Raw genomic sequence first — 144,179 nt, 5'->3', positions numbered from 1 at the left:
AACCTGTGATGATAGCAAAGAGATGAAGGATCCGTTTGAAGTTCTGATGAAACTATGAGCCCTCTTTTCGGAGAAATACATATACATTCAACATTTTGTATATAATTTAAATGCATGCTTTGACTCCCTAAAGACTGTCCATAGACTTCCTATGAGATTAAGGGCTTAGGTCTTAGTTTCTTAACAAGTCAAAGGTTGATTTCTTTCTCCTGCTGTATCGCTTAGTGAATCTAGTCTGTCAGGGTCTCCAACACATGATGCCATCATCTCAACACAAGGCTTTGGCATTTACCATGGTGGAGAAAAGAACACAGGTTATTGTGCACCAGCTCTAAAGCTTCCTTTGCCAGTGAGACTGGCTCTTCCACTTGCCCAGAGTTTGCAAACCAGTATTTTAAACATTCTTATATTCTTTTTTGCCTACTCCTTTCATTCTACATTATGTCCTGTGTTTGAATGGCTTCAGCCAGGTGTCTGTGTAGTAGTGTATTTCCACTCCACCAATAAGCATCTATATTGATTACTATCCATATATTCAACTAATATTTATTGGGTGCAAAATATGTGACTAACAAGTTCCTGGTGCTTAGAATACACCAATGAACAATCCAAACAAAGGCACCTTTCTCAAAAGCCTTGCCAACTGATAGAGGCATAGGGATAATAAACAAGTAAAAATTAATTAAATACTAATTTAACATGATATCAGTATGTTCATAAAAATAAATTTAAAGATGATACTATAGAGTAGCTGTTTAGGAGAAAAGTCTAGTTAGCACCTTTTGGGGCAGGGAAATCTTTAAAGTCATAATATTTGACTTGATACCGTATCTTCAGGGATATAGAGTAGAAGTATACCAGACTGAGAGAACAGCAAGTGAAAAAGGCCCTGAGGTGAAGTGAGCCTCTTTGGGCTTAAGGAAAGCCTGCACACATTGGAAGAAATTAAAAATAATAGTGAAAGGGAATTTTAAACCTACAGCGAAATCCTGAGGGGTTCTAGAACAGGACTTGAAAAAAAGGACTGAATGACTAAACTTAGTAAGTAGTTTATGAGATGAAGTTAGAGAGTTCTACAGAACATTTGAAACAATTGAAAGAAAGTGACTGATCCAATAATATGTATAAAATACGTTTTATGAACATCACTTAGACTTCTGGAGTTTTTTAAACAGCCATTTGGAGAAGCAGTAGTGATACCACTAGATGGCTATTTTTGTAGTTCAGATAAGCAGTGCCTGGGGCTGTGTTAAGGTGAGGGCAATGATGATGGAGGGGTGTGGATGGCTCAGAGATTGATTTTGGAAAGGCCTATCTGATTTGCATTAGGAGAAAGAAAAAGCTTAGTTCAAGTTATTGACAAATTATATTGATTTAAAATGTTTGCAGACCACAATCACTGAAATAATATCCTTTAATTTTTTATAATTTATGTTTTCAGGTAAATTTTCTATATATGAAAATATAAAGAAATTTCCAGACGTTGGATTCCTACAAACTTTGCTGCAACATATCCTTTCTACGGTCTTAAAAACTATTTCACAGTATGCCTTCATTTTTATGTAATGATTTCTCTAAAATTTTAAATATTATAGTGTTCTGTTTGGAAATAATTTCTTCATCTGTGATTTTCAAGAACATTTCTTACTTTCAAAACAAAATACTTTTCTAAATATCAGGTAACTCATACAGTATTATTCTCTTACAGCTATTTTCATTTGTTTTGTATAATATCTCACTTTTTAGCTTTTATTTCTTCTTACCATAAGTCTTCCATATTTTATTTGTGCACAGTGATTTTAGAGACATTTTAAGTATCTCAAGATATTTCCTATTTTTCATTTTGGCAAATCATAAACATGGCATTGATAAATTTCCCCCAAAATATGTCAATGCAAAGATGCAAACGTATCTTCATCTTCTATAAACTATATCAATGGTTCAGGCCAGAAATATTTGCCTAGTAATTCAGTTTAGTAAATCTGACTGGAGAATCTGTCTGACAAGGCGCTGGGCCAGGTGCTGTGGAAGGCTCCCTGCACAGTCACTGCCAGTCTTTGAAATATAATTTACACTGTTAATATAGTAATGACTTTTATTTTATTTCTTAATAGCATGTTGATAGTCGACATGTAGATCGACTTCATAGGATTTTTTTCAAGTGTCATTTGTCATGCTCCCTCCAGTGCCTATGAGTTTCAGTGATTTTTCTTGACTCATGACAGTTGCTAAGTAACGTGGAAAAGTACAGCTGCAGCTTCACTTCCTTCAAACTGCTGCTCCTAAATATGAATAAAACCATAGACATTCTATTTTTGTGTTCAGAACTCACCGCTTTCAAAGCTTCTGTGTCAGATTCTCTGAAACATAATGGAGAAAGGAGTAAAATTAAAGGCCAAATAAGACTTCTGAAAAATATTTGCTTCTTTTTTTTCTCCAGATGCAATAGGATTATTTCTCTTCTCACTTTGAGCTTCCATTAGAGTCCTAGAGTGGACAAATTGAACTAAGAACCAAGAAAACTCATTGCTTGACCTTGGGCAAATTATTCATTTCTCAGGTCTCTGTTTCTTAATCTGTAACATATTAGCTGGTTAAACTCAATGATTTTTCTTCCTCTTTCAGCTGGATGATTCTATGAAACAGTTCTGCATAATATCACTAAACCACCAAATGGCATTATTGCTAAATAAATTTTATAAATTGTTTTATTATATTTGTATTTCATCTCTATTTGGCTTACACAGGATAAATACTAAAGATATTTAAAAGACAATTCTACTTCTAGATGCTTTGTAGTTCTTTGCACTCTCTGTGGATAAGTAAAAATCTTCACATAAAGATAATATGAAGTAATGACCCTTTAACAAAGTTCTGGGTCATTTCCCTTGTCAAAATTACATTAAGTCTGTGCCTGAGTTCAGAACACATATTGGGGAATGAAGCAAGCTTGTAAGCGTGTATGTTACCTTGCCTTCTATCTCTCTCAGTTCCAAGTTACTAATTGCTTTAGTAAGAGCTCTTTTGGTGGGAAGAGTTCCTATGGAATATGTTGAGTTTTCCAAATTTAATATGGTATCTTCATCTTTTATAACTATGACCGCTTGTCCTTCTCCCCCGCTAGGCTATGACCTCCTACAGAGAGAACGGTTAGTGTAGTTCGTCTTTGTATTTCCACAACCTGGCGCAGTTCTTGTTGTATTACAGTTATTAAATATTTTCTTTTAACCAGCAGAAGTAAAAGTGCTTTAGGATACCTTATGTATTCTTTGGCTAGTGGGGATATAGTTAGCAAATACTTTTCAGAACAAAATGTTGTGGAAGATATATCTCCAGATTCTGTGTCCTTAGAAACAATCTAAGAGATAGCATTTTCTGTTTTTCTATCGAGCGTCTCTTCACTCTAATTATAAGGGAAAGTGTAAATGGAAAACCAGTAATTGCAATCATTTGAGATTCATCATTTTCTGTTTCTACCATTCAGTGTAGCAGGTATATGGCCCTGGGGGTAATTGGGAGATGAATTGCCCTTTATCTAGAAAGAATTTTTTATATTAACAGTCATATTTATAAAATAAATGTTAGGATAAAAATTATTTATTACAAGAATACTTTAAGTTAATTCACAGTTAAAGTGAATGTCTAGTAGCACCCTCTTCTCAGGTAACAATATATCAGTATATAATGTATATGCTAGCATATGTATACATTACATGTGTATTATATCATTTTATGTGTGTGTGTGTAAAATAACCTTAAAAAGTCCTCTACAGAACCAAAGAAAATAACTAGCATCATATAGAATTTAAGTAATTTGGATTTTAAAAATGATAGGAGCAAAAAACTCACCCTTATTTCTGGGAGGGAGGAAGGAAGGAAGGACGGGAGAAAGGATGGAAGGAAAGAATGAAAGAAACACATACAGAAAGAAAAGGAAAAAGAGAAATGGAAGACTTATTTTTTGTTTTCTGTGTTTAGCACCCAAAATGTGTATGAAGCAAACCAAGTGCGTTATCTTGGACCCAACAATTAATCTACATGATATCACTTAAACTAAGGCTCTTGATTAGCTCAGGGAGAAGACATATTTATGAATATGCTACCAGGATTACATCTCAAATTTTACACATATTCCATCTGCCTTTTCAGTAGGACCACCAAGAAGAGTTTTGTACACTAGCCCTAGCCTAATTTATACTTGTTCTTGGGTCTTAGTCAGCTGGCACATAGGCTGAAAGATGACTGCTTAGGGTGGTAAATACGGTGTTCTACACCCAATTCCAACTGGGAGGGTTCCACCCACACCACTAAGCAATTCAATTCTGACACTACCTGGAGACAGCATCAGATTCCACAGGTAAAGGGCTCAGTCCCATAAGACTGCCCCATCCCCATTTTCAGACTCTGGTTGCCAAGTCCAGGTTATCACCAACTGACTTCTGACCAACTGGCTGTAGATCGGAGGTTCCAACAACCCCCACATTTAGTTCCATTAATTTGCTAGAACAGCTCACAGAACTCAGAGAAAACATTTTCCTTACTAGATTGCTGGTTTATTATAAAAGGATATAACTCAGGAACAGCCAGAAGAAAGAAATGCATAGGGCAAGGTATGGGGAAAGGGAGCTGCCCTTTCCAGGTGCTCCACTCTCCCCAAATCTCCATGTGTTCACCAACCCAGAAGCTCTCTGAACTCTGTGCTTTTGGGTTTTTATGGATCCTTCATTTCATGAGCTTGATTGATTAAATCATTGGCCATAGGCTATTGGTCCCACCTCCAGCCCTTCTCCCTTACCCAGAGGGCTGAGGGTGACACTGAAAGTTCCAACTTCCTAATCACATGGTTGGCTCTCCTGGCAACCAGCTGCCATTCTCAGATGTGGTCTATAAGTCACCTGATTAACATAACAAAAAACTTTTATGGCTCTCATCACTTAGGATTTTCCAAGGAGCTCTGCTAGAAGTGGGGTGGAAGACCAAATATATATTTCTTCTTATAAATCACAATGTCACAGATGGCCTTGACTAAGACAACTTAGTTCTGCTTCACATGGTCCCTCTTCTTTAAAAAAACTAACCTGGACTTGTTTTCATGATAAATGTAGAGGAGAAAGAGAACAGATAGAAATGGGCAAGGACTTTTTCATCCCTCTGATTGCATCACATTAGCTAATTTCCTGTTACCCAAACCAAGTCATATGGTCAGTACCCAGACTCAGAGTGGAAGTGGACTATAACTTTGTAAGAAAAAGTGTATGGCTGCAGAAATACCATTAACTGACGTCGTCAATGTGCTCTACCACACCTCCTCAGAATGTGAAGGGAGGGCTGCTTCCACTGAAAAAGAATCTTAATAAGATTTGGGGATTCAACATACTCATAATTATTAAAATACACCCAAATGTCTCCTTTTTAGTTCTTTAGCTTCTTTTCTTTCCTAAACAATGCTATGTATTTGACATGAGAGACTTGGAAATGTTGTGAATTCAATTTTCGTTTTATACCAGCCACCCATAAAATTAAAAATCAAGTTTGTTATTCAGAAAACTTGTCTTACACCTATAAGATGTGAGAGATTCATTAAAGGTAGAACTAGAGGCTTAGTTTTTGGTTCTCAACCCTTATCTTGACCTGGGACTTTGAAGCTCAGAAAATGGAAATTAACTGAGAACTCCAAATCTCTTAACACCATGGACTCCATCTAATCATCAGTACTAAGAGACTTCACCAAATTTCTAGCATGGCTTCTAGCAGCCTAAAGCCATGTCCCTGAGATGACCCAGTCTCCCTTAAATTTTGCCTGGGAAAGCTCAAGAAAAAATTATTTACCCTTTATTCTAATCAAAACCTGATGAAAGGCCCTTGATCTCCCTTTCCTTGGAGCATTTACTTTAGAAAACTTACAATTGTAAATCCTTTCTCTGTCCTTTTGAGATGTATATGTATCTTCTACAACCAGGAATGTCTTTCTCAAGAATTTGGGAGCCATTCCTTTAAAATGTAATCATCAAGAAGGATAGGGCTGGGACCACCCCATTGCACTGTGGTTAAGTCTGGTAGGCTCTGTTTGGGTGGCTCGGGTTCTCAGGTTCAGATCCCGGGTACAGACCAACAGCACTTGTCAAGTCATGCTGTGGCAGAAACCCACATAAAAAATGGAGGAAGATTGGCACAGATGTTAGCTGAGGGCTAATCTTCCTGAAGCCACAAAAAAAAAAAAGGAAGATTGGCAACAGATGTTAGCTCAGACTGAATCTTCAGCACCATAAAAGTAAATAAGTGCAAAAGAACAAAAAGGAGGAGAGGGTCCCTTTCTCTCAGTCTCTATGGGAGAGTATGAGCCTAATTTCTGTAAACACTGGTTAGCAGACACAGACGGCCTAATCATATCTCTCTTACTCACTTCTGGATGCTATAACAAAGGACCATTGACTTTGGCTTATATATAGCAGAAATTTACTTCTCATAATTCTGAAGGCTGGAAAGTCCATGATTAAGGTGCTGGCAGATTCAATTTCTGGTTTCTGGTGAGAGCCCTCTTCCTGGTTTCCAGATGGCAGCCATTCCATTTTCTGCAGTACAAATACTGTGTACTGAAACCTGAAATCCATGCTTCAGCTACCATTTGCCATGAATTCTTATGGATTATTTTTAACTTCCAGCCAGAAGCAAGGTTGAGACAGTGTTTTTTGTTGAATGTCACTGCTAAATGTGTTTTTTCTTTCACCCTTGCCATCTATCTTTTTGTAAAATCCTATATGTATGCAGGATGATCTATCTACAATAGGCTTCCAGTGTGGGTTCAAAGATTTTTTCCCATTATCTGTTCATGAACCAAAACTCTAAGTTAAGATAATGCATAGATAACCAAAGAATACCCAGTGCCTTCAATTCTCATTTACTTCCCAACATTCGTGATCATGCTTTTTGCTGAATTCAGAAATGGTTTCTCTTATTTTCTTTCAATCCATTTGAATCATTTTAATATTTTGCTTTTTCCAGCATCATTAGTACTCTGTAGCAAGAATCCTTCAATATTTCTAGTCCATAGAAAAGTCAGAAATGAAAATGTTTTTATTTTTATATAGTGTTTGCACCGGCTATTCTGTCGGCCCTTTCTATTTGGAAATTGAGATCGTTAAGATTCTTTGAAAATACCTTATTTCCTTGATAACTTACTTTTTTCCTTTTACTCTGCTTTCTTTCTCAGACTCCTATTGTTGAGATCCTGGATCTCTAGATTCATTCTTTAACTTATTTAAACTATATCTTCTAATTTTCATTTTCATTTCCTTCATCTACTGTATATTCTAGTAATTTTATTGCTTTTCACACTTTCTATCAGAATTTTTAAGATCTCCATCTTACTCTTTTCATGTTCCTTTTTATAATATTCTGTTCAATGATTCGTGGATTCTCCTTATTTCTTTTACATCTGAAGATATTAATTAAGTTTAAAAAATTTTTTTAAAGAATAGTCCAAATTTCTATCAAATTCTTTTCTATTGGGTTGTTTTGGATTCTGTGTTTCTGTTAAAAACTTTTCTGTAACCCTTTCTTATTCTTGCTTGCTTGTTCCTATTTAAGAGTAGGGCACCAAAGATCTAGTGTTTCTAGCTGAATCACACTTACTAGGGTTGTTTCCAGGTTATGTGCACATACTTGTGTAATCTTATATTTGTTGGAACTCTATATATGTAAATTATTTGAGATCTCAGTTGATGATTTTCCTCTGGGAAAGATTAATTTTCTTCCAGGAACTTCAGGCTCATCTACTAAGGTTTATCAACTGACTACAGATGTGCTAGAATACTCCTGACTGGCAGATTCTTCAGGTCTTTTTTCCTTAACTGATCAGATTTCCCAGTGTTTTATGATATAATTTTCTTCCTGGAAAGCATAAGCCATGCTGCCAGAATTCTGGGAGTCAAGTATGAGAAGGCTTCTCAATCAGAGAAATCTAGTTTGTGCTGCAGTAAAAGTAGTCCCAACATCTGACAGATGTATTCAGATTTTTATTTTGATCTCATGTTATTTGTTTTTTAAGGGTCAGCTGCATCTCCTCTCCGATGTCACCTTCACTCCAGAGCCCAAGCTATGGGTCAGCCTATATATGACAATGTTTTTAAACCTACTAATCAGAAGTTAAACATCTCATTTTCCTCCACATTCCGTAAGCCTAGTCAAGTAGCATGAATAAGACTTTGTCCATAGCCACAAAAGAATAATCATTCCCAGGGAGAGGCAGTGTATTTATGTGAGAAAGAACGTAATCTGTCAGGAAGAGGGCTGGTGATCTTCGTCTCTGTTTCTTTATTTTCGTTCTTCCACCTTTTCTCTTGCCCTTACTCTTCCCTTTTTCTGTGAGTGTGGAATCATTCTTATTTTCCTTCTGGAGAGAGCTAATCATTCTTCTTTCTGGATTGTGTTGGGACAGTTTCCCAGCAGCTTTGCTTACAGATAATGACTCATGCCTATATACCCTGTGACATTCCTAGGCTCAACTTGAGGACCACTTGAAGTACCAGGAAGTGTTATTTTCTGAGTTTAAATAAAAGAAAAAGTGACAATGAGGAATTAAAATATATACCAGTTAATTGGCTAGATCATGTTTCTTATTAAATATCATTTATATATACATGAATTATTAAATTTAATACCGTATTTATTAAAATTGAGAATGGCATAATAACAAAAATGAAACACAACTTAATATGGAAAACCTATCTAGCAAATTGAAAATTGAAAGCATAAAGAGATAACACAATCCATGAACATAATCGGGCAGCTTGTTCTCTTTCTCTCACATGCATTGAAAAGTGTTTTAAGTTGTAGAAATAAAAAGAAATGTCAAGGTGAGATGAAGATGGCTTATAGCAATAAAAACTAAATGAAAAAATGATGATTGTATTGAAAATCCTAAACTGTTTAGTTAACTTGAAGTAAAGATGAAGACATGGGTTTCCAATTTTTATGCAAGCGAGAAACAGGCAAAGAAGGCAGAGAATGTCCCTGAAAAGGTCCACATATAGCTTACAGCCAAGGGCAAGGAGCACTTTACACTGCCGAAGGAGCGTAGTATGGAGTATATGAGCTACTTCCCTAGCATTCCCCAGGAAGCATCCTTACATTCTTAATAAATTTAACAAAGCTTTAGAATCTACTAAAATAAAGACTGAATCTCAGCATTGCCACTAACTAGTCACATGGCATTGAAAAATTTGCTTAACTTTGCTAAGATTTCATTTAATCATCAGAAAAGAGGGCTGATTATGCCTATGTCTTAGGACATATGTGAAGATTAAATGTTGTTAGTTCTGTATCTATTGTATTTTCCATTATTTGTTCCTGGCGCATAATTAGAACCTAATAAATTGAAGTCTTTATGATATCTGGGCACACTAAATCAATTTTATTTCAAATATATTATTAAATCGAAAACAATATAATGAAAAATGTCAAATCATTCAATATAAAAAATAAAAGTATGTTTATCTAGAATATAGAAGAAAGAGAAAAGACTGAGATAGCAAAAATCCTTATATAACTGCACATCTTGTTCTTTTTTTCTTCCCACTTCCATTGGAAGGTTTTGAATAAGAAGACACAGGCTTTCTCTTTGCTAAAATTTCTCAGAGACAAAGGCAGAACTGGAGAAGCCACAACATGATAATGTCAGCATCTGTGGGAGTCAGCTGGAGTTGCCATACAAAATACAATAGATGCGGGCTTAAACAACACACATTTATGTTCTCACAGTTCTGGTGGTTGGAAGTCTGAGGTCAGAGTGACAACATGGTCATTTTCTGGCAAGAGCCCTCTTCCTGGATTGCACGTGGCTGCCTCCTCACTGTGTCCTCACCTGGCACAGAGAGAGAGAAAGAGAGAGATTCAGAGAGCTAGCTAGCTCGCTCATGTCTCTTCTTATAAGGGCATTAATTCCATCAAACCAGGACCCCACCTTCATGGCCTGATTACCTCCCAAAGGTTCCATCTCCAAATACCATCACGTTGGTTGTTGGGACTTCAATATAAGAATTTGGCAAGGGACACAAACTTTTAGCCCATAACAGCGTCCAAAATATCCTGTCTGTCAATGACGTCAATTTCTGTAACTAGTGAAAGTAAGTCTCAAGATGGAGAGAGTTTAGTTTCCATGGGCTCATACAAAGTATTTTTTAAAAAATCTAGGCTTTGACATAGTAATATATCATTCATTTAGGATGTATTAATAGCATTTTCATGACTACTATTTCCTCAAGAGCTTTGCAAAGAAACATTTTTACTTCAGCAAGTGAAATTTAAATTTCATGTTCCATTTTACGCTTAAAAATATAGGTCCTTGTCTATATAACTTTTGGAATATTTTCCAATAATACATTCATTATATCCCTGTAATTTGAAGGCCACATGAAAATGGAAATAAGGAAATACAGAAATAAGGAAATTCCAAAATATCCAAAAAATATCTTACATGTTCCCACTTAACAAAGGCACTTTTTTTCAAGATGGAAGGGGAAGATTTGTCTCATTTATTGAGGACTCAAAATTATTCTTTTTTATATCTGTATATGTACATAAGTGTGATATTGTGTGAAGCTACTTTGTATCATTAGTAGATAAGAAAACGTGTCTATGATTAATTAATCTGATAAGTAATTACCATGAATTCTAAGTTACTTTAAAATGAGAAATCTTTTTCTTCTCAATTTATTTCAATAGCTATATCTAAATGTGGTAGCAATTTCAATACGTTTTCCCCAATCTAGAGTTTTTTTGTAACCATATTTTAGCATTAGCTTTTTTTATTAAAAAGATATATTTAAAATTATTTTACTGTATTTTTTCAGATATATTTGACCCTTCTTAGCTTAATTATATTAAATTCCTTTTTAAAATCTTAATCTAATTATCTTTTACATAGGATTATATGTTCAATATATACTTTCGGGGTTAAAAGTCTTTTTTTCAGCCTAAACTAAATTGGCTGACTCCTTAGGCAGCAAGTTATATCCTTGATTAAACATTCTTTAAGGATGCTTATACTAATTTTCAAAGATAATAATGAATAAGTACACACAGGCAGTTCTTTTCAATGTCATTTATGTTGTAGTTCTATCTTCCTTTTCTGAAATTAATGTTTTTCTTTTTTTAAAGAGAAATTTAAAATGATACTTGCCCATTCCAAAAACACTATTTGGAAATTTAATTAGATTTTATTTATTTGTTTGTTTATTTATTTATTTATTTACTTATTTCTTGGTGAGGAAGATTGACCCTGAGCTCTCTTGCCAATCTTCCTGTTTTTGCTTGAGGAAAATTGTCAGTGAGCTAACATCTGTGCCAGTCTTCCTCTGTTTTGTATGTGGGACGCTGTCTCAGCATGGCTTGATGAGCAGTGTGTATGTCTGCCCCCAGGATCCGAACCTGCAAACCCTAGGCCACCAAAGCGGAGCACACAAACTTAAGCACTACGCCACCAGGCTGGCCCTAAATGTTTTATATTTACTTTTGATAGATTCTTTTATATATGTACAAATTAGAAGACAAATTTTTCAAATAAAAAACACCCTTTCAAATATATAATCTTTATAAAAATTTTAAAACTCATTCCTTGTCCTTGTCTCTCTCCTCCTTCCTTCTTCCTCTTCTCCTGCTCTTTACTTCTTCCTCTCTCTGTCTGTAACCACACTCACACACACAAATATCCCTAGATATTTTCTAGATACATTATATCATAACCTAACAAAGGAAAAGTTGTGTTTTGGCATCAGATATGTGGTAGAGTCTGGATAAACCAGTTAATTTTATGACCTGGGGAAATCAGTTTCTCACACGTAAACTATATTTTAAATAAATGTAAAGTACTAATCACTATTCTTACGATATTTAAATTATGTGAGATAGTGTTTACTGAGCCACCTGACAATCAGAAAGTTTTAGCAATAAAACTTGAAATAATTGTTGAAGCTAAAATGAATATAAAGGCGGTTGAATATATTATAGTCTTGCCTTGGATGTTTTAGAACTCATCCTAAATACAAACAAAAATAAAAATGAAAACTTCTGGTCCAACAATTTTGTATATCAGCAATGAATTTTGTCCTCAGTTCCTCTCTCACTTCTTATGTTTGATGTTTCTCCAAAAAGTGAATAGGCATTGTATATAGTGGGAAGTGTCCTAGTCTTAGGAGATATCGTCTATTCCTAAGTAGATATATGACCCTGAAGAGTTTCTTGCCATTTAGAAGTCTTTGTACTCATTTTGAAGATGAACAAATGCAATAAAATAACTTCTCATAGGTTTTCAGGTTAGGAAAATTGTGTCATACAAAATTATCCAGGTTAAAAATTATAATAATTCAAATTTACAACTGATAAATCTAACAGAAATTTAAAAATTAGTATGGCAAAAGTCCAACTGTAGATTTTCACCCCAAATCTGCTTTTGTGCTGCATTCATAACTCAATAAATGGCTCTAAAATGCATCTATTTCTTCAAACCAAAACCCACAAGGTATTCATTAAATTTTGCCTTTCTTTCGCTCCCCTCATTTCATTCTTAGGCAAATACATTTGGCCCAAATCACAAAATAATTCCCTAAACCCACCAATTCCCACCACAATTACTATTCCTACTTTTATCAATTTCTTGCGAGTATATGATAGAGTTTCCATTAGTTTCCCTGCCTATTTCAGTCTAATTTTCATAAGATAAGCAGTGTCACCCTTTTGACATAGTAGATATACATATCATGGAAACTCTAGTTTTGAAATCCTCCAATGACTTCTCACCACACTTGGAATAAAATAAAATTTTTTTATAAAATCGGATAAAAATCTATATAATCTGATCTGTGATTAATTCTCCAGTTTCATCTCTTATTCTTTACTAACTGCACCACAGTGACATGTCAGGTACACCCCTATCTTAAGGCCTTGTACTTCCTCTTTACTTCTCCAATCATGTATTCACATGGCTTCTTCTCTTGCTTCATATGCATCTCTTTTATATGCCATCTTCTCAGTAAGGATTTCCTGGCTCAGTTGCCTAAATTTGTATCCCCTCATACTGGATCTCATTTCTCTGTTATTTTCTTTATATCATTTTTCACTACATAAGATTATGATACATGTAATTGTTTAAAAGTATATTATCTGTCTAACAGTAATGTGAGCTTCATGAAGAGAGATTTTTTTGGTTGCCAACTCTCTCTTACTTAAGGCAGCATCTGTTACATAGTAAGCCATCGGTCAACATGTGCTGATCTTATGTAATTCTGATAATAACAAAGTAATAGGCTTTATTATTGCAATATTTGGTAAGAGGAAAGAAAACTCAGAGAGACTGCTCCTTCTAGGTTACAATTCTATGGGAAATCTAAGTTTCTGCTGTATCATACCAAAACTGTCATCAGTTTCTATTGATGTTATATAACGTGTCTGAATTTCTGGAAACTATACCATTTATTTTTTAATTATGTTGGACAGATGCACATCAATGGGCAGTTTTCTAATGGTATTTGGGAAGAAAGTTTTTGGTAAAAGAACTTTAACAATTTATTTACATTATCCTGTTATTATGTGATAGTGGACTCAAGTTAAAAAGTGCTTAAAATTTTGCTAGGTATTGATTAACATGATAGGTTTTAAACTCTAGATTACATTTTCTATAAAATTAACTAACTAAATCTGAGTTGTCTCTGGTATGTAAAGCAAAACTATAGCAGAGACACGAAATATCAAATTTCTTAGAAATGATGTCATTTGTAAGGGCAAGTCTAAATTAAAAATAAGAGGCTTAATTCTCCCTATTAAAAGCAAGAGAAAAGATTTCCCTCCCTCCTTTTTCTTAGAGAATGTACCTTAGAAAACTTGAAATGGTAAATACTTCTCTCTTTGAAATGTATCTACATGTATAAATCCTCTTGAAGACTAGCTAGGCCTTTGGCCAGCTTTAGGACTCAGAACTTTCCTCAAGGATGTGGGATCCATCTCTTTGAAATGTAAACATCAAGGGAGATAGCACTCCTATCTCTCAGTTTCTGTGGAAAGATAGAAGCCTAACTTCAGTGGGCTTCTCCTCTGGATAAAACTACTTAGCTAACACAGATGGTCACCCCAATTACCAGGTAAAGTTAGGATGAACTGTATTTGGCCAATGGTGATGTCAAGTCCGCTGACTTGAGGGTAGGTTATTATTTATATTGAGAACATGTATGAAATGGGTGTATCTGTTTGGCTGTATTAAAAGGTGAGATTTCTTTCTGTCTTTACAATCTCTTAGCACCTTGCCTGTGATGTACATCACAGTCTGGTCTAATGCTTAAAAGTGTTGTCTTTTTCTACTACCTTTGTGGAGAGGATGTCTGGGTTGGAAGAAGATTTTGTCTTTAATTATATTTCACCAATAACTTCTCCTAGTTTTAATTGCATCCTTCTATTTGTTAATGTGTGAGAGGCTGAGTAGTGATGCTGCTACTTTTTGGCTCCAATAATAGACCTTCATTTGGCCTGCCTTCTTGGGAAAGGGAACAAAATCTAGGTTAACTGAGGTAACTGAATTGATCCCTTATTATTTACCAAATTAATCTCATAGAGAACAGAGCTAATAATCAATCAACTGTTCTAAGGAAATTTGAGAGACAACTTGCTAGATAATTGTACTGGGCTGAGATTCAGGGGACTTGATCTTTTGCAAATTTAGGAACTGCTTTTTTTACTTCCTGTTGTAGTTTGGCAAGTCATAAATTATTTTCTTTGTATATGAATGATGAAAATACAGGGAGGTAAAAAGATATAGACATTTTTATTTAGAATGGGAATAATAAGAAATATCAAAGATTAGAAGATGTGGTAACACAAAACCAACTTGGATGTGATTAAGGAGAAGCAGACCAGATTTGAAACCTCCCCTTTGATGCAAAATCGCATTAGATTTCTTTAAGTGGCCAACATTTACATAATGGCATTCCTGTGGTCTCCTTTTTTTCTTTTGCTCCAAATAATTGTTTTAGAAATCTTCTGTTATTTACTATAATCCTTTGATGTGATCCTCCTTAAGGAAATGTAAACATTCGGTAATTTGTGGTCTTTGAATCACAAAGACAAGTGTATTGGTGAAGTGTTAATCTCTAAATATCAAAGGAAAGACAAGTACCTTGACTTGATTTCAATCTAAATCTTTATTGATGTCCCTGTGGTTGAATGAGTTTCCATGGTAATGGAAGTATTTGTAAGAGTAAAGATAGAAAATATGTTATTTTGGGTCATAGAATCTTTATGAAATCTTTTCCTTAGTTGCTTGTTTATTTTTCTTTCTGAATTAGGCATGGAGTTGGAAGAAAATTAGATGGCTCAATTCTAATTGTGTTGTAGACAACATGTAGCCAATAAAATCCACTTCAGCTTCATCAATTCAAAATGTGGTTCAGCGTATTTGATTAGCAAGCCCAACTTAATATAGTCATAGAGCGGAAGGACTGGGGCACGAAGTCAAGATTCTAAATGGCTGTGGTATGGCATAATGTCGTGGTAAAAAACTATATGAATTTGGAGAGACTCAGATCCTCCATTTACTCTTACCCACTTGCTGACCTTGAAATCATTAATTAAATGCTCTGAGGTTCAGTTTCTCATCCATACAATGGAGATAATATTTTACATTCTCCGTTTTTGTAAGAATCAAACACTACGTACCATTCTCACCACACAATAGGTGCCCAATAAATGCTATAAACCTTGCTGAGTCTATTCACATGTCCACTGTAAATATCTCAGCTGTCCAAAAATTTAACTTATATTATTTCAAGAATCACAGTGCAGAATACCGAGAGAGCCTATTTACTAATAGTAATCTAATGTTTCTAAGAGGATAAAGATATTCAGTAAATACAATCCACCAATTGTCTGGGGTTTTTTTGTTGTTGTTAAGCTACAAATCAAACCTATCTATTATACACTTAGCGTATAAGTATTCAGTAATCACTTATTTTTAGCTGTCTGCTTGTCTGAATTTTATCATGCAAGATGATTACTATCAGCAGTGTTTACATTTACGTACTTAGGGAAATATATAAAATTGTGCATAAAACACTTTTTGTATTAATATCTAATTTTTTATTTTTTAAAAAGCACATTATAAATTTCTGTTTAAATTTCTAACACATTAAATAACAATATATGTAACCCACATAAACCAAATCTCTTTGGAATCCTCAAATATTTTTAAAATACTTTAGGGGTAGATAAAAGTGTTTTTCTCCATTAAGGCAAAGAGACCCCTTCCCCCTTCCCTCTTTTCTAAGTGTATTTCACTGGGAACATGGTGAAGCTGAGTCCTGAGTCTTTGCTGTAACCCTTGAAATAGAGGAAAATCTTGTAAGGATTAAGCTCAGTGTATCAGTTTCTTGGGGCTTCTCTAACAAAGTAACACAAACTAGGTGCCTTAAAACAAAGAATTTTATTTTCTCACGTTTCTGGAAGCTGAAAGTCCAAAATTAAGGTGTCAGCAGGACCATGCTTTCTTTGAAGGCTCTGAGGAAGATTTCTTTCTTGCTTCTTCCTAGCGTCTGGTGATTGCCAGCAATTTTTTGCCTTCCTTGGCTTGTAACCACATTGTTTCAATTTATGCCGCTGTTTTCAAGGTCTTCTCTCCTCTCTGTGTGTGTCTATCTTCACATGACCTTCTTATAAGGACACTAGCCATTGGTTTTAGATTCTACCCAAATCCAGTATGACTTAATCTTAGCTAGTTACATCCACAAAGCCTCCTATTTCTAAATAATGCCACATTCTGAGGTTCTGTGTGGACATGAGTTTTGGGAGAGACTGTTTAACTCAGTACACTTTGCTCTTCTGCCCCCAAAATTCACATCTGTCCCGCATGCAAAATACATTTACCTCATCCCAACATCCCCATGAACTTTAACCTATTCCAACATTAGCTCTAAATACAAATCTTGTCTAAATATCAACTCAAAAGTTTTAAATCTTTTCCAAGGACATAAATATTTTTGTACTTGATAATAAATGTGAAACAGCAAATATGTATATTTATATTAATAAACTATATATTTATCTGTATAAATATATATTAATAAACTATATATAAATTAAAGTTATTTATACATATAAACAAACACATTATCGCCTTTTAAGTAAGGTTAAAAATAAAGTTTCAAATCTCATCATCTAAATCAGGGTTGGGTGAGACTCTGGATATGATCCATCCTGCAGCAAAATTCCTCCCCATCTCTGTGCTGGAAACTAGAAAACACGTCATCTGTTTCCAAAATGCAGTGGTAGGACAACGAAGGTCTGTCCTCTCCACTCACTTCCTGCTTGTAGAATCCTGGTATTCTCACAGCCTGGCTTTATTTTGTCCTATCTTTCTTCCATACAGTCCAAGCTGACAGCATGACTACTGATAGAAAGTTCGCAAACACTTTGTTGCTTTTCCATGGATGTCAAGGGGATCCACTTCATTAGACACAAGTGTTCTCTACAGATCATCCCTGGATAATGCCATCACTATTCCTGACTTCTGTTGAAATGGTTTATTGGCTCCATAAGTCACAGGTCTAAGCTCTTGGTGAAACTGTCCAGCTACACCCTTGGCCTTATTTCCAGAACATACTTTCAGGAGAGGCTGAGAATTTTTCAAATCAAATACCGGTTCCACCTTGCTTAACAGTTCCTTCTTCAATTTATCTCTTTCCTCTCATTTTAATATAAATAGCAAGAACAAACCAGGCTGCACCTTCTTTACTTTATTTAGAAAGCTCCTCATCTAAATGTCCAAATTTATCACTTACAAGTTCTACTTTCCACCCAGCAGCTGAACACAATTCGGCCAAATTTTCCACCACTTTATAACAAAGATTGCCTTTCCACCACTGTCCAATAACACGTTCTTCATTTCCATCTGAGATCTCTCCAGAAGCACCTTCAATATTCATATTTCTAGCAACACTATGTTCATGATAGTACATATATTCTCTAAGATGACAGAACTTTCTCTGTGGTTCTCACTTTTTCTGAGCTCTCCCCAGAATGATTATTACCACACATATTTCTATCAATAGTCTCTTCAAGGCAATCTAGACTTTTTCTACCATATTCCTCAAAATTCTTCCAGCCTCCACTCATTATTCAATTACAAAGCTGCATTCACATTTTCAGGTGTTTCTTGCAGCAGTGCCCCACTCTTCTGTACCAAATCCTTATTATCTCCCAAGGGTGCTATAACAAAGTACCAGAAAATAGGTGGCTTAAAAAGCCAGAAATTTATTCTCTCACATTACACAGCTAGAAGTGCAAAATTTTGGTGTTGGCGGGCCAAGACTTTCTCTGAAGGCTCAAGAGAAGAACTCCTCCTTGCTTCTTCATAGCTTCTGGTAGTTGCTAGCAATTTGTGGATTTCCTTGGCTTGTATCTGGGTTACTCCAATTTCTGCCCCCAACTTCACATGACCTTCTCTATATGTTTTCTTTTTTTTTTTTAATTGAGTTAATGATAGGTTACAATCTTGTGTGATTTCACTTGTACATTAATGTTTGTCATTTGTGTTGTAGGTGCACCATTTCACCCTTTGTGCCCACCCCCCACCCCACCTTTCCCCTGGTAGCCACTAATCTGTTCTCTTTGTGCACATTTTTAAATTCCTCATATGAGTGGAGTCATACATAGATTATCCTTCTTTAACTGCCTTATTTCACTTAACATAATTCCCTCAAGGTCCATCCATGTTGTTGCAAATGGGATGATTTTGTTCTGTTTTGCAGCTGAGTAGTATTCCATTGTATATATATACCACAACTTCTTTATCCATTCATCTGTTGATGGGCGCTTAGGTTGCTTCCATGTCTTGGCTATTGTAAATAATGCTGCAATGAACATTGGGGTGCATAGGACTTTTGGAATTGCTGACTTCAAGCTCTTTGGATAGATACCCAGTAGTGGAATGGCTGGCTCGTATGGTAGTTCTATTTTTAATTTTTTGAGGAATCTCCATACTGTTTTCCATAGTGGCTGCACTAGTTTGCATTCCCACCAGCAGTGTATGAGGGTTCCATTCTCTCCACAACCTCTCCAACATTTGTTACTATTAGATTTAGATATTTTTGTCATTCTAATGGGTGTAAGGTGATATCTCAGTGTAGTTTTGATTTGCATTTCCCTGATGATCAGCGATGATGAGCATCTTTTCATGTGCCTATTAGCCATCCGTATATGTTCTTTGGAGAAATGTCTGTTCATGCCTCCAGCCCATTTTTTGATTGGGTGGTTTGATTTTTTGTTGTTGACTTATGAGAGTTCCTTATATATTATGGATATTAAGCCTTTGTCAGATATATGACTTGCAAATATTTTTTCCCAGTTAGTGGGTTGTTTTTTTGTTTCAATCCTGTTTTCATTTGCCTTGAAGAAGCTCTTTAGTCTGATGAAGTCACATTTGTTTATTCTTTCTATTGTTTCCCTTCTCTGAGAAGACATGGTGTCCGAAGAGCTCCTTTTAATACTCATGTCAAAGAGTGTACTGCCTACGTTTTCTTCTAGAAGCCTTATGCTTTCAGGTCTCACCTTTAGGTCTTTGATCCATTTTGAGTTTATTTTGGTGAATGGTGAAAAAGAATGGTCAGTTTTCATTCTTTTACATATGGCTTTCCAGTTTTCCCAGCACCGTTTGTTGAAAAGACTTTCTTTTCTCCATTGTATGAACTCAGCTCCTTTGTCGAAGATAAGCTGTCCATGGATGTGTGTTTTTATTTCTGGGCTTTCAATTCTGTTCCATTGATCTGTGCACCCATTTTTGTACCAGTACCATGCTGTTTTGATTACTGTAGCTTTGTAGTAAGTTTTGAAGTCAGGGATTGTGATGCCTCCCGTTTTGTTCATTTTTCTCAGGATTGCTTTAGCAATTCAGGGTCTTTTGTTGCCCCATATAAATTTTTGGATTCTTTGTTCTAATTCTGTAAAGAATGTCATTGGGATTCTGATTGGGATGGTGTTGAATCTGTAGACTGCTTTAGGTAGAACGGACATTTTAACTATGTTTATTCTTCCAATCCATGTACATGGAACGTCTTTTCATCTCCTTATGTCATCATCCAATTCTCTCAGAAAGGCCTTGTAATTTTCATTATATAGGTCCTTCACTTCCTTAGTTAAATTTACCCTGAGTATTTTATTCTTTTTGTTGCGAGTGTGAATGGTATTGTGTTCTTGAGTTCTTTTTCTGTTAGTTCGTTATTAGAACATAGAAATGCTACTGATTTATGCAAATTGATTTTATACCCTGCAACTTTGCTGTAGTTGTTGATTACTTCTAAGAGTTTTCCAATGGATTCTTTGGAGTTTTCTATATATAAGATCATGTCATCTGCAAACAGCGAGAGTTTCACTTCTTCCCTCCCTATTTGGATTCCTTTTATTCTTTTTTCTTGCCTGATTGCTCTGGCCAGGACCTCCAGTACTATGTTAAATAAGAGTGGTGATAGAGGGCATCCTTGTCTCGTTCCTGTTTTCAGGGGGATGGCGCTCAGTTTTTGCCCATTGAGTGTGATGTTGGCTGTGGGTTTGTCATGTATGGCCTTTATTATGTTGAGGTAGTTCCCTTCTATGCCCATTTTGTTCAGAGTTTTTATCATAAATGGCTGTTGGATCTTGTCAAATGCTTTCTCTGCATCTATTGAGATGATCATGTGGTTTTCATTCCTCAGTTTGTTGATGTGGTGTATCACATTGATTGATTTGCGGATGTTGAACCATCCCTGTGTCCCTGGTATGAATCCCACTTGATCATGATGTATGATCCTTTTGATGAATTGCTGAATTCTGATGGCCAAAATTCTGTTTAGAATTTTTGCATCTATGTTCATCAGTGATATTGGCCTATAGTTCTCTTTTTTCATGGTGTCCTTGTCAGGTTTTGGTATCAGTGTGATGTTGGCCTCATAGAATGTGTTAGGAAGTGTTCCATCCCCCCTAATTTTTTGGAATAGCTTGAAAATGATAGGTATTAAATCCTCTCTGAAAGTTTGGTAGAATTCCCCAGGGAGACCATCTGGTCCTAGGGTTTTATTCTTTGGGATGTTTTTGATTGCTGTTTCAATCTCTTTCCTTGTGATTGGTCTGTTCAAATTGTCTGCTTCTTCTGGAGTGAGCTTTGAGAGATTGTAGGAGTCCAAGAATTTATCCATTTCCTCTAGGTTATCCATTCTGTTAGCATAGAGTTTTTCGTAGTATTCTCTTATAATTAATTGTATTTCTGCAGAGTCTGTTATTTCTCCTCTTTCATTTCTGATTTTGTTTATTTGAGCTTTCTCCCTTGTTTTCTTTGTAAGTCTACCTAGGGGTTTGTCAGGTTTTTTTTTATCTTCTCAAAGAACCAGCTCTTTGTTTCATTGATCCTTTCTACCGCCTTTTTCATTTCAATAGTATTTATTTCTGCTCTAATTTTTATTATTTCTCTCCTTTTGCTGACTTTGGGCTTTATTTGTTCTTCTTTCTCTACTTCAGTTAGGTGTAGTTTAAGGTTGCTTATTTGGGATTTTTCTTGTTTGTTAAGATGTGCCTGTATTGCGATGAATTTTCCTCTTAATACAGCTTTTGCTGCATCCCATATGAGTTGGTATGGCATGTTATCATTTTCATTAGTTTCCAGGTATTTTTTTATTTCTTCTTTAATTTCTTCAAGGATCCATTACTTGTTCAGTAGTGTATTGTTTAGTTTCCACATCCTTGTGCCTTTCTCAGCTTTTTTCTTGTAATTAATTTCTAGCCTTATAGCATCATGATCGGAGAAGATGCTTGTTATTATTTCAATTTTTCTAAATTTGTAGAGGCTTGCCTTGTTTCCCAACATATGGTCTATCCTTGAGAATGTTCCATGTGCACTTGAGAAGAATGTGTATTCTGCTTTTTTAGGATGAAGTGATCTATATATGTCTATTAAGTCCAATTATTTTAGTTTTTCGTTTAGCTCCACTATTTCTTTGTTGATTTTCTGTCTGGATGATCTGTCCATTGGTGTGAGTGGGGTGTTGAGGTCCCCTAATATTATTGTGTTGTTTTTAACATCTTCCTTTAGGTCTGTTAATAGTTGCTTTATGAACCTTGGTGCTCCTATGTTGGGTGCATAGATATTTATAAGAGTTATTTCTTCTTGATGAAGTGTCCCTTTGATCATTATATATTGTCCCTGTGTGTCTCTCTTTACCTGTCTTATTTTGAAATCCACTTTGTCTGATATAAGAATTGAAACACCTGCTTTTTTTTCCTTGCTATTAGCTTGAAGTATTGTCCTCCACCCCTTCACTCTGAGCCTGTGTTTGTCCTTGGGGCTGAGGTGTGTTTCCTGGAGGCAACAAATTGTTGGATCTTGTTCTCTAATCCATTTTGCCACTCTGTGTCTTCTTATTGGAGAGTTCAATCCGTTTACATTAAGAGTGATTATTGATGCATGAGGACTTAAAGCTGTCAATCTGTTGCTCATTATCTGGCTTTTCTGCTTTTCTCTTCCTGTGTGCTTTATCCTACCCATTTGACACTGCAATTTCTTATGCTGGGTTTCTTAGATTTTTGCTTATTTATGATTTGTGTCTCTGTTCTGTTATTTAGTTTAGTGGCTACCCTGAAGTTTTTATTTAGAATCTCGTGTATAATATAGTCTATTCTCTGGTGGTCTCTTACTTAGTTGGCCTAGACTAATTTAGTCCCTTTGCTCATGCCCTCCTAAATTATTATTTTCACTTCTTGTTCCAACTTGTGTTATGAGTTTGTAGTTAGAGTGATAAGATCGTCTTTGCTTTGGTAGTTTCCTTACCTTTATCCTAATGCTATAGTTGAATATTTGCTATCCTATTCTGGTTCTACTCTGTCTCCCTACTCTGTGGTTTGTGACCCCTTTCTCCCTTGTTTCTTTTTTCAGGTATGAGAGCCTTCTTGAGGATTTCTTGTAGTGGAGGACTTTTGGTTACAAATTCCCTTAACTTTTGTTTGTCTGGAAAAGATTTAATTTCTCCCTCATATCTGAAGGATATTCTTGCTGGATAGAGTATTCTTGGCTGAAGATTTTAATCTTTTAAAGCTTTGAGTATGTCACTCCATTCTCTCCTAGCTTGTAAGGTTTCTGCAGAGAAATCTGCTGAAAGTCTGATAGGAGCTCCTTTGTAGTAATTCTCTTTTATCTTGCAGCCCTGAGTATTCTTTCTTTGTCATTCATTTTTGCCATTTGTACTACTATATGCCTTGCAGTAGGTCTTTTTACATTGACAAATCTAGGAGATCTGAAAGCTTCCTCTACACACATTTCTCCCTCAATCCCTAGATTTGGGAAGTTCTCTTCTATAAGTTCATTAAGCCCACTTTCTGCTCCATTTTCCTTTTCCACGTTCTTGGGAATTCCTCTGGTCCTTAAATTCTTTCTCCTCATTGAATCTGCTATCTCTCTAATACTTTCCTCATTCATTTTAATCCTTAGTTCTCTTTCTTCCTCTGTCTGGAGCCATTCAGCCTGTCTGTCTTTGATTATGCTAATTTGCTCTTCTGTGGAGTCTACCCAGGCATTCAGGGAATCTGTATTGTGTTTTATCTGGTCCATTGTGTTTTTCATCTCTAGTAATTCTGTTTGATTCTTCTTTATGATTTCAATCTCTTTTGTGAAGTAACTCCAGAACTCGGCTTGTTTCTCTATCTTTCTCTCTACCTCATTGAGTTTTTTGATTATAGCTGCTCTGAACTCATTTTCATTTAGTTTACCTAATTCCAAGTCCTCATGACTTAATTCTCTGTTTTTATTGTTTTCCTTCTGGTCTGGGGCTTTTATAAATTGCTGGATGGTAGAGGAGCGGTTTTTTCGCATGATGGTAGAATTCGGTTGCAGTTACAGCCTGTCGCCACCAGATGGGGGTCGAGTGCCATGAGTTCTGAGCTCTCCACCTTCGGGCAAGATGGCATGCTCACTGTGCTTTGCCGGGGCAGGGGCGGGGGCGGTTTCTCTCGTGCACCAATCTGGATTCGATCACTTCTGTTCTCTGGTCTCCTGGGGCCCTGGGTTTATGCGGTCCCTGCACACAAAAGCTTTCCCCCATCAGTGGGTTTCCACTGTACTGGCGGCGGGAGTCCTAGATGATCCCCTGGTCGCCTGGCCCTTCTCCCGCTCCTTCCCGGACCCATGCAGCGCTCCCAGTTTCTAGGGGATGGAGCGATGTTCTCTCCTACCAGGTTCCAGCTCCTCCGAGGCAGGCAGTAGGGGCTCCGTCCTCTGTCTTTTGATATTGTAGGTCTCTGAGTCCTGGCATTAGGTTCATTAGCTGAAATTCAGGGGGGTTTTTCAGTCCTTTGTTGTACTTTGGAGGGCGGAGAGTCCCGGGTCAGCTCACCCTGCCATTTTGCTCTGCCTCCGCTCCTTTTCTATATGTTTTCGTATGTCTTCATATGGCTTTCTTATTGAAGAACCAGTCATTGGATTTATGACCCTCCCTAATCTAATATGACCTCATCTTAAATTAAATAATTACATTTGCAAAAACTGTATTTCCAAATAAGTTCGCATTCTGCGGTGCCAAGTAGACATGAAATGGGGGGCGGGGACACTATTCAGTGCAGTACACTCAGAGATATCTCAAGGGTGAGGATACAAAGTAGAGACATCTCAAGGTTAGGGACCAAATAATCCCCTGGTATATAAACACATGCTTCTGGAATTTATTGAACAGCCTCTCAGTAGATGTAAAGGAGACCTTCATGAGCTGCAACCCTTTATCTCTCATTGGAAGCAAAGAAGTTATTATTCTTTCTTAGGCTATGCAGTATAAATTATGTGATATTTTGTCCTAAATTTGTAGTCTCTTGAATGGACTACCTGCATACATATATTCCTGATTGCCTACTCCATAATAAATCGTATTCTTTTATCTCTCCTATATTGCTATGGAGGGGTCTTTTTGTTCACATGACTTTTTTATTTCCACAACTCCAGGAATTAAAGAGATTTGCAAAATATAAAACAATGCTACTCTTCTCTTTAAAGTGTATGGTTATTCTTTATTAAAAAACATACTACTACATAATGAATTATTGCTATTTTAAAATGACCTAATAATTAAATATTTAAAAAATTTCTCAGTCTTAGTTATAAAATGTTAACTATTGATAGATATGAGACACATAGTAAAAGTTCTTTGGAGTTCTTAACAATTTTTTATTGGTTAAAGTTTATGAGATGAAATTTTTGAGAATTAACTACTCTAATGTTCTCTCATGGTGTTAGAATGGCTTGAACTATTCCAAGATTCACCTTCTCAGACAATAAAGTTTGGTGTCTGAGATCAATGTTTCTTGTGTCACTTTTAGAATTCTGGAGTAGATTTTCCCTTGTGTCCAGGTTGATACATACTTTGTATTTAATACCCCTAAACTAGTCACTGTCAAAGTAGAATGCTTAGATTATTTAAGAACCATTCTTTATGACCTTGAAAGGGTTAATCTTCTATCACTTATATCACTGAGCTACATGACCATCAAATCATTGTGGAAAATAGGAATCTGTCATGTGCAGCACATGATAGACTCATAAGTGATCCAGATATTGTAATAAGCAGAAAAAAGCTTTAAATAGCTATGATTAAAATATTGAAGGATATAAGAAAATGATGGATTAAATAGATAAAATTATGGAGAATTTCATCAGATATTTGGGATGTATGGAAAAGAATGAAATAGACAATGTGGAAATGATAAAATAAGTATCATAAATTAGAATGAAATGTATAAGTGTAACAGTAGATTATACAAAGGGGGAGAAAAGTTTAGTGAATTGTAAAACAGTTCAAAAAAGAAAACAATAACCAAAATGAAGCACAGAGAGAAAGAAGAGTGAAAAAATAAGAGTGTAGCAGACACATGAAATACACCCAAAGATCTAACATATGTGCAATTGGACTATGAGAAGGAGTCAAGGGAAAGTCTGGGATAGAAGAAATACCCAAAGAGAAAATATTTTAGAAGATTTCAAAACTGATGAAATACTCAAGCCTCAGAACCAGAAAGTGGTGCAAACCTAAGCAAGAAACTTAAACCTAAACATATCTTAGAGATACAACTTTCAGAGAATAATGACAGATTACTCATTAGAAATGATAGAAGCCAGAAGACAATAGAGTAACATCTTAAAAGTACTGAAAGAAAGTATCTTCCAAAGTAGATTTATATACTGAGTGTAAAAATACTTGAAAATTAAAACAAAATTAAGGCACATTCAGAAAAAACAAAATTGAGGTGATTTTCATTAGATAGCATGCTTTTAAAAAGTAATATCTTAGTCAAAGGGGACTATTCAGGTTATTATTTTATTGTAATGTCTATATTTATAAAATAATTGTAATTGTACAAATGTGTAAAACAATTTCATAGTAATTTATTGTGGAGCTTAAAACTATGTAGAACTAATGTGCACTAAAAAGAAATATTTCGGAAGTCAGGTGGGAATATAGTCATTTAAAATCCTAGCAGAATTGCAGAAGTGGTAAAAGTAATAATTTGCATTAGAGTGTAACAAGGAACATGTTATAATGTCTAGTATAATCATGTTTAAAATAATACAAGAATATAAAGGAAGTAAAAAGAGACTAAAATATTGAAAAATACAAAATGTTAATAATACTCTTTGTTCTTCTTTTTAGTTCTTTATATATATCCTTATAGCAGTACTACACAGAATTAACTATAGGCTTATTTCCGGGTAATTAAATTTGGTAAAGTAATTATCCATCTCTGAGTTTTCCTTTTCATATTGACTTGACTATTTCCATTTTCTTGAAAATATAGGAGGACGTTGTCAGTTTCTATACATGTACCCCCACACACACTGTTAAGTGTTTTGGCTATGATTTCCTTGCATTTATAGATTAATTCCAATTCATACATTAATCCCTAATAAAAATCCCTATAAAAATAAGCAAAATATCCTGTAAAACACTAACATTTTAAAAGTAATAACCCTTTTTTTCTTTCGAGGAAGATTAGCCCTGAGATAACATCTGCCAATCTTCCTCTTTTTACTGAGAAAGACTGGCCCTGAGCTAACATCTGTGCCCATCTTCCTCTACTTTATATGTGGGACGCCTACCACAGCGTGGTGTGCCATGTGCTACTATGTCCACACCTGGGATCCAAACCAGCCAACCCCGGTCCGCCAAAGCGGAATGTGCACACTTAACTGCTGCACCACCAGGGCAATCCAAAAGTAATAATCCTTTTAATATGTATATCAATTTTATATGACTGACATTGATTCTCCATTATAATAGTCAATAAAGTTGGCATTCTTAGCCTTCCTGTAGACTGTCCTCCTCCAACTTCCACATTTTCAATAATTACATCATCATTTCTATATCATCAACTATTAAACATATTATATTTTGGAGATTGTCATTATGCTTGGTCTTAGTTAAATATTTAGATATTTTTACATCCTAAACCTGGACTTTTATCATGTATATTCTAGACCTTAGGTTTTATTCTAATTCTTATCTTCGTTGAACTGAAAGTTACTTTCGATTTTTTAGAAAGTGAACTCACAGTTACTATATACCTTGACATCTGCATGCAGAAGGATATTATATGCTTCATGCTCTGAAGAAAAATGGAAGGTTCAAATGTACTCCCTGTTGTATAGATTTTTACAATGTTTACAGAAGCGCAATTGCCCTTCTTTATTTGTCGATAGTTTTTTTATATTTTTCTAAAATTGGAATATAATTATCTTTTAGAAATTTGATAGTAGTCAGTTCTAATTTCTATCAGTTTATTTAAAATGTGGCTTTTTACAAATATTTTCTCAAGGTAATATAACTATTATATTGGCATTGTGTGAATCCACTCTCAAAAGTTTGATATGTATGCAGAAAATGTGAAGAATTAAAAGATTTTTATTTTCCCAAACATTTTAGGTAATATAAAGCTTTTCATTAATGACCTAAATTGCAAGGAATTGTTCATTCATAAATAATTTAATATCATCTCAGAAACAGTTGTAATTTAATGAGCTTGATGTTACTATCAGCTCACTGCTTATTAGTGCAATATAAACTGACCTTTTAAAGTAATATTTAGGGGGCCGGCCCTGCAACTTGTATTTTTCACTTGAAAGTATCAAGACATAACAATTTATTCATTTAAAAATTTTTTTTCTTTTGGTTGTTTCTCATACATGCATAATATTCCTATGTGTTGGCATATCATAGTATCACAAACCAGTCCTGTCTAGGCATGTAATTGTTTTCAGTTTTTGCTATTACAAACAATATTATGATTTATAACTTTGTATATGCATAATATCCTCTATCTGCATAAATCAATACAGGGAAACTCCCCAGAGTGTTTGTTGGAGAGCCAAGGTTAGATGTGTTAGCTGTGATGACAGATATAGCGAGAATATCCTTCATAAGAGTTTACCAGTTTGTAATCCCACCTGTAATGCACGAGAAAGCAGATTTTCCTGTAGCTACTCCAACTGAGTGTTTACAAACTGTCTGAGAGCTGAAAAATGGTGTATTGCACTTTAAAATTGCATTTTTCTTGTGAATGAAATTAGAAATCTCATAAGTTTAAGCAATAATTGGTTTTCTATGTACAGTTTAAGTCTTTCACCATTTTTTGTTGCTTGTAGGTTTTTTCTTCCCCAATTATAGTGACTCTGTACGTAGTAGGGAGATTAATCCATTGCTTATGCGATAAACTGTGAATACTTTCCCAGTCTGTCATTTATGGTTTGATTTTGTTTATATATTATTTAAACATACAGAGATTTTTTTAAAATGTGCATAGAGTTACAGTTTTAATATTGATTTGGAATTTTTCTTGACAAATAGAAAGTCTTTTGCCTCAAGATTTAAAGTCAAGTCTCAGTTCACTATCAAAAGATATAAAGTCCTTCACTTAAAGATTAAAAGTCAAGCTTACTTCAAGAGTAAGGATAATTTACAAATTTTTCTTATTTCTTTTAGAATTTAGTTTTGTTACATTTAAAACCCTGAGTTACTCATAATTCATCCTGATACACAATGTGAGGGATGGATCCACATCACTTTCCATTATTAATTAGAAATGCCACTTTTATTATATATTAAATTCTGTATGACTTAGATACATTTTTGGATGTTCTCTGTGAACCATTGGTCTCTCTATTCACAGAATAGTACTACATTATGTTATTGAGAAATTTCTAATATTTTGCTAGGTCTGATTCGTTGTTTTTCTTTTTCAGAGTTTTCTTGGCTATTTTTGATCATTTATTTTTCTACCTGTAAACTTTAGAATGACCACCTTTTGTATCAGAAAAAAAAAGCCTTTGATACTGTGGGGTGCACATTAAATTATCAAATAATCTAGGGAAAATTGAGAAAAATCTAGGAAAACTTTATGTAGATGGATAGCAGAATATGCATTTCTTTTTAAAAAACATTTACATGTTTTCCTTCATGCATGTTTTGCATATTTCCCAGTATAGGTTTTGCACTTTCTTTTTTTAACTTTATTTCTAAGTGTCTTATGTTGCTATATGTGTGTATTTGTGTATATGTTTGCACACACTGTAACAAATGGTCTCTTTTCTCCCATTAGAAATTTTGAGTGATTGCTATTTTTATATACAAAGGCTAGTGATTTCCAGACAATTTAGTATGCTGGTTGTAATTTTCGTTGTAGTAGTTTTCAGTTGACTGACCTGTTTTTTAATATACATAGTCATACCATCTAAAGAGGGTTAGTTTTCACTTTTCCTTTAAAATATTCATCATTTGTATTTTTGCTTTTATCTAATTACATTGACTGATATGTGCAGGTAATGCTAAATAGTGGTGCAGATAATTGGCATCATTTTTTGTTTCTGATTTTAATAGGAATACCTCTTTTTTTACTTATTACTACTGATTTGATTATCTAACTATTGCCTGTGGCCATTAGGAAAGTATCCTTTGTTTCTAATTCTACTGGATTTAAAAAAGTCAAGTATAGGTATCGACTTTTTAAAAATTATTATTTAGCATCTATGAAAATTATCATGCTATTTTTCTCCTTAATAACTATATAAAACATGTACACATTAAAGTGTTATAATTATATTAATATATTATGTAGTATAATAGAATATCTCACTCAACCTTGTAATTCTGGAATAAGCTCATCTTATTCATGATGCAGTGTTCCTTAATCATCTGCTAGATTCTGTTTACTAACATTGTTTTTAGAATTATTACATTGTCATAGTAAGGCAGCTTTCTTCTGCTCCATACTTATGAAATGTTGATGTTTGTCTCATATTGACCTAGTAAAATGTTTTTGGATCTTTTCTTTCTTTTTCTCTACTTTACAAACAATTTAAATAACATTGAAATTTTCTGAGTTTTGAAGTTTTGATAGATTTGCCCTGTAAATTTTTCTGTGTAATTTTGAGAGATACGGTATTTTGTAAGTAAAGTACTGTCTGTATTAATTCCACATTTATGTATTTACAATTACTAAGCTTTGTAACTTAAAATTTTTCTAATTTTTAAATATTTCATAAGTGTTTGAAAAGAAAATGTATTTTCTATTATGAGGGTTAAGTGTATTTTATTATGAGGGTTCAAAGTCCAATATGTATCCTTAAGATAAATGCCTCATTTACTATGTTGTTACGCCTTTTATTTTTTCTCTCTCGTATTGAGAGAGATGAATTTACATCTTCCACAATTACATAATTCCATCTATTTTCTCTACATTTCTGCTGAGTTTTACATGTATTTATACTTAATTTTGTCTTAACTGATTCTATTATCATATTAAATAAGTATATATTTGAAGTTTTATTGTGTAATCTAATAAATTTATTTCTCTTGTTTTGTACCATAGAAAACTTTGACAAATACGTGGCTTGTGTCAATATCTAAGTGTTTTGTTTTATTTTTTCCTGTAGTAGGAAAAATCTCATTTATAAATATGTGATCCTTAATATTTTTTTAAAAAATGTGCCCACATCCTGAGAAAATTGACAGTTTTTGCCCATTTTAGGAGGTTTACAGAAGCTATATAAACCAGTTATGAACTGTTTTCCATGCACTACAGATCCAAAACCTGCGTTATTGATGAAGAAATTGAGACCCATTTGTGAACAACTAATTTAAGTCTCCTTGTCCCATTGTCCTTTCTAGGAACAATGCTGTTTATATGCCAGGCCAACTGTGGCACCTATGATACTTTAGTACTAGATAGTTCCTTCTAGACTGGCATTTATTCATTATAAACTCTATTTAGGGAAAATGATCACTAATTTTTGTACTGTATAATTCATAGTATGCTTTCCCAGAGAAAATTTCATTTTATACAACTTTTTGAATTAGGAAGAATTGTATGTTTTGTCTGTTTAACAGAAAAGGAAGCGGCGTGTTTCAATGTAACAGCACTCCCAAGAAGATTAGTACATAGCAGACACTTAAAACCCACATTTGGTCTTCTGACTGTCCTAAGTGCTGTCCACTATACCAGTGGATCCCAAATGCTAATCTTGTGACCGGTATCTGATCATATAAAAGCAAGTATGATGAAACAGAGTTTTCATAAAGCTAAAGGCATATGTTTTCATAAATGTCCTAGATTTTAAAATGTTGCCTTTTTTACTTTCATGGAGCTACACATCCTTCCCATTATTAGATGATATTTATTGTAAATGATATGTATATATGAATTTATGTGTGTATGTATATAAAAGTACATTTAACTTGTTTTAATGGCCAAATAAAATATTGCCACCCTAGACCTGGGTCTCAGTTTATTTTCTAATTTACAAAACTCTGAGTCCTGAATATTATCTTCTACACTATAGTAGATGCCTAAAATTCATTTACTTAACATGAACCTAATTGGGTTATTACCAAGTCTGCCTTTCTCTCTCCTCTTCACAAAAAATATCATGTAAGCGTTTTACTTAGCCTGACTAAATTTAAAATCTGTAATTTCATGTGCAATATTTACCCAATAAGTCAAGAAATCCTATCAAAACCTGGAACAAATTTGAATTGATGACCTCATTAATCCTCTGTGGTCTTAAATTTGAGTAATAAGAAGCAATGATAATTAAAATAATTATTGCTAATGAATGCATTTCTGATATTAATTTAGCTCCCTATTGCTCATTTCAGGATGTTTTTAACCAAAGATGTCCTACCATTTATAGATGTTACTTCATTCATCCACTTTGCAGAGAGTCAGATATTCTTATAGTCTTAGCTATTGTCAGTAAAATCAAATCATTTTTTTAATCTTTTTTTTCATTTTTAATCATCTATTTAGAAAACATTCTCACCTAAGTATATAAAGACGTGTGCTTCTGCTTTGGATGGATTTTTTTAAACATGTTCCATAATTTTAGGATATTTTTCAAAACTTGATTTTTGAGGAGCATTTTCAGAAGTGCGCTTTATATTAGAAATGTATTTATATTAAATCAATCAAAGTTGAATTTCAGTCACATGATTAAGAAAACATATAGCCAAAATGTAACGTTTTCTTCCTGGTACAGTTGCATTGACCTGTTTTATTGTTTGTGTTTCAGCAGCTTAACACTTAAGAGCAATCAAGCTCACTGTATTGTAACATTCATGTACTCATGCAATAAAATCCTGAAAATTCAGCACTTTTTTTTTCTTTTTTAAAGATATCCTCAATCTAGTTAAATGATATACTCACAGTGGACTACTGTATTTCTTAAAAAGGACAATTCTGCTTTACGCTGAATTAAAGAAAACTTTTTACGCTTTTTTTCATGTAGCAGAACTTAAACATATATTTTTAATTTCAACTATATGAAACTAACTCCTGATATAAGAAGTGATGCGTAATGTGCAGGTTAGAATTTATGTAATTTTGAATGTAAAAGATAAAAACTCCATACCAAATAAGACAAAATGGGGAGAGGGCAAGTAACTAAATGGTTGTTTTCACTGAAGTCTTTTATTAAAGTTTCCAAACAAAATTTCAATATAAACTAATTCTCACTGCTCTGGTAAAGGCAACATAAATAACAGTTTCAATCCATAACTGTAGTTGCTACCTCTGCACTTTATAGGGTATAATGTGTGCATGAATAGGTGAATTGAATATGATTATGCCATAAGAATCTTCCATGTCTATATTCCTTTTAGGAGAAAGTAAATAAGCCCCTGATTTGTTAGGTTTGATCCATAGCAATAATGGTGACTATCCAACAATGTGTAATCTCTTAGGATGTTTGCATGTGTTGCATACAGAATGTGAGCAATTAGTAATGAGTCACACTCTCCCCCTTTACTGCCTGGTAAAACCACAAGAGGTTTCAATCCAGTCCTCTGTCTACGCTCACTAATGATGGCAGGTGAAAAACACAAATTCACTACCTCATTGCCATTGAAATCCATGACTTGCCTCAGATGGCCTTCAGTGCTGCTCGACATTTCTGCTCTCTCTCTATGTATGCTTAGTCTATTTATTCTCCCTTTCTCTAAAAATCTGTTTCACATCTCCGTTCTTTCCAGATTCCCATTTCTTCAAATGTCCTCCTAACTCTCAGCTGAAGAATTTGTTTCTTCTTTCACTGGTAAAACAAAAGCCGTCAGAAAAGAACCACATTACATCGGTTAGGAAACTAAATTGTCATCCAGCCCAGAGACTTCCCCAAACCATGACTGGAACAAATGGGTTTTTTTCCCTCCTCTAATTTATTTTTTTAAATCACGTAAAATCTGTGAGGACAAAGTCCAGGGACGCCATGGCAGCTCCTTAGTAATCATAGAATTCTACTTCTTTTACTCTTTTACTCTTCTGCTCTTTTATTCTTAACAAAAGCTTCTACCCTTAAATTGGACTCATAGGCACCAAATGAGTACAGGCTTCCAATCATGGCTTCTGAATTCCAGACAGAAAAAGCAGGGCAAAGGGCAAAGTACACATCTCCAGCTGAATCAACTTCCTTTAAAGGCATTTGCAAGAAGCCCTAACTCATCTCCTCTACTTATATTTTACTATCTCCCCATCCTCCTGGAAGTCTGGGCACAGGGCAGCACTAATAACAGTTATTCTATGTCAAGGAAAATGGGGAGAATGGATGTTAGATAGACAGCTAGTAATCTCATGGCAGCCCCCTGCTCCTCAAAATCTTGATTCAAAACATAAAGTTGCTGAGTGGTATGTAGTATTCTCTGTCTTATCTGGATGTTGTTTTTGCTGAGGAGAAAGAACATATAAACTGCAAAACAATATATCCAGCCCCATCACACCCAATATACAATAGTAGAGAATGTAGAGGAAAATCACACACACATGCACGTACACATGTGCACAAAACCTTCCCAACCAGAAAAGAAGAGAACAGAAAACACTCACCAGTCACTGGCTCAGAATAGTTATCAAAACCCACTTAGGAGGACTAGCTAACATGTCTTACCCAGGTAGTAGAATAGGCCTTTACTTTCTGGTTCTCCTCTGTGCCTGTGTCTCTTCATCATTCATCAAATGTTTCTCCATTATTCATTGCCTCAGTGACTCATTCTGAAATGAGCATCGAGGAGGAACAGGTTTCACAGAACACCTCACAGACTGGTACAGTTTCAGGGGCCTGGGGATTGTTCTGAGGGCTGTACAGTCACATACACAGGTATATGTACAATCAGCCAGGTTTGAGATATTTTCATAGTGAACACTTTCAAAATTCTATAAGATCACCTCTTTCTTTACTTCTGGGCGATTCCTTGTATGATTAATTACAACCAAGAACTTGTCTAAATATAATTTTCAAGCACAGAGATTCTTGTGTTTTACTTACTGACCACTATGTTCCATTTATCATCCCATGCCTTAAATTGGCAGTTCTCTTGCAGCTGTATAAAGTTATAATTAAGAAGATGACATTTTTAATACGATCATCATGGGTAGACAATCTCAATAAATGGCAGGGATTATCAGTGAAAGATGCTTTAAGAAGTCTAGTGAATACAGATTCTCTCCTGCTAAGAGTACCTCTCTGCAAGAACTGCTTTAAGAGCTCCAGTTTGGGCTGTTGAACAGTAGCAGTCAGGACTCTCGGTGAACTCAGATTGCAGGGCACAGGCAGAGAGTATCGCCATCATCGAAACAGTTATTTCCTTTCATTTTCGCCTGCAGCTTCGATGACATTATCCTGGGTTCATCTTTTTCTTGCAGAACTTTGCTGATAACAACAAGAAGGAGCTGTCACATGTAATATTCTAAACATTTCCTACCATTCTCTTTAGTTTTACAGTCTTAATAAGCATGTAATCTATTTTCAAATATATGTCAGGTAATGGTTTTACCAAATGTTTATTACTGTTATTATTTCTTTATACCAATTTTATCTTGAACGATGTAAAACTTATATAATGCCTCCTCACCACTTTTGTTCAGCTAATATTTTAGTTTGTGTTACTAACAACACCTTACTTCCAAATTATGCCTATTTCAAGAATTGTGTTTAATAAACACTAAAAATGTATGAGCAAGTTATGGGTTTCTTTTTCTGTCAGGTAAAACATATCTGGAAGTAGACAGTCATGTTGATTCTTGTGGCTTCACGCTTATTAGAAACTAATAGAGAGTGCCCCCTATTCTCAATACAAGAGGTGCAAGATTCCTGATGGAGCTTCAGCCTACTCTTCCTCCTTCTAAGGGAGCAGACAGAAGAATGAGTAAGGGAGAAAATGCTTATTTATTGATTACAGACAATGAATCATGCTTACTCTCACTGGCCAAGCTATTACAAGAGTGGCTATGACATTTAGTTTTAAACTGGAAATATCATCCAATTCCAGTAATACAAAGATTGTTCAATAATTAAGAAGGGGAAATTGGATATTGAAAAGACTACATGCTCTCATCATCACATCTGCAAGTGTGCTCACACACCTTGCTTCATCTGCTGCTAGGCATGAATATGTAGGCTTCTCATAAAAATTTTAAAATATGGTAGTAATATATCTGATGCTAAGGCTTCCTCTTGTAGACTCTATCCCATGCTCATTCATGTTGGTCTACTCAAGGACATAACTCATGTGATTACCCGCTTACAAATCAAGATTTGCCACTCTAGTAAATTACATGTATCAGCCTACAAATGTACACCCATTATGAAACAACTGCTTTATTTGTTGTTTTGTGTTATAATTTTTTATTAAAATTTCTCTAAATGCAACACATTCCCTGGGACAAGCCTGAGTGTTTTCCAGTCAGCAGTATAATGCTACCCTTTTACTTTTTTCTTTTTTTTAATTTTCGTTTTTATTTTATTGAGGTCATAATAGTTTATAACATTGTGAAATTTCAGTTGTACATTATTATTTGTCAGTCATCATATAAATGTGCCCTTTTACCTCTTATGCCCATTCCCCAACCATCGTCCCCTCTGGTAACCACTAATCTGTTCTCTTTGTCCCTGTGTTAATCTTCCACATATGAGTGAAATCATATGGTGTTTGTCTTCCTCTGACGGGCTTCTTTCGCTTGACTTAATACCCACAAGGTCCATCCATGTTGTTGCAAATGGGACGATTTTATGTTTTTATGGCTGACTGGTGTTCCATTGCATATGTACATCATGTCTTCTTTATCCATTCATCATTCAGTGGGCACTTGGGTTGCTTCCACATCTTGACTATTGTGAATAATGCTGCAATGAACATAGAGGTGCATAAGTCTCTTTGAATTGTTGACTTCAAGTTCTTTGGATAAATACCCACTAGTGGGATAGATGGGTCATATGGTATTTCTATTTTTAATTTTTTAAGAAATCTCCATACTGTTTTCCATAGTGGCTGCACCAGTTTGCATTCCCACTAGCAGTGTATGAGGGTTCCCTTTTCTCCACATTCTTCCATTTGTTATTTTTTGTCTTGGAGATTATAGCCATTTTAACGGATGTAAGGTGATGTCTTAATGTAGTTTTGATTTGCATTTCCCTGATGCTTAGTGATGTTAAACATGTTTTCATGTACCTATTGACCATCTGTATGTCTTCTTTGGAAAAATATGTGTTCATATCCTCTGCCCATTTTTTTATCGGGTTGTTTGTTTACTTGTTCAGTTGTGTGAATTCTTTATATATTTTGGGGATTAACCCCTTCTTGGATATATGATTTGCAAATATTTTCTCCCAGGTGGTGAGTTATCTTTTCATTTTGTTCCTGTTTTTCCTTTGCCTTGCAGAAGTTTAGCTTGATGAAGTCCCACTTGTTTATTTTTTCTTTTGTTTCTCTTGTCCGAGTAGACCTGGTATTCGAAAATATCTTTCTAACACCAGTGTCAAAGAGTGTGCTGCCTATATTTTCTTCTAGGAGTTTTGTGGGTTCATGTCTTACCTTCAAGTCTTTGATCCATATTGAGTTAATTTTTGTGGTTGGCAAAAGATAATGGTCAACTTTCATTCTTTTGCTTTTGACCATCCAGTTTTCCCAGCACCATTTATTGAAGAGAGTTTCCTTTCTCCATTGTGGGTTCTCAGCTCCTTTGTCAAAGATTAGTTGTCCACAGATGTGTGTTTTTATTTCTAGGCTTTCAATTCTGTTCGATTGATCTGTGTGTCTATTTTTGTAACAGTGCTATGCTAGTTTAATTACTATAGCTTTGTAATATATTTTGAAGTCAGGGATTGTGACACTTCCAGCTTTGTTCTTTTTTCCCAATATTGCTTTAGCTATTCAAGGTCTTTTGTTGCTCTATAAAAATTTTAGTATTCTTTGTTCTATTTCTGTGAAGAGTGTCGTTGGGATTCTAATTGGGATTGCACTGAATCTGTAAATTGCTTTAGGTAGTATGGCCATTTTAACTATATTTATTCTTCCAATCCATGTGCACAGAATATCTGTCCATTTCTTTGTGTCATTTTCAGTTTCTTTCAACCGTGTTTTATAGTTTTTAGTGTATGGATATTTCACCTCTTTGGTTAAGTTTATTCCTCAGTATTTTATTCTTTTTATTGAAATTGTAAATAGGATTGTATTCTTAATTTCTCTGCTACTTCGTTGTTAGTGGATAGAAATGCAACTGATTTTTGTATGTTGATTTTGCATCCTGCAACTTTACTGTATTCACTCATTATTTCTAAAAGTTTTTTGGTGGATTCTTTAAGGTTTATGTATATAAAATCGGTTTATATATATATAAAATCATGTCATCTGCAAATAGTGACAGTTTCACATCTTCCTTTCCAATTTGGATCTCTTTTATTTCTAATTCTTGCCTGATTGCTCTGGCTAACACTTCCTATACTATGTTAAATAAGAGTGGTTAAAGTGGGCAGCCTTGTCTGATTCCTATTCTTAGAGGGATAGCTTTCAGTTTTTCTCTATTGAGAATGATGTTAGCTGTGGCTTTGTCGTATATGGCCTTTATTATGTCAAGGTACTTTCCTTCTATACCCATTATATTGAGAGTTTTTATCATAACTGCATGTTGCATCCTGTCAAATGCACTCTCTGTGTCTATTGAGATTATCATGTGGTTTTTATTCTTCATTTTTAAATCTGGTGTATCACGTTGATTACTTTGCAGATGTTGAACCATCTCTGTGTCTCTGGTATAAATCTCACTGGATCATGGTTATTGATCCTTTTAATGTATTACTGTATTTGGTTTGCCAATATTATCTGGGATATTTGCATCAATGTTCATCAGTGATATTGGCCTGTAATTTTCGTTCTTTGGGTTGTCCTTGTCTGACTTTGGCATCAGGATGATGTTGGCCTTGTAGAAGGTGTGAGGAAGTGTTCCATCTTCCTCAATTTTTTGGAATAGTTTGAGAAAGATAGGTATAAAATCTTCTTTGAATGTTTGGTAGAATTCTCCCGAGAAGACATCTGGTCCTGGATTTTCATTTTTTTGGGAAGTTTTTGATTTCTGTTTCAATCTCTTTACTTGTGATTGGTCTATTCAGATTCTCTGTTTCTTCTTGATTCAGTTTTGGGAGGTTGTATGAGTCTAAGAATTTATCCGTTTGTTCTAGATTGTCCACTTTTTTGGCGTATAATTTTTCATAGTATTCTCTTACACTCCTTTGTATTTGTGTGGTATCCATTGTAATTTCTCCTCTTTCATTTCTAATTTTATTTATTTGAGACTTCTCTCTTTTTTTTTAGTGAGTTTAGCTAAGAGTTTGTCCATTTTGTTTATTTTCTCAAAGAACCAGCTTTTAGTTTCATTGTTCCTTTCTAATTTTTTTTTAGTTTCAATTTCATTTATTTCTGCTCTGATTTTTATTATTTCCCTCCTTCCGCTGACTTTGGGTTTTGTTTGTTCTTCTTTTTCAAGTTCTGTTAAGTGTAGTTTGAGGTTGCTTATTTGAGATTTTTCTTGTTTGTTAAGGTGGGCCTATATTGCTATAAATTTCCAAGGGATGCAATGTCCTTGAAAGGCAATCAAGTAAAGGAGACATGTTTTAAAAAGAAGAGATTTATGGTATTTTATTTATAATAGAAATTAAGTTTCCAGAGAGTGGAGGGGAGAGATTGCAAGAGTGAAAAAAGAATATGGAATTGAGGACATACCAAGTAACATGTTTATTAACCAGGGTTCTCCAGAGAAACAAAACAATAGGAGATAGATAGATAGATAGATAGATAGATATAGATATAGATATAGATATATGTAAGAGGAGCTTTATTATAGGAATTGGCTCATGCAGTTATGGAGACAGAGAAGTCCCATAATCTGCTGTCTGCAACCTGGAGACCCAAGAAAGCCAGTGATACAATTCAGTTTGAATCCAGAGGCCTGCAAACCAAAGGAACGGATGGTGTAACTCCCATCCAAAGTCAAATGCCTGAAAATCAGGGCGCTGCTGGTGTAAGTCCTGGAATCTGAAGGCCTGATAATCAGGAGCTCCGATATTCAGGGGCAGGAGAAGATGGACATCCCAGCTCAAGAAGAGAGAGGGAATTCACCCTTCCTCCACCTTTTTGTTCCATTCAGGCCCCCAACGGATTAGATGATGCCTGCACAAAGCACATTGGTCACTCAGTCTACTGAATCAAGTGCTAATCTCTTCCCGAAACACCCTCACAGACACACTCAAAAGTATTTTACCAGCGACCTGGGCATCCTTCAGCCTAGTCAGGCTGACACATAAAATGAACCATCACACATGGGAACAAGGTCTGTGGGAGGAAAAAGCAGACGAACACGTGCTGTGTGACACAGGATGACAGGGCAGTGGGGGTGGAGTTGTTATTGCCTCAAGGTTCCGATGAAAGCAGCCTCGAACCTGATGGATATCAAAACTGTGATTGGTTATGTTTTCTGGGCTGAATCAGTGTGATTCCGTCTGTTTAGGCCTCTCAACTGAATATTGGGAACTATTAGCAAACTGATCATTGGAGTCTTGTGTATGTATGCTTACAGATTTTATGATTTTTAGATCTCAAAGAATAGTCTAAGGTAAAGTCTTTGAGGGCTGTAATCATGTGTTCTTCTTGTCACAGAAAAATACAACTTTTAAAATTTAATTATATGTGGAAATTAACTTGTTTGTAAATCAATATCCATTAATTAACTTTTTAATCCATTCAACAAATACTTACTGAGCCCCTGTTATGTGCTAGGCACTCTTCTAGGTGCTGGTGATATGACAGTAAGTGAACATGTCTGGACATATTCCCTGTCCTGACAGAGCTGACTCCAGAGTTTGTGGTATGATATGAGAGAGAATTACAAATCCAGTGAAATGTCAGTATGCTTCTGAAAAAGTCTCTTAATATAAATATGAAAATGCTGGTACTACTAAATCCAGTGTAAAAAAAGAATAGGAGAGAATTCTTAGACATCATACATGAATACGTTCAAATTTTGTATTAGATTATCTTATTTAAATATAGTAGATAATGCATCACATTTATAATATCTTTATTATATTCAAGTTTTGGGAAAAAATGTATGTGTTTACAACCTTACAAACAAGTCAGTTTCTAGTCCACTGCTGCTGGAAATGATAAACATCTCTCTCCAAAAAGACCAAATTTCTTATAATGGCCTTGGTAAATTTATCAATTATAATTTATTCATTAATTGATTTCAATGCAGCAAAATAAGTATAAGAAAAATTATAATTATATAACTAGTACTGGATCCATCTCTCCAAAAATGGAGTAACTTTTTTATCTACATGGAAAAAAAATCTTTCAGTATTTTCTATCCCTTTAAAAATTCTAATACAGCTTCTTACTTTTGTACATACTGCAAAGTTTACCTTAAACATTTCAAGATTCATGAATTTTTACATCTGCTTAACCTTACAACCTGGCTTCAAAATGAAGTTGATTTTGCAAAGAGAAATTTATAATATTAAAGTATACCTCAGGCTCTCAATATTTTATGCATTAAATTTAGGAAATTTATGATGAGGTACATGATATTGACTCCAATATTAAAAAAATCTAGTTTTCGTTAATTTTCCATCATATACTAAAGAAAGGGAAATTATTCAAATGAATAAGATTTTTAACATTACCCAGTAGTGGATGGAGTATAGTAAGTAAAGCATTCTCCTATTAGAAGGAGCTCCTTCCCATTAGATATATTATTAAACCTCATTGGAAGGGAGCAAAGATAAATTAACAGCCTCTGTAACAAAACAGCAGCCAGCAAAATCTTGGGAAGAGAATTACTACTTTAAGACATCTTGTATGAGTGCTTCGCAGGTAGGGAAAATTCTATGATGAAAGTCAGAAAATGATTTTAAGTTTACTATTTTGTAAGGTGAAGGGACAGGAGAGTCATTAGAGCAATATCCTAAACAGGAAAAATGTGGAATAATATTAATTATACAGGACATTTTCGTGGTAGAATTAAATCACAATATAGCATAATTACAAATGGAGAAAAACACCTACAGATCTGTAGATGTTAACTGGTTAAAAGAGGAAGACATCAGCATTTAAGCACATCCTCAGAGAATGCATTTGGTGGCTTGATTCTTACATCAAGTCATCTGGATCACCAAGCATGAACCTTTATAAGTTTGAACCATCGCTTTCACTATATTTCTTATATTTCTATACTGACATCTTTCCTTTACCTGTATCTATGTAGGAAAGAGTATACGTGAGAGATCTTTCAGTTTTGCCTTCTTCCTATGACCGACTTTGCATTTCTGCATTTCAGGCAGATGAGTTTAATTTAAAATTTATTAAAATCCTTCAGAGATTCTATAACCACCTCTTGTACACAGTGATAGCATTTAGTATTATTTGATATTGTTTGAAACTGCCAGCCTTGACCTATTTCTGAATTACTTTTTACTATGCGTTCGGATGTAAAAATATGTTCTTATTATAGCAATATCACTTTTATTTCTATACCATCTACTTAATATTTATTAGCAGTATTAAACATTATAATGCCTCATTCATTTCTATTTTCTCAACTCTTCTTTCTTCTGATATTGTTGTTTATTTGTACTTGTTTCCTTTCAAATAATCCCTACTTTCTTATATAAAAAGTTATTTGCTCATTCTCCCTTCATTAATTTTGTTTGTAATGTACTAACTTTACTCAGCGCTATAAGTTAAATGCAATTTCTTTAACATGGCTATCAAACAGACTAACTCTTACAAAGGACTATAAGACTGCTTATATAAAGGTCTAAAATATAATTCCATTTGAAAAAGACTAGGTTTTAAAATGTATATATAAAAGGAAAAAGTACAATAATAATTTTGATTGACTAAAAATTAGATGCTGGTCAATAATGATTTTTTAAAATTTTAAACTAATAAAATCTAATGAAGGTGTTTTACTGTGACATATATTCTTCATAATGTGATAGTCCTTATTATAGTAAAATGCACTGTGGATTACTTCAGAAATGAGGCATGTTTCAGTTTCTGCCACTACACAGATATTTGACTTGGACAGTCCCCTAATTCCCGAGTCTTCTGCTTTTTCAGTGGCCTGAGCAGCAAGACAACCTGGATGATGTCTTGGCACCCTTTTGAGGCAATGAAGCAATGATGCCTGTTAATGCAAATGCAATTAATATTTGCTTATAGAATCCCTTTGTTACTTGGATTTAAATTCAGGTATCTCCCTTATGCTAGAAACCAATAAAATAATGAACGGGCACTTTGAAAATCCAGAAAGTTAATCAGTCTCCTTCCTGATAAGTATAAAATTTCTCTGTGAATCTGTTTCATGCTTCACATTCATTGTTTACTTTTCAGACACTTATAAAGCTTTCTACTAAGAAACATTCTCTTTCAAATCCCCTTGAAACAGAGATTCTATATAAGTCTTTGAGATACCAAGGACTTATCTGATGGAAGGGCACCTGTTTGATATATTGTAGAATTGATTAAATAATCCAGTAAATCACTCATTTTTTTAAAAAAAAATTACTTTTACTCGTACTGTTGCAGAAGTGAGGATTGGTTATACAAAGAAACATGATCCAGGCTCCTACATTACAATTTCTCACATTCTAATGAGACAACCTTCAAATATTTAAGCAAGCTTGAAAAATCATGGAAAACTCTATGTAAAAGACAATATGTGAGTTATCTTCAGGCCAATTAGTATATAGTCCTATGAAGACAGAATGACCACTTCAGGAAAAGGATATAGCACAAGCATTACACAAAAGACTGGGATGAGCATAACGCCAGAAGACATATAAATAGCTTTGCATGTCAGGGGCACAAGGATAAGTAAGAGATATGAGAGGAGATAGAAGAGACAAATCATTAATGACATTTGTATCTTGCTAAAGTTATTGCATTTTATCCTAGGGATTTGATGTGGGGAAGTGACCCTATCAGGAGTATGTTTGAAAAAGATTATTATATGAGCAGCATGAAGGATAGATCTGACAGGGATCTGAAGCAAGAGGAACATTTAATAGATAGGAGAGATGCAAAGAGCAGCATAGGTAGTGCACATTAGTGAGCCTTCAAAAATGTTTATTGAGTTGAAATGAATTGAAGAAGTTTGTTGAAACTTTCCTTTCTCACGTCTTATTTTTAGAAAATGTCAATAGCAGCTATTCATTGGGTGGCTTCAAAGTTCCTCCGCTGAACCCCAGTGAGGGTGAGATAGTTGAAGTCTGGGTGAGTGACCCATCTCATCACAGATGCTTCAAAAATGTCATCAAACACTCCTCTACAGTTGGTCCCATTGTTCGAAATGGTCTTTATAGGTCCTGAGTCTTATGCTGTAGTCTGATGCACAAAATAGTCTCCTACTTTTTGCAATGGAATTCATTAGGAACCTTAATTATTCCCTTTGCACCTGGGCAAACAGTGTGTCAGTGATTGCATCTTCTTTGATTGTTATAACCACACTCTTTGGCTATTAAGTACCCTTACAGCTGTTGTTTATTCTTTTCTTTGTGTGTGGAGGGGTCATTTTCACAAAGTTTTGCCAATAAAATAAATCATTTAGCAGTTTCTTGTCAATAATTTTGAAAGATAAGATATACCAAAGAGCACGCTGCCTACTGATGATTGAAAGCTGACTGCAGCATTTTTACTTTTGGAAAATTTCCACATTTTTATAAATGTGTCATCGTAACACTGTCACATAGATGAAAAGAAATACAACTTTTCTCATTTTACAAATGAGTAGGTTAAGACACAAAAGACTAACTTATATGAAGTTGGCAAAAGTCCTTAGTTCAAAAGGAAAAGAATATCCCACCACCACATAATATTTCAATACCTAGAGTATCTATATTGGTGATAACATGTAATTTGTTCAGCTTTAACAACAGAAAGATATTATTTTCCATCCGAACACACACACACACACATTTTTTCTCCTTTGTATACATATATATTTTCAAGCCTTGTAGCCTAGAAACAATGACCAACCACGTAGCAATGAACACCTTGGCAAACAGACAGTGATCTCCCATGTAGCATTTCCCATTAAAGTGAATCAAGCGTCCTGGAAGAAATGGTTAAATCCAGATACTGTGCAAAAAATGTACAAAATTCATCTGAAACATCCCCCAGAATCCAAGAATCTATCAAAAACTACCAGGAGCATATCAAAAGGACTCAAGGTCCAATTTGAAGAGGCTTCTATTGTTGGGATGAGGCAATTGGAGCAGCCAAACAAGTGAAACCAACTGAAAAAGTGATTTAAATTAATAATTAATAAAATATGATAAATTCATTAATTGGTACTGTTACTTAACAAAAAACTCATTAGTCACATATGGTGGATACTAGGTAGCCGAAGCACACTGAAAACTGAAAAATAAAGGACAAGACTGAAGCATTCATCCTAAAATTCTTGTACAAACTACGCCTAAATAATTGATGAAGTTATTTTTTAAAATAAGCATTCCAGCTAATAAAGGAAAAAGTGTATGATATAGTTGGCATATCATCATATTGATGATATCATCACTCACTACTAGTGGAATTGTTGACATAGAAAATGATTATCCATGATTGCCTAAATTATTAGGAGTGAAGCTAAAGAGGATTAAGCTAACAACACTTGAACCTACTAATCAACATTAACATTAGAAAAAAAGAAGGAAGACTGCACACAGGTAATATTCAATACTACCTGTGACCCTTATAGCCCAAAATATAAAATCTGAGTTGGATCAAACCAATAAGTCTATCAGTTTATTTGCAATACAGGAAATGGAAGGAGAAATTAAATGGTACTAGGAGATGCAAAATTCAGAATGTGAGACACATACGGGACAAATGACCTGGTGTTGTCAGCAATAACAAAACTTTTTTTTTTTTAATTATAAGAAAAATAAAAGAAGGCAGGGAAACCTGTAGATTAAAATAGTATTCAGAAATATATCAATCCAATGCAATTTGTGGACTCATTTGAAGACATACAAAAAAACCAACTTAAAAAAGGAGGTAAGAAAAGAAAGAATAGGGCAAATGTGAATACTGACTTGATAATTATGATATTAAGGAATTATTGTTAATGTTCTGATGTGATAATGGCATCATGTTTTTTTTTTTTTTTTTTGGAGGAATATTAGCCCTGAGCTAACATCCACTGCAATCCTCCTCTTTTTACTAAGGAAGACTGGCCCTGAGATCCATGTCCATCTTCCTCCAATCCTCCTCTTTTTACTGATAAGAGAAACAGAGAGTAATAAGAGAGTTTATCATGCCGTGGAAGGAGGATGTTAAATAACATGAGCGGGACTGCTGGCAATATGTAAGACTCAAATATATCTGAAGGCGCTAGGTAGCAACTCTGGAGCAGAGGCTACTGAATGAAAGTGACATAGACTAGGATTAAATATATAGTTTCTCTTGAGTACGGATTAATAGGAACTTTCCTCTGGGTTGTGATGGAGGAGTGTTGAAGCTCACCAAGATTTGAGTAACAGAGTTACTGAGAGAACAGATCAGCTATTGAGGCTGCTTTCTAAAGATAATGTTAGCCTATCAAATTCACAGTTTCCAAAAGCAAAATGATCTCAGTCAAAATTAACACAGTTTGTCTAAATAGAAAGATAAGTTTAGGTAATTGTCTCACAGCTATATGTTTTAAGACAAAGTTTTGGAATAAAAGATATATATATTTCTTCTATATGTGTCTGTGTGTGTATATATATATATATATATTTAAACATCCAAACTCCTACGTTATTAAGCAGTATGACCTTGGATTACCTACTTGATTTCTCTGAGGATATTTCTTATGTGTCTGAGAACAAAATATATACTTCATAGTACAGTTGTTATGGTTAAATAAGATATTGTATAAAAAGTGACTATTATAATGTGTGCCATATTATAGGTACTCAGTAAGTATGCTCAATAGATAATAATGAATTGAGGGCAAAATAATTGAGAGTTAATTATCTGCTTGTGATAGGGAAAAGCAAGAGCAAGGGATAGAAGATTACACTCAGAAGCCTGGTCTTGAGAAATGAGATAATTTGAAGGAATGCTGTGTTGCAGGAATAAAATTGGGGCCCAGTTATCATGCTCTGGTTAATGGCAATAAAGAAACAATATTGGAGCCCAGGAATACACAGTGGATAACACAAAACTTGGGACTAGGCATTTGGATAAAATACAAAGTCACAAGATGGTTTCCTGGATATAATTGTGGTTTCCCACAGTCAGAATGTACTCGTAAGCATGAAGATGATTAATCCTGAAGCAAGAAAGATTCTTTTGACCAAGATGGCTGGAGCTGGTGAGAGAAAGCTGAGGAACTGGAGACATGCCACAGATGTTGCAGGTCCTCCAATGTTGCCTCCAGCCAGTCTTGTTGCTTACTAAATTTGTCAGCATTTATTGTATAAAGGATGCTGGTTTCTCCTTCTGTCTTGAAAGATTCATATCTTCTGTTGTCTGCCAAATTGAGACTTGTTTACGTTAGTGCTCCACCTGAAATTGATCATAATTAATTTTAGCAGCATTATCTGGAATCATAGAATGATGGAATATTAGAAACAGAAATATCCGCAGACGTTATGTAATAAAAGAGTCACATTATATCAAAGAAAAAGCACAGGATCTTTATTTTACTTACTTTGTAACTGTTTGACAACTTAGCCTAGTATCTTTTACTCAAATCTGATCTCTTAACGTATACCTTGTATTAAATAATTACTATTAATACTTGGCAGGAGTACCTGTGAGAGATATGTGTGATTTGTGCAAAGTTATTTTATTTAGAAAATAAAAAAGAAACTAAAGCACTTGGTTAATTTGGCTAAATGAAGATTATCTGTGAAACTCTAAAATTAGCAGAAACTTGAAATTTATATCACCTTAGCAAAGGGAAATTAATTTTAAACAATTAAATGGAATCAGAGACACCAGAATTCCCTTTTTACCTCCCATGCTCCAATATGAATGCTTTCACTTCTAGAATAATTTTGTTGAAGAATAAAGCATTGGTAGAGATTCTATTTAGAATTCACCAAATATAGGAGTTCAGGCAAATAATGATCAGATATTATTTTAATATCAAAATTATTGTTAATATGACACAAGATAAAGTCTAGAAATTTCAACTTTATGAGGCTGAAAAACATTAAATGTTCATAATTTAAGGGACAGTGTCAAGATGGTAGTGTAGATGTACCTGGAACATTTGGGACTGGTGACAAGAGGAAAGCACACTGCAGGGTTTCTCTTACATCAGACCACTGCTCCAAGATTGGGAGACATAGATGACCAACCTAATACATAGATATAAGCACTGAGAAAGAGAGAAAATGAGGAGATAAAGGACTATGTTCCAAGTAAGGGAACAGGACGAATCCTCAGAAAAATAACTAAACAAAACAGAGATAAACACCCTACCTGATAAAGAGTACAAACTAATAATCATAAGAATGCTCACTGATCATGGGAGAAGAACGGATGAACTCAGTGAGAACATCAACAAAGAATTGGAAAATATAAGAAAAGAACCAATCAGAAATGAGGAATACAATACTTAAAATTAAAAATTCACAAGAGGGACCCAAAAGTGAAGTAGATGATACAGAAGAATGGACCAATGAGCTGGATGAAGGACTGGAAGAAATCACCCAAGCTGAGCAGATAAAAGAAAAAAGAATTTAAAAGAATGAGAACAGTCTAAGGGACCTCTGGGACAATATCAAGCACGCTAACTTTCATATTATAGGTGTCCCAGAAGGAGACGAGAAGACAAAGGAGCAGAGAATCTGAGGAAATAATAACTGAAAACTTTCCTAACCTAAGAAAGGAAATAGACATCCAGGTACAGGAAGTACAAAAAGCACCAAACAAGATAAACTCAAAGATGCCCACACTAAGACACAGTATAATTAAAATGTCAAGAATTAAAGATAGAGAATCCTAAAAGCCACAAGAGAAAGGCAACAAGTTACATACAAAGGAAACCTCATAAGCCTATCAGCTGACTTCTCAAAGAAACCTTACAGTTTAGAAGGGAGTGCTGCAATATATTTAAAGTGTGGAAAGGAAAAGATCTACAGTTAAGAATACTCTACCTGGAAAAGTTATTGTTCAGAATGGAAGAGAGATAAAGAGTTTCATGACAAGCACAAACTAGAGGAATTTCTCACCAAGAAACCAGCCTTATGAGAAATGCTAAAGGAACTTATTTAAGTGGAAAATAGAAGACCACAAATAAGAATAAGCAAATTATCAAAAAATAAAATAAATAAAATCACTGGTAAAGGCAAAAATACAGTAAAGGTGGCAGATCAACCATCTATGAACTATCAATCACCTATGAAGCTAATGTGAAGGTCAAAAGACAAAAGTACTAAAATGATATATTTCCATGATAAGAGGGTAGCAGGTACACACACACACACACACACAAAGAGGTTAGATATGATATCAAAAACATAAAATGTGGGAGGAGGGGAATAAAAGAGTAGAGCTTTTAGCAAGAGGTCAAACTAAAGAGACCATGAACTTAATATAGTTTGCTATACATGTAGGTTATTATGTAGGAAGCTGATGGCAAAAACAAACCAGAAACCTATAATGAATGCCCCAAAATTTAGAGAAAGGAACTTAAAAATACTAAAGAAAGTCATCAAACCACAAGGGAAGAGAGCAAGAGAAGAAGAAAGTTACAGAGAAGAATTAATAAAACACCCATAAAAAAATAACAAAATGGCAACAAGTACATTCTTATCAATAGCTACTTAAATGTCAATAGATTAAACTCTCCAATCAAAAGGCATAGGGTGGCCAATTGGATAAAAAGCACTCATATATGTGCTGCATACAAGAGAAACACTTCAGACCTAAAGACACTCACAAACTGAAAATGAAAGGATGGACAAAGATACTCCATGCAAATGGCAAAGAAAGGAAAGCTGGGATAGCAATATTAATAACAGACAAAACAGACTTAAAAACAAAAACTGTAACAAGAGACAAAGAATGGCACAACATAATGATAAAAGGAACAATCCAACAAGGAGATATAACACTTGGAAATATCTATGCACCCAACATAGGTGTGCCTAAATATATAGAGCAATTATTAACAGATATAAAATGAGAAACAAACAGTAAAACAGTAATGGTAGGGGACTTTAACACTCCACTTATACCAATGGATAGATCATCCAAACAGGAGATCAATAAGGACCCCTAGGTTTATTGCAACATTATTCACTATAGCCAAGACTTGGAAGCCACCTAGGTGCCTATGAATGGATGAATGGATAAAGAAGATGTGGTATTTATACACAATGGAATACTATTCATCCATGAGAAACGATGAAATCTGGCCATTTGTGACCACATGGATGGAACTTGAGGATATTATGCTGACTGAAATTAGTCAGAGGGAGAAAGTCAAATACCGTATGATCTCACTCACAAATAGAAGATAACAACAACAACAAGAAAAACACCAAACAGAGAAAGAGATTAGATTGGTGGTTACCAGAGGGAAAGTGGGGAGGGAGCAGTGTGAAAGGGGTGATGGGGCACATGTGTGCTGTGATGGATAGTAATTAGTCTTCCAAATTGAAATAAGGAAGACAAGATTTGTATCCATATAAACCAGTCACTGGATGTTGGTTAGTTCTAAGGTGGAGTACAATCTTAGGTGAGGCAGCTACCTTTGGACAAGGACAATTATTTGAGCTAGACTAATCTTTGAGCCTTCAGCATCCAAGAATGCCAGCATCTTGTCCTAGAGGGGGAGATCTGAGCAATGCATCACTGCACCAGCTGCCCTTTTCTGTGGTTTGTATGTCCTTCCTGGCTGTGTAACCTCTAAACCCAGCTTTCTGGTCCTCCTTGAGATTGTGAGTTAAGAGGCTTAATTACATGCCTTTTGCTTTAGTAATTAAAATAGGTTATGTTTTATAGAACTAATAGCCAACTTATAAAACCTGGCATTTCCTTAAATTGTTGTAAATTCTTACATGAGATATTTTTCCCCATGTTAACTGAAAATGAGAAGGTATCCTCATACATGCAGGATTCTGTAAGGGTTGTTAATATGAAAATGAGAAATAACAGGAATCAGTCTTCACATGTCTATTTTTCTTTATCTCTCTTTACATTAGAGCCTGTAAGTGAAGACCAGGGGCCACAGAGGCAATGAAAACTTATTCTAAGTGTGACACTTTCAACTCCCCTTACTCTACAACAAGCTCCATCTTTGACCAGCACTAAGAGGAGGTAAGAAAACCAGAGTGGGGATGCATTAGTCATGTCTTCACCAAAAAGAAAGAAGAATGAGATATCCAAATGGGAGCAACTGGGATGAAATTGGGATACCTGTTTTTGTTTTGCTCTTTTTCCATAGGAGATAAGTATAAATCGTATAGAACTAAGCCAGGATATTTCTGCGGGTAAAATTTTCAAAAGTAAAAACAAAAAAACCCCAACATATATAAACTCCCAATAAGACACAGAAGCATTCTAATTGCTCTCCAAGATTAAAAAAATAAAGCAAACTGGGTGAATGTTTTTAGCTAGAAGTTACTCCATTTTGCTCATTATCTTCTTCAATCCAGTGGCCTCCGATTCTGATGTGTGACTGTTAAGATGGCAGGAATCATCTCTTGGCCAGATCAACACAGTGTGGGGGAACCAGGGAAAAAAAATAAAGAGAAAACCGTGTCAGCAAAAACTGACATGTAGAAGAGGATTCTGGAGAATGCTGAGAGGAATTTGAATAATCATTGTGGAGGAACACTGGCAGGAAGCGTGGAGGCTCAGGAAGGCCTGTGAACTGTAGACAGCACTCCTGATTTTCTAGTGATGTGGGCTGCTGATACAACTATTAAGCCTATGAAGGAAATCTATGCAGCCCCTGCTGTTAATCCATCTGCAGAAAGTTTCATATGCCAGTTTTCTTAATTAGGGTGGGCAGAGAGGGGCATCCTGTTGAGATTAAGTCCACAGCACAATAAAGGAAGAAACTGTTTTTACTTATTGGGCTGCTACCAAGAAATGTGCTAATTATCAGGATAGGAGAACATTTTGTATACGTGATAAGTGAAATTCTTAACAAACGAATAGATTGGAGGTGATCTTTCAAATTTTTATTCAACAAGGAAGAGTGCAGCCTCCTGAGCGTGCTGATAGAGCTAACTGTTCTGAGTGTATTTATTTGATCTCTAACCCTGATTTACTTAGAATACCACTGTGCTAAATTGTGTGATGGACCTTTTATTTCCAGCCTAAAAGGGCATTTATATTATTTTCAACTAAACGAAGATATGTTATAGAATTTTGTTATTTAAGTGTGAATGTCATTTATGCTTATGTCAGAAATTGAAGAACATTTTGAAATATAGGAGGATCTACACTATCATCACAAGAAATGATCAATACCATGGTATCAGAAATAAATCTTAATTGCAATCTTTTCCTTTCATCTCCTGATTTCTTCACCCATGTTGGTTCCTTATAATTTTATGATCTCTTCCGTTTTGAAAAATAGGCCAATATGAATAGTGTTTATAAAGGGCCTCCATCTCTCTAACATTCAGTTGCTGTTTTAATTACTTTTAACCTTTTGTATTATTTTGTTCCAATATTAAATTCCTCCATCGGCTTTTGTAATTACATTCATCTGATTTGTGGTTAAAGTAAATATGCAAAGATTTAAATTTTTTTGGTATCTTAAACTTTCTCTTGACTACTTTCAGTAATATAGCTGATGTGTTTGATTTTTCCTTTAAATGCCATTTATAAATTAGCTCGACAGAAAGACTAAATTTATAATTTGACCTTAATTATTAATATGTTTACTTCATGTTTTCATTAACACTTGGAGGATAAAACAACATCTCCTTTAGGTTAAATTTTGTTTACAATTAGAAGACATTTTAATAACTTATAAATATAATACATTACAATATTATATTTATAGCCTATCATAATTCTTTATATTCATTATTAAATGCATATATATAAATATATACCATGTAAAAAAAGATATAAAATAAATACAATATAATATATTAATAATAGATATGTAGTGAATTTATATTTTACCATATTACATATGTAAATATATTGATGAGTGGATAGAGATATACGTAGATACAGACAGATATACGCATAGGTTACATATGTTTCTTTCATGCAGGACTTTTTGTTGGCATCTACACAGTCTCATATTTATGCTCATTATACCAAGCACTGAGGTGCTGATATAGTTTGTAAAGCATATATTCAGTTTATTTCTCTGTTCTAGAAATCTAAATTTGACTTTAATATTCTTTTTTGCATACTAGGTGAATGGAATGGGCCATAATTTATCTAGGATTAAGCAGGGCTATATATTTATCTCTTCCTCTCTTACAGCAAAATTGTCAAATTTCAGTTGTCACTTCTCTATCGAAAAGGGCTTTCTCCTCCTAATTTTTTTCCATCTTGTCTAATCCCTACCAATACCCTCATTATTCTTAGCCCTATTTACTTAATTTCTCCTCTCATACATGCCTTCTCATAAGCTTTTCCCTGTCAAAACAACACTGCTTTACACTAACTACAATATGCTTGCTTAAAGAGTTATCATACCATTTTCACAAGGAAGTTTTTCTACATATTTTTATTCATTTATAATGACCAGCTTTTCTATTTTAATCCTAATATAACATAATACATATTCAATATGATGTAATGAATAATGAACCTCAGTGCATGACACGTTGAGGAAGAGTAGATGTGACACAATTCTTACAAACTCTGTGGATCAAAACTTCATGAGACATATATGTAAAGATCTATTAAACTAGACAATAATATTTATAACATAAATATACATATATAAATCATATCTAAATTCAAAAGAAATTTTCAAAGCACTCAAATACTTAATTTTGGAAACAAAGTTTAAAAGATGAGTTATATTTTGACGGGGAGAAATTATGGAAAGTAGAGAAGTTTTATTTAATTATCATGTATTTCCAAATTCAATATATGTGTATTTATTAACTACCTATTTGTACAAGGCACCAAGCTTAGTGTTTGATATGAATGGAAGAAAACAATGTAGTTATCAATTATTAAATTCCTATTAAGTATCAGAGGTGTCACTTAGCACTAGGAATTTAAAAAATGAATGAAATATGGACCCTAAGATTAAGGTGCTTACATTCTCTTGGGAGAAGAGCAGTATATATATATACACACACACACATATATATAAGTAGTTATGTGTACCGTTATGCAAAGTACCTGTAAAATGTTTTGGCAAGAGAAGTGAAAAAAATAAATCTTCCTGGGGCAAGTGGAATGAATGTATCCATTGAAGCTGAAAGGAGTTAACATTTGAACTGTATCTAAACAAATAGGATGATTTCCTAAGGAGAATTAGCCGCGTGGTGAAGAAAGTCATTCCAAGTAGAGAAGTCAACATGAATATTGACAAATATTACAAATATGTGAGGAGTTCTGGGAAGATGATCTAGTCCAGTGTTTCCCAGTCTTCCTTTCATTAACACTCCCCTCCCCACAAGGAGACTTTTTAGACAGTTTTTTCTTAATCACTACCCAACCCCACGAAATTAAATACTAAGGATGAAAATTTTGTTGCGTACATTTAGCTTTGGAGACCCACAAACCATTGTAATATCTAAGAATATTTTGGTCCCCCACCCTGCCCTCCTAGAACCATCCTTAGCCTTCTGGGGGACAATATCATGGGTTTTGAGAATGCATGATCTAGTCCAGTAAGATTTTATGCAAGTAAGAATTTTTAAAAGGACTGGCTGCTGAGGAGATTGGAGAAGTAGGAAGTATCCCAATATCATGGAAATTGGTGAGTTATTCTCAGGTTTTGGAAAAGTTAAAGACTCGGTGGGAGAAAGTGATGCCATACTCAGGAAACAGAAAATATCTTAGTTGAAAAGCATAGGTAACGGAGGCGCAAAACAAGGGAAAAAGGTTTGAGAAAGCATTTTTACTGTATTGTGGAAGTTCAGAATAAGAGAGAAAGATTAAATTAATTTTAGGCATAGTAGCATGCTTTAGATTGATTTACCTTGACATTACATTCTAAATCTATGAACATGGCTAACTCACATAGTGGTATATTTGTATCTATGTAATGGTGAGAACAATTTATTCATTTTCAGGATGTTCAAGGATTATATGGAATAGGATACTAATATGGGCTGCCACATAGTGAACCCCTCCTGAATTGCTCCTCCTTGCCAGTCTAAAGTAACTCACTGGCTTGGGGCTGGCCATGTTGTATGGTGGTTAAGGTTGGCATGTTCTGCTTCAGTGGCCCAGATTCACGGGTTCGGATCCACTTGTCAGTCACACTTTGTCAGTGACCCACATATAAAGTGGAGGAAGATTAGTACAGATGTTAGCTTAGGGCTAATCATCCTCAAGCAAAAAAAATTAAAGAAAAACGAGGAAGACTGGTAACATATGTTAGCTCAGGGCTAATCTTCCTCAGCAAAAAAAGAAAAATAATTGAAAAATTAAAAATAAAATAACTCACTAGCTCTTTAGGGAACTCAGTCAAATTTTGGGTAACAAAAAATACATTTCTTTGAACATATGTGTTCATGACTATTTACTGGCCTATTCCATTGTCTTTATTCAGGTCATATTAATATAATTTAATTGTGGATTTTACCCTACGTTGATGAGAATTATTTGCATGTGAATCATTTTATAATTATAAAATATTTCAGATAAAGATGGCAAATGATAATAGACAACATTTATTTTTCTCAACACAGTAGCCATTATTTTGATATCCTCATTTTTCTAATGGCATTGTGATAGATTTTGATTTCTAGGCACATTTCCAGACTTTGTCAATCCCTGATATGAATGAGCAACACATTCCATGTGCTTTAGTATATTCTGAAATAACAACGTACGAAAGGTAATGACCTAGATTGCATGTGTTTCATTTTCAATTTTAGATTTTAGAATATCTCAAAATACAGCAGCGTACTTAGATCTACTTGGGACAAGATCATACCTGGGGCTAGTTGGTACCTGGTGCTGGAGGCTTAGACTATACAAATAAGCAGTGTCAGGAGCTGGACCAATCTGATGTTTTTCCTGTGCAACGATGATGAATACAGATTGTTGCAGTCAGGGAACAGAGGCTCTCTCTAATCATTTTTTTTTCTTAGCTTAAAAGACCTTGGGATGGATTTTGGTAAGGGATGTGGAGAACGTGGGAGAGAAGCCTGTGGATGTTTTTTTCAATTATCAGATCTCATTACATCCTTAGAGTGGGGAACAATTAGTCACAGAGAAAAATAAATGAGAGTGGTAATGACAGTTAAAAAGAGTATCAACAACAATTAAAATTACCGAGATAGAAGAGCTGTGTGCATGCGTGTGTGTGGGTGAGGGAGAGAAAGAGAGAGAGAGAGAGAGAGAGAGAGAGAGAGAAAGAGCAAGAGAGAGAGAGAGAGAGAGAAAGAGCAAGAGCAAGAGAATGTGCCTATAGGCTTAAATTGCATTATATGCACGCACACACATTTTATGACTAATTGTACACTCCCAATGGAAAAAAAAACCTAGCGCCTATGTTTTATTTCAGTTATATGTTCCCTATATTATAACGGAAGATTTATTCATTACATAATTTTACAAGAATATTTAGTGTTCATAGCAAATTCTTAGTGAAACCTGTCAGTTTGATTTAAATTGGAGTTAATGGAAACTCCGTGTTGGTTACATAAGATACCAATTGTTATTGCAGCAGGTTTCTGTCAAGTATTTACCCTTTTAAAATTTGATCATTACTATTCTACATAGTGGTCATTTATTGAATCAGTGCCACCAATTTAATGTGTTGAAAAGAAATCTCAAAATTAAATATCAAGTATTTAATAATTTCAAGTCAGTTACTACTAAACCTCTAGAATAAAAGCACCTATCATCTCCTGCAGTGATTAAGTACAGCAGATGGAGGAACATTTTGTTGTGTTCCTATTCCCTTTGGTCCTCTTTTCCAGTCTGATTTGTGCTCAGTGCTCTCTTTCTTTGTTATCCCTCTATGCCTTCCTTCCCCACTTTCATTTATTTATCCTTCTTCTCCAGCATCATCTCATCTCTTCAGTGTTCACTACTTTCCTTCTTTCTTTTTTCTTCTCATCACTGTGTTGTTATTTCTTCTTTACTGTGCATTTTCTGTGTCTCGTGTTTTCTTCCACTTTTACATCCCTTTTAGTGAGCACTCTCCTCTCTTCTTCCTCTAATCTTCATTCTTTTCTCCAGTAAAATTGGAAGACTTTAGGTCAAGAGTAATCACTTTTAAAATTTGTGTTTCCTGCACTTATCAAAATGTTTGGCATATGCATATTGGTAAATATTGACTAACATTTATTCTTTCTTTTAAGAGTGTTTTTCTTAATTTTGGAGAAGGTTTATTTAATATCTACTTCAGGTCAGCTCTTGTGCAAGACAATAAGATAATCCAATGAATTAGACCTATTCCTTTCCTATAAGGGATTTATTAGCATAAAAATATAACATGGTTTTACTAACCACAAATATATTCACTCTGTCATATCTCCATAGTTTGAATACATTCTAGCTGCAAAGTTTAGTCATAAGAACTTTGTGTCTCCCCAGTCTAGCTTTTCTCTGAAATTTAATTTAAAAAACTGGTCAGAAACTTGGCTTCTGATTGGTTTTTCTATCAAAAAACATCAACCCCAGTAGTAGTAACTGCTATTCTTGTATCTGCATCCTGAATTTTTACATGCCAAGTAGCCTTACCATCAATCCTGGAGCCCTGTTCTGTACATAGCAGTCTTACTAAATATTACTATGTTTTGCGATTTATGTGCCGAATAGGACCCCTCCCCTATAAGATTTCTCAAAGAAGAGCATATAGACAGAAAGAAATTCATTTTTAGGCCAAGAGTAAAGCTAGAGTGAAAACTTGCTTAGAAAATGTGCTTTAGTCTCAAAGTCAAAACTGGTGTCCTATCTCCTATTGCAAAACATAGACCTTTGAACTCACATGTTCAACTTTACCTGAAAGAAGAAGATAGCATTGCTGGATCTGCAGAGCAGTCTTCAACCCTTGTCCACTTAGTCAATTATAAAACAACAACATAACACAAGGAAAGCTCGATGTGAGCAAGCAAATGGCCACACTTCCTTTGTATTCAAAGGCACTTTGAACATGTCCAGGGGTCTATTGTCTATCAACCCCCCTCCCCATATGTACCCCAGTGTGCAGAACAGAGTGGCACAGTGGACAAAAGGAGTTGCTGTTGTCAGGTTGTTGTGTTTTTTTTTTTTAATGGGTCTTAGGCATGACATCAAGAAAAGAGATTCGTCTATACATAAAGTGCCCCAGAAGGGATTTTTCATAAACTATATTCCGGAAGCTGAAGTTGTCTTCTAAAACTACAAGATCTGATCAGACCTGTGCTAATTAAGGAGGATTGGGCAGAGAAAAATGTGCTGCAACTTTGAACCTGACCCGTCATTGAGATATGACATGCAATGGGAAGCAGACCCAGTTGCAGGACTTAGGAGCAGTTGGAGATTCTCAGTAAGCCCATGGTATTTATGAGGTTATATCAACTGTGTTATATTTCAAGCAGATTATAGTTCAAGCAAGCCATCAATGACTCAATACCGAGTAAAGGAGATTGCTAGCATTATGTAGAAAGACGTTATGTAGACTAAAGAGGTTTGTGACTCTGGGAATTGCAGGAAAACAAAATTATGAGAGTTTACTCTCAAATAACAGTGAGAGATTACCTAATATTTCAGTGCCCAGATCCATTTAAGGTCCCAGTGACAGAGTAAAATTGTACAGAGGGCATATTATTCAGATAAGGATGTAGAAAAAAAGAGTAAAGCAGAAACCCATTTTAACAGCAATAACAAATCAAAGAATGAATCCAGAATGTGGGTATAAGGATTTTTTAAAAACTGAAAGGGTACACACAATTACAACTGTGATAATAATTTTACTAATGTTTAGAATATTGGATTAGAATTACTAAAACACTCTGTGCATTATGAGCTGAGTTGTGTTCCTGCAATGTTGAAGTCCTGACTCTGAGCACTTTGGAATGTGACCACATTTGGTGATCGTGCCCCTAAAGAGGCAGTTCAGTTAAGAGGTCATTAGGGTGGCCCCTAATTCAATATGACTGATGTCCTTATAAAAAGAGATTAGAACACAGACATGTAAAGAGGGAAGACCATGTGAAGACACAGGGAGAAGACAGCTATCTACAAGCCATGGAGATAGAACTCAGAAGAATTCAACCCTGCCAACAACTTGGTCTCCGATTTCTAACCTCCAGAACTGTGAGAAAAGAAATACCTGCTGTTTAAGCCACGCACCCAGTCTGGCATTTTGTTATGGCAGCCCTAATAAATTAATATTCATGCTTAAGGTTATTATAAGTTAAAGAAATCAAAACAAGATTACCTTATATGTAGCAATAAATTGTTTCAGTGCATGGAAAAGCTAAACTATAGAAAAATAATTCTTTCTTGGGCAAAATAATTACCTTTCATTTCCAGGGGTCTACTTTGTAACATCTCCAGGGGTCCATTGTCTGGCAACTCCCCTCCCCATATGTTCCTTAGTGTGCAGGAATATGTTTGAAATGGTTCCCAGCTGATTCTAATATGGACATCACCACACTAATCACCACACCTGCTTTAGAACCGCTGCTCCACTTTAAAAACATAACGGTGGGAATGACAGCTGTGCTCATAGTTCTCTCGTCCTGACAGTCTACCTAAATTTTCCCATTCTCCTGTTCTTCTAGTCATCATGATCCAACCAAATTCTACTATGCCGTCTGTTACCTCCTTGACTGCCTTGTACATCAATATCCAATTATTACTTGTCACTATATTTTCTGGGTACCATATTTCAACTACCAGACTGGATATTCAAACATTGCTCATTGTTGGTTCCACTTCCAAGCAGACCTCATTGTGGACTTCATTATGATCTCACTAAAAGGGGTCACTCATAAAAATAAAATATGTTTTCTTTTTAAGAGATCAATTTCTCAGGAGAAGTACATTTGCTTGGTTTTTATTTTGGAGTAATGAATTATTATATATATAAGTATTTATACATCATATATTTATAATATATGTTTACATACACAAAATAGAAATATACTATAAATATGTTGAAATTCTACTGACTTTGAAGATCCTCTTTCTAATCTTCACAGTCATTAGTGATAGAAGTAAATTTAAGATTAAGTTACAAATTCTAAGCCACATATAGCAAAGCAAAATTTTCATTCTGCCCTCCACATCTCTTTTACTCAGTATCTGGTTCTGCTTGACTTGGTGGGGAGGAAAGAAACAGACTCCACAAGCATGATTCATTCAAGTTTTCCTGTCAGTGTGTTCAACAATACAAACGTTTATTTTTTTTAAAGCCCTAGTTTAAGAATCTGGAAATTGAAGTAGCACACAGTGGGGCATAATAAAAAACTGCTGCCACTCCTTCAAGGTGAAACCAAGAAGATGATGCCCTCCACAATGAAGCAGAATAGTTACTGGTGATGAAACCAGAGGAATGACCCAGATCTCAATGACCTCAGCATATAGGAGTTGGGACCCTGGGGGATGGCAGACGAGTTAAAAGACTAAAGTTGAGGAGATAGAGGAACATAATGGAAGAACAGACTCCGACATAGCTATCAAAGCTAGACAAAGAGCATTTAATGGGAAAAAGACAGAAGTATTTTTCATCCTTTTCTGGAGTCTAGGCAAATTAGTGACCTTTTAATAGTAAAACTATCTTCTTTCTAATAACGGACTGTACCTGTACATTCTCCAAGATTTTGCTGGTTTAGCTACAGATTTGATGATTCATACAAAATCAAAAAAAAGTTCAAATTAAATTTTTTGTAACAGCTATGTGCATTATGGATATATAAATAGTCCAAGGATCTTGTACTTGGATTCTCAGCATATTCAGCCTGAGAACTTGGGCAAATCCTTTAGCCTTACTTTCTTATATTAACTGAGAAAATGGCATTGCCTTCTGTGTCTGGGGAGTTTACACCATATGTTAAAGCACAAAGAGCATTGTAATGAATGTCAAACATTTGTGAGTTCCTGCTATTGATACAAATTCAAGGAACATACATAAATGAAGACTGCTTAGCCTGGCTTAAAGATAAAGAAAGTAGTTTCTAAAATCGTCATCCCAGTGCCAGTCTTAGAATTTTTGATACAAATATGAATCATTTTACAGAATGATATGGTCCTGAAAAGTCATGTACATTTTACATTCAAAGAAATTGGATCATGTATTAAATTTACTTAGGGGAGATGTTACTGTAATTCCAAAGTGAAATATTTTGCAAGGTGAAGAATTTTAAAGTAAATATTCACCGGATAGATAACATTTTTAAAGGTAAATTTTTCTATAGCGCACCTTCTTTGAAAGAGAAACAGACTTCAAGTCCTAGAAAAGGTAGAATAGCCATACTTCTCAGTATTCTTCATGCTACGTATAGCTAAAATTATGAAACACACTTAAGAAAACTCTGAAAAGTGGAAAGAAGGCAGACCAGCTAGGGACTTTTAATAACTGAGGAACAATACGGCAGTGAGTTCCCTGGGGTTTTCTTTTTGCCTTATTTATCCTGGAGCAGGTGCTGGAGAAGCCTACTATCTAGAAACACCAAAAGATCAAACTAAAACAACTGAGAAAAAGCCCCAAGAAAAGCCCATTTTCTCTAGCTGAAGGACTGGGAAGCAGGCACCCTAGCAGAACAGAAAACTTATAGATATGATTTCCCTACTCCGACCAAACAAACACCACTGGAAAAACCCATGGATCCACACAAACACACGTCAACTAAGGCTGCATGGGAAGCAGAGACTTCGACCCTTGCCTGGGTATGAGAGACGCCCCTCCCCTTTCCCACCGATAGAGTATGAAAGCCAGAGCTTTCTCCACCGCCCAGTGGGACAACCCCACCCTGCACACCCCCATTCCCACCCCCGCCCCCAACCCACCCCCAGCAGAGGCACAAGGGGTAGGTGGACTTCTAAAACCACCCATACCAAAGCACACCAAACCTGACTGAGAGGACGTCAGTCATGTTGAAGTGGTAGTGAGGCAACCCTTCTGCTTCCCTCTGAGATGGTGTTCCAGGAGGCTGAACGAGAAGGCAGGACTTTTACCCCCTTCGTGGAGCAAAGGTATATGAGACCCCAGAGTACTGTTTTCCCAGCTCCCTATGACTGATTACCTAAAAATAAGAGGTTAAAAAAAGGAGAAATGCATTTATCAAAAATTTTAATTATTGTTCAAACTTGATTTCCAATAAACTACTTTCCCCTTTAGGTGTGAAATGAAGACCAAAGTGCAGAAAATATGTTCAAAAGTGCAAGGTTCCTAATTCTATTAGCTGCCTCAGCACATACATTATTCTCTCCCTTTTTAAGAGACCACACTAAATTTATTTCAAAGGAATACTGAAGATCTAAACCAACCACATTTCTAAAAATAGGACAATCAGTAGAGGGGAGAGAACATTTCTGGAAGATGAAAAGCAGATGGAAAAGTGGTAACTGTTAATTCAGGGAAGAGGAGGCCTCAGCCTGACTCTCTTCTGGTGGTTGTAACATGTGAGAAGGAAGCCTTTCTGAGTATCAGACACCCCAAAAACCCAGGTCTCAAAAATTTTGAGATACATATTTGGGAAAAGAAAAGTTTTGGGAAGTTCGAAACTACCCTTGGAAATGTGGAAACAATTTAGAATAATAAATAATAAAGACATACAATGCAAAGAAAATTGGAAGGTTGCAAGTAAGGAAGGGTTTCAGGATAGAGCAAAAATGAAATGGTAAGTTTAGGGGGAAACTTTGCTTCAAAATACCACTTTATTTATTCACAAATATGTGTTGAGAACAAAGACAAAATATCTGCACTCAGCGTGCTTGTTTTAAAATGGGAGGAAAAATTAATACATAATATAAGAATTAGTACATAATATAATTTGCTGTTAAGATGCTTGGAAAAAATGGGATCCATTTTTCCTTTCAGTTCTATGAATTTTTGCTTCCTATTTGTTGATATTCTGTTATTAGGTACATATACACTTAGGACTGTTATTCCTTCTTGATGAATTTACCCCCTTATATTTTGGAATGTCCTTCTTTATCCCTAGAAATATTTCTTGGGCTGCTACTTCAGATTACTTTTGCTTTGCCTTGCCATGGTATATCATTTTTTCCAACCTTTTGCTTATCGTATCCAGAACAGCCTTAATTTATTTGGTACTAATTCAGCCCCACTACTAACACATGACGCTTCTGAGAATTCTTTCCAATGCCTTGTGTATTACAAGGTCTCTCCACACTAGTTGGTGGAAACACAAAACAACTCCCAGCCCTGTGAAGCTCCAGGAATTGTTGGTCTACTGGATACTTTGTGGTGTGTCTTTCCCTTTCTTTGGAGTTTCCACTCACACAGGTACATTTCAGTTCTCAGCAAGACTCAGGGGATGCCTCAGCACATCCCTGGAGCTCTTCATCTGTATGTAGCTTCCTCCTCTTGGACATTCTGCCTAGCAAATTCTAGCCACCTTTGCCTTCCTGAACTTTATGCCCTTATCTCCTCAATTCAGCAAGACTACAGGGGTCTTTCTAGGTTCTTCCTACCTGTGCTGCAGCCTGGCAACCACCTCCAGGTGCTAAAGTGGAATGTCTTATAATGTATAAGATACATCTGAGAATAACAGAGAAGTAGAAAAAGAAAGGAAATGTTAGAAGGATGCATAATACAAGCTTTTACGTTATATAATGGGCATTCAGGAAATGAGATGTATTAACAGGAATAAATTTCTGTATTAACAGGAAGCATTGAAACTGGTTTAAATATAGTTTTATTTTCTGAAGTAAAATAAATCTACTTTTTGAGAATTAGAAATAATGAGGCTTAAAAATGTTATGTCAATTCACCCATCCTGAGTTTCCGTGACAGGTGACTCTTTTTTGATCAATTTTTAGGTTATCATTTGCTCTTCCTCCTTTATAGCTTTAAAAACAGTTCTACCATGCCCAAAACGGGAGCTAAAGAAGCCCTAGGGGTGTGGCCCTTTCATCTGTGAGGTGATTCACACTAGAAAAACTGTAAAGTCGGAAAGTGTAATGCCCCAGGTACACTTAGCTACTCTCATATGCATACATTTTTTCACTTTGATGAAAAAGACTTGATCTCTAAAAGTATAAACTTTTATTCATAAGAATTTAGAGGAAAAAAAGAATTTGCATTTGGTGAAGTATATTTTCCCCTTAATAGTGTTGGGTAATTTAGAAATAATTGCATAGCTTTTCACATTTACTAGGCAGAGTTTTAAGTGCACTGCAAACAATTGTTTCTTTAACCCATACCATTCATGCTGTATGGTAAGAATCATTCTTATCCTTGTAGTCAAATGAGGAAACTGAGGCATGGAGATTTTAATTACATGATTATGATTATAGGGCTGGCAGGTGGCAGTGTCAGAATTCGAGTCTAGGCAGTCTGGCTTGTGTCTTTTGCTGAAAGACTTTACAGGCTACCTGTAGAGCAAGGTTTGCTTTCGATACTGTCTATTCTTTCCTAATTTCGTTAGATCTTCTTCTGAACTAATTTCTTCATTTCCCTGACTCTCTGAGTGTCCTTACCATTGATAGAGTTGATTTTCATGATTTGTGGTAGTATGTTCAATAAATTCACCATCAACACTGAATTAACAAATACTGAGCCATTGCTCCTAGGGGAAGTATAGAGTTAGGTTCCTGTGAGCCTCTGGTCAGAACATTTTCATCAAGCAATCAACATAGAACCTTGTTTTATGTGTTTAAAGACATCTTGTTTAATATATATTACATTTATTGATTCATTAACGTTGAACTCACAGCCAACAGCACTATAACTCATGCCTGAATGAAGCTTATCTAACCCATGTATTTACTTCTTAAGGCATATCACAGCTTTTTGGCATTTAGGAACACTAAACAAGACTTCAGCACTATACGTGGGGCCATTTTAAACAGTGAAATCACCAACAAAAAGCATAACATTGTGAAAAATGTGACGCTAAATAGACCATGCATTTACAGACATTTATTGTATGAGAGCTGAAACACGAAGGCAGAGCTTTGCCTTGTTTGACCTAAGCTGGGAATGTGTGCAACAGGTGACTCAGGCTTTTTGACCTTGAGGCAGGGCCATGAATGACCAGCAAAATACTGCTAGTATTGATTTTGAGGTTACAAATAAATTTTAGAAAGTAGAGAAATTCACAAATATGGAATCCATGAATAATGAGGATCAAGTGATAATAAAAATTAAGGAAAATGAAATTGGGTCTTACATCTACAGAGCATATAAGTAAAAACCAAAAAAAAAAATATCCCGTACCTAGTTTGTATAGGGGATTCCATTTTCAAACTGGGAATGGACAGTAAAAATTTGAGAAGGAAACATTTGATTTATGATTTGAACAAGTTAAATAAAATACCTTTTTTCCTGTTTGAAGGTACTGCTCACAAGCAGAGACAGCATCATCTAAGAAAAAAGAGTTTTCTCTAACAGAAAAGCCCGTGCCTACTTTCTTTTTACAATAAGGACATTTATCTGTCCATAGAGAACTGAAAAAATATACAATTTTAAAAAGATATTCGAAGGTGTAATTTATTTGCCTGAAAGCATGATACCCCATAACTGAATGAAGAATGAGATTAGTGATGAGGAGAATATTAATCAAGATAAATCAATAACTATTTGTGCAGTATCTAGAAATTGAAGTTATTGGGCAAACAGAGTGAATGGTACAAAAAACTTCACTAACAAAATTGATACCTGTTTTATTTTACATTCAAAAGTACTTAACAATTCTATGAAACAGTTGCTGCTCAATTAGAACTCAATTATATGTTAAATGAACTAAATGCCATTTCATTTGCACAGAGGAATCTTTAATAATGATTAATGGAAATTTAATCAAATATGAGTTGAGACTGCAATGTGTTCAGCAGTAGAATATGAATGAGTTATATTGGTACTAACTAGATCCATTATCTAGATCATGACGCTGATGAGGTCAAGTTTGAGGGTTTGATCCTTATGCAGCATATCAAGCAAAAAGAATATTATGTAGAGTAACAGATGGCATCTCGTAATCGGATCTTCACCTTGCTAATGTATTCCTTTGGCCACAATACAACAAAATGATTATGAATAAAGAAAATTACTCAAACGGGCTCAAAAATATATCAGTCAATAGTTTTGTTTTAAAATGCAAAGATTAACAATTGAAAGGATTTATTAGTAAATAAGTTCTTGGTTACATAAGACCCATACATCCAAAGAATTACGTTTACTTCCATAAAAGGGAGAGTAAGATCTTTGTTCGTCTTTCTTCATTGTCCATATCCAACATCCATCTATTATTCCAAAGTTTGGGTAATTGTATAATAGTCTCATATCAGGGAAAAATAAATAGTAGATAATGTATATATTTTAATCCAAATGAAAGTAAAATTTAATTATTTAAAATATCAGGTTTTTTACTTGTATGTAAACAACAGGCTCAACTTGAATAGCAAATGTATGCTACTTACTTGATATAGTACATTGTTGTATTCTTTGTCATATTTTATTCATATTCTATTAGTTTTGTTTTTTAGTTTACATTTTTACAAATAATTATGTACTATGTTATGTTCTAACACTCTAGAAAAGCTGAAATGTTTATAAATGCGTTCCTATCTTCTTTCTTCTAAATTTGTTTTGTGGTGCTATAAGACTCACAAATCTATTTCCTTTATCTTTTAATTCTAATGCTGACCCTCCAATTTATCTGTGTAATTATACTGAATTCCCAGCATCATAGCATTATTAAGGGAGCAAAAAAAGCATAATTTATTTCCCTTATTACCTGGTGTTTTATTAATGCCTTTTGCTTCAGTAAAAATATTCTAGCTGTATGAATATTTGCCCTTTAGGCTTATAATTTCTACAGAGTAGAGTAAAAGAAGTGAATTGTTTTTGATTATTATATTATAAAAATGAAGTAAAGCTTATATCTATTTTTTATGCATAAGCATATTGAATACACTGTGCCCATGATTGAGACAGGTATTCAAAATAATGCTTACACAGTATCACAATGCCCCTTTGGCAATTCCACCACTGTGGGGGAAAAAAAATCACTGTTAAATTTAGTTTGGTGTCACACAAATCTCAGCATAGTGACATGCTTCATGTAGTGTATAAATCCAGATTCCACCTTTATGGACAAAATACAGGTACTGAGTTATTAGGCTCTCATATGAAGACGCCCACTGAGAAACCTGCCTGCTATTCAATTTAACTGTCTCAAAGGGATAACAAGAGAGACCTCGTTGCTGGAACTCAAGCCTGTGTATCAAAGGATGTGAGCAATGTGTAGTGGATTTCAACCGAAGAGAAATGATATTTTTAATATAATACCCATGTGAACCATTCTTTCATTAACAGTTCCAGTTTGCAAAACGCTCTCCTTGTGCTAGATATTCTTTTCAACTTTGTATTCTACAACTAAACCTACTAGGATTTTAGACTTTGAAACACTGGTGTTTTAAAAGGTGTCATGTCAAATAGCCCTAATCCAGCTATGTGATAATATCTGTTACACTTGTAACATTTAGCTTTGAATGTACATTCAGAGGATGTAAAAGATCATGTAAACAGATAATAAGCTATCAATCCACTATAAATTTTCTTGAAAAATCTATAATTAGGAAAAGTACACTACTGGGAATAAAATTTATGAACTATCAGATAGGATTATTTTTAAGAGGTAGACAATGAGTTTCTTGTTTTAACACTTATTAAGTTAAATTGCTGTAACATATTAGCTCAGCTTAGGCAAAGTAAAATTTATAAGAAGTATACAATATGTAAGGCATATGAGCTCTCCTCAGTTATAAGCCATTTGATTTAAATTCCATAAATCTTTGTTTCTCTTTCTCAGCCACCCACAATTCTTTCAATAAACAAATATTTAGATAAATATAAGGTTTTCATGTATGTACTGTTTCTCTCTCCCACTCCACACATCATGACTTCCGTTACAGATATTAAATTCTTTCTTTCCCCTACTTTCACCCTTCCACCCCGGCATCAGCCAGTACCCTAGGATCACAGAGACAAGGGAGAGCTATATATGCCTGTCTGTCTGGCCCCAGACCCTCCACCAAAGCAGGGCTGTGCATGTGCCATCCCATAACTCAATCTGTCACATTTCTATTAGCACCACTTTAAAATCGTCACATATTCAAGCATTATCTATAGTTTATTTCTAGTACCCAGCTCACCTCATACATCTAAACTTACCTCATAACGAGTTTTCTCTCATTCCTTCTCTTTTTGACCTCTCTCTGCCATCTTATTTCACTTTCCTGTATTCATTCTTTTTGGAGCCAAAGAAAGACAAAAACAAACAAACAAAAAAATAAGAAGCCAAACACTAAATGTTTAAATAATTACAGAAAAGTCAAGGTAAATGTGAGTATTTAGAAAAACAAAAATAAATGGAATCCCATTTATTTTTGCTTTAATTAGACATAGTGTTCAGTTAATTAAACTTTTCAATGGCTTAAAATGCCAATTCAGTCTGTTTACCCAATTTGGTAATATTTACTTCCAATTATTTCCAAAATATAACTGATTTTGCAAATTCACCATGGTGAGGAAGGATGGAGAAACACCGTGTCAGGGAAAGCTCTGACCACTGAGGCAATGATGAATGCGACAGGTTTTCTACATGATGACATACCAAACCAAACTAGATGTGATTGTGAAGCAGTCAAGTGCCAAGTGGAGTTATTTTTCTCTCTTCCAGAATTTACAGTGGATTTCTGCTAATATTGCTTCTCTTTAATTCTCATGACATTGCAGAAATACTTCAGGAACTAACATTTTTATCTGATTCTTCATGATTTCTGTTCATGTTGCTTTGTCTATACAGTAACTAGAAGAATTTCCACGTAATTTTTATGTGAAGATAGACTCTTTCCAAAGTCTTTAGCAAGCATCCAACTTTTCCAATGTGTTCATGTACTTTTGTACAAATCAAACGTTTTTGATAGGATAAGAGTGTTGGGGATATCAAATGAGGAAAATGATGTAAGCATAGGCTCATATCCCCACATTTCTAAGAAAATGTGTATCATAAATATATATATTTTTTTTCGTGAGGAAGATTTTCTCTGAGCTAACATCTGTGCCAGTCTTCTTCTATTTTATATGTGGGTCACCACCTCAGCATGGCCACCAATGAGTGGTAGGTCCACGCCTGGGATCCAAACCCCCAAACCCATGAACCTGGGCCGCTGAAGTGGAGCTCACTGAACTTAACAACTACACGCGGCTGTCCCCAAAAAACATGTATCATATTTTTTAATGATTCATTTCTAGAAGGGCCTTTTCATTTTTATCTAGGAACATGGACCATGGAATAATTTTGTCAGACATTTGATTTATGTATGTACTAGTTTGACAAATTTGACCTTGGGTAAGTGAGGTAAAACCATGTTTTTCTCATATATGAAATCAATTCCAATGAGAACTAATGTATATGAAGTTATTTTTATTGAAATCCAGAGTTAGATTTCATTGGATATTATTATTGGATCTCTTTGATATTATTATTGGATGAAATATATTTTCACTAATTTTAATTTATGCTTTACCCGTTAATCCCAGTTGTCCCCCTAGAACCAGAGAGAATAAATATAACACATTTACATTTGGCAGTCCTAGAAATATTTAGATTGTACAAGCATAGTCCAATCACCTGTCTAGTCCTAATATTTTCTCTTTAGAAATTTTTATGACATGATTTTCCTCACATTTGATCCTCCAGGTCACAGTTTTCTAGGTATTCATTAGTAAACATTCCTTTTCCATGTGAAACGCTGAACTAAATACTGTACTTCAGATATATCTTTATCACAGATATAAAGGTAATTCATTTTTAAATTTTTTTGACCTGCATGTTATAATAAAAACATTATAATTAATGACCTTTAAGATTATAACGGGTACTTCATCTTCCTTGCCATATTTCTCTTTCACAACTACTTTGTCTTCTCCTTCCCTTTCTTTCTCTTCCTCAACTATTTTTTTTTCTGAAGTATGGCAGAGCAAGGTAGGCATCTAAGTTGGGGATGGGGAAGGCAGTGTCCCAGGGGAGGCGTCAGGGAAGTGGGAGAGAGATGGGAAGTGGGAGAGAGATGAGAAGGGTGCTATCGGGGCAGATTCTTGCTGTGGGGTGTAGGAGCCCAATTAATGTGAGAAGGGCATCTTAGGAGTCTGGGGACCAAGGACAGCATGCCAGAGCCAAAGAAGAGGGAGGAGTGTTTCTACAAGGGATAGGCAGGCCAACTGGGGTGGATTAGGAAGGTGCTCATGTGCCAGGATGGTGCTGAGAGGCGACATGACATGGTGCAAATTGTCAGAGACTAGGCTGGGTAGGAATGTTTTGAGGGTAGAGGAGGAGTTGGCAGCCGAGCATTGGAATTCAGAGTCTGAGTAAGGCCTGCACAGGGAGGTGCACTTTGGTATGGGATGTTGGAAATCAAGCAGGGCGAGAAGGGCATTCTGTGAGTGGACATTTGAGGTAGAATGTTCAAGCCCAGCCAGGTTAAGGAGGGAGTCCTTGCAGGGAATGGCCAACACGTTGTGTTGAAATCTGGGCACAGTATGGATGATGATCATGCGGGGGAAGGGGCATCAGTGTATGTAGGGAAAGGGGTAGAGGGGATGGAAGATCTGAGTACTAAATGTCTTTGTTTTTATGATGTCACTGCTTCCAGGCCTTGTCCATGTACATAGCCAGGGAATTTATATGTAGCCAGATGCATGTGTGTGTACACACATAAGCACACACATACACATACACACAAATACACATATACATGAATATATATGATAACTTATTTAGTTATTTCCTTAACACTGATATTTCTGATTCTAAGGCAACACCTCAAGTTTTCTCCCCTTCATATTTGCAGACAGCTTCTTTAATAGGAGGGAAACTTGGCTCCTTATCCTTAGTATGTTTACTTATTGGAACATTCTGTGTGTAAATGTATGACTTAAACAAGTATTGAAATCAAGTGTTAATGATTAACAAATGAGGCCATATATTATTTTTGAGCAGCCTTAACATCCAATGTAAAACTATGTTATAGAAGATATTCAAAGAATATGGAAAATATTGCAAATGACAAATACTTATAATAACTTTAGGTTTCAGTTACACAAGATGAATAAGTTCTGGAGATCTAATGTATAGCATGGTGACTATAGTAAACAACATTGTACTATATACTTGAAGTTTGCTAAGAGAGTAGATCTTAAGTGTTCTCACCACAAAAAAAAAAGGAAATGGTAACTATGTGAGGTGATGGGTATTAATTAGCTTGATTCTGGTGATCATTTTGCAATGTATACATACATCACAACACCAATTTGTGTACCTTAAATATAAATAAATTTATTTGTCAGTTATATTTCAATAAAGCTGAAAAAAATCATGTTATACAAGACTACCTAATGGTTTAGAGAAAAATGTTCAGTATGTTAAATGGGACAGAACAGAAGAGGATAAAGCAGAGAGTACAGTACAATTCCAAAGTTATGAGAGAAAAAAATGTGTATTTCCATGTGAAAATGAACTGGAAAGGTGTATACCCCCAAGAATAACTTTAACAAACATAATGAAAGTAATACAAGCATGTGGTAATAAATGTGTATGGTAAGAAATAGTGTGAAACAAAAAGTAAAAGATCAGCTCTTCCCCTGCATTTAACTCCTGTTCCCCCAGAAGTATACTGTTTTAACCACTTAAGACACTAGGTCTTATCCTAGATAGTATCCCATGTTTAAATACATACTACACTTAAATCTCTAGTTCTTGAAATGTCAACATAACACAATCTCTGCAGCATCCCCACACCCACTGTGAAAGATGAAGAATGTAGCTTGGTTCCCCTCCCACAACACTTTGAGGATACTAAGAAATAACATCATTTTGGTCTTGAAAACCCTGGAATATGTAGGCTTTGTTGGTTATTTGCTGGTATGGTAGCCAAGTTTCTTGTGCCCATTTATGTAAGGAAGCTGCGTGTCTGAATTGAGGGAAATTGGCAAACATCTCTTCATTTGAAATTACTCCTGTTTTTATTTTGGAATCACATATTTTGATGTTTGCATTACTGAATTGAAGAAAACAAGATCCCTTTGAATTTTAGGTAGACAAGTTGTTTTAAGTGGATATCCCTTTAAGACACACTTTTAGATCTGGAAGACTAATTTATAAGGGCCATGATTTGCCTTTCTTTGTGAAGGTAATATTTGATTGAGTCAACAGAGATAGGCTGTTTTCAAACACAGACACTTCCATGATTACTAGGTCTCAAAAGATTCATATTACTACAATATCTGCTCTTTGGCCAAAGACAATGCAGTGAGGAGGGTTTTAAACATTGTTTGTGTATTATATTTGATAGGGCACAGAGGGCATGAGACACGTGTGACCTGGCTCTGTCTTTAGAATTTCCTTCCTTTTTAAACTTATTTAAGAGAACTATAATACTGCTTAGGCCAGAAACAAAAACAAGATATGACAAACATCGTAATATGTGTTCACCTTGATAAACCAGTTTCTTAATCACACTATTTGTTTTAGAGAATTAATTATCTATAACACATTTCTCAGGGTTTTGTAACTTCCACATTTTTTCTAAACCAGCAATTTAATATATATTATTAATATATACTTTTATATTACATATTAACATGTTAATATATAATGTAATTATGTAAAATATATGAATATTATATATTAATATGTAATAACAGATATCATTTCTTTTTTGTGGGGAATGAAGGAGAATATATTCAAGCAGTCCATTCAAAGAATTTCAGAGTCCTTTGTTTTGCTTTCACTCCTAGCTGATGGTTTTATTGAAAACAAAATTCTAGATTAAAGATATTTTCCCTCCAACAGTTTAAAGGTATTTCTCAATTTTTTGCCAACATGATGTGTTAGTAATAAGCAGGCTGATGCCAATCTAATTTTATTATAGGTAGATTTTCCCTATAATATAAAACGTTCTCCCTTGGGGACGTCTTTAATTTCCTCTTTGCTTTCACTGGCCTAAAATTTCACTTCTCACATAAAGCTAGGATACTGACTTTAAAAGCTATAAACATTTCTTGAAATAAGCATCTTGACTCCTGTTTCACTTGCTATACCATCTCTGAAACTGCTAAGACTGAGTTTGGAAATTATTAGTGTGCCAAAAAAAGAATGGCTGCCATTTTCAATGGTCTGTTTCTCTAGCTATGGTTTACATATTGTATACTGCTATGTACTTTATCTTTTCCATAATGTCTCTCCTCCACATGACGCTTCCCTTTCCTCCCTTTCTTAGAGCTGATGTGTGTGTGTGTGCTTGTGTATGTGTAAAAGTTTCTTTAGCGTTGTTTCACTGGAGGAAGAGGTAATTCATGTGCTCAATCAACCCTCATGAACTGTACAAGAGAATGCTTTTTGTCTTTCTAATATGGAGTGCCTTTAGAACTAAGATTTATTCTTAAAGGAAAATCTATCCTTTTGAAACTGAGCAATTTTTATTTTTTAATCTTAAATCAATGTAAAAAGTTTTTCTGTAATAAATATAATTTTTTAAAAGTTGACTTATTTTGTCTTCCAGTTAAAAAAAACAATAATAGGAATCATCTATAGGAGCATTTATTTTAACCCATCTGTAGAAGAAAATCTAGACTGTATATTCTTTATAGTTTTATATTAAACCACATCTAGTGATATGTGGAGTTATTTTAAAAGTGGCTATATATAATAACCTTTACATATGAGAGTGTAGTATGTGTGTGTCTGTGTGTGTGTGTGTTGTTCTCCGGGCGTGTATTGAATGTCTTCTGTATGCCAAGTGTGATTCCATCTACTAAATATATGGAAATAAACAGACGCCCTACTTCCACGGAGCCTAAATCCTATCCATAACCATAGAGTAGTCTCTTAGTTCAGTAATGGAAACCAAGACACTCATCCGTCACTCCTTGAGGGAGGAGAAACACTTAGTGAGACTAGTCATCATGTCGGCAGCTCTGGGGAAACCCAGGTGATAAGAAGAAATTACTTAGAACGTCTCAATGACTTGTGAACTCTGAAATATTGTCTTTCCATCCTTAGTTCACTGAGGAGCTAAGAACTGTATGAAACCCAAATGTAATTTAAGAAAACATCATGGAACAGTGGGAAAGAGTGGTCTGAAATTTAATATACCTAAATTCTGAAGCCTATTCTTGCCACTAGCAAACCTTATATTCTCCGTCCATACAAAAAAACTACATTTTCTACTGTTCAATATAAGCATTCATAGGTAGCTCCTGTCAAGGAAAAAAAAATAGTAGAAGTGGCTCAAACAGAGGGCAAGGTTTTTATTCAGTTGATGCACATCAGGGGGAATCTGACGATCAGGTAACTCCCTAAGGCGAAGCAGGATGAGAGATTTATGAATTAAGAAGGAAAGAGGAGTACGTGTCCTTGTGGTCTGGCCCAGGTGATTGTTTTCTTAATCTGTACGTAGCACAAAATTTGTGATTGGAATGGCTGGAGAGTGTTCCATTTTTTCTTGCCTCTTGCTCAGGATCTTTGGTTCAGTCCCATTCTGGAAAGTGTCAGAACAGTCTTTTCCAGAACTGCTATTGTCAGACTGCTGGAGACCAAGTGTTACCCACACAAAGTTAGTACACTGAGGGTGGAGGGGGCAGATCTCAGGGACCAGTTTAGAAATTTTCCTATGATAGATAGATAGATAGATTAGATTAGATAGGTAGGTAGATAGAGGGTAGGGAGGGAAAAAAGTTTACTTCATATGGATTATTATAAGCCTCAAATTTTATATTAGCATAAAGTGCCCTGGTCTCCTAGTATCTGAGAAAGATTAAATTTGTGAGCATGATAGTTAAACTGCACTACTTTATTATGCAAAATATAAAAGTAAACATAACTAGAATGGTTGTTGCATACAGTTAACTTGAGAGTAATTTATCTGTGAACCTGCTTTATCTGGTGATTATCTTAGAAATGTGAGGTAAACATGTAAATGGAAATATTTGAAGGTGCCTTAATTTAGAAACTTAAAAAAAATGAGCACATTATTCTGGGTATATCCACCTCACTGGTTACATGAGAATCAATGGGCTAATTTCCCCATGTGACCTAGTGAAAAAAATAGGCAAATTGAGGAGTTTAATTTTTTTTAAGATGATTCTTGAAAATAACTGCTAGAAGTCTGTTCACATATAAAATGTGTGATACTCTTGTTCTTGAAAAGAGTGATCCAAAATTTCTTGATTGTGTTTAATAAGCAACAGCCTATTTTAAATGAAGGACTAGCCAATACTTGTAAAATAACTTTAAGCTGTATGAGGATTAAGCAGCAGGTGTGCTTCAAAAAACACTCGTTTTCTTTAATATGCTGATCTTTAGAAGCCCTTTCTGTAAAGAGTTAGAATCTAAGTACTGAATTTTTAATCTTCTTGCAGCAGGCAAAGGGAAAATTTACATAGTGTTAATGTATTTCATAGCAGACCACTTCGGAAAAATTAGAGTTAATTTCTAATTTTGTACTCTTGAGATAATGAAGTTTGGCTATAATAAAGTTACTAGGAGATTTTGCCATGTTTTCTTTGTTTGTGTGTTTATGATAAAGGACACTGTAGCTGCTTTTTCTTAAAATTATCATCAAGCAATCAAAGATACTTATAGTCCCAAAACATGTTCGGTCTATACAGACCAAACATCGGGAATATGAGTGTGGCGTTCCCAGTGGAGAAACTTTTATCAGACAATTTGTTAACATTGTGTCAGTAGAAAGTGTAACACTGTCAGAATTTTATTCTCTCTTTGGAATGGGGCAAGGATAGTTAATCCACTAATTTGTATTTTCTGTATATTCAGTCCTAAAACTAATAGATCAAAGATGTGTCCAGGAATTAAGTATATACATAGACTAACACAAAATCGGCGTTTTAGTAACTTGACCCTGTAGTAATTTTTTCTGGCTTAATATTTACCCTTGAAGGTTCTTGGATGTACTTTTTTGACTTCATATTTTTTATGGGCTGTACCATGTGAAGAATTAAAATTATCTGTATTGCATTTGCTAAGTAGGCCAATCTGTCTCCCTAAAGTCTTACTAACCAGAGATTATTACCTCTTACGTCATGCTTTTTAGAGCGTTTCTCTCCTCCATGCTGAGGTGCAATGAAAACATCTGAAAAAATTAACATGTTTTAGGCTGACATTATTCCCAAAATTTGTAATGCAATTTGAAAATTGTAAATACCAATAAACTATTTTCTTGTTTTAAGTTGAATGTAGTATCTTACTTTGCAATCAACTCCTCATGGAAGTTTTCTTTCCCAGTGATTGGCAGCAGCATAAACCTAATTGCCAAAGTCAGAAATCAGGGCAGAGCCATTCATATCCCTATGTCTCATTGTCAAACAATCAATCACTAAATCCGATTGACTTCATCTTTAATCATTGTCAGTTCCTCCACTTCTTCTGACCATCCTTTGTTCTCACATGTATAGTGCAGGGAACTATTAATTCTCATTTGGATAAGTGACAGTCTTCCGTCATTTCCCTGAGCACAGCCTGGGTGAATTTTCCAAAACATAAATTGTCACCCCCACTCCTTTGACTGGCTCTACATGAAATTTAGGATGAAGTCCAATTGCTTCAATGAGACCTATAAATTCTTTAATATATAATCCTAGCCTAGCCATACTTACCATTTTTTTCACTATCTCTGAACCAGCCGTATAAAATTGATCTTTCATTACATTTTTCCCCTCACTTTTAGACTTTCAAACATGTTCTCTCTGGTTAAAATACTTGTCTCCTTCCTCTTGCCCCATTTTGCCTATCCATCAACTACTCATAATCTGGGTCTCAACTTTCTCAATCTTTCCTAACCCCAAAACTGAGCTTATTGGCCCTTCTGTAGGCTACTGTTGCTTATCCACATCCTCTGTCCTAAGGTCCATCACACTTTTGACATCCTCATGTGCACATCACAGTGTCTGGCTCAGTGCCAGACACATGATAAACATTTGATAAGTACTAGTTGAATGAATCAATGAATGATAGCTAAGACAAATAGAAGGAAATATAGAATAATTAATGTATCTTTATTGTACAATAAATTCACTTACATTATTGGATTTTATTGGTGGTAGTCTTTCTGGAAGGAGACAGTCTGTGGATATCAACTGAAAAAGTATCCATATCTCTAACGTGTTAGTCAATCTCCTTTAATTAATTCTATTCCCTCTTAATGAAATGACCAAGTAGAAGGTTTTCAGAAAGATAGAAGTGAAAATTCTAGCAGTAGATGGAATAGGACATAGATGCACATTCTTTCACTAGTAAATAAAAGAGGAAATAATTAAATTTAAGTATAGAAGGGAGTCTAGCTCTTTCAGAATGGGTGACTTTGTACAGCGATGAAGCCAACCAGGACAGCAGCAGAGTAGAAAGAGAGAAGCTTCCTCTTTGAAGTTGCTATTTTGGTAGGTGCTCGCCAGGATTATCCTTGAAAAAGAGACAATTTTAATCTAATATTTTTGGAACCTAAAATTTAAAAGGGACATTTTATAATTTATAAAAATCTATAGTGATGGAGTCTAGAACCACTGCTAAAAGAGTAAGGCTGAATTTATCCTTTTTTACCACTCACTGTATTTCTTTGGCATAATTTTAAAATTATGATTCTTAGAAGAGAGTTATCAGGGAAAACAATACTAGTGAAAACTTCAAATATACTGTGTTCCTTGTTAGTTTTTTGAAATCTACTGCAGTAAAAACAAACACCTTTGCATTTATCTAGTAGTTACAGAGATTATTGAGGAAAGATAAAAATGTATTGTTTTAATGTGAAAAACATACCATAACATAGGATTGAATCAGAAAAGTAAGTAAAATTTTCAAACAGGGAAATACTTTCTATTTCCTTTGCATTTTCAGAGAAAATCTTGTCAATCGCACTTAGAGAGATCTATTGTCTTTTCTAGAACTATTCCTTTAATATTAGTACTCTGTGGTATTGTAATGGCATGTGAATTCAGTACTTAAAATTAAGTTATTGAAAGCACATTGTATGTAAATTTAAATTTTTTTCAGAATTTTCTCTTCATCTACGTGTGATATAGCTTGACTTTGTAATTAAACAAGGTTTTAAATTTTCCCATTTCCATCTTCTTCCAACAAGCTCTTTGCCAAGCTCTAACCCATGTTCCTCATTCAAGCATGACATTCTTCCTCAGTTAGTAGGTGTTGCAGCTCTTCCACTCTCCGTTACTTTTTATTTTGTTTTTTCTCATTTTTTGAGAATTTTCCAGTTTTGTTGAGATATAATTGACATGCAACATTGTATAAGTTTAAAGTGTACAATGTGTTAATTTGATACACTTATATATTGTGAAATGATTACCATTGTAGTATTAGCTGACACCTCCATCACATCATATAACTACCATTTCTTTTTTCTGGTGAGAACATTTAAGACTTATTAACAACTTTCATATATTTTTAATGCAGTATTGTTATATAATCACCATGCTGTACCTCAGATCCCAAGAACTTACTTATAACTGGAAGTTTGTACCCTTTGACCAACATCTCCCCATTTCTACCACCCCCCAACTCCTGGTAACTACCATTCTACTCTCAGTTTGAGTTCAGCTATTTTTGATTCTGCATGTAAATAATATCATATCATATTTACCTTTCTCTTTCTGACTTATTTCACTTCACATAATGCCTACGTTGTTGCAAATGGCAGAGTTCCCTTCTTTTTCATGACTGAATAATATTCCATTATATATGTATGTATGGATATATATATATTTAAAAACAAGTTTGGGCCATGTGAGATATATATATTTATCACATCTGCTTTATTCATTCATTTATCCAATTGAGCAATCCTACTTCTGGATATATATTCAAAGGAAATGAAATCAGGACCTTGAAGAGATATCTGCACTCACATGTTCATTGCAGCATTATTCACACTAGCCAAAATATAGAAACAACCTAAGTGTCTCTGTTATTTTAATTGTGGTGCATCTCTGAACATATCTAGAACATAGACCAGAACTAGATGACATCAAAGAGCAGATAGTTTCCCCTCATCTGTATTTTAATCTTCCATTTGTTTCTTTCCTCATTCACTCTATGTTGCTCATTATGTTTCCAGGGCAACCCTCTGAATATCTGTTCTGTAAAGAGTTGTCCAATATTTATTCTTATCTGCTCAACATCCCATAATCTGAGATCTGTGCTCTGTTCAGTGTGACAGCTAACTAATCTGAAAACCTAATTGCTAATTAGGTGTGAAAGGAGTATTCATTATTCATATGGTCGTAGAAAGTTAGGGCTACGTTTTTTTTTTTTTTAAGATTTTATTTTTTCCTTTTTCTCCCCAAAGCCCCCCGGCACATAGTTGTGTATTCTTCGTTGTGGGTTCCTCTAGTTGTGGCATGTGGGACGCTGCCTCAGCGTGGTCTGACGAGCAGTGCCATGTCCGCGCCCAGGATTCGAACTGACGAAACACTGGGTCACCTGCAGCAGAGCGCGCGAACTTAACCACTCGGCCACGGGGCTAGCCCCTAGGGCTACGTTTTTACAAGTACTTTTTGCATACAAAATTAAAGCACTAGTAGTACAATGTAAAAAAAAACTTATGTTCACCCAAAATGAGTATTTCTAAACTATTTTTATTTTAAATTTCTCTTCAATTGACCATATCATCATACAATTTTTACCAATTGAAATAGTAGTGTGGAATACATTAATTTGTTGATTAATTTAGTGAACATTTATGAGTAGTTTCCTTGAGTTTGAAAGTTATTGGTTGATGCTTTGCAAAGGTAGCTTCAGACTGCAATACAAATTGTGTGTTTGGAAATATGACAGATAAGTAGAATAATGCCATATAGAGAGATATATATATTAAACTCATGGATGGGGTACTGTGGAAACACATCCGTGAGCAACCAATCAAATTCCTGAGAAAGATTTCAATCAGAAGTGAAATGAGACATTGAGAATATCAGGGTCTTAATATTAAAGATGGGTTATGGATTATGCAATGAACAGAATTCTAGGAAGGAAGAACAACCAGAAAGAGAGCAAGAAATGGAGGGAGCATGACGTATAAGAAGCTGCAAGAGTGAGTGCAAAGTGCATGGTATACTTGTACTTGAGTGTATGGAGTAGGTGTTGGGAGTAGGAAGAATAATTCTGGATAAGAAGGTCAATGCCAGGTCATGAAAGATGTTGCAGGCCATGCTAAGGATTTTTGCCCTTTATTTTTAATGATGTTTGGAGCTTCTGATGAATATTAAGCAGAAAACTGTGTAATTATTCATGTTAGGAATATTTTTTCTTTTTTTGAGAACAGAGAATAGATGTCAGGCAACAAGACTGGCAGCATGGAGGCCAGTTATATAGTGACGGCACATAATCAAACTTGGTAAAATCAGGGGCTGAACTAAGATGATAAATAAGGTTAAAGTGACTAGAACTTGAATTTTTGGGCATTGAGGGAGGAGATATTGATGACTCCTAGGTTTCTAGATTTTCCAACTGAAATATTTACAACTGTTGGGGTCTCAAGTGAAACATACATCAGTCAAGGATACAGGTTGCTAGTACCACCAATGTGTTCTCGCTGGATAATGTTTCACTCACTATTGTTGGGGCTCTCCAAGTAGGATCTATGTCAGTCAGGGTCACTGAGCTGTGGAAAATGAATGAGAGTGGGGCAGACACATGGAAGCATGTACAGGTATTGTGTCTGAGAGGTGCAGAAGCTGGGAACATTGCCTGCTTTTTCTGATAGACTTCTTGGTAACGAGACGAGAAATGGCGATTATTAAAGCATGGCTGGAGCCACCTGGAGGAGAAGGGCAGACCTACTGGTCGGTTAAATTTAAGGAGCATGCATCAATTTGTGAGAGCCTCACCACAGTGTTTCTCTGTGAGGAAGACTTCAAGGGGACGCTTTGAAAACATATTGCAATAGCATAAATATCCTATCTATATCTCTATATCATCTACATCTATAAAGTATCATTCCTTCCCCCATACCTCTCGTGTATCAGTGCTGTTGTTCTCCCTCCAGTACCACAAAATCAGCATGTCCTATTCCAGGAGCAAAACTTCACCTGAGAGTTGGGCAAAGGTTTGACTTAGTTACTTTCCTGGCAGCAGTCTTGGGCAATTGCCTCATATGATTTTGCCTGTCTCACTGCAGTGAAAATGAGTCAGCTCCTGGCATGAGTCATAAATCTGGCATGCAGTTGTAGACTCTGCCTCAGAACGATAGAGTTCTTTTCCATGTCTCATTTGATGATGGATCTAGCTAGCAACAGTGGCAATCTGTGAGGTGCAGACTTGATCAGCATCTTGACTGCAGTTTGTCTCATCAGAGAATAGGCCCTTACTGTGAATGCTAGTCAATGTCTCATCTATTTTTTCCTAAGAGAATTTGTCTATCCCAGGAAAATCTCCCCAGTATGGCCAAATAGCAGCCTTGTAACAGCCAGAACCCACTGCACAAAACTGTGAGACATTTTCCTGTCTCCATATAGACTAAAGTTGGCTTCATATACTGCAGGAGGAGCCGGGCTGTAAAGTTGTCCACGTGAGGCAATTCTCCCTTTATACGCATTACACACTCATTATTTCTCAAGTGAACTGCCTGAAGTTCTAATGATTCACCTGGTTTTTGCATATAGCAGTTGAAAATTTCACCTTTTCATGCTTAGTGTAGGTGCATGTCTCTGTAACTTTTATCTGAAAGGTGTCAGAAACTTCTGCCGGCCCAAGAGGACCTAAGACTGACAGCCACAGTTATAACAAAGTCCACTTGCCTGGAGGCTGGTTAGCAACCATCAGGGTACCATTTGGGCAGCTGCTTTTGAATCTACTGCCAAGTACTCAGCGTGCAATTACCCTCCTAATGCCTTCTCATTACGGGGCAACTAAGTGAGGGGCCATTTATTGCCTGAATAACCATATTGAGGTGGTCAGTGTTTGCAGTATCAGTTCCCGTGGACTTCCCTCAAATTCTGTTAATCAGCTCACCGGGCCTCATCCCTCCTCTTCTAGAAAGCCACGTGTGTCAACATCCTATCCTCATTGCCAAAACTGTCGAGAACTGTGGAGGGTCTGAGGTGTTACCCTATGTGCAAGTTTAAAAACTACCCTCTTACAATTTCATGGATGCTTTCAGAAGACATGACCTTTCTAAGAAAAGACAAAGGAATTAGTCACTTCAACAGTAGAGTCAGAGTATCAAGTTCTTACCGCTCCTATTCTTTATGCCCTTATTTCTAAAATATGATGCAAAGAGAGACAAGTTACATCTGCACACGCAATGGGTTAAATCATAGGAGAGGAATCTTTTCCTTAGGAAACTCAAATCTGTTATAGGAGACCATAAGCATGCCTGTTATTTGCTCTGGTGGGAGACCCCCTCTTTATCATTCAAGGCTCTTTGCTATGCAAACATCCTTGAAAAGATAGTCTAGAACAAAGGCAGTCAGCTATTCACAAGATGTACAGAAATGAAGGACATTCATGGATAATTGTGTTCAAGTATGCAAAGGTGGAGAAAAGGAAATTAAAGTAACAAAAAACAAGCTTTACATTGTATAAAAAAATTGAAATGACTTTATCTGGGACCTTACCTCACACATACATGAAATTATCCTGAAGACTCACTTGTGAAAAGGTTTGTAATAAAACTAGATTACAGCATAATCCAGATAGAGAAGTGCAAGGCCTGCTCTTGGAGGGCATAGCCTATGCACTGAAACTGTTAGATAATTTTGCAAAATTGTATTGGACAGATGTCTGCCATTAGATGTGATAGAGTAACTGAAACTGGACTTAACCAACCATCACTTTCTTGATGTTCGAACATGGACAGCGCCCACAAGCCCTTCCTAAACTGTGACATGGGGAAACAGATTCTCAGCAGAGCACAGTCTCGCTGAATTAAGGAGACAGAGATAAAAGTTCAGAGTTACAAAGTGCTTGTAACATAAGCTTGTTTGCATCTTATCATTACAGCTTCATTTAATTGCCATTTCCCCATAGTCCTAGGGTTTCATTTCTTATGCTATATATTATTTTTACGTTTACTCTAGTGCTCTTTCAAGACATAATGAAAAGAATACCATAACAAAGTTATACATTTATGATTCTTAGAGAGTTAATTCTTGGGTGGGACCCAAGATATGGGTGCTCAGTCCAGGGAGCTTGTTTCAAATTAAAGCCTTCAATATTAGCCTGAGTCTTTTTCTTTTCTTTTCTAATGTAATGAAGCTTTACTTTTTATATCATGGAATTTTATGTCTGTCTTTAATATAAATGTTACGTTTTGAAATTTGGTACATTTTCTAAAATCACTGTGTTAATTATATTTTCTATGGCCAGGAACTAACATATGGCCCTGTTATAATAATATATTAATATGATTTCCTGATATAATTGGAAATTTACATATAGCTTAACAGTATGTCTTCAAAATTTGTAAAGTAATTTAGAAATTTTTTCAATTTTTCGAGTAAGGAAGCATGTCTACACAAGAGTATGCTTTGAAACATTTGACTAATTTATGTTTTTGAAATAATGACTGTTTGATCTTTTTATTAATTGGTCCTTGTTATGATCACTAGTGAGAATATTTGGATTCACATCTAACCTTCTTGTTGGTGCATTTCTTCAGTTTTTGAGGATATTTTTTCTGACCATTTTAGTGTTTGTACCTTTCTGTCTATAAACGTTTATGTGTATATGTATCATATATGTATATGTGTTTCATAACCAAGTACATATTTATAGAAAAATGCCCCTTGATATTAAAACAATTTAAAATTATAACTATTAAATTGTTGTAATCCTTTTAATATTGTATGAGTACTTACATTATTCTGTACTTTATGCTACTTTCTCTTTTGGACTCATGGATTTCTATAAATTCAAATTGATCCAAATTACCAGGATAATTTTTAATATTTCATTGTCTGTTTAATTATTACAACTTGGTCAGTGAGAGCCCCTTTGAAATGGCTTCAGCACCTCTGACAACCTTGAAAGTATCCTAAATGTTAGGCAGCGACTAGAGAGTTCACATCAAGCCTATTTCTTTTTCCTTCGAAAGTGGTGAAATCAAGTATCTTCCAAGGACCCCCAGTTATTTTGAATAGAGGTTAGCAACAAATGAACATAACATCTGAATTATTTTGTAGGAATGTTCATGGGCTAAAGTGCAGTTATTCTATTAAAATACTTTTGGAAATGATGCAGCTGGAAAGTATGTCTTTTTATAAGTGATTTCCAACTAATTTTTCCATTGCAATTTATATTTATATCTTTCTTACAGTGTGAGGCTTCATAGACACCGAAGATATTCTTATGCTTTGATAGTATGTCGTCTGTTCCTTTTTATTTGCTGAGGAAGATTTGCTCTGAGCTAACATCTGTGGCAAATCTTCATCTTTTTGCTTGAGGAAGATTCATCCTGTGCTAAAATCTGTGCCACTCTTCCTCTATTTTGTATGTGGGTCACCACCACAGCATGCCTGCTGACAGGTGGTGTAGGTCAACACCCGGGAACTGAACCTGGGCTGCTGAAGCAAAGCATGCCAAACTTTAATAGGCCATGGGGCCAGCCCCTGTCCTCTGTTCCTTTTAAACTTCGAGATTGTTACTCTTAATGAACTGAATTTCTATGCTGAGTAGAAATTTAGATTTATGTCAACTTAGAATTAAAGATGAATGGTATGATATTAATCAAGAGCGGCAATGGTACAGATTTTGTAAGCTACATTATAATGTTTTCAAATTCTCAGTTCTAGCTGGTTTCAATGTGAGACAATGAAGCACAGAATAAATCAGCCTTTCTCAGCTTACTTACTACAATTTCTCAGGCATACATTTAAAGGAACATGAGTTGACCTTTTCATCTCCTAGGCCCAGTTTCCAATGCTAGAATTCTTGAAATCGTTCTTCCTCCCCCATTAACTTTATTCCCCACATCCAGTGTGTTGTCAGGTTCTCTTATTTATACTTCCTAGGTATCGTTAGAATCCTCCCCCTCTTCAAGGTCATTACTGTCACTGCCTGTGATCAGGCTGATACCATTTCTCTTCTTATTTGCTGCGTTATCCTCCTAACTTCTCTATTCCTATTCCAACCTTCTCCTGGATTTCCTTTCTAGGCTGCTATTGGTAATTTTTATGAAATGAACATATGATGTCATTTTATTTCTAAAAATCCTTCCACGGTTTTCTACTACATTTAGAATAAAACTCAATGCCCAAGCATGGCATCCGAACACTTTGTTCTGATAATCTCTTCAGCCTTTTATGACATCGACCTCACTTGCTGAAGACATTTTTTTTCAAAACTGTCATTTCTTTTTTTCTGAATCACAAACCTCTCTCTTAAATGTTCTTGGTAAACTAATTTTTCTTCCCCTGGGGAAATCTTACTTATTCTTTAAAATTAGGTTCAGATATATGTTTTGTTTTTTAAGGAGCCAACCTACTGCTTCCCTAGTAGACAGAGTAATGCTCTCTCACCTCCAAAGATGCCCATGCCCTAATCGCCAGACCTACGTTAATGAATACAGCAAAAAGATTTAGAGATGTGAGTAAATCTAAGGACATTGCAGTAGGGAGATTATTCTGCATTTCCTGGATGGGCCCAATCTAATCATATGAGTCCCTAAAAGTGGAAGAGGAATGCAGAAGGGTGAGTCAGAAAGAAGCAGTGTGAGAAGACCTGGGCCTACTATTGCTGGTTTTGAAGGGAAAAGAAGGAGGCCGGAAGCCAAGAAATGCAACAGCCTCTGGAAGTTGAGAATGGCCCTCAGTTTACAGTCAGCAAGAAAATAGGGACCTTAATTCAACAGCTGCAAGGAACTGAATTCTGACAATAACACAGTTCAGCAAGGAGATGGATTTTCTTAGAAGAGCCTCTAGAAAGGAACACAGCCCTGATGACATCTTGATGACCCACACCTATGGAACTTACAGACTGACGGAACTGTGAGGGTGTCCTTCTTCTGTACTCTAATAGCAGCTGGGATTATCTTTATTAAAACATTCATTACACAGTATTATGATGTCCATTGACTTGTCAGCGTCCCCAGTAGACTGTGCACTCCTGGTTGGCAGCGTCTATACTCCTGTCAACCTGAAGAATGCCTGGGACACAGTAAACGTTCAATAAATCATGGAAAAATTAATGTATAAATATAGCACTATTATTCATTCATTTAACTTATCTTCTGTGCTGTATTATAAATAAAAATATCCTTAGATTTCACATTTGACTTTTAAATTACAGTGTCTCCCTCCCCTGTGTTTCCTTCTCTTTTATCTTCTTTTCATTCTCTCTATTCTCTCTTTTTTCACTCTTCCTTTTCTTTTATCACATCTGCTTCTTTCCACAAAAAATGCTTCAATAGCTTCCAAATACAAATAGATTTGTCCATTGAATACTTTACAACTTTTTTTTCACAAGTACAAAGAAAAACCCCAGGGGCTGGCCTGGTGGCCTGGTGGTGAAGTTGGCATGTTCTGCTTTGGTGGCCTAGGGTTTGCGGGTTGGGATCCTGGTCAGGGACCTACACACCACTCATCAAGCCATGCTGTGGAGGATCCCACATACAAAAAGTAGAGGAAGATTGGCACAGATGTTTGCCCAGGGACAATCATCCTCAAGCAGAAAAGGGAAGATTGGCAATAGATGTTAACTCAGGACCAATCTTCCTCACACACCCACACACACAAAAACTCACACAAAAAAAACCAGAGCTCAATGCAAGTATATTAAATTTGAAAACTTAGTACAACATATGCACAACTAAGTTATAGCTATTTACAAATAGATTCTATTGGGCACAAACATAATTGGGCGAAGCAAGGTGCTATCACATTTCTTTTTTTTTTTCACAGAACATATAGATGAATTTTATTCTTTTGCTTCCAAAGAAGTATTTGTCCTGATTACTATGCACTATCATATATGAAGTCACAAAGCCTGTGAATGGATCTAATTGTGACAAACTTTTTTTTTTTTTTATAGATTGGCACGTGGGCTAACAACTGTTGCCAATCTTTTTTTTTTTTTTTTCTGCTTTATCTCCCCAAACCCCTCCTGTACACAGTTGTATATCTTAGTTGCAGCTCCTTCTAGTTGTGGGATGTGGGACACTGCCTCAACGTGGCCTGTCAAGTGGTGCCATGTCCACGCTCAGGATCCAAACCCTGGGCCGCCACAGTGGAGCGCGCGAACTTAACCACTTGCCCACGGAGCCGGCCCCTAAACAAACATTTTTTTAATTATTATTTTTTATTGAGTTAATGATAGGCTACAATCTTGTGAAATTTCAGTTGTACATCATTGTCTGTCAGTCATGTTGTAGGTGCACCCCTTCACCCTTTGTGCCCACCCCCCACCCCACCTTTCCCCTGGTAGCCACTAATCTGTTCTCTTTGTCCACATGTTTAAATTCCTCATATGAGTGGAGTCATACAGAGATTGTCCTTCTCTCTCTGGCTTATTTCACTTAATGTAATTCCCTCAAGGTCCACCCATGTTGTTGCAAATGGGACGATTTTGTTCTTTTTTATGGCCGAGTAGTATTCCATTGTATATGTATACCATATCTTCTTTATCCAATCATCTGTTCATGGGCACTTAGGTTGCTTCCACGTCTTGGCTATTGTAAACAATGCTGCAATGCACATAGAGGTGCATGGGACTTTTGGAATTGCTAATTTCAGGTTCTTTGGATAGATACCCAGTAGTGGGACAGCTGGATTGTATGGTAGTTCTATTTTTAATTTTTTGAGGAATCTCCATACTGTTTTTCATAGTGGCTGCACCAGTTTGCATTCCCACCAGCAGTGTATGAGGGTTCCTTTTTCGGTGCTATCACATTTCTACTTGAAATTAGATAATGGCAAATAAACGGGAGAGGTATCACTAGATTACATTTAGAGTGACAACTACGAATGGTATTTCACTGCAGCTACTTTGAAGACTTCTTAAATTCCTTAAGAACTACAAGAGTTTACAAATAAACCCTGTTACTTAAGCATTGGTGAAAAAGTTAACATCATTATATTGATAGTAATTTTCTATATATGAACATTATAGTACTCACTTTTAGGAAACATAATGTTTTCATTGCATATTCAGTTAATGTTAAATTAATTGTATTATAGCCTTAGAAATTGGCCTTTGATCTTTACTCATAACAAGAATACTTTGAAATGCAAAATCGATCTAGGAAAACAGAGAGAGAGAAGAAAACAGTGGTATAAATAATAAAATTTGTCACTATCTTGCCATCATGGAGAAGTATTATTAGAAACATCACAATTTTTCCATTCCAAAGCGTACATTTGTCCTCTGATCTCCCCTTTCTCAGCATCCTACAAAATCAGGGTGGAAGTCAGATGATATTTTTACATCTAACAAAATGGTGTTCACTTTTACAGGGCATTATAAGAAAATGGATTATAATATTTATTTGTATTTACCCTTAGAATAACACATTTGATAAACTGAAATTTAGGAGGATACACTTTATTTGCAAGTAGGCCACAACCAACTTTGGAAGATGATGGAAATAAATTCTCTTGACTTCAGCCTCTGGCAAATGAAGATAGACTATGTCAGGAATTTTTCAGCTCCTCATCTTAGATTTCCAGTAGGGTTTTTGGAAGGTGTCTCATGAGCCAGCTCAGGCTGGTCAAGGTGAGGGTCTCGCATTCAGCGAATTGGACCCTCTATCTTCCCTTCAAACAGAGTAACTCTTCTTATTTTTTTCTATATTGAGTACTAAGATTCTGTGTAATATTTACTTGAAACTTGCATAATGCTTTTATGTTTAAACTGCTGAATTATGGTATGTCAGTAACTGAGTCTAGATCTAAAATGCTGCATTTATAAGTAAAGCAATATGAATTGAAGAGAAAGTGATCATTAGTGAGATAATGTCTTTATTCTCAGTCAACTAATCTTAAAATCTCCCTACCAGAAACTATTTCCTTTTATATAGTGAGTGGCAGGTGTGGGGGAAAGATAATATGAGAAAAGAGGATGCACAAGAGAAAAGAGGAAATGCTGCAGCAAGCCATGACAGATTTGAGAATATACAAAATTATATGAAATGAATAAAAAACTACCAGAAAACATAAGGCACAAAAAGATGCTCTATAGGCTTATGAGCTTGTTAAATGGATACCTGAAATAGATTATCTATAAAATTTACTTTAAAATATGAGGAAAAAGCCTCAAAAAATGGATTTTTGAAGATATGCTCTAACCATATGGGATTAAGCTAGATATCAATAATAAGCAGACTCCTAGAAAAATCTCAAAATGCTTGAAATTTTATTCAATATTCTTAACTGAAAGAAAATGAAAATTCAATATAGTATAACACAGGCTGTGCAGCTAAGGCTGCACTTAGAGGGAAATATATAATTTTAATGCATGTAGTAGAAAGGCTGAAAAGTTAGCAGTTAATAATCTAAATACCCATCTGAAGAAGTTGGAAAAGGAAAATCAAATAAAAAACAAAGAATATAGGAGAAGAGAAATGATAAATATAAGAAAAGAAATTGAAAAAGTAGAAAACAAATTTAAAATAGTAAAAAGTCCCTCCAAACTTTGATGTTTATTATCCAAAAATATTAATAACTCAAAGATTTCCACCAAGATTAAACAAAAAGTGTGAGAATGTACATTACCAATATCCAGATTGAAGCCAGGGCATCTCTTCATATGTTACAGTCATTAACAATAGATTATATCAAATGTTTTCCCTGAGATCAGGAATTAGTTTATCACCACTTCTGTTTATTACTGGCCTGGAGCTTTTAACTAGTGAGATAAAGTAAGAAATTTAAAGGAAAGGATTGGAAGAGGATAAGTTAAATTTCACTACCTACACACATGATTGTCGGTACAAACAGTCCAAGATGATCTATAAATTGTTAAAATTTACAAGTGGTCTTAGCAAGGTCTGTTGCTAAAATATCAAACATAAATTGAGTGTCTTATATAACAGCACACAATAAATAGAAAATATCATTTTGAAAGAGAAACATTTACATGCCATAAATACTCAAACACCTAGAATAAATCTAGCAAAAAGTTATGTAAGGTAAAACAGCACTAAATATTATTAAGTAAAAGTATAAAAGGCCTTAAATAGAGGGATAAATCACATTTGATGTTTGCGGTTTGGAAGATTCAGTGTTGTAAAGATATCAATTCTCTTCTTATACATTCAAAGCCATCCCAGTGAAAATATTAGGAGGATGTATGTGTATGTGTGTGTGTGTTTGTATGTGAACTGACAAGTTGATTCTCATTTTATATGGATATGTAAGGGGCCAAGAGGAATAAAGACATTTTTGAAGAACAAAATTTGAAACTTACTTTACTTGATTTTCTTATAAACCCACAAGAACTAAATGTGGTACTGGCTCAAGGATAGACAAAGAGATGAATATATTTATGACCTGGGGACACCCAAAGATTTCCTAAAGTGAGTATAAAAACAAAAACAGAAACAACTGACCTTAAAGGGAAAATTTTGTTAAATTGGAAAAGAGTATAATTATGAACTTATATTTATCAAAAACATAAAAAGAATGAGAAAACAAACCACAGAATGGAGAAGATGGTGGCAATATATATCCTGAAGAAAAGATTCACATGTGGAATGTATTAAAAATGTCAATAGGGGCCAGCCCCATGGCCGAGTGGCTAAGTTCGCGCGCTCCACTTCGCCGGCCCAGGGTTTCATTGGTTTGGATCCTGGGCACGGACAAGGCACCACTTGTCAGGCCATGCTGAGGCGGTGTCCCACATGTCACAACTAGAAGGACCCACAGCTAAAATATACAACTATTTACTGAGGAGATTTGGGGAGAAAAAAGCAGAAAAAAAAAGATTGTCAACAGTTGTTAGCTCAGGTGCCAATCTTTAAAAGAAAAACCAAAAACAAAACTTGAAAACCTTTAGAAAATTTTTCAATAAATCAAAAAGAAAAAATTTAATAGTAAAATGGATGAGAGGCACTTCAAATAGACAAGATATCCAAATGACTAATAAACATATTAAGAGAGGCTCAGTCTCATTATTTGTTAAGAAAATGCAAATAAAGTCACAATGCAATTATTATCATTTTATTTTTCATTATTATAACTGGCACTTCTATTCTGCTTTTTGTGTGCCAGGCATATCTGTGAGGGTGTTACATATGTTTACTTCAGAATCTTTACAACAATATTATTCCTATTTACATCTGAAGAAACTGAGGCACAAAGTGACCAAGTAATTTATGAAAAGTTTCGAAGCTGGTGAGTGGTAGCATCAGAATTCAATCTGAGTCAGGGTGGTTCCACTATTCATACTCATACCACAACATGAGTTGGCTTATTATTTATTTCAGCTAGGAATTATATTACAAATACAATCTTTCAGGTTTTTTCTCTTAGAATTCCTAAGAATCATATATTATTCTTCAGAATTACAGATTAGAGAAAAAATCTTTGTACACCGTTTCTTAATTACTATTCTAAACTGCTATTGCCTGATTCCAGCAGCGCAGCTTGATTTGTCACAGCTATTGTCTTTTCTTGTCACAAAATCAGGATAAACAATCACCTAAGAACAGGTATAAACTCTGAGAGCAGGGACCCTGCCTTTCATGTTGACAGATGTGTCCTCAGCCGAATGCAGTGAGTGGGTTGTAGTGGGGCCTCCATAAATGTGCATTTAACACGTAAGTCTGCTTCTGTGGGATTGGTCTCCTTGTTGTACACATTCAATATGGCACTTATTCAGATTTTGTAATTGTTATAAACTCTAGCCCGTTAGATGAGAAAGACTTTGATGGTGTAAGTTGTGCCTTAGTCAACAGAGCATGTTTACTTCTTTTCTATATTTTTTATCATTCTATCCAATTGCTGAAAATGAGTCCCTACCATACTCCTTTATGCCTATTCAGCTCTTACGCCCTTGTCATATAACAGATTTACATCCTCTGCAAATCATTTCAAAATTAATGTTTATCCTGCAATTTTGGTGTTTTATTTTCCCTTTCTGTCTGCCTATTACTCTTTTTATGTACTGCATTTTGTACCATTTACATTTTCCCTTATGATTATAGGATTTCTTGATCTATAAATAAGTTCTTGTTGAATTACTCAAATACCATGATCTTTGTAAATTACATTTGTTTGAAAGGTTCTGTTCTTTTTTCCCCCAAATGAATCGTCTGTAAGTTAACCCAATAATATCTTTGCTATCTAAAAACTCACGAACAAAAAGTGCTTACAGTTTTCCAATGATTCATGCTTGAAATCCTATGTAGCTATTGATTAAATATTCTTATTTTACACAAAAAAGATGAAGTTGTTTTGAATTTGTCTCATCAACAGCAGTTACTCAGGTTAATCATTTTTGATGTCTAAATAGAAATGATCAATTTCTATTAATTTTTATAAAATAATATTTATAAAAGGAATCTTTTATTCAAACAAACATGCAAAATATCATATGTTATTTTTGAAATAAGTGGGGAAGCAAATATACATGTTATAAGCTACTTTGATGTTAACTTTCTCACCATTATAAAATTAGTTTTCTACCAATTTCTTTTTTTCTTTATTTTTCTTTTGTGAGGAAGATTGGCCAGAGCTAACATCTGTTGCCAATCTTCCTCTTTTTGCTTGAGGATGATTGTCACTGAGCTAACATCTGTGCATATCTTCCTCTATTTTATGTGGGATGTCACCACAGCGTGGCTTGAGGAGCAGTGCTAGGTCAGTGCCCAGGATCCAAACCTGGGAACTCCAGGCCACCAAAGCATAGTGCGTAATTTTTTTGCCATGTTATTGTAAGGAAATTCAACTTGTGGCAAATCATGCTCTCGTTAGCAAGTCTGTTTTTAAGATTGCAAAATATTTTCACACTTGAACATGATAAAGTTTTGATGATGTCTTTCTAGCTTGATGTCAATATACATTTAACTGTAATGTAGTTTTTCAAATGTTTATTTTCAATTAAAGATATTGAAGCAGGGGCTGGCCCCGTGGCCGAGTGGTTAAGTTTGCCCGCTGCGCTGCAGGCGGCCCAGTGTTTCGTTGGTTTGAATCCTGGGCGCGGACATGGCACTGCTCATCAAACCACGCTGAGGCAGCGTCCCACATGCCACAACTAGAAGGACCCACAGCAAAGAATATACAACTATGTACCAGGGGGTTTTGGAGAGAAAAAATAAAATCTTTAAAAAAAAGAAAAATGCAGTGAACAACCTTAAAAAACTATGTATAACATTTAAAAAAAAATATATTGAAGCAGCATCAGAAGATGTAGGCTATGTTGTAACAACTGTTGTTCAAAACTTTTAATTAAATAAATTTTGAAAGTTTAAAAATTAGTACTTTGCCCAAGTATTGCAGTGTTAGTAATTAAATCAAAGTGAAAATAATCTTAAACAAGATATAGTTTTCATTTCTTTGAAAGCAATGTTTGAAAAAATTTTAGATTGATAAATGAAGAGTACATTTTTTTTTGAGGAAGATTAGCCCTGAGCTAACATCTGCTGCCAATCCTCCTCTTTTTGCTGAGGAAGACTGGCCCTGAGCTGGCATCCGTGCCCATCTTCCTCTACTTTCTATGTGGGACGCCTACCACAGCATGGCTTGCCAAGCGGTGCCATGTCTGCACAAGGGATCTGAACCAGCGAGCCCCAGGCCACTGAAGCAGAACATGTGAACTTAACCGCTGTGCCACCAGGCCAGCCCAATTTTTGGGGCTTAAAACAGACATCTAACGTTTTCAAGGGCTTAGACTGATAGTACTGGCTCTTTCTTAAGCCTCACTTAACTTCAGATTGTATGAGCATTCCATTTCAATCACTGAAACAGATGAAATGCTGATGACACTAGTGATCAATAATGATTAGGATTGTTTTCTGATTTACAGTAAAATGAATCTATATATTTTCTTTAACATCCAAGAAAATTTGTCCAAAAATAACTTTTCTCTTACTTAACCTTGCATACTGCCATTACCCTAGATTCATGGTATTCTCACTTTCCCCGCCCTTGTTTCGTTTATGTTCTAAATTAGTAGCCAGATTTTAAGCAATCAACACCACTCTAAGTCCTGGCTTCATAAAGCAAATCTGCTTCTATAGTACTTAAAACTGAAGTCATTGAAGTTCCTGTTCACAATGTCATTGCTAAATTAGCAACCAAATCCAGGCTGATTTTTATTTCCTTCATGTTGATGGGTTTGGGCTCAACTATTGATTTACTGAGTGTTTTACAGGAATATGAAAGGCTTGATAATTGTTTAATTACCCCAGCTGTTGTCAAATCTTTCCTGGATCCTACAATGTGCCAATCAAGAATAGAATATTATAGACACTGATTTAAAGATCACATGACTTACAGAGTGATGTGGGAATTTTCAGCTCCTTCCTACAGCGCTGAGGTGAAGTGTGATTTGGTTCTCTGAATGCCGATGACCAACCAGACTGCAGGACGGCAGATTAACTGAGTAAATAGGTGTGAATTAAGTCAGAGAGGAGATGAACATAATGTGTCTTAATGTGATATGTTAACTCAGCATCAAGAGAATTACGTTCTCAGCTGAGTGAATGTTTCTGATATTTATAAATGGCCAATTGTATGTCTGTCTATCTAGTGAAACCATTTTATTAGCACTAGCCATCCCTTCTGATACCAGAAGATAAAACTGTATATGTTTTCATTTCCTTCCTTATCTAGTAGCTGAAAAATTAGATTTGTACATGCTGAGCATAAGCAGCCTACATTTGATAAATTTAATACAGGTATAACTTTTGTTTATTAAAAAAATAAGGCATGGAAAACTTTTTCTAAAAATCTGGTATAATAATGAATTATTCATTCTTGAGTGTATTCAATAATGATACCATAAAAAAGAAATTTATTAAAAATAAAAATGAGTTTTGATCTGGGAGCAATATTATCCATTAAAAATTCAGGTTTAAAAATTTATTATGCAAGGTCTGAGCACAAAGTGATTAAGTAATGCCTACCACCTATTACATATAATTCTGTCTTTCACCTATATATCCCATTCAGTGTACAACTAGTAAAGTAGAAATGAATAGAATGAAGGGAGAACTAATTTAATGGCATAAAACTGGTCAAATTTACTCAAAGATATATACACCACAGAGAATTAGGTAAGATTTAAATACCTGACAAGCAAATTTATAAAAGGATAAAACCTAATATCAAAATGTCAAAATATATAGTAAATCAAGAAGCCTAGAAAATGCCTAAGTATTTTTCAGACAAGTTATTGCTTGTTTCTATCTAAGAACTGACAAAGCAGACAATAGATAGTGGCACTGATGACAGGACAAACAAAAGAAAAGGAGTTAAAATTGGAGAAGACAATTAAGTGGTTGTCAAATTAGGAAATGAAGCAGCTATAGGGGAGAGGACAAATGGGCAGAAAAGTAAGAGGAACAAAGGACGTGAAAAAGCCACTAGTGAAATCGTGTGGAACAGTATTTAAACTGTAAATAAAATCATGGGACTTGCATTCAAGACATTCAATTGTTCTCAATTTAAAATCCAAAATACTTAAAATGACCCAAAAGTCCTTAATTATTCTGGATCTTTTAATCCTTTCTACCTTATATGCTCTGTGCTTACTTACAAACTCTCCATCCTCATCTTCCATCCCCTTGACTCTACGCACAAACTATTATTTTTATTCTTCAAATATACTCAAATAGTTAATGTCTCAGAGATTCTAATCATTCACAAGGATCTAGACATTAAGATATAGTGAGATTCATTAACTCCCACTCACACAACATGTAAGTTCTTCACATAGAGGAACACAGGAAATCCCAACTGTGTTAAGAAATAACTATGGTCTCTCCATGATGACCAGCTAAGAAGGCGGTCTTCAGGTTTTCATATTTTCTACCCAACGGAACTGCTTATTAAACTCTAGTCTTTTTTATGTGAATCCTACAGACAGTGATGTTGTCCGTTCATACTTAGCCTGGCCAAATCGAATGTATGGTGATACAATGTGGTTGTTTATAACATTTAAAATGGCAATATCTGATATTGTTGTCAGAGGCCCTGTTGCCTTCATACATGAAATCTTAATATCCTAGAATATTCCACTGTGCTGACCATGTTTGAATCCCTTTTTACACAATCAGCCTGCCTACAATATCATCATCTCCTAAATTGTTTCATTGCCACCCAGGTGTTCACATGTAGCCATATGTGGTACTCATTAATTAAATACCCAGAAATCTCTATAAATCACCAAATGCTTCATTCACCATGATTCATTTGAAACATTTTCACAATAATTGCTTCATTAACCAAGCTTCTATAATTGTGATTTGTTTTGGGTTCATTTGTTTCCTAGTAGTGTTTCCTGACTCATTGCAAGTTAATATGTGTGAAAATGATTCATCAAACATTGAATTAAGGACAATTCTTTTCAATATGATATTAGCTGCTTCTGTTTGTTGCTAGGTATTTGAAAAAGGTATTATCATCAGACTATCTATCTATATATTTATCTCTCTATCTATCTATCTCACCCCACAGACCTACACTATTACATACTAATGATTAAAAGTGTGAACCCTGGTACACGTGAGCTCAAGCACTGGCTTTTTGTGAGTTATTTTTATGGTCTTTGGATGTTATAGAACTTTTCCAGCCTAAGCTTTTCTTATCTATAAGAGGAATATTAGCCTGAGCACCGTTTAGGCTTATAGTGAATATGAAATGACATAATGCATATGAAGCACTTATCTTATTCCTGTCACATATATATTCTATAAATGTGCTATAATTTTTATTTTTACTACTACTTCTACTATTACTGCTGCTGCTGTTGCTGCTAACTTCTGTTATTACAAATAGTAACATATTACTAGAGTATACTTTGGCTAAATTTTTATAGCTAATTTATCTGTTCCATATCATTCACAATACTGTTTGGTGATACTGTGTCAGACTTATGTAATTAAAGGCAATAGGAAGATGAGGAAAAAATGATCAACATGAATAGTCTTGGCAGAAGTAAATTAGTACAAGAATTATTTGTTCATTTTGGCATCATTCATTCATTCATTCAAGTGAGAGACACTATGTAAGTCTAAAGGTGGAAAAATTAATAAGGAATGGTTCCTAATTTAAGAAGCTTACATCAAATTTTTCTGATTCAGGATCACTGTTGGAACTTTTAGAATATAGATGTCACATTTTGAAATTATTGATGAGAAAGGATAATTCTTATTGAGTCTTTATATTTTTCTAGTGATAAGAAGAGTACATAATTTAATTTTGATGAAAAAGTGAGATTTACATTTTATTTGTAGCCAAAATGCAGTAATAGTATTAAGCATTGAATCTATTTTCAAAGGTTGAAGTGACAATATACTCAGATCCATAGAAATGTGGTTTATGCTCCCTGTAAAATTCTAAAATATATCTTTTATAAAAGTATAAATTCATGTTTCACTATATTCTTCTCTTACCCTGTCTCTGGCCCAATATAAATAATGCATGATGACACATTGTTCCTGTAGAATGTAAAAAAAAGATATGTTAGCAATTCCCCATTTGGGGAACAATTTTTCCAGTTCTTATGACAAAGATAGTGCTAAGGTTGCCTGTGCTTGGTTACAATGATTCCTTTTAAAATAATGACCTCGGCAATATTATTTTTTGTTGTCATTATTGCTAGTTGAAAGAAAACTCATATGACATCAGTCACATGTATTTATAAAAAGAAAACGCTTTCTTGACCATGTTTGAAATGTTTAATCACTTATCACACAGGCAAGAGATGTTTGCAAATGTATGTGTGTCTCTGTGTGTGCATATATGTAAATAGAAAACTTGGAATTTTATACGTATATATACACACATGTATTTTCATGAGTATAATGTTTATCTACATATACGTAATAATTTTTAAAAATGAATAAAATATAGCCATGATAAAAATTATAACCTCATCCTAAGTTTTTCTTTCATGAAATATTCTTCTAAATTTATTGCACCACAAAGTCATTGAATGAGTACCTATTATCAATAAAACAGCATTGGTCAGTTGAAGCATAATTTACAAGTACACATTTGATCCCTCCAACTTATTCAGAATATTCAAGAGATAAATATAACATTTGGATTGACCATTTGTTTAGATTATTATCAACACTGGATCCCTTGGATAGCATTGAGAATGGAGTGAAGAGTCTGTATGCATGTTAATGTTTTATTTATAAAGGGTATCATACTTATTGACTGGAGAATGTGAAAGTACTTTATATATAATGTAAAATCTAAAAATATAATTTTCACCAAGGTAAAGATTCCTACAAACTGAAATATCTGATACTACACTTCATGTACTCATATTGATTAAAGCATGAAGAGGAAGAAAAGACAGATTGGTATAAGGAAATATTACAAAATGCTACATTCTGAAAATTCACAAAGTGACAAAATGCAGAGATGACTAGAGGAATATGTTGAGGAAGAAAAAGAGAAGATAATATAAAATAGCTGCCACCTTGGATATTAGCAGTGCTGGTAAAGATGCAGTAGAGGGGATAAATACTCACAATAGGAAAAATATATTAGAGAGCCCAGAAGGCTAATGAGACCAAGAATCTTTGACACCTCAAGGACATCCAGAACCTTGTAAGACCTAAGAGTCTTTGAAATCTCAAGAATGGGAATCACTACACTGTGCCTAACTCATGTATCCAGGAAGGGAGACAAGATAAAAAACTACACGTATCTGAACCTTCATCACTTGAAGCATTGGAAGGGTGAAGTTACCTATCATTCAAAAGCCATAATAATATATGATGGTTTATTTCACATGTAATACAGCACTGTTTTATTATTATAATAAAACTATTCGTTTTCAAGAAGATATCCTCAAACAGGAATCGAAGGCAACCCTAGAAAAAAGATCAGAGGATGACTATGGTTAATATGGTAATTCATATACTAATTTATGTATAAGAAGAGATGCATTTTCCTACATCTACACTTCTGGTACTGCTTTTATTTGTCATTGTAAATCAATCTTCATTAGAAAGTTAAATATCACTGTTGGAACACACCTTAAAAACAGATAAATTATAGAAAAATATTATGAGTGTTTGTTCGTCTAAATTTTAAAAATGACTCATTAAGAAAGAACTTATGTCTATTTCTATCAGTTTACTGAACAATTTTACATTGATAACAGAAATGGTCTATTTTCATTGACTTTTCAAAATTCCAAACAATGGATAAAATGCCTCGAGTGAGTTAGAGTCTAAAGAGAAGTTTTAGCACTCTGAATCTGACTGTGGCTGAGTAGTGGGTATCAGACTCACCCTTCCTCTCATTAAATCTGGATAAAATAGTTAAAACAACTGGACCAGGCATTGGGCTGCAATCAACCAGGGCAAATAGCCTTGAGAGAAAGAAAGATCATGAGTTGTGACCCACATCCATACAGATGTTTCCCTGAGGGCATTTTTCAAACTGCAGCAGAGTAAAATAAAACTGTTTGAGTCTATAATCGTGAAAATACCTTTAAAAATGAAGGTGAAACAAAGATGTTTCCAACCTCCCCAAGAAAAGTTAAAAGAATTTGAAACTTTAGACCTTTCCTACAAGACAAATAACCCTCCAATGAAATCAAGCAACCTCAAGAAAGAAGTAAAAGCATCAGACATAGAAAATGTATGGGTAAGTAGAAATCAATATTGATATCATAAAATCATATTAATACCAAATATTGTGGGATTTATAACATATGTAAAATAAAACCTACTATAACAATAGCAAAAATGGAATGAGAGGAGTGAATAAAGTTAAACCATTGGAGGTTTCTTGCCATTGGGGGAAGTGATAAAGTATTAATTTGAAGTAGATTGCAACGTATTATATACATCTTGAAATCGACAGTATCACTACTAAAAGAATAATAAAAGAACATAGCATCTAAAAATCTAATAGAGAAGAAAAAGTTGAATAATATAAGGTACAACTAAATAATATATAATACAAGGTAAAATAAAAACCTAATATAGGACAAAAGCAAAATAATCCAAGAGAAAGAAAAGGGGTAAAATATAAGTGCAAAAGCAGATAGAACTATTAGAAACAAATAGCAAGATGATAGACTAAAGCCTATTATGTCAGTGCTTTTTCTAAATAGAAGTGCTCTGTCAAGTGAAAAACAAAGCCAGACTGTGTAAAGAGAGACTTCGGTGGAAAAGATTATTACTGTAGAAATAAGGGAACAATTGCCAATAAGATGCTCAAAGGCTAAGTCAGAAAAGTCTCATGGAAGGGGTGGGTGAGCAAAGCTTTTAGAGGCAGAGACCTTGGGAAGGTGGCTGTGGAGGTGAAGGGGCATACTAAAAACTACTAGAGGGGGCCTTGAAACTTAAATCTTGTCCAATTTCCTATAACAGGGAAGTTGAGACAGCAAATGCTCCTTTGTGATTAAGCACAAAAGATGGAGGTGGGAAACTCTGGGCAAAGTTATAATCTTGAGAATTCATGTAAAGTTCAGGACCCAGCTGTCCTAGTCAAACCAGCCTACAGATATGTCAGAAACAATGTTTGATCAGCTACGTCAGCTGTAAGCAATAGAGTAAAAGGACGATGTCTGCAATAGTTTTTTTTAAATAAAAATACCAACTATATGCTATTAAGAGAACAGAGATACACATAAGGAAGCAGAAACTTTGTATGTAAAAAGAATGAAAAGTTAAATACTATGCACACACTAAAAAATCAAAAATGATGTGGATATATTAGTATAAAAAATTAGACTTGGAAACCAGAAATGTTATAGGAGATAAAGAGAGAGAGTTTGAATGACAGAGGAAGTTATAATACTCTTAAAGTTTTTTTCATATATATGTAAATATAATGTGAGACTTGAAAAAAGTAATGAGATATAAATCCAAAGTCATGTTCAGAGATATTAGCATATTTTCTCAGTAACCAATAAATCTAATGCTCAAAATATATTGGCAATGATATAGAAGATTTGAACAACAAAAAATTAACTCATTTGAAATATTTGGCATATACAACTGCAGTAATTCGTACTTTAAAGTACATGTAGCACAATGATTAAAATAGATGACATATGATCCATAAACATTCAATAAATTTCAAAGGCTTCAAATAATATAGAGAATATTCTCTCAGCTCATTAGGACTCAATAATGTTAAACCTATTAGAAAATGTTTAGAAATTAAGCAATATATAACTAAATATTCTTTAGATTAAATGAGTGTAATTACAATAGCTTTAGAAAAACCTCTTGACTTGAATGATAGTGAAAATACAATACCTCAAAACATCAGAAATATGGTTAAAGTACTGTACAGAAGGAAATTTATAGCTTTAAATGCAGTTATAAGAGGGGGACAAGCAATATAAATCAATGATCCACACCTGACGTCCAGCGCTGACATTTAAAGACATTAGAAGTCATCACTTTCACTCTTACTCAAAAAATGAACAAACTGAAAATCAGTGATTTATCTTGGACAAATCAGAGAATTGCGCTTGTATGGCAAGCCATCAACCTGAAAACTGGAAAGAATGGTAAATGTGTGGTCATAGCCCAGATTGACTTACCTGGAACAGAAACCTCTGAAACCATAAATTGATAGGAAAACTTAAATGGTAGTTTTGATAAAGTGTTGGAGTCTGAGTACTGGACCAGCTTAAGAGTGAGGAACATCTATTGGCCACAATCTTGAGGGCGTACTTTTGTGGGTTCCACATCAAGAACACATTATAATAGTAGGGCAAAGAGCCAAAAAAGTTTCCTTCATGACTCTGGCAAGGAAGGGGAAATATGCCAAGAGCATTCTTCAAAATAAGACCTACTTTCCAAGGCATAAGAGCCTTATCCAACCTGATGGAAAGGCGTCATTTGAAAACCAATCCAAGTATACCACCATAACAGCAGGCTAAAGGAGAAAAATCATATTATCATATCAATTGATAAAAAGAAATCATTTGACAAAATCCAACACCCACTGATGATAAGAACACTCAGGAAAGGCTGAATAGATGGGAACTTCCACAAATTGATTTTAAAAATCTAAAAACAAAAAACAAAACAAAGCAAAACATTACAGCTAACATTATAATTAATAATGAGAAAGTGGAGGCATTCTTCTTAAGATCAGGAACAAGGCAAGGTTCCCTTCTCTCACCATTTCTATACAAAATTGTGCTGGAATTACTACATATTGCAAGAAGACAAGAAAAGGAAATAAAATGTATATAGAAATGAAAGAAAGAAAGAAAACTGTTGTTGTTCACAGATGACATAGCTGTTCATGTAGAATATTCTAAATAGTTAATTTTTTTAAAACCTCCTAGATTGTAACAATGAAACGTTGTATAGCAAGTTGCATGATATAAAATTAATACATAAAAATGCTTTTCTTATATCAGCAATAAATAACAGGAATTTTAAAATGAAAAAAATACATTTACTATAGCACCGAAAAAAGAAATTATTAGATATAAATGTAATGAATTACGTATATAATCTATATGGAGAAATATGGAAATTCTGATGAAAGGAATCAAAGAGTGTCTAAATAAATGGAGAGATGTTCCATGTGCATGTATCTGAAGACTCAATATTGTTAAAACGTCAGTTCTTCCCAAATTGATCTATAGATTTGTTGCAATCTCGATCATAATCTTAGCAAGATATTTAGGAGATATTGACAGAGTGATTCTAAAATATTTATGGAGAGGCAAAAATCTACGATAGCCAACGTAACAATGAAGACAAAGCTGGAGGAATTATATGACCCGATTTCAAGACAGCATAAAGCTATGTTAATCCTGACAGTGTGGTCTTGGTGAAAGAATAGACACAGATCAGTGGAACAGAGAACAGAGCTCCAAAATAGACCTACACGTATATCATCAACAAATACTTGACAAAGGAGCCAAGGCAATTCAAAAGAGAAAAAAAGAGGGACTTGTCTACAAATGGTGATGGAACAATTTGACATCCATATGAAAGAACATGAACCCAGAGACAGGTCTTATGTCTTTCACAAAAATTAGCTCAAAATGGATCATAGACTTCCTAAATATAAAACTCAAAATGAATAAAATTCTAGAAGACATATAGGGAAATTTACGTGACCTTGGGTTTGGTGATGATTTTCTGGATACAACATCAAAAGCATGATCTATGAAAGGAAAAATTGATAGGCTGGACTTTATTAAAATTAAAAGCTTTTCTCTGTGAAAGGCACATTATGAGAATAAAAAGACAAGCCATATATTGGAAGAAAATGTTTTCAAAACACATATTTGATAAAGGATTTGTAGCCAAATAAAAAGAACCCTTAAAACTCAACAGTAAGGAAACAAATCACTCAATTCAAAATGGGAAAAAGGATCTGAAAAGACTACTTTATCAAAAAAGATATATTGATAATAAACATGAGAAAACGTGTTCAACATGTTTTGTCATTAGAGAATTGCAATTAAAACAACAACGATTTATCCTAAAAACCTATATCACTGGTTAAATTCCAAAAATTGACAATAACAATTGCTGACAAAGAGGTGGAAAACACTAACATTCATTTATTGCTGGAAAGAATGCCAATAGTACAGCCACTTTACAAGAGAATTTGCAGGTCATGAAAAGATAACACATACATAACCTTACCAGATTTTCTGACAGACTTTCCTATAAGTATTTTCCCAACTGATTTGACAATACATGTACACAAAACCCTACACACAAATGTTTATAGCAACTTTATCCGTAGTCACCAGAAGCTAACAGCAATGAAGCAACGAAATGTCCTTCAATGGGAGTTTATAAACTGTGATAAACCCATACAATGAAATATACAGTGCTAAAAAGATGATCACTATCAAACTATAAAAGTACATGGATGGATCAATCATAAATGCTTGTTGCTAAATGAAAGAAGGCAGTCTGAAAAGTCTACATTTTGTCTGATTCCCATTATATGGCATTCTGGAAAAGGCAAAATTATAGCAAGAATAGAATGATCATTAGTTGCCATGTGTTTAGGGGATTAAGGGAAGGATGAATAGGTGAAGGACAGGGGATGTTTTAAGATGATGAAACTGTTCCATAAGATACTGTGATGGTGGACACACGACATTATACGTTTATCAAACCCTGTAGAACTTTACAGCACTAAGAACACACCTTAACATATGCTAAAGAGATATGAATAAACTATGGTCATTAATTAATAATAATGTATCAACATTGCATCATACTTATTACAAATGTACCATATGTACCATACTTATTACAATATATAAAATAAGATAAACTGGGTGCAGGGTATATGGGAACTCTACTGTCTTCACAATTTTTCTGAAAACCTAAAACTGATCTAATAAAGTACATTCATCCTAATTAAAAAAATCAATGATGTAAACCTCCAGTGTAGGAAGCTAAATAAATAATAATGCAGAAATAATCAAGGAAAATACTAAAAATAAAAGCAAAAAGCAGTAACATAGCAATCAGACATACAGTAGAGAAAGTCAAATGATGGTTTTTGACAAAGACAAATAGAACGAAAACCCTAGCAAGATTGATAAAGTAAGACAGGGAAAACGAAGATTACCAATATTATGAATGAAAAGGAAATGCTACTTCAGATTCTACAGATATATAAGGAGTAATTAGAGCATATTACAATAACTTCTGCAACTAAATATAAGAAAATTTTTCATATGGGCAAATTCTTTCAGAAAGCACATTATAATAAATATTACAACAGAAATAGAAATAGATTTTTCTACAAAGGTTATCCCAAGTCCACATGGCTTCACTAATAAATTTTTTTCTAAACATTTAAAGAAGAAATACTATCAATCTTATACAAACTCTTCCTCTGTGTAGAATAAAAATTGCAATCAGTGTCTCTCAAAAACATAATTGCAAATTCTAAACAAAACTAGCAGAAATAATCCAGTGAAATATAAAAAAGATTAATATATTGTAAAAAAGTAGGATTTATACTAGGAATAGAATAATAAGAATAGAACGTTGTTTTAACACTTGAAATTTAATAAAGATTTTCCACATTAAAGGATAAAATGATATAATTACCTTAGATGAATAAAATGGATTTGATAAAATTCAAAATATGTCTATCGTTCTATCGCAAAAGTAGGAGACTTCCTTAATCTGGTATGGTGTACATACCAAAAAATAAATAAATATCATTATATTTGATGTTTTGCCCTTAAGACTGAGGAAAATGTCCATTATCGTCACTTTTAGTCAATATTTCACTATGGGTCTTATCCAATGTAATAAGGCAAGATAAAGACATAATACCTGTAGAATTTGAAAAAAGGTGATTTTTCACGTGTCATGATAATGTCATAGAAAATCACTTTCCTCCCACCAAAAAAAAAAGCTACAAAAGAACTATAGGGAATAATAAGTGAATTTACCTAGGTACAAGGTAAATATACACTTGTCAATTACATTTCTTTATACTAGCAATAAAAAGATGGAATGAAATTTAAATAGATAACTGCATTTATTACAGCACCAAAAACATTGGCCTAGGAATAAATCTAGTAAACTTATTTTAAATGTACAGTGTCTCTATACTCAACACTATACTTTCATTTAAAGAAAGTATATCTAAATAAATGGAGTTATTCCAAGTTTATGGATTATTAGACTGATACTAGCAAAACGTCAGCTCTTCTCAAGTTCCACTAAAGATTCTGTGTGATCCCAAACAAAATCCCAGCAGGATTTTTTATTTTTTGGATATTAAAGTAGGATTCTAATGTATAGGTGGAAAGGCAGATGACCTAAAACATCCAAGGTAATTTTGAAGCAGAATAAAGCTGGAGAACATATATTACTACGTACCAAGACTTATTATAAATGTACAGTAATTCAAAGAATGTGATACTGGCTCAAGGACAGACAAATGGTCCAGTGGGACAGAATACACAGTCCAGTTAGAGACCCACACATTAATTTTTAACTCATTTTTGACAAAGGCCCCACTACAAATTTACTGGGGAAAGAATAGTCTTTTCAATCAGTTGGATATCCATGAGGGGAAAAAAATAATCTTAGCCGTTTCTTCTTGCAAACAAGCACAAATTAATTTTAGATGGTGCGTAAGCTTAAATGTTAAATCTAAAGTAATCAAACTTCTAGAAGAAAACACAAGAATGTCTTCATTGACTTGGCCTGTACATAAATTTCTTAAATAACATAGTAAGCAATAACTATAATAAAATGTTGAAAAATTGTACTTCATTAAAATTAAAAACTTCTGATTTTCTTTCTTTTTTAATTTTTGTTTTTATAGCAGTAACATTGGATTATAACATTATATAGCTTTCAGATACACATCATAATATATTTCGAATTCTGTGTAGATTACATCATGTTCACCACCTAAAGACTAGTTATAATCCATCACCACATATGTGTGCCTAATCACCCTTTTGCCCTCCTCCCTCCCCCTCCCCCCCAGTAACCATCAATCCAAACTCTTTCGCTACGTGTTTGTTTGTCATTGTTTTTATCTTCTCTTTATGAGTGAGATCATATGGTATTTGACTTTCTCCTTCTGACTTATTTTACTTAGCTTAATACCCTCAAGGTCCATCCACGTTGTCACAAATGGCCAGATTGCAGGATTTTTTATGGCTGAAGAGTATTCCATTGTGTATAAATACCACATCTTCTTTATCCATTCGCCCCTTGATGGGCACCTAGGTTGCTTCCAAGTCTTGGCTATTTGTGAATAATGCTGCGATGAACATAGGGGTGCATGTATCTTTGTGCATTTGTTTTTCAAGTTCTTTGGATAAATACCCAGCAGTGGAGTAGCTGAATCATATGGTAGATCTATTCTTAATTTTCTGAGGAAACTCCACACCGTTTTCCATCGTTGCTGCACCAGTTTGCACTCCCACCAGCAGTGTATGAGGGTTCCCTTCTCCCCACATCCTCTCCAACACTTGTTGTTTCCTGTCTTGCTAATTATAGCCATTCTGACTGGCATTTCACTTATAGTTAATGATTTTGAACATGTTTTCATGTACCTGTTTGCCATACATATATCTTCTTTGGAGAAATCTCTGTTCATATCTTTTGCCCATTTTTAAATTGGATTGTTGGTGTTTTTGTTCTTGAGTTCTTTGTATATTTTGGATATTAACCCCTTATCAGATATATGATTTGCAAATATCTTCTCCCAATTTTTAAGTTGTCTTTCATTTTTGTTAATGGTTTCCTTCATTGTGCAGAAGCTTTTTAGTAAAAACTTCTAATTTTCAAAAGACCTGATCATTAATGAGAATGATAAGGAAACTCACACTCACAAACAGGGACATTCTTATAAATCAATAAGGAAAAAACAGGCTAAAAAGGATTGAGCATGTGTTTCACAAGAGATATCAAATAGTTAAAAGAAACCTGGAAATATTTCATCATCATTATTCATCATAGAAAAGCAAATTAATATCACAATGCACAATGACTACATACCCATCAGAATGTCTAAAATAGACAAAACTGAAAATACCAAGAATTGTTGAGGATGTAGAGTAACGGAGAGGTTACTATATTGCTGGTGAGAATAAAAATTTTAAAACCATTATGAAGAAAATGTTTTGATAGTGCTTATTTGAAAAAGAAAATGGCAATATCTATTCTTGGCTTGGAATTGGCAATTTTATTTCTTAGTATATGCTCAATAGAAATGCACCAAAACAGATGGATAGAAGTTTTATTCATAATAGCCCCAAACTGGGAATAACTCGAATGTCAAATAACAGTAGAATCATGATATCTTTCCATCTTGGAATTCTATACAAAAATGAAAAAGATCAAACTACTGGTATGTATACATTGTGGATGAATCTCACAGGTCAAATGTAGGTGAATGAAGTGAGATAAGAAAAGAGTTCATTTGTGTGATTCCGTTTATATTAAGTCAACAATAGACAGAACTCATCTATGATGTTAGAAGTCAGACTGGTTTTATCATTGGGTATGATCCTGACTGGGACATGGCATGAGGAAGCCTTTTTGGAGAATGATTACACAATCTCTATCTGGGTAGTGGTTACTTGAGCTGCACATTTAAGATATGTAGACTTTATGTATGTGATAACTCCAAAAAGGAAATCAGGATATTTGCCTACACTAATTCGATGATGTATACTACAAAATAAGGTTTTGACAATTGGAAAATATTCTCATTATGCAGCTCGCAAAGTAAAAGATACAAAACAGTATTTTATAAAAGAGTTTAATGCACCACTGTGAATTACATTTATTCTTGGTTAGTTTCCTCATTCCGCTTATGTAATATATTAAAACCAGAAAATATTTTAGGCAAGCATACAGTTACTTAAAAAAAGGAAATTAGCATCATCTTCCATTGTCATCCTATCCGTTAGCGTCTTACTCAGAGTATGATATAAAAAAAGCCTCTAATAAAGTATAAAATTTCAGATTTCTAAGAACTCTGTCATGGTGTGAGATACTATTATGCATCAGATCAATGAATAGCACTTATACCATACCTGAATACCTTGAGTAATAAAAATGCAATTATCTTCCATGATGTTACACTGAAAATCCTTTTAATTTATGGAGATTATAAGATATGGAAATAAAATTCGTTAACACACAATTGTAGAAGGAATTTGATCCTAGTTTTTGGAGACTGAGGGAAAATGAAAATTATGTTTAGAGTGCCAGTTGCTTGTCAGGCACTATTCTTTGTCCTAGAAAGGTAACATATCGCTTCATCTAACAATAATTACAATATTGTTACCCTTTCCATAGATGGATAAACTGAATTCAGAAAAATTAAAACCCACATTTAAAAGAAATCCTTACACCTTCTATGTATAATGACACACGGAAAGAGTTAATCGATACTGGAGCCCTTATACACAAGTCTCAAACCCATTAAAATATTAGCAGTGTGATTATTAATATTGCTTCCACCAGAAACTCTTCCAAAAATGGCATATTTGGGAGAAATTAGATAAAATAATTCTTGGCTTATTGTATTAGAAGTGGTATTTTCTTCTGATAATTCTGTAGGATTTGGAGCAAAACAAAATATTCCTAGGTAAATCTTAATTTCTGTATACCTCATCAAAAACATCATGAATTTAAATGGGAATATAGGTAAAATTTTACTCACATTATGGTCAAGAATGAAAAACATCCTTAGCTACACTAATATTTGACTGAATATAGTAAACACCATTCTACATAACAGCTTCCAAATAAGGGGCAAGGGAGCTCAAGGGAAAACAGCCAGGGTCCATTTGCTTTGGGACATTCATCTTTGGTTGTCTCCGTATAACTGTCTCCTAGACATCTTCCTTACTCCATATAGGCTCACAATTTGCCATATCTTTCTGATACGGCTCTGCCTCTCTTAAGAAACATTTTTTGCTAAAACTGTGGTCTCATTTCTCTTGGTGAATGATTGTTTTAGGCAAGGGCATCTGACAAAATTGTGATAATTCAGAATTACAGAACAGTTCACAGAAAGCAATCTGTGAAGGATTTTTCTTGTTCCTGAAGGAGATAAAAGGCAGAGATGTTCTTTTATTTGCTTCTTGATCCTGTCCTCTTCATGTGACACCTTGAAATTGGATTGCTTTTTTTAATTTTAGACACTTAATAAAATGTTCAGTTTATTGTAATCACTCAGTGAAACTTGGCTACTGTTTTATTTTTATTATTATTATTAATTTTTTTTTGGGTGGGTGAGGAAGATTGGCCCTGAGCTAATATCTGTTGCCAATCTTCCTGTTTTTGCTTGAGGCATATTGTCCCTGAGCTAACAATTGTGTCAATCTTTCTCGATTTTGTATGTGAGATGCTGCCACAGTGTGACCTGATGAATGGTGTGTAGGTTCACAACCGAGATCTGAACCTGAGAACTCCAGACTGCTGAAGCAGAGCACATGAACTTAACCACTATGCGAGCAGGCCGACGCATTAATTTCTTTTTTTTCCTGAGGAAGATTAGACCTGAGCTAACATCTGCCACTAACCCTCCTCTTTTTGCTGAGGAAGATTGGCCCTAAGCTAACATCTGTGCTCATCTTGCTCTATTTTTTATGTGTGAGATGCCTACCACAGCATGGTTTAATAAGCGGTGCATAGGTCCATGCCCAGGATCTGAACCTGCAAACACCTGGCTACTGAAGCAGAGCATACAGAGTTAACTGCCACACCACCAGACCAGCCCCAGTTGCTTTTTTTTAATTTTATTGAGGACATAATAGTTTATAACATGGTGAAATTTGAGTTGTACATTATTATTTATCAGCCACCATATAAATGTGCCCTTTCACCCCTTTTGCCCACGCCACAATCTCCTTCCCCTCTGGTAACCCCTAAACTGTTCTCTTTGTCCATGTGTTAGTTTGTCTTCAACATATGAGTGAAATCATATGGTGTCTGCCTCTGTCTGGCTTATTTTACTTAGCATAATACCCTCAAGGTCCATCCATGTTGTTGCGAATGGGATGATTTTTGCCTTTTTTTATGGCAGAGTAATATTCATTGTATGTATGTATATATATATATATACACCACATCTTCTTTATCCAATCATGAGTCAATAGGCACTTGGGTTGCTTCTACTTCTTGGCTATTGTGAATAATGCCACAATGAACATAGGGGTGCATATGGCTTTTTGAATCCTTGATTTCAAGTTCTTTGGATAAATACCCAGTAGTGGGATAATTGGGTCATATAGTATTAATATTTTTAATTTTTTGAGAAATCTCCATACTGTTTTCCATAGTGGCTGCACCAGTTTGCATTCCCACCAACAGTGTACGAGGGTTCCCTTTTCTCCACATCCTTTCCAACATTTGCTATTTTTTGTCTTGGTGATTATAGCCGTTCTAACAGGTGTAAGGTAATATCTTAGTGTAGTTTGATTTGCATCTCCCTGATGCTTAGTGATGTTGAACACCTTTTAATGTGCCTATTGGCCATCTGAATGTCTTCTTTGAAAAAATGTCTGTTCATATCCTCTGCCCGTTTTTTGCTCGGGTTGTTTGTTTACTTATTGTTCAGTTGTGTGAGTTCTTTGTATATTTTGGAGATTAACATCTTTTCGGATATATGATTTGCAAATATTTTCTCCCACTTGGGTGGGTTGTCTTTTCACTTTGTTCTGATTTCCCTTGCCTTGCAGAAGCTCTTTAGTCTGATGAAGTCCCACTTGCTTATTTTTTCTTTTGTTTCCCTTGTTTGAGTCAACATGGTATTTGAAAAGATCCTTCTAAGAAAGATGTCAAAAAATGTATTGTCTATATTTTCTTCTAGGATTTTTATGGTTTCAGGTCTTACCTTCAATTTTTTGATCCATTTTGAGTTAATTTTTGTGGATGGCAAAAGATAGTGGTATACTTTCATTCTTCTGCATATGGCTGTCCACTTTTCCCAACACCATTTATTGAAGAGACTTTCCTTTCTCCATTGTATGTTGTTAGCTCGTTTGTCAAAGATTAGCTGTCCACAGATGTGTGGTTTTATTTCTGGGCTTTCAGTTCTGTCTCACTGTATCTGTGTGTCTGTTTTTGTACCAGTACCACACTGTTTTGATTACTATAGCTTTGTAGAATATTTTGAAGTCAGGAATTGTGATGCCTCCAGCTTTGTTCTCTCTTCTCAGGATTGTTTTAGCTATTTGAGGTCTTTTGTTGCCCCATATTAATTTTAGTATTCTTTGTTCTACTTCTGTGAAGAGTGTCATTGGAATTCTGATTGGGATTGCATTGAATCTGTAGATTGCTCTAGGTAGTATGGACATTTTAACTGTATTATTCCAATCCATATGCATGGAATATCTTTCCATTTCTTTATATCCTCATCAATTTCTTTCAGTAATGTCTTATAGTTTTCATTTTACAGGTCTTTCACCTCCTTGGTTAAATTAATTCCTAGATGTTTTGTTCTTTTTGTTGCGATGGTAAATGGGATTGTGGCCTTGTGTTCTCTCTCTGTTAGTTCATTATTAGAGTATAGAAATGCAACTGATTTTTGTAAGTTGATTTTGTACCCTGCAACTTTGCTCTAGTTGTTGATTATTTCTAATAGTTTTCCAATGGATTCTTTAGAGTTTTGTCTATAAAATCACATCATCTGCAAACAGTGAGAGTTTCACTTCTTCATTGCCTATTTTGATTCCTTTTATTTCTTTTTCCTGCCTAATTGCTCTGGCCAAAGCCTCCAGTACTGTGTTGAAGAAGAGTGGCAAGAATGGGCACCCTTGTCTTGTTCCTGTTCTCAGTGGGATGGCTTTCACTTTTCCCCATTGAGTATGATGTTTGTGGTGGGTTTGTCATATGTGGCCTTTATTATGTTAAGGTACTTTCCTTCTATTCCCACTTTATTGAGAGTTTTTATCATAAATAGATGTTGGACCTCGTCAAGTGCTTTCTCTGCATCTATTGAGATGAGCATGTAGTTTTTATTCCTCATTTTGTTAATGTGATGAATCACATTGATTGATTTGCAGATGTTGAACCATCCTTGTGTCCCCAGCATAAATCCCACTTGATCACAATGTATGATGTTTTTAATGTATTGCTGTATTCGTCCTGCCAATATTTTATTGAGGATTTTTGCATCTATGTTCATTAGTGATATTGGGCTGTAATTTTCCTTCTTTTTATTGTCCTTGTCTGGCTTTGGTATCAGGGTGATGTTGCCTCATAGAATGTGTTAGGAAGTGTTGCATCTTCTGTGTTTTTTTGGAATAGTTTGAGAAAGATAGGTATTAAATCTTCTTTGAATGTTTGGTAGAATTCTCCAGAGAAGCCATCTGGTCCTGGACTTCTGTTTTTTTGGAGGTTTTGATTGTTGTTTCAATCTCTTTACTTGTGATTGGTCTATTCAGATTCTCTATTTCTTCTTGGTTCAGATTTGGGAGGTTGTATGAGTCTAAGAATTTATCCATTTCTTCCAGATTGTCCACTTTTTTGGCATATAGTTTGTCATGGTATTCTCTTATAACCCTTTGTATTTCTATGGTATCCATTGTAATTTCTCCTGTTTCATTTATAATTTTATTTATTTGAGGCTTCTCTCTTTTTTCTTACTGAGTCTGGCTAAGGGCTTGTCAATTTTGTTTGTCTTCTCAAAGAACCAGCTCTTAGTTTCATTGCTCCATTCTACTGTTTTTTTGGTTTCAACTTCATTTATTTCTGCTCTGATTTTTATTATATCCCTCCTTCTGCTGACTTTGGGCTTTGTTTGTTCTTCTTTTTCTAGTTCTATTAGTTGTAGTTTAAGATTACTTATTTGAAATTTTTCTAGTTTGCTAAGGTGGGCCTGCATTGCTATGAACTTCCCTCTTAAAACCACTTACGCTGCATCCTATATGAGTTGGTGTGGTGTATTTTCATTTTACTTCTCATTTGTATCCAGATATTTTTTGATTTCTCCTTTAATTTCTTCAATGATCCATTGGTTATTCAGTTGCATGTTGTTAGTCTCCGCATGTTGGTCACTTCCCAGCTTTTTCTTGTAGCTGACTAGTTTCATAGAATTATGATCAAAGAAGGTACTTGATATGATTTCAATCTCCTTACATTTATTGAGACTTGCCTTGTTTCCCAAAGTATGGTCTATCCTTGAATATGTTCCATGTGCCCTTGAGAAGAATGTGTATTCTGCTGTTTTTGGATGGAATATTTTATGTATATCTATTAAGTCCATCTGGTCTAGTTTTTCATTTAATTGCACTATTTCCTTTTGACTCTCTATCCATGGATGTAAGTGGGGTGTTGAGGTCCCCTACTATTATTGTGTTGTTGTTAATATCTCCTTTTAGGTTTGTTAGTAGTTGCTTTATGTACTCTGGTGCTTCTGTGTTGGGTGCATATAAATATATAAGTACTATGTCTTCTTGGTGGAGTGTCCCTTTTATCATTATATACTGCCCCTCTTTGTCTTTCATTACCTGTATTGTCTTGTAGTCCACTTTGATATAAATATGGCAATACTTGCTTTCTTTTGTTTGCCATTAACTTGGACCATCGTCTTCCATCCCTTTATTCTGAGCTTGTGTTTGTCTTTAGAGCTGAGGTGTGTTTCCTGGAGGCAGCATATTGCTGGGTTTTGTTTTTTAATCCATCCCACCACTCTGTGTCTTTGCTGATGTCACCCCCTCACTTGAGTCATTTCTACGTTTCCAGGGTCCCACAGCATCCTTCCTGTGGTTTGATATGGGTCACAGCATGACACAGTCAGCGGCAGAGCAACATAGGGCCTTCAATTGCAGAGGACAGGGGAGCTCCAGGATTGCTATATTGACACTACTTATAGAGAATCAACATGCTGAGGAGGGCAGAACTGAAACCTACAGTCTTTTTTTTTAATTGAGGTAACATTGGTTTATAAAATTGTCTAGGTTTCAGGTACACAACATTATAATTCATCATCTGTGTATACTACAGCTTGCTCTCCACCAAAAGTGTAGTTTCCCTCTGTCACTATATAGTTGACCTCGTTTACCCACTTCACCTTCCCCTCACCCACCTTCCTCTCTGGTAACTACCTATCTGTTATCCGCTTCTATGAATTTGATTTTGTTTTGTTTTGTTTGTTCGTGAGAGGATGGGGAGAAAAAGGAACCCTCATTCACTGTTAGTAGGAATGTAAATTGGTACAGCCATTACAGAAAACAGTATGGAGATTCCACAAAAAATTAAGAATAGAACTACCATATGATGCAACCATTGTATTTCTGAGTATTTATCTGAAAAATATGAAAACACTAATCTGAAAAAATCATTGCACCCCTATGTTCATTGAAGCATTATTTACAATAGCCAAGATATGTAAAAAAGCCAAGTGCCCATTGACAAATGAATGGATAAAGATGTCATATATATATATATATATATATATATATATATATATATATATATATACATACATACAAAATGGGATACTACTCAGCCATAAAAAAGTATAATCTTGCCATTTGCAAGAACATAGATGGACCTTGAGGCTATTATGCTAAGTGAAATAAGTCAGATGGAGAAGACAAATACCATTTGATTTCACTCATATGTGGAAGGTAATAAACAAAATAAAACAAAAGGCTACATTCTTAATAGCCAGGGAGTTAACCATACTTGGAATTGTTCCACTTCCAGACTTATTGTTTTTGAATTTTCTGTAACTTGCAGCCACAAACATCATAAATTTTATTTTTCATTTCTTATATTGTAAAGGTTTACAAAACTAATCCTGTGCCAATTATACAGTAGATTCTAAGCATTTTTAAAAAGAATATAAATACAGTTCAAATATTGGTAAAATTTTCTCTGACTTGGAGGAGATCCAACAAGAATGAGTTTAGAAAACAACTTTGCATGGATTCTTTTCAAAGAATGAGAGTATGGTCACTGTCTTAAACAAGAGTAATGCTGAATAATCTCAAAACAGTGTTGAAAGTATTAAGATCAACCTATGAACATTGGTATTTTGTGAGCATGGAGAAACATTTTTACACTTCCAAATGTTAAAAAAAAATTTGTGAATAAACTTACATCAGTTATTAATAGATATGAAAGTGTGAAAATTTAAATTTCACTTCTTATAAAACTATAGTTGACTATGGCATATTTAAGGGTGTAACCTAAGAATGCTAAAAATAATGAAGTACTCAGTCTGAACATGAATTTGGCTACAGAAAGCTGAATTGACAATGAGCTACTTACTCTCTTGTAATGTCATCACTTTGAAGGTAGTGTGATGGTTCATGACACAGAAAGAGAAATCACAAAAAGAAAAGCCAAGTGGCATTGGCAGAAATTTCACAAAGAGTATTTAAAAAGGGGCATACAATTCTTTGATTCCACATTGAATGTAAATGAGCAGAAGAATATTTTTACCAGGCCTAGCTGGTAAAATCTCTTTACCAGAGAGATTTTAATTTCATTTGTGCTCTTTGACACTTTTTTTTTATTTATTTTATTTTGAGTCTTACTTTCCTCACTCTGGCTGTGCTCAGGAGCCCAGAATACAATTCTTTTCTGGTATCAGCCTCTTTCTGAATTGTATAGAGTGCACAGGCCAGTAATTTGTACTACATTGACTTGATAGATTTTTTAAAAAGCAAAGTATTGTACTTCTTTTGAGCACTATTTTTAATGTAGACTAAACACTGTAGGGATCTCCATGTTTGGAAAAGGATACTAAATCTTTTCAGGGTTGAGGGAGAAAAGGAAAATAGTCAAAAGGAAGTATTTGTTAATGGGAATAGTAGCTTCTAAAACCTAATTATGTAGCTTCCTCTAGCATCCCCATCATAATGTTTTTTTTTTTTTTTTGAGGAAGATTATCCCTGAGCTAACATCTGCTGCCAATCCTCCTCTTTTTTGCTGAGGAAGACTGGCCCTGATCTAACATCCATGCCCATCTTCGTCTACTTTCCATATGGGACACCTACCACAGCATGGCTGACAAGTAGTGCCATGTCCACAAACAGGCGAACCCCGGGCTGCCAAAGTGGGACGTGCGAACTTAACCACTGTGCTACTTGGCTGACCCCCCCATCATTGTTTTTTTCCATTCTATTAGTAACTTTCATTGATCTATGCTTTTCATTCCAATTTGTAGCACATTTGTGTTCCTTTAGAGATTATTTGATTGCTAGATGTCTTTATGGAAAAGATCTGCCCCATATATAAAATATTTTTATCCATAGTTCACATATACTTTCATTTATGTTTAATTTTTTGCTAAAAGTCAGAAGTGTGGAGAAATTTTATAATTAAATATATACAATTTATGTAGCTATATGAAGTCAATTAGTCAACAATCATTTACTGAGCTTCCTCTTTGTGAATTGCTGAAACTATTGAGGAGAAGTGGTGTATAGCAGCAGTAATTGTTAATATGATATAATATGGTATGGAGCCTTTACTCTCAAGGTGTTCCCTAAATGTTAAATAATTTGCATAAAATTTCTTTTCGTTATTATTAGTGGCTAGATAATTACAAAACTATATTTAAGCTTGTGATATATTATTTATTTATCATGAACAGTGAGTTAAGCTAACCAAATCATAGTCTAACTTCAAACAAAGTGAATGAGTAAATAAGTAATTTAGTTATCTACTTCCTAGGCATGATAGCTGCACGCATGGTTTCTATTCGAAAAAAAAAAAAAAATACAGTTGCAGCTATAATTTCCTAAGATTGACCTTTCATTCTTTTTCCTAATAAATGTTCTCATCATTTCTTTTATTCACCATTTCTTAAATTTAAATGAACATATTTAATCCATCTCCCTGCCCTTCTCTCATCTTCTCTTTCTTTTCTTCCTCCACTTCTTTTTCTCTTTCTTCTTTCTTCTCCTGCTCTCTCCTTCTCCTCCTCATCTCCCCCTCTTTCTTCTCTTCTTTTTCTTGCTTCATCGCCTCAAAGAACTCCTCAAAGAACATTTAGCTAAATACCAAGTGAGGAACAATCAGTTAACCATTAGTAGCAAGTAGATAGTTACTGACTATCCAAAGAGACGGTAAGAGAGAATTATATATATTTTGGGGGCTTAATTTAAAAGAATAATTACATAAAGTTGGTATTAATGATAGAGTCTTACAATTTGCTTTAATTCTGCTTTTTGGGGGTTATCGAAAATATGATTCCATCATTTCCAAAAATTATGCCATTTTATAATAATTTCAACGCCACAATAAATTCTCATTATTGTTATTTTAATATGGACCCTTAAAAAGGGTGTACCTGTATTATAGGAAAAGTTTTGTAACTGTTCTTTTATATGCATTTAATGTTAACTGGTCTCCAATTTTTGGAGATAAAATTATCAGAAAGGCAGAAAATTGTAAAGGTTGTTCAAGAACATATTTGCATGACCCATAAGGAAATATTTAATTGTTCATATGGAGATGGTTTCAAAATGGAAAATTCTGAGACAGCATTCAGAGAATGTTACAGTCTAAAAAGGAGCATAGCCTGAAAAACAGACCAAGAAAAGGAGATGCATGGTGCCACTTACATGTTTACCAGAACCTTACTGGATATGTGGCCTTCATCATCATAAACTTCTTAATGTGTTGGCTACTAACGTTTGTTTATTTTTTGTTTGTTTTGTTAAGAAATAAAAGGATAAAGAAACAGTATATTTATGCTAGAAGCAACTTTATCTTTTATAAACAAAAGATATGTTAGTGATGAGAGCTAATGAGTAAAAGAGCAATAAAAAGGGGGACAGAGATGACAGTAGAGGGCACCTGTACACCTCAGGGTGCAAATAAGAAAAGGACAAATAGCAATGTAGTAGAAAAATTACATTTCAGTAGTGGCAGTTTATAGTTGACCTAATGACAAGGTCGAGTATTATGCACTGAGTGTAAAATTAATGTCAAGTCGAAATGGGCTTTTCATCTGGATGGCACTTGCTAATGCAAAGCATTTTAAAAAGAAGCCATCAGCAACACTTGGGGAAAGATAATTCTGAAAGGAGAAGTAATCCATGTCATTTATTTTAAGAGGAAAAATAAACCCTTGAGAGCAAAGCTTTCATTTCCATGTTTAATTTGGAAGAAAAAGAGTGAGTTGCAGACAAAAGTCAGATAGATATCAATAATTATTTCTGTTCACCTGGAAAGAGGAGAGTAATTTAATTTGTATTAAGGCAAAATTGAACATTTTTCTCTTTGCTGAAAAAAGACCTTTGGTGTTATGTCCAAACTTAACCAAATAGCATTTAGTATCCTAAAAAGAAAATGGCAAACAAAGTAATTTATATTAATAATACTTGATGTCTTAGATAGGAGGCAGCTCTCTAACCAGGACTGTACTTTCTAGTCCCGTGGAGACTAAATGGGGCCATGTTGACTAGGTTTATTGACCAAATCTGAGTGGAAATGATAAGTGACACTTCTGTGTCAAGGCACTTAGGAAATGGGTCATGCTCCTCTAACTTCTCTTTGCCAATCTGCCATTGAATGCAGAGGATCCAAGTACACTAAGAAACAGAAAGAGTTGTGTTCCTGAATCACTTCATGGACGTCTACTAGCTACCTCAACAGTCCTCATTCAACTGAAATGAGAAAAAGAATAAACTCTACAGCATTAAGCCACTGAACTTTTGGAGTTTTATTTTTCATGCCTAACTAATCCAGCTGAAAAAGAAAAAGCATTTTCCTTGAAAAATAGTGAATCTTCAAACACTGCTAATGTACAAGAAGAGACTTTAAATCTCTGAAATATAATAATGTTTCCTAGTGATTTGGTAAATAAATGTCCATCTCCAGAAACTTGTAGCTAAAATTCCCACATATGTATGTAATCAATGTACTGGAATACAGCTAAAAGAAAAGCAATTTACTTACAAAATCAAGCCAAGCTGTTTTCTGGTTTTCAGCTTTATAAATACCCATCTCCAATTTTCCATTCAATATGTACTTAAATGTTTGGGAAAACACTCTATATTCCCTTTACTTGGTGGAATTTGTGGTACAAAATATACCAAATTTGGTACTTGATCAATTTTATACCATCAAATAAACTGGGAGAGTCTCAAGAATGAGTACTCTCTTTTTTGAAGATTGAGTAATCACCATATATTTCAGTGTCAAGAATGTCAAAGTCAAATACCAATCCATAGAAACAATCAAGTCAAATTCCATATTAAGAGATTTTGCAGCCAACACTGAGAACTGGGTCATAAGGGTTGATATATGCAAAACAACAAGACATCAATGTCAGGAAAGAACTTTGTTTTGTCAAAACCCAGAACAAAGGAAAGCAAAGCTAAGTTACAAGCTAAAATTCAGAAAGTCATAGACATACACACACGAGAAATTTTAGATGCAGAAGATCAATAACAGATTATTTGTTAACTGAGCCCCTAGCCACATTTCTTCTGGTTTTCTCTTCTATCTTTGATTTGCTGGTTAACACACATCTTTTCTGGTCAACCTACTTTCCTTCAAGGCTATGCTTATCATGAATGCCCTCCAATGCTATTCACATTGTGCAACATGGAGAGTATGCAAAGACACATAGGTATCACACAAAAATAACTTTTTAATAGATTTTTATCCCCAAGCTGTTGTTGCCCAAAATGGACTAACATATTTTTTACCAGCTTCACAAAGAGAAGTTCTGAATTCAAGTTGTTCACTCTTTGAAATTATTGTATTCCAAGATAAAAAACAAAAATATTCTCTAGTGAAATGTATTGAGATTTGTCAGCTGTTCTATTAGGAAATATCTGTGCCTGGGACTTTTAAAGTATTTGCTGGGAATAATGCATTGAATTCAAATGTGTAACATGTTGTCTGTATGATTTACAGAAGACATCACATTAAATTTCTAAATATTGTTAAAGGACCATTATTGTATCTTTAGCTATTGTGAAGTAGGATAAAATTAATGCACAAAAACATTTTTAAGAATATTTATTAAATCCCTACTATCTGTTTATACAAACCAATGTGACAAATTCTCAGTCTTTAAAGATCTGATACTACAGGAAGGAGTCAGAAGATTGATTCTTTTAATATAAGATGAATAAAATAATTTTATAAAAGTTGTCATTGTCTCCAAAGAAGAGATGTCAATTGAAGCTACTACACTGGTTATAAATGAGCAGTAGGAGTGGAGTTGTCGTATAGAGTATATCTGAAGAAACGAGGAAGAGTTTTTTTCAAGTTAACACAACCTAGTCACATTTTTTTTTCTTCTGGGGACCCTTAACAAACTTTGCCAGTGAAAACGACAACTGTAGCTGACGAACCTCTCCAGGGAATTATAATTTGTCTTCTGCCTGCATGATGTGTCTTAAGATTTGAAGAACTTTCCTTTATGCGGATCAAGTATAAGAACGGTGCCACGTAGTGATGGGAGAAGGTGGTATAGACCGGATGGACTAATGGAGAATACCGGGAGCACAGAGAGAAGTTAATGATTTTTTGCATATTTGATGATTTACCTAAGAAAATGCATTTAAAATGGTTTATGAATTGACTCTTTTCTATCATTCTAAATTTTAAATGTGTCACCTTTATTGTGGTTTACAAATCAAAATATTTAGTAGCTAAATCTCTCTATCTTAGCAAATGAGAAGATGTTTTTCAAGTTACTTGGGATAAATGTTTATAAAGTGATTAAATCTCAATTTTCTTTAGAAGTAAAAACGTGGCAGACTTTCTTTATATACTATATTATTTACTCTTTATATCCCTCTAAGTCACCTTTGAATATTTCGAGAAGGACAGATAGTTGTGAGAGACAATATGCACGCATGGAAAAGAAAAGATAACTGATAAATGAGCCTCTGGACTGGGCAAAAGCAACCGGAATCAAGGGCAGGTGCAGAAGATAGCAGCAGATAGAGAGGATTGACTATGAAATAAGATTCACCTTTGATAAGTGCAATCACACGTGCAGTTTTGAATCAAGAGAAAGGAAAGAGGTAAGTGTTGAGGGAGGTAGAGTTATACATTTGGCGTCTGAAAGTTGAGAAGTCCCTTCCTGAGTGTCTGTTACCTTTATGACCTGTGAGACTGGGGGGAAAGCAGGGTTAAAAAAAGTAAGGATTAAGGAGAATAGAGAAGGTATGACCAAGTTGTTTTAGAAAAGTAGGAAAAGAAATGACCAAAGAAATGTGACAAAATTTCCCTTAGTTTTTGAGCACCCAGTTGAGGTTACTGATTTATATTTTATTTGTGCTGTTCACATAATAAAAGGCTCCCCAAGCCAGAGGAGGAGGATGACTGGAAATAACCAGGGCTGTGGATGTACCATGTGGGTACAACAGAAAGGAAAGGCAGAAGGACTGTAATGATAGAAACAATTTCAGTTTATGTGATTTTATTCAATGGATTTTAATAGTGTGTATAAGAGAATTATGTAGAAGCTAATGGTGTTAGACTTCAATATGAATGAGATATGCGAGATGAAAAGATCAAGTGTTTAAAGATGCTGCATTTATCACGAAAAGCAAAGAATAAAATATAAATGTATGGCATTTTGAAAGTTATATTATGAGGTCCTTAATTATACAATATATCTACATACAGAAAAAGAATGATTATTGACATGTTATATTAAAAAAATGCAACATAAAAATGCAATATATAAAAATGCAATATAAATTTGTTAAAATTATCCTTGAAAGTTTTCTATAATTCAATTTAATAACAACAACTAAGCATATTATAAACTTTCTCTGAAATCACTGTCTGGAATGGAGAAGAAATGGACGTTTTAATGTAAGCATGTTGATTTTTGAGCAAAGATTTCTGTTTTCAGCTGTGTTTTATCACAGTTTAAGCAATGGTGGCAGGGGCATGAATCAATCAGGCAAGATTAGGTTATGTTGCAATAACAAAGAACCCCAAACACTTAGTGAAAAAAATTACCAAAATTGCCTTTCTTTGTTTTTATTTCTTAATGTCTTACGCAAGTCGCATATTTAAAAGGGCCACTTAGGGTCTCTTATCTGTGTCACTGTGATCCTCACAAAGTAGCCACTATTAGAAATAGTGCTTCAAGAGGAAAAAGAAGTCACAAAGTATCCTCTGAATTTTAAATACTCCACCTGGAAATGAGACAAATCACTTCTGCTCACATTTCCCTGGAAATAATCACAAGATGAAATGCAATTTCAAGGGAAAGTGCAAACGTACAGAGTGATTGAAATGAAAAAAAGCTAGCATATTTGTGAAGAAGTCTAATGTGTATTAGACTCCTTGTAAAACAAAAGACATTGAAACTTCTTATTGTGTAAATGTCAAAACTCAGAGGTAAACATTAATTTTTCAGTTTGTCTTCCTGGTTAGAAAAATTAATTTACTTTTCTCAATTTTTCATATCAACTAAGCATCAAAGTTGAATTTGGAATTCAAAACTGCCATTTAGCAATTGGTTGAGGAAGACAATTGTTTTATTTTTTCAAAGTTAAAAATGGAGAAAGATCCTTTGTAGAGTCAACTGAATGCAAATGGTACTATAAATTTGATTCCAGCTCTATTGAAAATAAATTCCACATTTATGTGCTTCTGTAATTAGTTCCAATCAGCATGCTATAAATATGTAAATGTTTTACCATCCATCACTTGCATCTTCAGTTTAAAAGATGCACACGAATTCTGAGCAGGTATTACCTCAGTGTGGATTTGACTGACTGAAATAAAAGCTACAGACAACTCTTTCTCTTTTTTTTGAGTTTTAATGTCTTATTTTTCCTTCTACTGAATATAGTAATCATTATTCTCTAAAATCAGAGAAAACTAAAAGAAGTAGTGTTAAATTAAAATTGAAGGAGCTGGCCCAGTGGCACATGCAGCAGTTAAGTTTGTGTGCTCTGCTTTGCCAGCCCGGGGTTCCCTGCTTTGAATCCCAGGCACAGACCTAGCACTGCTTATCAAGCCATCCTGTGGCAGGCATCCGACATATAAAATAGAGGAAAATGGGCACAGATGTTAGCTCAGGGCCAGTCTTCCTCAGCAAAATGAGGAGGATTGGCAGTGGATGTTAGCTCAGGGCCAATCTTCCTCAAAAAGACAAATAAGTAAATAAATAAAATAAAATTGAAAAGGAAGAAATTTTGGTTATGGAGACTTGAGAGATGGAAATAAACCCTCTTTATTAATGTTTTAAAGGTTTACACAAAGATAGTGACATTGGAATAGGAAGAGAATGTTGCTTATTAAATATATAGCTGAAAGAGGGTAGGAGTTTCCCATAATGCTTTGCCATTCTCTCAGAGCGTGGGTCTCCTATTAAAGTCAACAATTTTCGACATAATTCCCATCGTGAAACAGGAGGGAAGTCTGATGCACCTCCAGCAGCAGTGCTTCACTTTTGCCGTGATCCTCTCAGAGGCTTTGAAGTGGCGTGGGGCTCATCCCTCAAGGGGTGCTTTGCATGTCAAAATTCCCTCAGGGGAGTGATGTTTAAAAACAGGCAGTTGGAAAACTACCCCTGCAGGAGATTCTGATATTCCCAGCTTCAACTCAGTTATTTTTGTTGAGAGTAAATGAAAACTATTCCAACACTAATTTTCTTCATATGTAAAATACAAAATCAAGAATGGAAATTTCAGCGGGTTCATATTCCTAGAAGTTGTCGCGTTAAAGAATTTACTAGTAGTTTCAAATCTGTCATTGGAAGTGACCATGTAAATAAATAAACATCCAAAACAGCAACCAAAACCAACTAAGAATGGAAAGTGTTTATACCAGTATGCTTAGGCTAGGCAAGTGTAGGTATAATCTAACAGGTTTGTGTGCAATTTGTGAACTTATTTCAGTTCATGTCATGAGATTTTGATGTCAAAACCAGTTTGGATTTAGTGGAATTTTGTGTGGGAGCACCTCATTTGTATAGCTATCACGTATTCAGAATACTGTATTATTAAGAATTCTTTTTAATATCTCAATATAAACATAAGCATTTTCTAAGGTGTTCACTACCCATCCATTCATTCATTCAGCATATATTTATTGAGTAACTCCTATGGCCAGTCACTGGTAATAAAAAAATGAGAAAAAAAATGATACATTCTACCCTGTGGCAGTTTATAGCCTAGTGGCAAAAGACAGTCACCCAAATAAATTAAAAATTACAAAATACAGATAATTGTTATAAAAATAAAACTATAAATTACTATTTATAAAGCATATAAAGCATACCTCACTAATTTGGAAGATAAGAGGTTTCCCACAAAAATGACTTTTAACTGTAATATAAAGAATTGTTAGAACAAAGTTCAATGTTTGGGAAGCAGAGCTCTGCAGAGAGAATTGCTATTGGAAGAACAATATACATGAAAGTCCTTAATGCAGAAAAGAACATAGAATATTTAAGGAAGCCACACCAAGCCAGTGAGCCTGGAGCATGGTGAGCTGGAGAAGGGAAGATGGAAGATAAAACTGGGATGTTTTACAAGGACTAAGAAAGACTGGATCTCGTAGGCCAAGTTGAAGGTGTGTGTTTCCGGCCTACGAATCGCAAGATGTAAAACAGGTTTTATACATTTAATGATATTATTAAATTTGCATTTTAAAAGATAACTTTATTTGCCATGTAAAAAACGAATCAGATGAATGAACGGGACAGAGTAAGCTATGTGACGTACCAAATACAGCTTTTCAATCACAATGCAATCACCAGGACACTGTTATAGAGAGCTCTTTTTCATAAAAATTACTCTAAAAGTAACACCATTATAGCCAGCCCTGACAGTCTCATGGCTAAGATTTGGCCTCCGTGGCCCAGGGTTAATTTCCCTGTCAGGGAACCACACCACCCGTCCGTCATTGTCACACTGTGGCAGCTGTGTGTTGCTGAAAGCTATGCCACCAGTATTTCAAATACCAGCAGAGTCACCCACTGTGGACAGGTTACAGCAGAGCTTCCAGACTAAGACAAACTAGGAAGAAGGACCTGGCCACCCACTTCTGAATTAATTGGCCTCAAAAACTCCATGAACAGCAGCGGAGCATCGTCTGATGTAGCGCCCAAAGGTGAGAGGATGGCGCAGAAAGACCGGGCACGGTTCTGCTCTGCTGTACACAAGGTCACTAAAAATCAGAATCCACTGGACAGTACTAACAACAAAACACCCTTGTAGAACAGTGAAATACGTTTTTTTAATCACCGTGGACGTTTTCCAGGTTTTCCACCTGAATATGTGTGTGTATTCAATCTCTGAAAAGATAAGATTAATAAATTGGAATCTTTCCTATGTGATTTAAAATGAATAACTTAAAAGGGAAAATTGCAAAAGAAATTGACAAAATACATTGCATAGGAAGAGATAGCTATGAATTTTTTTACATTATACTTTTTATTGAAAGCAGTATTTTGGAGCATTTTTATACTTAATATGACACTGTAACTTTTGTAAAACACAAGACACATTGTTGACAAACCCACTATTTATTACATTATATATTATATTAGAATATTATATTATATTACAATAAAGATTTATTTCCCTCTCTAGACTAAAATGAACATTTTTGTGTTAAAGCTGTCAAATCTAATTTGTTAAATAACTATAAAATTTACCAAAGGAGTACTAATCAATAGAGGCTACCTTATTAGTGATTTATTGTAATCATGGATATCAAAATGTAAAAACGTTGAATTCTTGTCTAATTTGTCAATGATCATATTATTTAAACCAACATAAAAAACATGTAATTTTAAGTTATTTTCTTGTGTTATTAAATTGTAACATGTGAAAATATGTACTGCTTTACTCTCAGTTTTAGAAAAAGTTAATTATGATAAGTAAATTATGACATTAAAAGCCAAATTTTCACACTTTGATTACTATTAAAAAAATAATGAAGACTGAGGGACCATCCTCAAAAAGCTCTGTTCACATATTCTGGAAAGCCAAAACTGACTTCCAGATGAGGGCATAATTGTCCATTTTATGATTTCTTATAAAATGAGCTTTCTCACAGTTGGCAGTCTCCAGTAATACATTGAGTCATGACAGATATTAATTAACGAGGGGTGCCCTTCTCTTGACATCGTGAGTCTCAAAAATACTTTCTCTCTCACTAGATTAGAAACTGTAAGAAATGACTAAAGCCAAGAATAGAAATTAATTAAGGATTTTATTAACCTCAAAGGTAATGCCTGATTTGTTTTCAAGCTGAATTTGACAACAGCCATGTCAGAATCAAGCTCAAATCAGGTGACTTAATGGAGTCAATCTACTGAGTGAAGAATCTGGCATTAACATCCTGAAAGTAAATTAACACAAGTATAAACAATTACAGCCCATTGACTATATAGAATAGGCATTTAGAAATTTGTGTTAACAGACATGATTAGAGTTTTTTTATTATTATTTCTATCACCACCACACTCAGAGACATTCAGATAAGTGTAGGTTGTGTTTTAAATATTTCTAAAACAATATATTCATTCAAAATGAACATCCAAGCCCTTCTTTGAATAATATAGCAAATATAGTTAATATGTAAAATGTGGGACAATAAAACAGAGAGTATTCTATAGTCCTGTCGTGGTGATGTAATATTTACTCTGTAGCATCACAGTTTTCTTTTCATCATGAATGTTATCATAAATGTAAGGATGTATTTACTTTTTCTATTAGTCAAAATATCGTAATCAACATATGTCTCACAGATAATGTTTAATTGAACCAAGGAATTTAACCAGAAACAAATACTGTAGAAGGAAAATGTATTCAAAATTGTTGTGACCTTTTCTGGAATATTCTTGTAATTTTAACTATCATCTAACGTAAAGTTCTCCAACTGAAGGCTGAGTGAGTTAATGTACCTTTCGCATATTGGGCTATTCCTCTAGAAGCAGCAGCAAAATTCTTTTCTATTGGTAAGGGACCTTAATAAAACAGATGTGAAAATCATCAGCCTAAGGGCATAAATCAGTTTTGGCCAAGGATAAATTTTTACAACCATAATAGTGAAAGTTTATCTCAATTCACATGCACAGCAGTTAAGGGCATGTCTTTATAAATTTGGTTGAAATGTACTTGTTTTCAAATAAGCACCAGAAAATGCTAATGATCCTTAAGGCTTGACTTTTGTCAAGAGGAACATATTCTTCTTTTATAAGAAGGAGCACGTCTCTAATTAGTAACGAAGAAGATTTGTTTCATATATTTTGCTGGCAACTTTCCTCTATGTGAAAATGTGATGGCTTATATGTTTCTTAAATTTGTAGCTTCAAAAACTGAAGTATATGATATCCAAGCTAATCTATTGCTTGAAAAGATGGTGTGATTTGGCAAATTCTAGTAATAGGAAAATAATTACAAACTCCTTGCCTAGAAACCTAAACAGACTTAGCTATACATGTCCTCTGTGAGTGACATAGGCTGTAGACACTTTGGAAAGTTAGGTAGTATTAGTATAAACCCTTCCTCACATGGTGAAATGGGAATTCCACTGGAGGTCAGGAGTTGTGGCTTGTCATCTCATTTCTCCTACTTCTTAGTTGGGCAAATCACAGAACTGGCCAAATTCTTAAGTTCCTGCTTTACATCTGTGCAATTCTCATTTAGACTAGAAGGTCCCTAAGGTTCTTTATAATTTAATATTCTGTTATTTTAACATTAACTTTCCCAGAAGTAGGAAGACTCCATATCTTTTACTCACAGATACATAGGTACTCTGTTTGAGTTTATTGAATAATAATTATACACAGTAAACTATTTTTTAGTTTACCTGCACAAAACTACATGCGTCAAAATGAACGACACTTTATAAAGCCTTTATACAGTAACTTAAATGAGCCTCAGAACTTAATTGAACCTTAAAACAGCCTATTAGATGCGAATACAGTTCTTGTTACTCCAAATTTAATAGATCCAGGAACTGATGGTGTCTTATTTGACTTGTTTACACTTGTAAGTATAAAAAGGTCATCATTAGTACTAAAAATATAGTCCTCTGACTTATATTCAAAACAGCAATCGTCAGTGGTATAGCGCTTTACATTTTCAATGTTTTGTTTTTCATGAACATTGTTTACCTTGTTATTTTCTTAGGCTTGAGAGTCTACAGAAGATTGAAACCATCCACTTGGTACCAGTGGGAACCAGAGAACTCTAACATACAGGTTGAGGAATTAATGAGGGAAGCAAAGGTAACAAATACATAGAGACAAACAAAAAAAAAGATGAAGGAGAAAGAGAATGATGAGGAGGAGGAGGAGAGTGGAGGAGGGCAAAAAGGAAGAGGAGGTGGAGAAGGAGAAGAAACCTGTGGAAAGTGATAGATTAATATTGACTAGTGATTTAGAGTTGATTTTATGACATCTGCCCCACAGGGACCTTGAAGCAGGTAAAACTGCTATTGAAGGATTCATCATGAGTGGTTATTGTAATATAAGATAAAAGTCTTGTTATATCCAAGCTTTAACTCAGTTCCCAGCTCACTTCATATTATCTAAGGTCACAAGCTGACACTTGAAAAGAAACTCACACGAATGAAGTAGTTTTGATGTGCGTTCATTCATTCAACAACACTTCAAGTACCAATTGTGGGCTCTGCTCTGTGCTAAGTGCTTGGGATGCAGTGAACAAAGTGCTCGAGTGCTGTCTTCACAAAATAGTTCTTATATTGTAACCTGCATAAGAATCACCAAGAATCTTGATAAACTGTCAATGCCTGAGCCATAGCAAAAAGAATCTGATAAATTAGGTGTTGAGTGGACTCCAAGAATTGGCATTTTTAACTATGAGTCCGGGTGTTCATAGCTCCACTATACAAAAAACATTGGTGTGAAGTCAGAGAATGATCATAAATAATTAATTATTTAAATAATATGTAATAAGATCGTTTGTTTTGTGCAAGCAAAGGACAGGATAGTATATGAGGAAAATAACTGGAAAAATTTAATCCAGACTGTGATGAAGATCAACTAACACTTTACTTTGAGAGCGGGAAGCTGTACAATACTTTGCCAGATGAAAATGTTAGGGGATGAGAGAGGTTGTTCAGGAACAGGAAACAAGTGTGAAGATTCCAATGACTGGAAGTTTAACACATTTCTATGTCAGAGCAAGAATTAGTATGACTAGAGCCCAGAAAGAGGATGGCTGGGGAAAACACAATAAAGGATCTTTACCCTGAGCCACTTGTGTACTCCGAGTCTTAGCTAGGAACCCTCCAGCACCCAAGACCCAAAAACTTACGAGATAATGACGGCCACAGCATGGGGCTATCAGCTGGCATCTCTCGTGGCAGTTCCATGCCTGTGCTTTACCAATGTTTAAATGTTTTCTATATAATCGCTATATATGGACAGAAGATAAAACTGGAAAGTTAGGGGGCAACTGAGGGTGCAGGACTTTGTGGATGATGTTAAGGATTTTTAGCTGCATCCTGAAACTACCTGGAATCCACTGATAGAGTTGAAGCAAGTGAATTCCATGATTAGAAATATATCACTATCAAAGCATCTGTGGGTAGAGTGTGAAAGAACAGAGGCAGAAATAGTTGTACCTTTCCTTCAGAGGAGGACACGGGAAATGTACAGAGGTCTGTTACACCATGAATGTTGAATATTAATTCTCAGAACATGAGAATCAAATTTAGAGTTTTCATCTGGTCACACAATATTGAAATAGTGTCTAGACTTGCTGATTGGCATCTGAGTGCCTGTTTCTCATTAAAGTATAATACTCTAGCTAAACATGAGAGTAGTTGAGGCTTCAAATGAGATTTCCTATTCAGAGCCGGTATAATTTGGTTCTCCTCTCACTGAAGTCTGTTATCACTTTGTCAAATTATACTACTGTATAACATGAAATCTAGTTATAGAGACTTGAAATCTAGATTTGGCAGCATTTAACACATTTTTATCTTGCTCCCAAAATCTCTTTTACTACTATAAGCTCAAGCTTTTCAGCCTCTCACGTCTAGGCAGGCAGCTGAAGAAACAATTACTTCACAGTTCAGGTCATAAACTTTGCACCATTATGCTATGAGGTAATATGTATTTTGATTTTTCTCTCAATTTTGTTTCTTCTAAAATTGTTGTTCTCGTTTCTGATTTTAATATTAAAATGTTTTCAGTCTTTCCATAAAAATGTGTAATGTGACGGTTTGCTTATGTTCTCTGCCCAGTGAATAATGAAGTCTCCTAAATATTAAAATGTTCTTGCAATTAGTAGTGTCTGCTGCATCCATTTAATGTTGGGTGTGCTTCACTTTCTTTTGATGCTTCTGATAATTTACTCAAGCAAACTGCATACTGTAAGTGAAATCAGTCATTATATGTTGTACGCCATCAACTAATGAATATACATTTAGGTATTTTTTTACCTCCAGTGACGTATCTTATATTTTATTCATTGAAAATTCGTAGAGATGTTTAAATTACTACTGAATTGACTAACTTAATTTGATAATACAGTTCATCAGTGTGCCTACACATTAAAGCAATTTCCTGTTTTTGGTTGTTTCCCATCCTTTTTAAATATCCTCATTGTTGACCTGACTTCCAGAAAATTAATTCTTCACACATTTTATTTGTTCTATCAGCACAGCAGAAACAAAAACTTCCAGCCATAAATTGTACTTGCGGTTACAGCTCAGTGATAAATAGGTTCTTGTTCTCTGCTACTTCCAGTGATGAAATGCTATTAGCACTGAACTCTTACTTTACTACTGGAGGCCCAATGAATAACATTAATTGTTTTATAACCCTCCACCAACTCATTCTGCCTGATTCATAGAACAGTTATGCACCATTTAGAAACATTTCTCAGTAGGCTTCATTTTCCCCCTAAAACAAAGGGTTTGACTTCATTAATCTCCCTTTTTTTTCCCTCAAAACGCAACATGAACTTTGAATTCTACACTAAAACTTCACAGTTCTCATAGTTCTGAATTAGCTGAGGAAGGCAAGATTTAAACTACATTCAAATGTAGATTTAACACAAAAGAGTTGTAAGGAAAAAGATGTTAGTTATTTTTAACACTACTTCTGTTACCTGAATTTCCTTAAGTTAAATATTTTAGCAAATATTAAGGAAAAATTATATTTGATGCCTAGACATCAAAGCAAAAAAGCATCACCAATGGATACCTAACCAGCGAGGGCTACTCAGTCAATATACAGAAATAGGAAGAAATAGTATAAATCCTACATTGATGGTTTAATTAGAGGAAGTGGGAAAGATTGGATTTAGTTCTTGGCAAAGGTTCTGAATATTTTAAATTATGTAACCCAGTAATCCAGAAAGGCAGACAGAGCAGGAAGTAAAATTAGATTAGTAATTAAAAGTCTTTTAGAAATCTGTAAAGTATTGTATAGGGAATTTCCTAAAGAATGTTGCTTTCTCACTATGGAAATATCGATAAATTCATGTTTAATGTGTTTTAGTTTAGAATGAAGCCTTCTAAGTAAATGAATTAGGTATTAATTGACATTAACCATTAAGACCCAGTTGCAAAAAATATGGTTTTTTTTAAAGATTTTATTTTTGTTTTTTCTCCCCAAAGTCCCCCGGTACACAGTTGTGTATTTTCAGTTGTGGGTCCCTCTCGCTGTGGCACGTGGGACCCCGCCCCAGCATGGCCAGACGCGGAGCCATGTCCACGCCCAGGATTCAAACCAGTGAAACCCTGGGCCACTCAAGCGGAGCCCGCAAACTTAACCACTCGGCCATGGGGCCGGCTCCCCCAAAACTTTTTTTGATTCACCTTATCTATAGTTCCCTGTGTATGATAAAAAAGTAAACTAATAATATTTACATCTCTGTTTTGGACACAGATTGAACGTTAAAAACCTAATGGAAAATAAGCCACTGGGAGAAATGGATCTGTATGAAACCATCCAAGTTTAAAATGAGCAAGAGTGAGACAAATTCTCAAAGAGGACTGTGTTTACAGGACAAGATTGCTGAGGTTGGAATCTTGTTTGATTATTTAGATGGCACTATTAGAAACAAGTCAGCCTCTTTTTTGTTCCTGCATTAAAAAAACACTGAAAATCAAGGCCAATGTAAATAATGGTGGTCCAAAATGAGTGAGTGCATTAACAGCCATCACCAAACATATGCTAGATGTGAAGGAAACAAGTCAGCTCATGATCGCAATAAATGGGGCACATTACTTTCTTTAGTTATTACTCCTAGAAGTACTCAAAGCGATTGGTTCACAATAGAGGATTGGAATAGGCAGTCTTTAATTATGTTTATGCATTTAGCAGCCATAGGAAATCTATGAACTTCTAGTATTATCTGATTTTACTAATAATGAAGAGTATTTTTAGATATGCTCTAAAGTTTTTGTCTGCATAATCATTCAATATTTTTATTTATTTAGATTAGGTACACATGATGACAGAATTGAAACAACTAAGATAACATCAGCCTTGATCTTCCATCAGGAATCTAAGTACAACTATTATAGTCAAAAATCTAAAGAGAAAGTGTGTGATGCAATATAAACAGCACTATTAATAAATAGTAAAGGCAGGGAAATATAGTTGAATGCACGTCTGAGAACTTGCAATAGGAATCACTCATCCGTCTCCCACCTCATACCCCCGACAAATGTTTTAGAATGAAGCAGTTTATAGGCAAATTCTATCAGATTTTTAAGAAGCAGATAATTTCTTCATCTCACACATGTATTTAGGAAGTAAAATATATGGGAAATTTTGTCCAACTCAATTTATGAATCCAATATATATTTCACAACAATTCTGCAAAGCATTAAAAGAAGAAAATTATATGCAAAATATCCTTAAAATAGAGTTTGATAATTACAATTAGCCAACTTTATTTCAAAGGGTAGTAGGTTTTCTCCCATGAAAGCATGTTATTTGGCTTTGGAAAATTTCAATAAGCAATTACTGGAGGAAAGTAACATGGAAATCTCAATAAGATTATTAAGAAAATGTCAATAAAGTGGGGAAAATAATTTAAAGCTCAAAAATTAAAGATATAGATACATAAATTCCCAGGAAATGAGGAACAAATAAGGGTTTCTTTAGTCTGATATTGAATATAAACACACCTTAAGAAAAAAAAAGAAGAAAGAAGAAATAATGAGAGAAAAAAGATGGGCATCATAGTCGATGAAGAAACTTAAAACACCTTCTTGTTAAAGATTAAAAGGACAAGAATGCCTGCTTTTACCTCTTATGTTTAAAATAATTTTGAGTAACTGGAAAATGCATTACATAAACCAAATAGGAATCCTAAGGATTGTGAGAGAAAATACATTAAAAAAAAGTAATTTGTAGATAGCATGTATCATAGTTAATTTTATGTGTCAACAGTATAGTGTCCAGATGTTCAAACACTATCTAGATATTGTTATGACGGTATTTTGTAGAGATGATTACCATCTAAAATCAGTTCACTTTAAGTGGATTACCCTGGATAGTGTGGGTGAGTCTCATTCAATTCACTGAAGGCCTTAAGAGCAAAAAGTGAGGTGTCTCAGGAAAAAAGAAATTTTGCCTAAAAACTTCTGCACAGAAATCCTTCTTGAGTTTCCAGCTTGCTCTATGGATTTCATACTTGCCAGCCCCTACAATTTTGTGAACCAATTCCTTTATATATATATATACACACACACAAACACACACATATAAGGTTAAGATATATCATATACATAATATATTAATATATAATATATGTATATATTTATATTTTGTCTGTCAATTAATTTAACCTATTGGTTCTGTTTTCCTGGAGAACTCTGATACAGCTTGTTTATCAAGATGATAAATCAAAAAGGATCTTTACATAAACTTTAAGAAAATGTAAGATGCTTTAAGCAATTCTTCAGTGTCAACATACAAAATTCAATAGCTTTTCTGTATACCGGGAATTACCAGTTAGGAAATATGATATAAAATGAAATGCCAGTACATTAACAACAAACTGTAAATTACTTGTGTTTTATGTAACAAAGAATGTACATGACCTTTACTGAGGGAATTCAATAAAAGAGGAGTTATAGTATGTTCATAAGGAGATATGTAATTTAGCATATACTATATTTCAGTTGTCAAATTAATCAATACATGTCTAATAAAAATGGCAGTAAGCTTATATTGGAAATTTGACAAGCTGATTTTGAATGCATGGAAGAATAAAAGTCCAGGCAGAGCCAGGACAATTTTGAAAAAAAAAGAACACACAGGGAAGACTCTACATGTAGATATGAGGATATAATTCAAAATACAGTTCTACACATGATACAAATATTCCAGTAGAAGGAAAAAAATCAATGAAATACAGTAGAAATTCTGCTTATCTTTACCTGAAGACTTAGTTTATAATAGAGATAGCTGCAGGATAGAGATAACTGTAGAAAGGATGGATTATTTAGGAGCTAGTGTTAGGATGTTTTCTTTTTAATGTGGAGAAAATGTTGATTATTTCACACTGTATCTAAAGTGGGATAAAAATAATTCAAATGATTAAGAGCTAATTAAGAAAGACCTAAAATATAAAATACATAGGAGAAAATTTAGCAAAATATTACTATGACCAAGGTGTTGGAAGTCTTCCTTAAATAGGACACCAAAGCAAAACAAACAAAAAAGAAAAAAAATAATTTGAGGTAATGTGAAGATTTCTGACTAAGGAAGCATAATATAGACATAGTTCACAGATGAGTAATAGATTAGGAAGAGATATCGACATTCCTGAAAATGAGGAAATGAAAACAGGGATCATTAAATAAAATAGGATCTGAAAAAGCTACCTGCTCTGTCATGGTCATTGCAGCATTATTCACAGTAACCAAGACACGGAAGCAACCTAAATGTCCATCAGTAGACGAATGGATAAAGAAAATATGGTATATACACACAATGGCATATTATTAAGCCTTAAAAAAGAAGGCAATCCTTCCATTTGTGACAACATAGATGAACCTAGAGGACATTATGCTAAGTGCAGAAAAGCCAGATATAGAGGGACAAATACTATATACTACTTATATGATAAACCTAACATAGCCAAACTGATAGAAGTAGAGAGTGGAAAGGTAGTGGCCAGGAGATGGAAGGAGAAGGAAGCAGGGAGGTGTTAGTCAAAGGAAGCAATGTTTTGTTTATACAAGATAGATGAGTCCGAGAGACCTGCTGTACAGCGTACAGTACAGTGCTAATGTTAACAATACTGTATTGTACACCAAAAACTTTGCTAAGAGGTAGATCTTATGTTATATGCTCTTATCACAAAATAAAGTAATAAGAATGATAATAAATAAGAGGGCAGAAAGAAACTTTGGAGATGATGGATAAGTTTATGGCGTAGATTGTGGTGATGGTTTCATGGCTGTATACTTATCTCCAAACTCATAAAGTTGTATATATTAATTATGTACAGCTTTTTGTAAGTCAAAAAATTAAAAATATATACACTAGCTTTCAAGAAATAAATGGAAGATGTATAAATATGAAAACCTGCAATAAACGTAAAAAAACTAAAGAAAATTGGGCAAGTAGTGTGAATATTCAACTCTTAGAGAACTGCAACGTTAGTAAACACATGGAGAAATGGTCAACTTCACCAATTTTCATTTAGATAACATTTTTTCAGATAAATGAAAGTCACAAAATCGGTGAAATACTACTCTACACATCAAAAGGGAAAAATAGCCTGATGGAAAGAGTAAGAACTGGCGAGCATGCCAGAAGTAAGAACCCTCTTTCTGTGCTGGTAGAAGGGTGAACTTGTCTGGCTACATTGAAGAGCAATCTCATAGAGCTAAATTAGTTAAATATTCTATAATCACTGACAGCACACTTTCACTCTACATTTTATTAAACAGATAAACTCACACCATCTTTTCCTGGAGATGCAGGAAGCCCAGCACCAAATCCATTACTAGATGGATAGACAAGCAAAATAAGGTAAATGCATACAGCGAAAGAAATACTATGAAAATTTCAAAAGTAACCACAAATGAGGACAATATAAAATTCTAAAACTTCCTGTCAAGTAGAGAGGATATGGAATAAAAGACCCCTCTGAGAAAAAGCTTGATAAATCCGACAAAAAAGCAAAAAATGAAAAAAAGTTAAAATGGGACAATAGCACAAAATTTGAAAGGTGGAAAGAAGCGCAGATATATTAGTAACCACAAAAAGCATAAATTCACTAAATAAACAGTTAAATGGTAGAAATTATAAGATTGTATTTTTAAAAATCCAGAAATATGTGATTTAAAAAGACACATCTAAAAGATGAAAATATGGTCAGGTATTCGTCAGGATTTGGATACAGAAAACAGAAATCACTCTAACTTTTAGAAAGAAAGTTTGTAATACATGGATTTAGTGCTTTTAAAATTGTTGGAACGTCTCAAGCAGGAGACCCCAAACTGAGCTTCGAGGAATAGTCCCATGAATACCACCCACAACACTGTCCTCTGGTGGCGGCTGCTCTTTATTCAATGATAGGAAGTTGAGAAATCTGGATGCTGCTGCCATACGCTCTAGGACCAAACCTTCTCTGTTTTGATGCAAGCCTTCTTAAAGATATCTTGCACTCTCAAAATGTATTGAGTGTCAGATAGAGGGACTTCAGCTTCTGCAGAAAGAGAAAACCATAGGCTGTGATGACCCTGCTGGCCAGCAGAAATATGGCCCTAATTTCAAAATGTGTTGTTCTGCCATCCTACAGGTACATCTGCTCAGCAGAAGCTAGGCCTTATGCAAAACATGAGTGTCAAGGGAGTCTACGAGTTGTGTTTATTTTTGGCTTCGTAGTCTCAGTAAAGCAAGTTACAAGGAGTTTGGATGAGTCACATGAAGCAATCTTCAATTCACCTTTGGATTGTCAATATTCTAAATCATCCCTTTATTTCCCATTTAAGCTTTCAAATAACATCCTCCCGTCAAACATAACTGCGCTATCAGTCATATAAACAAAACATGTCCCATTGGGATGATATTCATCTTTGGATGGTATTCATCTCATCTCTCTTTCTGACGAAATGTTACCTCATTTTGTAACTCATAGACAAAATTGTAATGTTAACCATCACACACACTTTATGTAAAAAGTAGGAGTACAAGAGAGGAATAATTAAATAGTGTGTATAAAAGTATGATTGACCCAACAAGGAAAAAGACATGAGTGTAGTCGCTAGAGTCCTTATTTATTGAACTGATCATAACATCAGAAAATAAGCAACTTCCTTTCTTTTACTCTCAGCCAACAATTCAACTTAGCAGTGTTATTTCCCTGGTGGAGAAACTCAAAACTTCATTCCTGAAGAATCTGTCTTTGATGGACCAGTCAGAATCATCCCATTAACTTTTATTAATTGACTTAAACATACTAGGATATGTCTCAACACATAGCCTGGATTATAGATGTGTTCCTTCATGCCCACGTGGTAGGAGCCATCATAACACATCTTCCTAATTAGGTTCAATCATCCCAGTAAAAATAGCAGCATTATTTATTGCCTCATTTGACAGTAGAGTGAGGACAGATTACTGATATAAAACAAAGATACAAAATAAAGATGAGGTCTTTGGAAGGGTCTGCTTCTAATTTGACAGAAACATTATTGTGGCTCTTGGGGCAAACTGTTTTCCCCTGTACGTAAAGGCTTTTAAACCAGAAGAGCCTAATGCCATTTGGGGCAGACAGAGAAATTTGGAAAGTGTCGCTCACTGCAATAATGAGAGTGCCACTTCTACCTCCACGCTTTGATTACTGTACGAATGTATTCGGGCAATAAAGAGCATCATATTATACCATTGACTAAAAACGTATACTCTACATAGGCCAGCACCCCAAACTCACAATGGTTTTGCTTCCAGCTTACCATGCCTGAGCTTTTAACAAACGGTTTACTCATTCTAAAAGGACAGCCATTTCTGAGCACAGAGGTACATCGTAAGATCATTGCCTTATTTCTTTTGAGGTTAATTGAATCCTTAGCCAGCAGCAATTTTGTGTGGAATTCCACAGACAAATAGAAAAGAAAGCGAGGGCTGTATAGGGCCATGAGAACCAGGAGAATGAGTGTGGATTTCAAAATGGCACTTGAAAGCCGTAATAGGGTTTCCTTCAGTGGAGTAAGGTGATTTGGGGTGGCGCTGACTCTGTTCTGTGTAAGGTGAAGCAAAGACAGGTCCATATATGAAGGTGTGAAAGACAGAAAGGTGATTAAAGTAATTCAGGCAGGGACAAGCTGGGACCAGGGTGAAGACAGTGGCAGTGCAGAGGACATACTGAGAAACGTTTATGTGGCTCTATATGCATATTTGTGCTTATATATATATAGAAATTTGGGACAGATTTTCATGAGGGTTAAAGTAGAGGAATAATTTGCGAGGAAAACCCAGTAAACATGTATAATTTCATGTAGATCTCGTGAAAATATAACAATTTGTCTCTATGATTTTAAAATATTAAATGGCGTTCGATTGAAATTTTTTGTATGCCATTCTGCCTCAGTTTATGTTAGCAAATGCAGATGGTTGCGTTAAATTTATTTATCTTTCTTGAACTTTCAATGGCTAAACCAATAACTTTTTCCAGTGATACCAAAAAATGCCTCAAACATTTGTTATTTTTTGAATTTCAGAACAAATGTCAGACCAAGAGATATTATAGCACTTGACAATAGAGTTTTCAAAACAAGGGTGCATATATCAAATCAAATTTTGTCTTTAATGTCCTATATAATAGACCATTTTTCTCAAAGTAAATGATTTTCTATGTCAAACTTTTCATAATATAGCTTTTCAAAAAAGAAAACACAAATCTTTCTTATCTTAATTGATTATTAAAGAAAATGATTATTTTGAAATAAAATGGATCTCCCTTATATTACGAATTTAAGGAACTGCTGGTTGCATCATTATATGAATCTATTCACCTATTACAGCATCATTTCAAACCAATGTTAGTGGACATTATGTAATTCATACCTATACTTTTTGGGCAATTTTTGGCGATAATCTATGTCACAAGTGACAGCGACATAGATTGGCATGTTATTGGACTCCATTCTTTTTGTGCTTAAAAAAAAACACAATTATTATACTTAAGAGTCGTAATATTCATCTTCATATTAAGCAAGGTTATCTTGCGTAATCCTTTGGTATGATCCAAAAACTAATGCAATTATACATATACACACTTTGGAGGAGAAATTGAAGTAAACAACTATCACAGGAATTTGGCTAATAAAAAATTCAGAATGTGAATTATAAAATTATAATAGATCTTGCCCTTTTATTGCTGGTAGCAACAGAAAAGAATGTTCAGAGCATTCAATATTGATAATTATTTTCTTTTTATAATTATTGATGAATTAATCAAAACATTCTCCAGTTACTTTTAGAAAAGATACCTAAACTGTAGACAAAATGCATATATAAGAATTATTAATTAATTAGATTTTTTAAAATAATGTAGCAGCATTTTCTGCTCTTTGGTTTCCACCTTTACATTTTAGAGATATGTGTGGATTTGGTTTCTTGTAGAAGTACTTCAAAGGCTTATGTTTAGTTGAATTGAGTTTGTAGTAGAATTATTTCCTTAAAACATGGAACATGAAAGAGCTGAACTTTTGTGAACGGTGTTTCTTGGAAGAAGTCCTGCCTAGTGAATGTGCTGCCTGAGGGCGTTTCTGGATCAAAAATTTGAAAATGTAGCCCTCATTCATCATTCATCCATTCATTCATTCTCTGCCTAGTTTCATTCGAAGATCTAAGAATACAGAGCTAAAGAAGGTAAACAAGGTCCTTTCAGTCATTTTTGGGGGAGGAAACAGACTAGAAGAAAGTAAATTATAGCTGAAGAATATAAACTCAAAGACTGATAAGTGCTATGATAAAAAGTAAAATTGGGTGATATGAAGAAAAATATTGATTTTATAATAAAAGACGTACATCAAATCTAATCATGTTTCCTTCTTTTATCAATGTGTTTAGTACTCCAAAATGTTTTAGCAAGAGTGGAATAGACACTATTCTGAGGTTACTAGACTTATTTTCCTAGCTAATAGAACACTGCACATTTCTGCTTTGTGTTGAATTAAAGGGAAAGAAAAGGAACAATCAGAGTAAATATATAAATGCAACAGTCATCTATTCCAATGCTATACCTACAAATAGGTAAAAGTCCAATCAGTATGCTCTAAACTCTCTCCCTTTCCAATGTGTCCCTCCCCGCAAAAAGTAGCTACCAGGAACAGAGAATCAGCGGCAAGTAGCCAGATACAGAATGGTTTCCAGACTAGTTTATCCAAATCTATTTTGTCAACCTACACAATTCAAAAATAACACATCAAAATTAGAAAATCAGAAAAAATATTTATTGTATTTGTGAATATAAATGGATACGGCAGCAACTACCCTTCCCACCAATGATCCTACCCTCCCTTTCTTCCATATCAGTTTACGTGGTCTATATTCCTACATTTCTATGGGGAACATCTGAACATCCACTCTTGAGGATGTGTATGGCTGGTGACAGATAGAATCTTGGTGAGCTATCCTGGTCCATAACGTGACTTCACTGCTGTTAGGTTTTCCCTAGGCGTATTCTGAGAAAATAAAAAGTGTCTGTTCGGAACTCAGAACATCAGTGAGACAGATAGCTTGTCCTGTGTGCCCAAGGCTCCCACTGTTACAGTGATTCTTTTTGATTAATTTCTACCCACGAGAAATGTGTCTCTTCTTGACTCTCCCATCTTTTCAATGACAATTACATTGGAAGTAGATGCTGGATTATTTTCTCAAAAGCACAGAGAATAAGTTGTGATGTTTAGTTATTATTCAAAAAATATCATATATAAAGTAGTCACTAAGTAATGAAAAATATTTGTGATTTAACAAATATTTCTAAGCAAAACTCTCAAAATATGACCCTGAATGATACCAATATCCTATGGAAAATACCCCTAAGCAATCTGACACTAGTTTTTCTTTTCTTCATTTAGCCAATATGAGATAATTATAAAAATAATTCTAGGAACACACACACACATTTGTTAATAAAGAGGTCCCCATAATTAGCTACTTCTTGATCAGATACCACCACTCTTGGCCTCCACACTAGCATGAGGTAAAGTCAAGATTGTTTCAGGTCTTTCGCCCCATCCCAGACTCATAGCCTCACCTCAACAAAATGGCTCAGACATAATTTGCGCTAAGCTTGTCTGTATCTAAATCTTTGTTTTATGTTATTCTTCATAAAATGCCCAAGCCCAACAATATTAGCCCCATTTAAGTTTCTGTACCCCATACTTCACCTCATATTCCACTCCTCATCTACTCCACATAAACTTTTAAGTGTGGTCTCTGGAATTCACACTCCATGAGCAGAACAATCTCTAAGCTTTGTTTCTTCTATTATATTCGTATCACTTTGCTATACTACCTGATATATCTCTCCCTTCTTAGGAAACTATTTTTCTGTAGCCCGCTTGGCTGGTGGTGGCGTGCTTTTACACTTTTCTCACTCCATGTACACTGGTAAGTGATACAGTCTTCTTGCTTTTTATTGCACATTCCAGATTATTTTAATTCCTTCCTGCCTGAAACGTCCTACCTTTGATGTTTGCTGTATCAGCTATGCCATGATCTACATCTCCCTGTTCTTGTTCTGGCAATCAACAGACCCTCCATATCACTCCCCTTTATTCCACACAGACACTGACAAGTGACTCATTCTAACACAGCTGCCTAAATTCATGGTAATTCCAATAACTGGTCCTTTCAATACTCTAACTTCTCCTAGCTTGGAAATCTTTTAATTATATTATAATTATAATTGTATACTATACAATTATAAATATATATCATATAAACAATATAATTATATGATATAATTATTGTTGTAATAATTCCTCGAATTATTTTGTTCTCCAATCTTCCTCAGCCACACACTTGCAGCATCATACAATAGACCTCAACAGTAACTGCAACCAGGATGGACATCACCCACTCTTATCATCACCTTATTTCTTTCCTAATCACTCTCTATAGTAATCTGGCTCTAGCAATTCTTCAACTATTCCAGGTCCTATAGTCTCTTGATCTTACTGTTTTTAACTATTTTGCTCCCCTTTTCCCTAGTTTCTTCCTTAACAGAGTGCTTATCTCGTTGTTATTATTATGGCTTGTTCATATCTTCAATTTCCTTGTCCTCATTCCCTCCACCATACTTTCTCATACTTTCTAAAGTCGCCACCAACACTGGTTAAGTCCAATTTAGACTCCATGTCATATGTGCTAGACATTCTCCCCTTTCCCCTACAAATCTATTATTCTCTTGTTTCTCCTTGATCTGTTCGAAGAGATTAGCTTCTAGGGACTATTTCAACTCAGCTTCCTGCTGTTATGGTGTCCTAGTGGGTTCAATACATGGAATGAAATAGTAGGAGATTGGAGGATAGAGGAGATGTATTTCAAGGTACTTATTCCTCTGGCTTGCTTCCTGTCAGGACATGGGTTTGTAGTGGCTGCCAATCCTCTAGCTAAGCCACAGTCCCTATTGAGTGAGATTTTCATACCTTTCAGCTTTTATCCTCTCCAGGTTTTTAGTTTATCTCTAAACAATGGTCTCTGAACCACAATTCAGTCCCTGAACATCTCTTCTCTTTCTATCCTTTCTTTTCTGATGATCTCATCCGTTTTCAGGATTTTAAATTCCAACTCTATGATAATGAATGTTAACTTTTTATCTCTAGTCCAGATCTCTCCCTTGTATCCCAGAACCCAAATACAATAACCTACTCAATCCCTACACTGGAATGTCTGATAACATCTCAAACTTAATAAATTTAATTTGGAATTCCTTATTTGGACATCTCAGACCTGCTTCATCTTCAGCTTTTCCCACATGGGTTAATGGCAGCTTCATTTATCCAGTTGCTTAGTCCAACTTAAGCCTTTCTTCTCTCATTTCCTCTCACTATCCTCCTCACTCATTACTTTTAGTCTTGATCTTTTCCTTGCTCATTCCACTTCTTGCAGTCCTTCGGTATGCCAAACATGTTTCTACCACGGGACTTTGAACTTGTTACACCATCTATGTGGTGACTATTTCCTAGATATGTACTGGCTCACTCTCTCTCTTCAAGTTCATTGCTTAAATATTACTTATTCAGAGAGGACTGCTTTTACCTCCCAAAATATTCTCTCCCCACAGGCCCTGCCTATGTCTCTGACTTTGCTCAATTTTTTCCATAACTCATGTCACTACTTAACACATATATTTATTTATATTTTGTCTATTGCTTTTTCACTGTTGTATTTCCAGTCCCTAGAATAGTGTCTATCATATAATATGTGCTCAATAAACATTTGCTGAAAGAATTAATGTGTAATGACTAATGCAATATAGTCGTACATATATATTCATATTCTATATA

Source organism: Equus caballus, chromosome 17 (genome assembly GCF_041296265.1).
Source record: "Equus caballus isolate H_3958 breed thoroughbred chromosome 17, TB-T2T, whole genome shotgun sequence".
In the NCBI taxonomy this organism is placed as follows: Eukaryota; Metazoa; Chordata; class Mammalia; order Perissodactyla; family Equidae; genus Equus; species Equus caballus.
The sequence above is the reverse complement of the archived record's forward strand: the minus strand, read 5'-3'. Positions refer to the sequence as shown.